The sequence below is a fragment of the Schistocerca nitens genome, chromosome 10, assembly GCF_023898315.1.
Source record: "Schistocerca nitens isolate TAMUIC-IGC-003100 chromosome 10, iqSchNite1.1, whole genome shotgun sequence".
Lineage (NCBI taxonomy): Eukaryota > Metazoa > Arthropoda > Insecta > Orthoptera > Acrididae > Schistocerca > Schistocerca nitens.
Window position 1 is genome coordinate 1,067,496 of NC_064623.1, and position 144,179 is coordinate 1,211,674.

The window sequence follows — 144,179 nt, forward strand, 5'->3', positions numbered from 1 at the left end:
CCTCTGACACCAACATTGCCAGCTCCATAGTATCAGGGTTGACCCCATGTTGAAGTGGAACAAAGGCCCAAGCAAATAATGAGAAGACGACGACATCCAAAAATGAACATATCTACTAAATGCCATTTTTCACAGTCAACATGAAACTTATTTTGGGAATACATAAGAATGAAAATAGCATATTGCAATGTGAATGCCTTTTACTTTTAGGCCAAAAGGCAGTTCATATCTGTAAATCAAATCTACAATAAAAATATTCCTTTAAAAAGCACATTTAAATATGGACATGTTCTCATTACATGAACCATGAGTGATTTTCAAAAGCAAAAATCTTCTGTTTTCTTTCAAAATAACTTACCTCTTACTGGATAATGCTTGTTATACCATATCATTTCACATATTTTTATAGTGTAGTATGTGATATCGTAGAACAAAATTGTAAATTGGCCACTGTAGCACTAATATTAGTTTTCACTCTTATTCAAATTTCAGGTTTTATTGTTACTTCACAATTATTTTAAATGTTTCAGATCACCATACCAGAATAAAATGATGTAACTGTGGCATTAACTATCTTTAGAAATATTCTTTGACGTAAGTGTTACATTGAAACATGGAAACCAGAATAATTTTCTTAACAATCACAAGCAACATGGAAATATCATCAGTGATGGTTGTGTTCCAACTTAACTCCTAGTGATTTCTCCAGTCTTCTTAAAAAATAGTTTACTGTAAACCATCAACATCTTTTTTCCTGTTATCTTAAACTGGATGGCTGAAACGTACTTTGGTGTTTGTCCAAGGAAAGGGTTTTGTAATGGTTCATCTGCTCTCTTACATCTAGCTGGGACTTCTAGAATGCAGTTGCCTTAACATCAGTACGAGTGTTTCCCATAGCTTTGTACTTGTGTATGGAAATACATTTTATTTCACATATGTAACGTAGATTTTGAAGGCCCTTAGATAGGGATTTCATATCAGTCAGCAAGGTTTCTTAGCTCAGTCACTGATTGTAGATCTCGTTGTATTCCTCTTTTGTTACAACTGTTGGCTTTTTTCTGAGATGTTTTCCTATTCTATCAAAAATGCAGTCAGTGGATAAGTAACTGTGTCCTTGTAATAATAATTATTAGTACTATGCAACATATTATGAGGGAGCACAGAAGCACAAACTGTTGCTCTGCATGAGTACAACAATGTACACTGGAATGGAAATCACTTGACTGGATCTAATGGATTAGTTATCCTTCACACAAAATGTGTATGTGGACACACATGTATTTTCATAGGCTTGTATCTTGGCAAATGTTTGATTTCACTTACATTGTATGATTATTTAGGTTCTGCTTATCCTGTGTCTCATTTATTTTAAATTCCAGACATGTTTGCCTTTGCATATAAGCTCCTCATATGTGGCTGGGTCACACATATAAAATTTTGTTGAATATTAAGACTGAAACAAAAAACAACAAAGTTCAGTAAATAGTCAGCATGAACTAATGCTGTGCAATGAGAACCCCAGAAAAACAGACAATAATAGCTCTCAGCTTACAATTGTCTTCCTCAACTTCCAGAAAACACTTGGTGGGGGGCAGGGTGCATGTTAAATGTGTGCTACACCATCATTATTCTTTATGCCACTTTTGATTTTTGGGTCATGACAAATTCTGAACATCTTGATGAGATCAGTCTCATTGACTGGGTGCACATTTGTTAAACAAGGATTTCATGAGCTGGGGAAAAGTCCATTGCTACTCGAAGCTCTGGACATGCTTTTGCCTACCATACAATGACACAGTAATGGAACATTGTACGTCATAGTGGATGGGATTTTGAATTTATTGGCTGAACTGTGGAAACTGTAGGAGAAAAAATAATTTTGAAGATGCACCATTTGTCAATAAGGGTTGAGGGGATTGGTTATTCAAGTGAAACAATCATTATTGAGTAACTGCTATGGAATATGCTGTACTGAGGCAAGCAGGGTTCTGTTTGGGTGGGCCCCAATCTCCCTACCTGGGACCAAATAGACTTGTGATTATCTCACTGTATAAATTTCCAGAGGGATATTGGTTGACCCTACCACCCCATCACCAAGTGAGATCAGCAAACATCGTTTAACAGTAAAAATGTGATAGTAACACAGTATCAGGAGAATTATTAAAGAATGTTGCACTACTTACAGAACAAAATGCAGGTTAGCATTGCTTAATTCCAGAGAATTTTCTGTTGCAGAGGGAAGGCATAATTTCTTTAACTTGAGCAAAGGTTGGACACAGATTTGAACCGTTGCCTCCTGACTCGCATTCATGTGTGTATCTTCTTCTGCTTCTACACAATGAGCACTGATCCAAAAGAATTGCTGAAGACATGGTCCTGGATGGTTATTGATTCATTCAAGAGACATACTTGAGGTATAGGGACTTCTGAAATTAAGTTACACATCATCTCATGCAACAGGCACGGCACACTGTTGGAAGAGTGTGCATGTTCCCGATTTCCTGCAGAGACAATTCTGCTGCAGTATGGACAACAGGTTCATCACATTGTGGGAGTGAAATGGCACTCCAAAGTTGAAGTACAAGGAACAGTATGGCTCTTGTTGGCAAAACATCTAAATTGCACACAAATTTGCCATGAAATTCTGGCAGTGTATGGCCCAAATGAGGTGCAATGCAATGTAGCATCCAGTCGTAGTGAAACAGTGCCAACAATTTGATGAAGACCATTCAGTCTTTCCAGCAACCTGGTTGGATATCTGGCAGGAAAGAGATTTTCCATCAAAGAGGAAATTCACACAGCAGTCCTCAAATTGTTCCATGACTGAGGGGCAGATTTATATTGTCAAGAAACTGAACAGTTGGTGGGATGTTACAATTGTTGTTTACAGATCTTGGTGACTGTAGTGAAAAGAAATATCTGCATCACTTTGAATTGTATTGCAGCATACAGTAAAAGTTACTCAGTGTGTCATAGTAACGGGTAACTTTCTTTTTGAAGTCTCATAGTTTCCTGCTGCTTCCACACCTTTCTTTGACAATCATCAGATGTCAGGTTACTCCTGGATGCATCGGTTAATGGAATCCTACCCCACTGATTGAGCACCCATTCTGTGTTTTCCGGTACCCATCTCCACAGACCAGTGCTTTGGGGGAGGGATGTTAGCATCATATGTAATGGTGGCCACATTGATAATGTGGAGACTTGGATTCTGTCTTGACCATAGTTGTCTGATATCCCAGTATAGGTGGGATCATCCCAAATATCTGGTTGGAAACCCAACTCTCAACTGTACTTTGTTGGGATAGATAAAAATCCTGGTTACATAAAAATGGACAACATTTTATATAATGTTGTGGTCTTCACTTCAAATTGTTCATTACCAATTTCAATTGAGGGTCATTCTTGTAAGAGTTACTGAATTTAAACTTCTGCTTTTATTAAGAGCGCTAAGTTGCCATACTTGACTCAATAGCCATTGTTTTCGAGTAGTGCATCGTGACAGTGCTTTGTAATTCTCTGGTGGAAAAATTGAATAGGGTTGTGCAGTTTCCTTCCCCTGTGGCAGCCTTAGTTGTCTTGATGCCAACAAATGATGATCGTATCAAAAGAGAAGTTGTGACTAAGGAAGCTGGGATAATTTTTACTTCCCCCTTGTTTTGCTATATGCCTCCTTAAAATTCATTTTTTCACTTTCAACTAATTACTATTAACATATGTGAATATAATCTGTATTTTCATAAAAGAGAAGGGTTGGCCCTTAGTTTTAAAGAATTTAACAGCAGGTCGAATTTTGTGTATGTAATTGATTTTCTAATTTATATTGAGTATTCCTAGTTAGTACCTTTTATTATAGGGCAAAATCAGTTATTTTTATGTAACTTGAATTCTATTGTCAACTTATAAACAAATATAAATCTTGTAATAATTGCAAACATTTGGAATATGAAATTCTAGTATTCAGTTAACTGATTAAATTAAATTTTAATTGCAATTTCTGTATATTTAACTTTGAACAATGTGTAGTTTCAGTACCTATTATCGTGGTGATATATAAGGGTCATGAGACAGTCAGTTCGTGGCCAAGTTTCAGACGAGGAAGCTGTGTTGGTTAGAACAACCACGGTGCATCACCTTAATAGTGATGTAAGTGGTACATGAACAGGCCATGCGTTAAAGCAATGACAGTGTCTGTTCCATACGTACCTGATTATTCGGAAAGAAATGTGAATTATTTGGTTATGTTTTTATTGCTTGTAGATGTTCAACAGTAAGCATTATGTGGATGTTTGCCTGGAAACTAGTAATGAGGCTTATGGGAAGTTGTGCACTGCCCATATATAACCGTGTATTATTGGGAGGCTGTGAAAAGTGAAAGTAAAAGACTGTGAAATGCAACTGTGCATCTGTCGGCTACATCATTTGCAGTAGACAGTACTGCACGTATGCCGACACCGAGGACAACAAAGAAACAAAGCAGGCAAACCGCAACAAAATGGCAGTTTACTTGCAGCACAGTATAAACTATGTTGTAAAATGATTTGACTTTGAAGAAAGTGTCTACAGGACTTTCAAACCATTTTCCCTGACAGTGAAACAGAGCTGATTTTCAGAATTTGTAGAAGTGATTTCTTGTAGATGGGGATTTGATGTTTCAAGAATGTGTGCAGTTAAAGAACTTTCTCAAGGAAGAAGAGAAGAACTTTTTAAGCTGAAATCTGATTAGTGGAAGGAATTTTTTTCATTGTTATGAAAACTGTCAACTTCTTCAAACTTTTCCATTTAGCTTCAGATGAGTTTTCAGCCTGATGATGAACACTTGATGAGCTGAGAGGAACCTTTTCCAAGCAGCAACATTAGAGGCTGAAATAATAATGAAGATGTTTTAGTGATTTAAATGTCTCCAGTTTTGTTGCTTTCTTGATGAGGAAGAAGAGAAGATTCTATGAAGGAGATTGAAAAGTGAGCAAAAATCTCCATAAGGTAAAAAACAGTGATTTGTTATATTGAATTTTGAATTGTAGCCTGTGTGTGTTTAGTCTTGGTTTTTTAAAAATATCCCGATTTAGTTCAGAAAAAACTTGGCAACTGGTCTGTACTAATACAGCCGCCTTCTAAATGGGCAGTGCACAGCTCTTTTGCATTTTCTTGCGGGTGCCTATGAGCCACAACTTTTATGCTGTAATCAGGTTGTTGACTCCAGGCTACCACTGGAAGATGGTTTGTCTCACAGTAGTGGTTCTCTGTTTGAATGATGTCACTGTGGTGTATGACAAATTGACGGGCAACTTACCATGCTGCCAACCTTCCTGCCATATACTGACAATGTGAATAAGCCTGAAATGATCCTTCAGAGCATGTTTACAGACAACACAGTGCACACAGTTGAAGATTTTAATGAATCTGTCTCACAGAGACCTCTGTTCAATAGAAGATTATGATAAATATTCTGGTTCACAAAGTATCTGATTCCATTCATTTTTCAGCTATGTTTTTCCAATAATTGCAAATTTGCTGTTCAAAAATGGAAGCCTTTAGGATTGATATTTTGTTTGTGATTTCTTTCTTTTTCTTTGATGTTTGAGAATATTAATTATATTATAAATTTCATTTTTTTTTCAACTGTAAAATGGCATGTGTTTGACATTTTGGAATTATTTGGTTATGAAAATGCCTCATAGCACTTCTCTATCAAATAGAAACTGTTATAATTTTTCATAAACACCAGAACAGTTCCTGCAGTAAATATTGTAAAAATGTGCCTTTGATGCTTTGCACCAGTGAGTTGAGTTGTGCTATCTTTGTTAACTTTCTCAATAGTTTTAGTGAGGTTACTGAATGAGAATAGTTGTGTTGGACCTGATGTCACATGGAACCAAGTGCAGTTTTATCTGTTGGACTGAGTAATGTGAACTCGGTGTATATCATGAACTGTAATTTGTTTTTATAATTCTGCAACTCTGAAATCAGTGTCCATTTAAAAGTGACTCTTTTTAGCCAGTTGCCAAAGCTTTAAAAATGTGGTGTTAATTGTTGATTACATTTGGAGAATTGGGCTTAGCAAAAACTACAATGTTCCTTCATCTGCCTGTCAAGATATTAACTGAAACTATTCGACCTAGACCCCACAATGAATTGTACTGCTAAATATATTTGGATGGTGAGCTGAGCCACAAAATACTTCAAATCATGTCAATGATTGTTGATACTGTTTTCTAGGTTATGCAACAAATGTCATTGGAACTCTATCCTGCAGTGTCATATCCTAACGTTAAAGTTCTGACAAAGAAATGTTACAGCTTTAATTACATAATTTCAATAATTTCTTGTTGTTAGGAGTGAGTAACAGGACTCTTAGAAGACACAGGAAATAATGCTTAGAGAGAAAAAATAAAGCTCTTGATATTAGCTGATGATATCAGAGGCAGGAAAGGACTTGGAAGGGATAAAAATCATACATTGTAGAAATTCCTACCTGGAATTTCTGTTGGTTGTTTTAAAAATGGTAAAATTCCACCAGCCAACATGTTGCCCCCTGCCAGTGGTGTAATGTGATGCAGCATGGAGGGGCAGCTGGTCAGCACACCTCTCTCCTGGGATTTTTTGACTGAGGAACCACTACTAATCGGTCAAGCAGCTCCTCACAAGACTGAGTGCATTCTGTACCAGTCTCCCCCACCAAGGAAAAAATCACTGGCAGTACCAGCAATCGAACCCACATCCGCCAAATGGCAGTTAGTTGAAGGGTACAGCTAAGGAGGCAGACAATGGAATGGATAGTGTGTTAAAGAGCAGTTCTAAGATGCACATAAGGCAAGGATAATGGAATGTAGTCAAGTTGAATAAGGAGATGCAGAGGGAATGATCAAAAGGTTTCCATTTGAAAGCTGTACGAGTAGGGGTCAGAAAGCTTCTGCCCTAACAAATAAAGAATGACATAAATTTCATAATATCAATTCATTTGTCTATATAATACCTGTGTACACTAATACACTTGAAGGCATGCTCAGATAACTTCTGCAAACCATTCAAATAAAAGGTCTTTGATTTCAAGTCCAACAAAGCGTCAGTCACTGCATCGTCATCCTTTGAGGTATTTTTTTGCGTTTGGGAAAAGAAAAAAGTCTGACACAGTCATATCTGGAGAATATGGCAGGTGATGTAAGAATTCGAACCTGCAGTCGTGCAGAGTTTCCAATGTTGCGAGGTCTTTGTGCACCGTTGCATTGTCCTGATGCTAAAGAGTTCAGTGAGCCACTTTTCCACACCTCGTTTTCCTTATCTCTTCTCTCAAATGGCACAGGAAGATGCAACAGTATAAAGCATTGATAGTTGCAACCATTAGGGTGAAGGATGTTTTCATTGCTGTGAGTTTTGTTCTGTCTCAGGATCAAAGAGGTGAACCCATATTTTGTCTATTGTGACATACCTTGCAAGAAAGCCATCTTCATTCACTTCAAATTGGCGGATGATTTCTTCACAACACTGCACGTGTTCCTGTATCTCATCTGCACTCGAGTCTTTGTGGACCCACCGAGATGAAACTTTCAGCATTCCCAAAATATCCACAACAGTGTCATGAGCACACCCGTGGGAGATTCTAAATGTGGTTCAACGATCCTGCAAAACTGTATCGTGAATTGTAGTCGCTGTTTCATCAGTGGCAGGCTTTCCATTCCTTGGTGCTTCTCTCGCACTCATTTTTCTGTGTTTGAAGTCAGACGCCCAGTTTTTCACTGTTGCACAAGACGGAACACTGTCCGTAACTGTATTCTACGTGTCCTCCACAATTTCCTTGGACATCATTCCCTTCAAATTAAGGTATTCAACCACTACACAGTCCTTGATTCTCCCAATATTCACCACTTTGCTTACAATGCATCTTAATGGCTACACTAATGAAGCTGGAGCTGCGACATTTGACTTGCATACCCATAAAGGGTCACCATAAAAGTAAGTGGTTGTGTTTGTGTGAGACATTACAGTAACTATCTGGGGCTAGAAACTGTTGACCCACCCCTCATATGCCAGTCGGGCAAAATTATGATGAGAACTGAGGCAATCATCCTACCAGTGCACTAGGTTGAAGATGCCCATTTGTAGAACACTGTGTCCTGCTTTGTCAAGAAGTCCATCACTGCTTGCTGCACACCCTCTTGCAACAGGAGTCATTGATCCTTCAAGGCCTTTCTAAGGGACCAAAGGCATGATAACCACACAGGTAGAGATCAGGGCTGTAGGGTGGCTACTCAAGTGTCTCCCACTTTAGCTGGTGTCTGCAATATGGGGATGCGTATTATCCAACTTGATGCACCATTGCACAGTGGTGGTTTTCAACAGATGTGCTGCTTCATACACATTGTTCAATCTATGATGGATGTCTACCAGTGTTTGGCCTCCAACAGCTGAGAAAAGAACAACAGTATGTGATCCTGTTTGGACGTATTTGGTAATAATGCTGCCGTAGCTCAAATTTGTACATGCACTTCAGAAAAGCACAAATACCACACATTGCTTACATGTCAGTGCTGCTGTAACCACACTGGAGTCATGCTACGTTGCTTTTACTCTGTGGCAACAACTTTGAATGGGAACTTTTTGATTGTCCATTACACGATGTTTGTCCGGAAAATACGTATAAAAGTTGAATAATGTCTTTATGTTACAGGTTGCAGTCACTGCCGGGTGGGATTACTGCTGCAATCAATCCCATCAACGCTCAGTTTGAGTCAGAGCACTCTGCATGAAGGTGGGAGTGTGCAGCAGCTAGTTGACAGTTACCCTTTTTCACCTGCCATCGGCATGGAGCTCTCTCTGATTGAGGAATAGCGCGTCAACATCAAGTTTCTTGCAAAGGTAGGCAAAAATAGCCATGAGATTTTTGAGGGTTTGAAACACGTTTACGGTGACAATTCTCTGAGGAAACCAACCGTGAACAAGTGGTTAAAAAGATTCCGGGATGGCCAAGAAGAAGTGAACGATGACTCTCGCCCAGAACGCCCATCGACATCGAGTTCCGATGCAAATGTTGAACGAATTCGGGCTTGTGTTCTGAAAGACCGTAGATTGACAGTCAGAATGATTGCTGACGAGCTGTCAATCCCCAAAACAATCGTTCACGAAATCCTGATACAAAACTTGAAATGAAGAAATTGTGTGCGAGTGAAGTCCAAGATGGCGCCTAGTGTAGATCGGGAGTATGTAAGCTCCGTACAAAAGTCAAAAAATAACGAGGAAAAGTGTTCGATATGCAACAAATTCTGTGTGTATTATGACAGTGCATGTATGCCATGTTATATTATCGCAAAAGTAGACGCCAAAAAAAACCTGGTAACAGGAAAATGTTATAATCAGTCATCTCATCCAGCAAGTACTTCGACTCATTCGCGGGAAATGGTGAACTCTTATACAACATGCCATTGCAAGAAACGTGTTGTAAAAGGTATAATGTGCTTAAATTGTAAAACGGTTTTTCATTATTCGTGTGTTAATGTCAGTCCTAAAAGGAAACTATGGTTCTGCAATAGCTGTTTCAAAAGTGACTTAGGCCAAAAACCTAATGTGAGAAACACCAAAGACGAAGTTATCAGTGCTCTACTGGAAGAGTTTTCAGTTATAAATCATCACGAACATGAACAGTATGAAAAAGAAGCGAAGAGGCTTAGCGTTTTTCCTCAAGATACTGTAACTTTTGTTAATATCAGTTCTGTTGTTTATGTTTGTAGAAAGTGCGGGAAAAACACAAACAGTGGTGTAACCTGGTGCGAGTGCGAAAGAAAACATCAGTCTAAAACTCCCGACCATGTACCAAAACTTTACATTTTAGGCGATAGCCACAGCCGCGGTATTGCCTCACGCATAAATAAAGCTTCAAATGTGAAATCGATGAGCTTTGTAAAGCCTGGGGCGCCCCTCTCAGAAATAAGAAAACTAGTTTTTTCTGAAGAAATAAAAAAGCTGTCTTCGAAAGATTTTGTTGTCCTCTTTGGTGGATCTAATGACATTTATCAAAATGATACATCTAAAGCCTGTTGCGAATTAAACAAGTGTTTATCTGAACTAAGTCATACAAACGTTATCCTCGTAAATATACCACAAAGGTACGACTTGATGTCCTGGTCGTGTGTCAACAAGGAAATTAGTGCCGCCAATGAACTTTTTTCCAGTATATGCAAACAATATAGAAATGTTTCTGTTGTTAATATTAATACCATTGGACGCAGATTCCACACTACTCACGGGCTGCACCTAAATGGCCTTGGAAAGCAACTTGTTACATTAATGCTAATGGAAATTATTCAGAGACTGCAATACTTACCAACAACATCATCAGTGGTACCTGTATCATCATCACAGAAAGTATTTCAAGGAGTGACTAATGCAGAATCAGATACAGTAGCAGAAAATGCAGCAGAAGTACCTAAAGAAGCAATACTAACAGAAGTAGAATCAACAGCAGCGTCAGAAGAACCACATTCAGTAGCAGCAGAAGTAACTCCTCCAGCATTAGAACCAGCTCCTACAGCAGTAACACCATCTCCCTCACCAGCAGTAGCAGCACAAACTACATCACCAGCAATAGCAGAAGAAACACCATCAGCAACAGCAGAAGCAACTCCTCCAGCACTGGAACCAGTTCCTATAGCAGCAGCACCATCTCCCACACCAGCAGTAGCAGAACCAACTCCTTTACCAGTAATAGCAGAAACAACTCCTCCACCAGCAGCAACTAAACCAACTTCACCAACAGCAGAAACATTACCAGCTCCTCCTCCATCACCTTCAAGAGTAGCAGAAAAGAATAGACCAGTCACGGTAAGTAAAGTATCATCTTTGTCTCATGATGAAGTGATACCAATTGATTTGGGAGAACATGTTCCTATAAAACTTGTGAACAGTAAAGTGAAACATACTTCCAACCGTGTTTCAAACAGACCCAAAAAATTACCAAAGAGAAATGAAGATTTTTTATGGTTTATCCCAAGGAAGTCCAACCGCCACCTAACGTAGATTCCAGGGCTGAAAAAACAAATAAATGTTCCCCATTGCCCCATAATACTGTACTCCTCCCCTCATCTCAACGATTTTTTATGTGTGGGCCTGAAGAAAAAGAAGGGACTACATTAGGTAGTGTCAGGTGTCTCCTCTCTCCTGTCCCAAGGCAGACTCCAATGGATTCTCAGTCAGGTAACAGCACTAATAGAATAAAAAAGCAAGAGGAAGGCATCTCCTTCTTTCATCAAAACATAAGGGGCCTCTTAAACAAAACAGACCAACTCCTTATTAACATTAGTGAAAAGGACAGTATAAATAATGCCCAGATTTTGTGCTTAACTGAACACCATGTTACCGATAAATGTGCCTTGCCATCTATAGTAAGTTATACTTTAGTAACATACTACTGTAGGGAAAGTAAAGATAAAGGTGGAGTAGCAATTTATGTTAAGGATAGTGTAGCATACAAAGCTATAGATATTATGAAATATTGTGTGGAACAACAATTTGAGGCATGTGCCACAGAAATAACAACTAAATTCTACCCAATAATAGTGTTGGCTGTCTACAGGGCTCCTTCAGGTGACATAAAAACTTTTCTGCATTCAATGGAACTCCTACTGTCATGGTTACTTTCTAAAGCGAAGGATATTGTAGTATTAGGTGACTTCAATATAAACTTTTTGACTGAAAATAAGAATAAAATAGACTTTGAGATTGTGATGACCTTACACAATCTGACATCAGTAATAAACTTCCCAACAAGAATTACATCCGAGTGCCAAACTATGATAGACAACATTTTTTTAGATGTAAATAGACATCAGAATTATATTGTCAGGCAGGTTATAAGTGGGCTTTCAGATCATGATGGACAAATTCTCACTATTTATGATGTTAATCTGTTCAAAAAAGAATTTCCTCGATGGAAATTCATAAGAGTAATTAATGAAGAGGCGAAAGGAGCTTTCAACCACAGGTTGCAGCAAATGGATTGGTCTTTAGTATATAGCCATGATGATGTTGATACCAAATTTAACTGTTTTACAAATGAATTCTGTGCTCTTTTTGAAGAAATATTTCCCAAAAAATGGGTCAGAAATAGGGCTTCCAATTCTGTAAGCAAGCCTTGGATTACAAAAGGTATAAAACAGTCATGTAAAACCAAAAGGGAAACTTATGCTGCATTAAGATTCTGTACAGATGTAGAAAAATGGAAACACTATAGAAAATACTGTAAAATTTTGAAGAAACTAATACAGAAATCTAAAGCCCTTTATTATGAGAAGAAAATAGATAATTCTAATAATAAAATAAAAGCAATTTGGAGCATTGTAAAAAAAGAAACAGGAAGAGATACGATAAGTAAAGAAGATATAAATAATATCAGATATGAAGGTATCCTAGTAGATAACCCCAAAACGGTGGCTGAGATTTTTAATAAACACTTCCTATCAGTAACCCAACAGATTGGTTGCAAGCCCGATGTTGACGAAGCTGTAACTCTTTGTCAAACCGTATATTCAAACACAATTTCAGAAATGCACCTTAAACCTGTTACTGTAGAAGAAATTCAAAAAATCATCTTGTCTCTAAAAAGTACAAATTCTGCAGGGGTTGATAATATATCTAGTAATTTATTGAAATATTCTTGTGTGTGGATAAGGGACATTCTCTGTCATATTTTCAATGCTTCCCTTCAGAAAGGTGTTGTTCCCAGTAGACTTAAGTATGCCATTGTGAAGCCCCTGTACAAAAAGGGTGATAAAGCTGAACTAACTAACTATCGACCTATCTCTTTGCTGACAGCTTTCTCCAAAATTCTAGAAAAGCTAATACATGTAAGAATTACTGATCATCTCATGAAGAACGAAGTTCTCAGTAAGAGCCAGTTTGGCTTTCAAAAGGGCCGTTCAACAGAAGATGCAATCTACGCACTCTCAAATGAAGTCCTAGAAACTCTTAATGAAAAAATGCTAGCACTTGGTGTCTTCTGTGATTTATCCAAAGCGTTTGACTGTGTTGATCACCAGATTCTCTTGCAAAAAGCAAAATTAGTAGGAATAAGTGGTGTTGCAGGTAATTGGCTACAGTCGTACCTCCAAGACAGAAAACAAAAAGTTGTGTTGGATAGCTCGGGTGGAGTAAGTGACACTTCCTCAGATTCTGAATGGAGTTCCATTACATGTGGAGTGCCCCAGGGCTCAATTCTTGGGCCACTATTATTCCTGATTTTTATAAATGATCTACCATCATGTACAAGCCTGCCGTGTAAATTTACATTATTTGCTGATGATACCACAATTTTTATGAGCAGTAGAACAGACAACAATCTTGAGGAGCTCATTAATCACATACTCTCAGATATGGTTAATTGGTTCAAGGTGAATGGTCTCTCACTAAACTCCAGTAAGACAAGCTTTATTCAATTCTGTACAAAAACAGAAAAAGAGAGAGAGATAAGTGTGACATGTGGTAATCAACCAATAGTTAGAATGGAAACAACAAAATTTCTTGGAGTGCACATTGACAAGAAAATGAACTGGTCTTCACATATTATTGATCTCTGTAAGAGGCTTAGCTCTGCTACCTATGCTTTACGGGTTGTCACTTCATGTGTTGAACCTAACACTGCAAAAGTGGCATATTATGGCTATTTTCACTGTCTCATTGAGTACGGAATTATTTTTTGGGGCAACCAGCCATTAGCAAGGAAAGTGTTCATTGCACAGAAGCGAGCTTTAAGAATTATATGTGGATTGCGCCCAAGAGACTCTTGTAGAAATAGTTTTCGTAATCTTAAAATATACACAGCTACATGCCAATATATTTTTTCTCTCATGTGTTTTGTTTGTAAAAATATAGATATATTTCAACCAAACAGTAATTATCATGAGCATAACACACGAAGGAAGAATGACATACACAGCGAACTCAGAAATTTGAGCTTGGCACAAAAGGGTGTCCACTACACTGGAGCAAAACTCTTCAATGCTCTTCCTCCCGAAATAAAGGCAAAGATTCATAACAATAGTGAGTTTAAGAAAGCTCTAAAAATATTTTTGCTAGAAAAAGCTTTTTACAGTCTAGATGAATTTTTAACTAAATAAATTGTAATATTTTAATATTATATAATACAAGTGGACATAATGCCACTGATTTTTATTTAACCTGAGCTCTGTAACTGTGTGTGCTCCTTATCTGTTCTCTGTAGTGTCTTAATGATTCTAAGAAAATATGTATTTTCTTTTTCTGTATTGCTGCCCAAAGAATTTACTGTATTAATTTTTATATAATTATGTACTCATATTTCTTTATATGCTATTAGATTAGCAGATTGTAATTGTAAAACACTGACTCGTTCCACGTCCTTGTGTATCCAACACAGTTGGACCTACGGAACACGAAATAAATCAAATCAAATCAAATCAAATCAAATCGAAAATCGTACCGAAGCTCTTGACGCCAGAACAGAAAGCAAAGAGGGTTGAGTGCTGTGAGGATTGGTTGGAAGCAGAGGAACGAGGGGACTTTCTCAACTGAGTCATCACCTGAGACGAGTCCTGGTTTTACAGATTCGATGTGGAGCTCAAATCTCAAAGCAAGGAATGGAAACTAGCAGGAGAACCGAGAACAAAAAAGTCGTGAAAATCAAGGTCCGATGTGAAGACAGTGTTGATTGTTTTCTTTGATTCTAGGAGCATTGTCTCTCCCAGCCAGAGAGTGAACAGAAATTTTTACGTTGAAGTTCTGACACGTCTCAGAGCTCACGTGGCCCGAGTTCGACTGGAGTTGGCAAAAGGGGGCAGGTGGATCCTTCATCACGACAGTGCGCCCCTGCCACATGTTGCTCATTGTGCCCAAGGGTTTGGCCCAAAGCTCAATAACCGTGACAGACCACCCGCCTTTTTCACCTGATTTAGCCCCGTGTGACTTCTTCATGTTCCCTAAATGCAAAATGGTGCTTCGGGGGCGGCACTTGGGAGATGTGGAAGCCATCGAGGCGGAAATGACACGGCAACTGAAGACTTTCAGCAATGTTATCAACAGTGGAAATGGCATTGGCAGAAGTGTATAACATCTCAGGGCGAGTATTTTGAAGGAGACCATATTGTAATACCTGAATAATTGTGAAATAAATTTATTATTCAACTTTTATACATATTTTCTGGACAAACCTCGTAGATTAGGAAATGAGTCACTGAAGATAATAGAAGTGTTTTGTTATTTGGGTAACAAAATTATTGATGATGGCTGACACAGAGAGGATATAAAATGCAGGCTGGACTGTCTGATGAAAAGAATATCTGAAAAAGAGGAATATGTTAAGAGAGGATGTAAATTTAAATGTTAAGAGATCTTTTCTGGAGGTGTTGCCTTGCTCCAAAACAAGATGTGAACAACAAGCAGTTCAAGCTAGAAAAGGATAGTATCTTTTGAAATGTGTTTCTAGAAAGAAATTTGGATGATTTTGTGTATAAAATGTAAAGGTAAACTCTGTCCATTGGTACTGGCCGACCACCGTGTCATTCTCTGCCAATGACGTCCAGCGCACCACTATCCTGCCTGGTCAGTTTTCTTGACCCCAAGCCCTGCTTGCTCGAGTAGCTTCTCAGCTGGCATCACAAGGGTGAATGGACACCGTTCCAATCCTCTCACCCAGGAAAAATCCCTGGCAGTACCGGGGATCTTGTAACCTTCCCCTCACTTATCGACCTTAATGACAGTGAAAAATTAAACCGCGTGTAGCTAATGGAAATTTGGGAAAGCAATCGTCACCGAAGTTAACCTGTCGGTAAAGAGGGAGGAAAGGGTTACATCTAAATGAAAGGAATAATGCAAATGAAACTGGTGGAAATTAATTTTGGAAAAGGGGTAAAGTTAATAAAGAAAGTAAATGTGCGGCCGTTACGTTAACAATCAACTAGTGGTAATTAGATATTTGAGATTTGGGGAAATTACGGTCGCCAGTCCTAAGGACAATTACTATAGTAACTGAAAAAGAAAGATTATTACACATATAATTAGCACTAGAAGCATGGCAACTGAAGGTTGACACGTGCAGTGTGAAAACTGAAAGTTTGTCAGAAGTAATAAATTTCGCTACACCCTAACTGGATTTAGCAAAAGAACTAATAAAACAGGAAAATCGAAAGTTAATTTAGTGACTGAAGTTAATAGTGAGCTTTCTTTCTGAAGCACACCGAAATTCGGTAAAATACAGTTAGTCTTGGACTACCTCATCAATCATTTCTAAAGCTACTTGAATCTACGCAATTTAGAAAGAAGAGATTTAACTTTGAACTTGAATTAAACGATTCTGAACAATTAACAATAGTAAAATTTAGTACGTACCAAGCTGAGCTGCAGTCACAGGTAAGCTAAAATACGGTAACAAAACTCGCACTCTTAATTTGTGCTTGTGTAATCTAACTATTGTAGCCAGCTATGAATACTTAAAGTGAACTTTCAAATTAAAGCAGTGAAATGGAATTATGCTGGCGTTTGAATTTCAACAACACTCGGGTTCATTTCGGAAAAGGAAGGGACCCTGCTTGGCAATGCAATTGGGACAATGAGCAACAAAGGTTCATGCTACGTTGCTGTAATTTTGTGATTTGAACAGTTTGAAAAGCTGAGGTCTGCCATACAGTTCTAAAACTTTACGTGCTTCCAGTCTTCCTTGTTGGTTGATTGAAGGTTTGAAGCCATAGATCGAGGAGGTGGCGATAGTCACTCATTGTCGGCCGTCACTGTTGCAGAAGCTGGATGTTGGCGCGCCTTCTTCTCGACACGGTCACCAGACGAAACGGGCTCTTGATGTGCGCCAGCTAATGCTTCCCGTCCGCGACACCATGTCAGAAACTATCATCGCAAGTCGAGCGCAATTACATGCTGCCAAACCCCGAAAGCGCGGCAACTCGCGGGAGCATCACACAACACACCTGCTCCACTCGCTACTCCAGCCAGACTCCGACTGCTCTGCCCGCGTTCCACGCGGCAGAGTTAACACTACCAAAGATCCTACACACTTTGATTCTCCACACGATCTATCGATGTAATCGTTCGATAGCAGTTTTCCCTAGGCAAGACCCAGCGTAAAAATTCAAATAATATTTACGAAACAAACTAATTATACATCGACATAAATTCATATATATATATATATATATATATATATATATATATATATATATATATATATATATATATATTAAAACAATTACAATATACGAAGAAATGTTATATATTCTGTAGTGGACTGACAAGGCAGCCAGTCCACAGTGAAGTAGCCGAAAGGGCACGCGTCAACTCACGCCGTCTGGCGTGAAGTCTGGAACAGGATAAGTTATGAATGTGATAAAGAAAAGAACGTAGCTACTAGAACACTTAACTTTTATATTGTCCTTTGGTATACAGCATTCTTGATGATACAAGTGGCTATCTTGAGGTACATGCAATGTTACAAATGGCGCCTTGCTAGGTCTTAGCCATTAACTTAGCTGAAGGCTATTCTGTCTCTCGGCAAATGAGAGAAAGGCTTCGTCAGTGTAGTCGCTAGCAACGTCGTCGTACAACTGGGCGAGTGCTAGTCAGTCTCTTGAGACCTGCCGTGTGGTGGCGCTCGGTCTACGATCACACAGTGGCGACACGCGGGTCCGACATGTACTAATGGACCGCGGCCGATTTAAGCTACCACCTAGCAAGTGTGGTGTCTGGCGGTGACACCACATTCCTCCCCCGCAAATCGGCGAACGGTCGTGTGATAAGGCTTCCGCCCGCCGTGGGGAGGACCCCATGTTGACGTATGCGAGGAGGTGGGGAGCCTAACAACAGGCGAGGCTGTGCCACCCACACCCGGCCATTCGGTCCGAGGGGAGCTAGGAAACGCCTGAAAACCTAGTCCAGGGTGCACGTCAGCATGCGGTGTATGCGCCCGAAGAGAGACAGAAGGGGCCGAAGGGTCGACCTCCATGTGGTCGGGCCACCTGACGGGCGAAGACGACATCTGGTCCGGAGCGGGCAAGAGTTCCATGGCGGAGGACATCCGGTCACGGGAAGCGATCGGCAGCGCGTGACCCAGGGAGGCGCCAGGCGGGTGCAGCGAAGCGTCCACTGCGGGCGGCGCCGGCGGGAGAACAGACGGCGGCGGCGGCGGCGCGTCGCCATGAGGCAAAATGGAAGGCAGGGTCGGTAACACCTGGGGATGAGGCGAGCCAGTAGATGGGTCCCCAGGGCGCTGACCGGACGGCACCGTCGCTGAAAGCAGACGGGGAGCGGCAGAACCCAGGCGACGACAGAGGCGCAGCTGATTGAGATGCCGACGCACCTCACCAGAGGCCCCCAAAACCAAATACATCGCGCGGCCGAGGCAGCGAAGAATGCGCCCTGCGAGCCAACGCCGTGAACCGCGATAGTTGCGATAGAATACCACGTCGCCAGGAGCAAAAGCAGGAGTCTGCCGCTGCACAGGAACCTGATGCGGTGGATGCAGCAAAGACATCAAGGTTCGATGAGAACGACCATGGAGCAACTCAGCCGGCGAGCGACCATCTCAGGGCTGAGAGCGATAAGAGGACAAAAAGAGCAACAATGCGTCCTCCCGAGAATGCGACTCTTTCAACTTCAACATCTGTGACTTGAAAGTCCGGACCAAACGTTCAGCGGCACCGTTTGACTGAGGCGAAAACGGCGCGGATGTCAGATGTTGAATACCATTGGCCTTGCAGAATGACTGAAATTCTGCGGACATGAATTGTGGGCCATTGTCGGAAACAATAGTCTGTGGAAGACCTTCAATGCAAAAGATAGCGGATAACGCTTGGATGGTGGCAGCTGACGTCGTGGAAGACATCTGGACAACAAAAGGAAAATTACTGAAAGCATCGACCACAACCAACCATCGAGCATTCCAGAATGGACCAGCAAAATCGATGTGCAAGCGTTGCCAAGGGGAAGTGGCTTTCGGCCATGCAAAGAATTTCCGCGGCGGTGCGGATTGTTGTTCAGCACATGCCACGCAAGAAGAGCACATATGTGTAATCTCAGCATCGATTCCGAACCAAGTACTGTGCTGACGAGCAAGTCGTTTCGTTCGCACTATACCCCAATGTCCTTGGTGAAGAAGCCGTAAGACAGAGGACTGTAACGAACGTGGGACCACGACTCTGGATTGATCATGATCCGAACGCAACAACAAAACACCACGTCATACAAAACGTCTCTCCTTGTGAACAAAAAATCGGCGAACCAACGGATCCTCGATCCGCGACTTCGACAAGGGCCAATGCGTAGCAACAAAACGCAAAACAGTAGCAAGGACAGGGTCAGCTGCTGTGGCTGTAGCTACACGACGAAACTCAATCGGAAACGATTCGACAACGTCATCGGTTTCCGCATCAATGAACATGCAAGCTTGTGATTCTAAGTCGTTTAATGTTCTTGCGACCTCATCACGCAATGCGTGGGGAACATTGCGCGCTCTGAGAAATTTCGGTTGCGCGTTTACTTTCAGGTCCAAATGTGCTTCATAGTTCTTAGCGCAACCAAGGCCCGGTGAAAAAATGTCTGCAAATTCGTCACATAGACGAGAAACACTGGCGGAAGGCACAGTCTGATTCACTGATAGGACCTGATTTACTATTGACAAGTTAAACAACTGAAATAAATCGAAACCAAACAAGTTAACTGCAGAAGAAGAACGAAGAACGTAAAATGACACAAGTTTTGTTTGTCCCTTGTATGTGGCAAGCAGGCAGCACTGTCCTAACACAGGGATCTTCTGTCCTAAATAACTATGGAGCTGAACATTTGCGGCACGCAATGGAGGTTTGCCCAGTTGTTTGTACGTGTCGTGATTGATCAATGAAACTGCAGCTCCGGTATCGAGCCGGAATGGGATCACTTTGCCGTCGAAGTCCAAGTCGACAAAAAGTTTATTGTCCTGCTGACAAGAGCGACTTTCACGTGCAATTTGAACTGATACAGGTACAGAAGCACTTGCGACTTTACGGGATTTCCGGCGACGTCGACGCACACGTTTTGTGGCGTAGGACAGAGTCGCTACGTCGCGTCGGGGAAACAATTTCACTATCGCACGGTAGGTGGACACACCGACACACGAAAGCAAAAACGGCTGCCGCTCATTACCTTGAATTCTGTAGGCGGCGAGATGAAATCCAAATTGGCGTGACCATTCCGTCCAAGATTCGTGGGCTGCGTCAAAGCTACGAAACGGAGGTGCAACTGCATGTTGTGGCTGCGGTAGTGATGAAGCAGCGGCGGCCGCATCGTGTTGCAGCGCACGTTGACCCTGGACGAGCTGTCCAAGGGCATCCAATAAGGCCTGCGTCTGCTGATTCTGCAAGCGATAAAATTCGGACAGTACATCTGGAGAATGTGGTGAAGCCATGACACAAGCAAATTAATACAATACGAACGCTAAAGTCCCTTTTGAGACTCGTCGCCAATGTAGTGGACTGACAAGGCAGCCAGTCCACAGTGAAGTAGCCAAAAGGGCACGCGTCAACTCACGCCGTCTGGCGTGAAGTCTGGAACAGGATAAGTTATGAATGTGATAAAGAAAAGAATGTAGCTACTAGAACACTTAACTTTTATATTGTCCTTTGGTATACAGCATTCTTGATGATACAAGTGACTATCTTGAGGTACATGCAATGTTACAAATGGCGCCTTGCTAGGTCGTAGCCATTAACTTAGCTGAAGGCTATTCTAACTGTCTCTCGGCAAATATGAGAAAGGTTTTGTCAGCTTAGTCGCTAGCAACGTCGTCGTACAACTGGGCGAGTGCTAGTCAGTCTCTCGAGACCTGCCGTGTGGTGGCGCTCGGTCTACGATCACACAGTGGCGACACGCGGGTCCGACATGTACTAATGGACCGCGGCCGATTTAAGCTACCACCTAGCAAGTGTGGTGTCTGGTGGTGACACCACATATTCAGGTAACAAAAATAAGCAAAACAAATTTATAGTACAATAAATGGAATTAGGAGGATATGCATTTCCGGCATTACAATCTAAACCTGTGTCCTCCCCATGATAGGCAGCAGCAGTGAACACTAAGTTACAGAGGTGGTCAATAAGTGGATGGATGACTAGATACCCTCTGTGTGGCACCTAGAGGTAGCTTATGGAATAATTTGTAGTTGCAGATCAAAATACTAAGGAGATGGTACTGAATGAAATTGAGGAGAAAAGAAATTTTCAGCACGACTTGACTAAAAGAAGGAACTGGTTGATAAGACATACCCTGATGCATAAAGGAATCATCAATTTGGTATTGGGGAGGAGAAACTGTTGAGGGGGAGCAAGGGGTGATACATTAAGCAGGCTCAAATGGATGTAGGCTTGCATCAAACCAGTCTTTGGACTGAAGACCACAACAAAAACAGTTGGTTATATGTAGGAATTTTCTGTGGTCAGGAAAGCAATGAGAAAGGATTTTCTAATAAAGAAAACTGCAAACACTATACATTAATGTGGTGTAAAATGTTTCTTGAGCTGTTTATGAAGCCAGAGAAATCCTATATTAGTTCTTTTGGCATGAAAAACCTGTAGAGGATGATTAAACTACCCCTACCTATGAGCTTTATGCAACTTGCAATGCCTACAAATGTCATGGGCAAGATTTTCATTTCTCTCACTCACTGCATGCAAATTACTAGTCCTACATAAAAAATGAACAGGATCTTAAGATTTTTTGTGGGAAATTTAATGTAGTCATTTTTTTGGGGAGGGAGGAGGAGGAGGAGGAGGAGGAGGAGGAGGAGGAGGAGGAGGAGGAGGATTGTCATACTGTGAGTTCCTTCACTCCATAGATTGTTGTTTTTATTTTGAAGTGTCATGAAAAAACCCAAGTTTCATCACCAGTCACAATTCTATTTAAGAATTCATCTTCCTCATCACTGTATTCAGTGCTGAAATGTCAAAACCCTGCCAAGGCACATAATTTTGTAGGCATTTTTGGAACACAACTCACAAAAATTTGAGCAATTTATTACTGAGTCATAAATACATTCTTATTGTGAACCATCTGTTTTCATGAATGTTCTAATTCATTTTCTCACACATACCATCAGTGACAACAGAAGGCTGTCCAATACATGCTTCATCATGAATGTTTGTTGAACTGTCTCATCCACTTTCTCACCATAAATATCTACAAGTTGATGAATTTCAGTTGGCTTAATGTTCTGTGTGTTGAAACACAACATAACATAACATAGCACACTTCACAGTCACTGGGCTCAGAGGTTGTCTTAAACATTTTGAATGATCACTAACAAATAGAAATACAAGAAAATCCCGCTCCAGTGTCGACTGTGGAAAGACAATGAACCAGAGAAATGTGTGAACCTACAACACAAGTGCTGCAGTGGCAGTAGAATGATTTGGTACTTACTTTCAGGATGCTCCTCATACTTTGAACTTCAATAGAAGTGCCCATCACCTGTTAATGTAAATTTTTGCTTATGATGGAAACTATGTTTAAACAGTGTGTGTGGGTAGCAAGGGGGGTTATTTAACAGTTGAACTATCTTTGGTTTGTTTATCTCTCTCTAGTCATGACAGGTAATGCGATTCAAGGACAGAGGTACTTTCTGACTTACCTTAGTCAAGCTCCAACTATTCTGTCCTGTACAGCTACTTGCTTTTATCCTGAGGTTGTTACTCTCTGGCCTGCTTGGGCATGAAGCTACTCCTAAAAAATTGTATACATTGTGTAAAAAAAGAAAAGAAAAGAAAACTACATTTACAAAGAATTTGTGGGGTCAAAGGTGTGCACCATGTTCCTGATATGGATCCGTTAAAGTTTTGATGTTAGTAATGCTCAAGAGATGGTGTGATTATTGTTATACGGGCATTTCTGAAAATATCGCCTGTCTACATTATGGCACAACTGGAATATGCTTGCTCAAAACAACCAAGTGTGGATAATGACAGTAAATTCAGCTGAACTGGTAACCCGTTCTTCTGCAGTGCTTCATACACCAACATTGTCTCCCCCTATAATGAAAGAAATTTAGAGGCAGTCACATAAAAAAGCTTTTTTTTCTCTCCTAAACACTTGAAAATTGTGTGTATGTAGTTTTTTTTTGTTTTGTTTTAATACACCCTGTATATGAAAAGAGCTGTTACCATTACCTACACTGCTTAAATGGTGTTAATTTGCACACAGATTTCTGGTTGTTCCACTGGAAAGCTTACCAAGACATTTACAGTATAAAGCCGATACTCACTTGTAACTTAAAAATGTACACAGCTCAAAGGTAGTACAACTGCAACTCTGTAGAATTACCATGTCTTTCATGCAGTACAAAATTTTTAACCATGCAATTATAATATTCATGTAACTGATATTATTTAATGATGAGGCTTCTGGGATAAGTTATGAAGTAATTACTCCTTGCTGTACAGTAAAACAAAACAGCCTCACTGTTAATATTTCTCATATAGGTAATGGGAACAAAGGAGCCAACAAAATTAAGAAGAACATTAGCATTTTTTTTTAATTCATCCATCTTTTACAGAAAAAAAACAGTAAATTTCAACCATAAATGTTTCGTAGGCACATTACAACATTAACAAACACTGCATGAATCGAAACATGACTGCGTCGCGTCGTTTCATGATTCGAGGTTCAGCAACTGATAAAAAAAAGGGGCCCCCCGGGTCCCAAGGTCGCGATGGCGGCGTCACTGTCCCGCCGAGATAATTTGTCCTTTTAGGACAATTATCTGAGCAAGCACCCACGCCAGCAAAAGGTTGCCCGACACATCAATTAAATGTGTTAGAATGTTAATCCAACTGTAAGAGCCTGTAGCTGTAAATTCTTTAAACATTAGTCCTTTTAATGTTCTGCTGAAACGTTCAACAACTGAAGCCTTCAGATTGGAATAAGTAGAATAATGATGGATGTTAAGTCGCATCATTAACATTTTAAATTATAGAATTCTTTCCCAAAATCTGTTTGTAAAAATGCAGGTACTCTCTCACTATGTTTGTACAATTTCTTAATAGCTTTTGTAACTTCATCTCCAGACTTGGTCTTTAAAGCAACTACCCAAGCATATTTCGAGTACACATCAATCAGTGTTAGTATATATTACCTGAATTGTATTTAGAATATGCACTCATTTCCACTAAATCAGCATGTTGCAAGTCATCAAGTCCTTTGGTAATAACTGTCCACCTAGGTTACACTTTTCGAGCACTACAATGGAGCTCATTGGCAATGGCACGTTCTGTCATATTGAGTTGTGTAATTAGAGAAAAGTGATGTCATTTACACATGTCTGATGTTCTTTATACATGCAGAATATATGAAAAAATTCAATGTCACTTAGGAGGGGACAAGAGGAAAAATCTGTCAATGATATCACAATGAGCAAAAGACGTCATATTATGTAAGGTTAGTGCCATCAAGTACATCAGAGGAGGGAAAAAGAGGAAAAATCTGTCAATGATATCACAATGAGCTAAAGACGTAATATTACGTAAGGTCAGTGCCATCAAGTACATCACCATGACATCATCATGACTTAACAAAATATCAGGAAAATCAACATCTTCCTCCTCTGAATCACTTACAGCATCTAATGCTCCACCACACCGTACACCTCTGAATAATGGCGTATTAACGCAAAAATAAATTATTACCACCTTTTATATACATTACATTATCGAACAGCACGTGTCGGGCAACCTTTTGCTGGCGTGGGTGCTTGCTCAGATAATTGTCCTAAAAGGACAAATTATCTCGGCGGGACAGTGACGCCGCCATCGCGACCTTGGGACCCGGGGGGCCCCTTTTTTTTATCAGTTGCTGACCCTCATGAATCGAAACATGACTGCGTCGCGTCGTTTCATGATTCGAGGGTCAGCCATTGCCAATGAGCTCCATTGTAGTGCTCGAAAAGTGTAACCTAGGTGGACAGTTATTACCAAAGGACTTGATGACTTGCAACATGCTGATTTAGTGGAAATGAGTGCATATTCTAAATACAATTCAGGTAATATATACTAACACTGATTGATGTGTATTCGAAATATGCTTGGGTAGTTGCTTTAAAGACCAAGTCTGGAGATGAAGTTACAAAAGCTATTAAGAAATTGTACAAACATAGTGAGAGAGTACCTGCATTTTTACAAACAGATTTTGGGAAAGAATTCTATAATTCAAAATTTAAAATGTTAATGATGCGACTTAACATCCATCATTATTCTACTTATTCCAATCTGAAGGCTTCAGTTGTTGAACGTTTCAGCAGAACATTAAAAGGACTAATGTTTAAAGAATTTACAGCTACAGGCTCTTACAGTTGGATTAACATTCTAACACATTTAATTGATGTGTCGGGCAACCTTTTGCTGGCGTGGGTGCTTGCTCAGATAATTGTCCTAAAAGGACAAATTATCTCGGCGGGACAGTGACGCCGCCATCGCGACCTTGGGACCCGGGGGGTCCCCTTTTTTTTTATCAGTTGCTGACCCTCATGAATCGAAACATGACTGCGTCGCGTCGTTTCATGATTCGAGGGTCAGCAACTGATAAAAAAAAGGGGCCCCCCGGGTCCCAAGGTCGCGATGGCGGCGTCACTGTCCCGCCGAGATAATTTGTCCTTTTAGGACAATTATCTGAGCAAGCACCCACGCCAGCAAAAGGTTGCCCGACACATCAATTAAATGTGTTAGAATGTTAATGCAACTGTAAGAGCCTGTAGCTGTAAATTCTTTAAACATTAGTCCTTTTAATGTTCTGCTGAAACGTTCAACAACTGAAGCCTTCAGATTGGAATAAGTAGAATAATGATGGATGTTAAGTCGCATCATTAACATTTTAAATTTTGAATTATAGAATTCTTTCCCAAAATATATATATTTTCACTGCAAATGTCTTTAGTAACAATGCACTACACTTGTTACAAGAAACATTGTGTCCTGTCTTATTAAGTGGTTTTTGTTTTACTTCTTTAATTATTTGGCACTTCAGTTCCACGGAACACTATTTAATGTGCAGCTATATACTTGATTATTTTTATTACTTAAAGGTTCATTTTAACATCAACTTACAGAAACAGGTTAAGAAACACTGATGTATGCCAATGGTCACTTGGTGGTTGTCTATTATCTACCTCCAGTCTGTCACTGCTACATAGTGTTGAAACCATAAGCTAGGTGGAAGACTCACTGGATGAAAAATTGTTAGAACGAACTAACCAACCAAACAACTAAAACTAACTAAAACTAACTAACTAACTAACTAACTAAAACTAAAAAACTAAAACTAAAAAACTAAAAAACTAAAACTAAAAAACTAAAACTAAAAAACTAAAAAACTAAAAAACTAAAAAACTAAAAAACTAAAAAACTAAAAAACTAAAAAACTAAAAAACTAAAAAACTAAAAAACTAAAAAACTAAAAAACTAAAACTAAAAAAACTAAAACTAAAAAAACTAAAACTAAAAAAACTAAAACACTAAAACACTAAAACACTAAAACTCTAAAACACTAAAACACTAAAACACTAAAACACTAAAACACTAAAACACTAAAACACTAAAACACTAAAACACTAAAACACTAAAACACTAAAAAACTAAAACACTAAAAAACTAAAACTAAAACACTAAAAAACTAAAACTAAAACACTAAAACACTAAAACACTAAAACACTAAAACACTAAAACACTAAAAAACTAAAACTAAAACACTAAAACTAAAAAACTAAAACACTAAAAAACTAAAACACTAAAAAACTAAAACTAAAAAACTAAAACACTAAAAAACTAAAACACTAAAAAACTAAAACTAAAAAACTAAAACTAAAAAACTAAAACTAAAAAACTAAAACTAAAAAACTAAAACTAAAAAACTAAAACTAAAAAACTAAAACTAAAAAACTAAAACTAAAAAACTAAAACTAAAAAACTAAAACTAAAAAACTAAAACTAAAAAACTAAAACTAAAAAACTAAAACTAAAAAACTAAAACTAAAAAACTAAAACTAAAAAACTAAAACTAAAAAACTAAAACTAAAAAACTAAAACTAAAAAACTAAAACTAAAAAACTAAAACTAAAAAACTAAAACTAAAAAACTAAAAAACTAAAACTAAAAAACTAAAACTAAAAAACTAAAACTAAAAAACTAAAACTAAAAAACTAAAACTAAAAAACTAAAACTAAAAAACTAAAACTAAAAAACTAAAACTAAAAAACTAAAACTAAAAAACTAAAACTAAAAAACTAAAACTAAAAAACTAAAACTAAAAAACTAAAACTAAAAAACTAAAACTAAAAAACTAAAACTAAAAAACTAAAACTAAAAAACTAAAACTAAAAAACTAAAACTAAAAAACTAAAACTAAAAAACTAAAACTAAAAAACTAAAACTAAAACTAAAAAACTAAAACTAAAAAACTAAAACTAAAAAACTAAAACTAAAAAACTAAAACTAAAAAACTAAAACTAAAAAACTAAAACTAAAACTAAAAAACTAAAACTAACTAACTAACTAGCTAGCTAGCTAACTAACTAACTAACTAACTAACTAGCTAGCTAGCTAACTAGCTAGCTAGCTAGCTAACTAGCTAGCTAGCTAGCTAGCTAACTAACTAGCTAGCTAGCTAACTAACTAGCTAGCTAGCTAACTAACTAGCTAGCTAACTAACTAGCTAGCTAGCTAACTAACTAGCTAGCTAGCTAACTAACTAGCTAGCTAGCTAACTAACTAGCTAGCTAGCTAACTAACTAGCTAGCTAGCTAACTAACTAGCTAGCTAGCTAACTAACTAGCTAGCTAGCTAACTAACTAGCTAGCTAACTAACTAACTAGCTAGCTAACTAACTAACTAGCTAGCTAACTAACTAGCTAACTAACTAACTAGCTAGCTAACTAACTAACTAGCTAGCTAACTAACTAGCTAGCTAGCTAACTAACTAGCTAGCTAGCTAACTAACTAGCTAGCTAGCTAACTAGCTAGCTAGCTAGCTAACTAGCTAGCTAACTAGCTAGCTAGCTAACTAACTAGCTAGCTAGCTAACTAACTAGCTAGCTAGCTAACTAACTAGCTAGCTAGCTAACTAGCTAGCTAGCTAACTAGCTAGCTAGCTAACTAACTAGCTAGCTAGCTAACTAACTAGCTAACTAACTAGCTAGCTAGCTAACTAACTAGCTAGCTAGCTAACTAACTAGCTAGCTAACTAGCTAGCTAGCTAACTAACTAGCTAGCTAGCTAGCTAGCTAACTAGCTAGCTAGCTAGCTAACTAGCTAGCTAGCTAACTAGCTAGCTAACTAGCTAGCTAACTAGCTAGCTAGCTAGCTAACTAGCTAGCTAACTAGCTAGCTAGCTAGCTAACTAGCTAGCTAACTAGCTAGCTAGCTAGCTAACTAGCTAGCTAACTAGCTAGCTAGCTAACTAGCTAGCTAGCTAACTAGCTAGCTAACTAACTAGCTAGCTAGCTAACTAACTAACTAGCTAGCTAACTAGCTAGCTAGCTAGCTAACTAACTAGCTAACTAACTAGCTAACTAACTAGCTAGCTAGCTAACTAACTAGCTAGCTAGCTAACTAGCTAGCTAGCTAGCTAACTAGCTAGCTAGCTAACTAACTAGCTAGCTAGCTAACTAACTAGCTAGCTAGCTAACTAACTAGCTAGCTAGCTAACTAACTAGCTAGCTAGCTAACTAACTAGCTAGCTAGCTAACTAGCTAGCTAGCTAACTAACTAGCTAGCTAGCTAACTAGCTAGCTAGCTAACTAACTAGCTAGCTAGCTAACTAACTAGCTAACTAACTAGCTAGCTAGCTAACTAGCTAGCTAGCTAACTAACTAGCTAGCTAGCTAACTAGCTAGCTAGCTAACTAACTAGCTAGCTAGCTAACTAGCTAGCTAGCTAACTAACTAGCTAGCTAACTAGCTAGCTAGCTAACTAGCTAGCTAGCTAACTAACTAGCTAGCTAGCTAACTAGCTAGCTAACTAGCTAGCTAGCTAACTAACTAGCTAGCTAACTAACTAGCTAGCTAGCTAACTAACTAGCTAGCTAACTAACTAGCTAACTAGCTAACTAACTAGCTAACTAGCTAACTAACTAGCTAGCTAACTAGCTAGCTAACTAACTAGCTAACTAGCTAGCTAGCTAGCTAGCTAGCTAGCTAGCTAACTAACTAGCTAGCTAACTAACTAGCTAGCTAACTAGCTAGCTAACTAACTAGCTAGCTAACTAACTAGCTAGCTAACTAACTAGCTAGCTAGCTAACTAGCTAGCTAGCTAACTAACTAGCTAGCTAACTAACTAGCTAGCTAACTAACTAACTAGCTAGCTAACTAACTAGCTAGCTAACTAGCTAGCTAACTAGCTAGCTAGCTAACTAGCTAGCTAGCTAACTAGCTAGCTAGCTAACTAGCTAGCTAACTAGCTAGCTAACTAGCTAACTAACTAGCTAGCTAACTAACTAGCTAGCTAACTAACTAGCTAGCTAACTAACTAGCTAGCTAACTAACTAGCTAGCTAACTAACTAGCTAGCTAACTAACTAGCTAGCTAACTAACTAGCTAGCTAACTAACTAGCTAGCTAACTAACTAGCTAGCTAACTAACTAGCTAGCTAACTAACTAGCTAGCTAACTAACTAGCTAGCTAACTAACTAGCTAGCTAACTAACTAGCTAGCTAACTAACTAGCTAGCTAACTAACTAGCTAGCTAACTAACTAGCTAGCTAACTAACTAACTAGCTAACTAACTAACTAGCTAACTAACTAACTAGCTAACTAACTAACTAGCTAACTAGCTTACTAGCTAACTAAAACTAACTAACTAAAACTTAAACTAACTAACTAAAACTAACATACATACATACATGGGTGAAAACAGTTCTGCTGGTCTCAAAAAACTTTATTGTGCGCTTCTGTTCCAAATGACAACTTAAATGAAACTTCATATCTACAATAATTTCACCAATAAGGTGGGCTACAATAGGTTGTAATATTCTGACCTGAGTAGCTCTTCAGCAAGTAGAGCTACATAATATGTGCTACTGTTTTTATATGAACACTAACACTAGTAACATTTACAATAGAAACAATAATTAGGTCCAATACATTTAAAATTGTATGCCTACAGCAAGCAACACTACAACCAGAATGTACTGCTTGTTGAAAATGAAAATTCATCAAAATATTTGTACACACTGAAATACCTTACATTTATTCTCTCTTGCTGCAATAATGCTAAAACTCATAGAAAAAGGCAATTTTACATTGTTGAGGGGAACTAGAATAGCTAATAAATATAACTAAATAATATCTGTATTCATTTGAGTTTGTTTCACTAAGATCCAGATTATGTTGTCACAGTGGACACAGCAACTTATGTCCCCTTGTTCTCACATTAACCAATTACAGTTTTCAATTTTGGCCAATCGATACAAGACAGACTTATAACTCCTTCATGTTCATTGTTATTGGCAATAAATTTATTAGCTGTTAATCATTAGCTCTTATCATCTTTGATGACAAAACAAAACTCAGAGTTTGTAACCTTCATTAGTAAAAAAGTCAATGCATTCTGTGCCAGCACTTAACCATTAAAACAAAACCTCTTTCAAATTTTGTTTACATTCATTGCTATTCATTTTGTTCTAAGGCTTGTGTGTAGTGTATCTGCAGGCCATATCAGTTTCAACATTAAAACTGTAACATTTAAGTATTCAGAGCATTTGCCTCAATTTGATCCCATAGATTGCCACTTTACTGATGTGGCATTTCATAAATTAAAAAGAGCATCTCTCTTGAAATACTTACAAACTGAATACTGTTTAACAACACGTATGTACATTTCGACACCAGTTATACAACTGAAAATATTGACAGATGCTCCTAAAATTTCTTTTGCAACCTGAATACTGAAACATGTTCTAGGAACTACCTTAAAATGTTAAAATTCTACAAGAGGCTCTACACTAGAAGACATTCTATTTCATGTTTATATTAGGGCAGAAGCAAGATAAGGTACTTTCAGGGAACGACCACCAAATACAAGTAATTACCAATATCTTGCAGGTTCCAGTACTGACCATGGTCTTATTATCATCCAGTTAGAAGCATTCACAGCAGAAGCACTTCCACTACAATGGTTGTGCCAAGTATGTTCCTAAACCCTGTTGTTCTCATTTACTTTTATGTGGTTTATATTGTTCATTGATAAACAATGGCATCCTAGCAGACACTGTATAAATAAACTTGTTTGGACCAAGTACAGTATAACAGATGTTAACTCTTTATTAGTATTTCTGTCACAACAATAGAAGGTAAGTAAGGTTGCTCCACACCAAAATTATAAAAATGTTTACTGCCAACACCAGTTGTTCTACTCCAAAATCAAACTAAATTGTCAGGTCTTCTGTGTGGTTCCTGCCAAGCAGAGTTCCTTTATGTTGGGAGCATACATTTTACTGAATTTTATGAAGCAGTGCTTAAGAGACAACTTTTCTAGAACTTGTGATTTAGTGGAGAGCAAAGAGAAAACTAAAAGTCAATGAAATGAGAAATTAGAATGTGTGAGAATCACTCCAATCAGGCCAGTGGCTATATAATCTAGGTGGTGCCAGTTAGCCAAGATATGGGACCTCTTTTCCTTTCCGTTTTTTTATAATACCTGCCACTCTGCTTGTGTCATGTTAATAGAAACTGACAATCATAGCACACGCAATGGTTCAATTTTCACTTTCACAAAAAGAAAACCAGACTGTCTGTGGGTTCGGTGATCAGCAGGAGGCAAAACCTTGTTAGTGGTCTGGCTGCGAGACTCGAAAGCATTCTAACCCCCGTGCTTACATCACCGGGTTTTGAGAGAACTGTCGGGAGGCGACAGTGTTCTGCTTGGCAGGTCCTGAAACACACAAAGTGTGGCAAAAATTATTATTGGGACAGTAATGCATTAAGTCACTAGAAACTGCTGTCAGGCAGAACCACTGTAGTGAATGACAACCAAAAGCATTTATATAAGTATTGCATATGAGTGCAGCTTATGGACACGAGTTCAGAATCCCTTTCTTATGTGCAGGAATTTACACTAGATTATAGTGCAACAGCTGTAGGGACATAGATTGTTTGTTCATTGTGGATGTTTATTCAGTGTAAATACAGAAAATTGCAACACTCTTATTTCATTCTTTTCAACAGAACAACCAAAGGAAATAGAAAATCTAGCTGAAGAAATTAATAAATAACACCAGATGACATTAACAAAGCCTTTATAGAAATGCTACAATTACCAGTGTTACCGTACATAACCCTTCTTGCTATCCAGATCAATATAAAAAAGTGTTCTTCAGAAGAATGTTTAATCACATGCTTAAAGACCCAATGGATACAAGTGAAAGATAAAAAAGAAACAAAAATTGTAAAATCAGCTGCCTCCAGTATGAATACAATCCTGCTGTAATACATAAATTAAACCAACCAATTTCTGGAAAACCACCCCCAAACAGGAAGACCATTTTTTTAATAAGCTGACCTTCCTTATGGAAGATTTCATACCAAATTGCCAACCTCTTCAAGTTGTATTGTAAATGTGTTGTGCTTGGGGCACACGATACTCATTAAAGCCTGTACTATGGTAAGTTAACGGGCTTCCTCTTACAAGAAAGGATATTTGTATAGATATTGACCGCGTGTACCTGAATGGAGGCAAATCAGACTTACACCCACTCTGTAATAACAATGATACGTCGAGCAAGTTCGAAATGCAACTACACGTCAGAACGGACAAAAAGCAACACAGAAGATGCTACCAATTTTTTAATAATACAGTCGCCAGCCTAATTAGGCATTAACTGAGTTTCTTTCCTGTACAAGTTGATGTACATTCATGCAAAACAACACGTAGTAACACTGCATAATATAGTGAATTTTAGAACCAGAAAAATCTATTGAACTGATAATTTCACTTTCTGTACTTATATGGATAATCCATATATACATAACACTACACTATAATGTTTACTACAAAATTTCGTACTGTCTATTGATCTGATTAAAATCAGGCATAGGTTACCCTAGAAATAGCAATTTCGAGCCACAAACAAACTGTCAATTTTAATAAAAATAATATAAAAGCAAAAAATTTATCAGTGTTTTGACTTTAACTTTTGCTGGTCAAATAAATTTAGAACACTTCAGAATTCAAATGAATAAAAAAAAAAAAAGAAAAGGGGTGGGGGGCCTTGAAACTGTTATGATCACTGTATTAAAAAAAATTTATTACTGACACCATTATGTGCTCAAGATTTCCAATATATGAGTTACTACTCTTTTTATCTTATTTCCTACTCATTTAAATACCTTTATATCTGTCTCGAAATAATTGAACTTCATTACTAAATCAATATTAAAGTTATCTTCCAACTTTGTCAGACCTTCGTTATTCATTTACTGGTTCATTAACAAAACAATTCTTTAAACACCATTCTAACATAGTTAGGTCTGCAGGTAATTATTATTAACACAAACTTTAATTTTTCATCTCGGGACACTCGGATTGCACAACATTTGGAAAGGACCCTGTCTAGGTTAGTTGTGAGGATAATTAAATGATAGGAAAGTTCTGGTAAAATTTAAGTTGTTATGGAACAAAAGTAACACTGGTCCATACCAATACAGTACTAAAAGTTTCAACCTGTTTGTATCGATGCGGCGGTTGGCGGGCGGCGAGGCACAGAGCACACATACAACCACAGCTATGGCTCTTGATGTATCGGCACTTTATTTCTTCATAGCGTCGCAGTACTTTTCCATTTAGTGCCTATGGAATTTTGCCATGCTGTATAGGCGTTGGAATGGCATACCCAAGGCTCAATGAAACCATGTCTTCCAGGAGAGCCTCCTCGCTCCAGAACGTGTTGCTCAGACCAATGCCAAACTCCAACTACTACTGCTGGGCCCGTTATGCCGTACAGTGCCCACGTGCATTTTCCCGCGCTCGCCTGCCATTCACCTTTTACTGCTTCCTTACAGACAGGGTACTCACCCGAGGTTTTGCATTCTACATATGCCTACGTATGGACCAGATGCACAATTACAATTTTAACATCTTACAACAGTCTCAACATTTGTTACACTTCAATTCTATTACAATATTGCTTGAAATTTGACATATACATTAATATTCACATTGAAAATTGTTTACAGTTTTCTTAACACAATGGCATGAAACAAGAAAACAAATGAAATCAGAACATCAATTACTCAAGTTTAACGAAAAATCAGATGGAAAAAAATATTATTTATATGTACAATAGTACAACGTCGTTGTTGTTGTTACAGTATGACATAAAAATAAGCTTCTTCACAACCAACAAAATACAGAATATCATCATCCACAGTACTGAAAGCACTAAGCAAGAATATCAAAAGTCAGGTATGTCCAAACTTCTTCAATTAACAAACTGGTAGAAGCACAGGGATGCACTCTGTCTTAACATCCAGAACAAATCTAACTTTGCAGAATGACTTGCTGGGCAAGAATTGTGGCAAACAGTGTAGAAAAGAACCAGGCAAGTAATTTGACTTTCTTGAAGGAACTGAAATATCTTTCAACACAGATACAGCACCAGCCTACCTACTCAATGACAAATCTTGCCTTCACAATTATGAAGACTTACTATTTAAAAAAAAAAAAAACCCTGCCCCCTCTCAATCTCTCTTTACATCTTACCTACATTGATATCACTATAAAAAAATCTACCAGAAAATAAATCTTGCATGATATATCTAAGCCTTCTTCTCTTGTTTTTAAAAGTAAAGTTCGTGTATGTATCAAGGGCTGCAAATATTGGAACTTCACTCTATTTTGGGAATTCATCTTCAGTTTTGATTAAAGTATTCACCCACACATTACTTTTATTATATGCAAACAAACACAATAAAATTGTCTCTGAGCAAAGTATGTAAGATCTTTATAACACGCATCAGTTGTACAGTGCATGCTCGATGCTGGCTAAGTTTAGTAATCGATTGTGTGTCTGAAGTAGTGATGGAAGGAATTGGCAGTGTGAATGCTGCATGCAGGGCTATGTGAGGGTCTTTTCTGAGCATCACATTGCAAATCATCCCAGATATGCTCAATGTTCAAATCTGGGGAGTTTGGTGGCCACTGGAAGTGTTTAAATTTAGAAGAGTGTTCCAGGAGCCACTTTGTAGCAATTCTGGACATGTCAAGTGTATCATTATCCTGCTGGAATTGCCCAAGTCCATCGGAATCCCCGATGGACAGGATGCTTATGTATGTGTCACCTTTCAGGGTCATAGCTAGCCATATCACTCCAACTGCACGCCCCCTACACCATTACAGAGCCTCCACCAGCTTCAACTGTCCCCTACTGACATGCAGTGTCCATGGATTCAAGAGGATGTCTCCATGCCTGTACGTGTCCGTCTGTGCGACACAGTGTGAAATGAGACTCGTCCAACCAGGCAACATGTTTCCAGTCATCAACAGTCCAATATCGGTGTTGATGGCCCCAGGTGAATCATAAAGCTTTGTGTCGTGCAGTCATCAAGGATACACAAGTGGACCTTCAGCTACAAAAGTTCATATCGATGATGGTTCACACTCTGACACTTGTTGATGGCCCAACATTTAAAGATTTGCAGAAGGGTTGCACTTCTGTCACTTTGAACGATTCTCTTCAGTTGTTGATCCTGTTTTTGCAGGATCTTTTTTCGGCTGCAACAATGTCGGAGATCTGATGTTTTACCAGATTCCTGATATTCACTTTATGCTCATACGGGAAAATAACCACATCATTGTTACCTTGGAGATGCTTTGTCCCATTGCTCGTACGCCCACTATAACACCACATTCAAATTCATGTAAATCTTGATAAGATGCCATTGTAGCAGCACTAACCAATCTAACATCTGTGCCAGACACTTGTTGTCTCATATAGGCATTGCCGACTGCAGTGCCATATTCGGTGTGTTTACATATCCCTGCATTTGAATATGCATGATTGTGCCAGCTTTGTTGGCAATTCACAGTATATACATATCCTGTGAGAAGATAATGATATATTACCAACTGCCGGCACAACCAATCCACATACTGTGATGGAAGAGGTACATGATAGTGAATGTGTTGTGTTGCTGGGCGGTTGATGGTATTCTGGGACCATTTTTTCCTCAGAAAAAAAACCGTTACTTTGATATGCTCAGGCTGTTACTATGACTGGCTGACTCCTGAGACACAGTCTTTTTCCAGTAATATGGTGCACTGCCACATTGGGCTCAAACTGTTGTGGACCAGGTGTTACGAGGTATGCTGAATTGGCAGGGGTGGTCCTATTCCCTGGTGTTCTAGGCCAGCAGGCATTAGAAAGATGGGCTTGTTTCTATCAGCATATACCAAGGACAGAGTCTACCAAGCAGCTGTCAACCACATCAATGAAAAAATCATTTCTGCCCTTGCCACGGGTGATGCAGACATAATGTGCTGAATGTGGATAGATCCTGATAACAGACTGGAAATGTGTGCACCAGTGGTGGTGGGCACAATGTTGAAATTGATTAACCTGCATAAAATCTTTGTGACACTATGTCACATAAGCCAAACATGGTGTGAATACCTTAGGTCTAATTAGTTTGGATGCTGTAACTTTTGAGACACTCTGTATATCCTCTGCCCATTGCAGGTTAAAAACCTTATTGTGCTGTCAGAGCCCTTGATATGTTTTCAGAAAGAGGCAAAACCACCACACATCGCAAGTCAACTACTGTCCAGTTTATGTGGTATTTGCTCCACTGACAACATGTACATTTTTATGCCTCAGCAGTCTTCTGCAAGGGACCCATTGCATGCAACTTGCCATCACAGTATTTGGCTGAAATCTAGTAGACATGGGTCTGCAGTGATCCCTGTTGTGTTTGGGACTGACTGTCAATGGAAACTTATAACGTTCATCTCTATGACTAACTACGAGTTAGGATCTTAATGTGGCCACTTTTATTATTATGTGGTACAACATTCCTTGTAGACAAGCTGGATAGTCTTCACTGATGCACCAACAAATTGGGCAACTTAATTCGTTGGCACATCTAAAGACAATAGCTCTAATCTGTGGTTTCAATCCATTGTACTGCACTCATTCCTTATAATCGACTGGCACATACACACCTCTTCAATGATGTGGCTTATGTCAGCAGTGAAGGCTCAGATAACTGGCAGGTATCAGTTCCGCTCCATCTACAGCATTTCAAAGGGGCCTGTGTGATCTTTTAAGATGGTGAACTTATAAGGCTGTTTACACAATTTTTTAAGTACACTCTAAGGAAAGAAGAAAGTTGCATCACACAGGAATTATCCAAAGGGTTGAAACGAGTAGATGTGATGTTCATGTGCAGAGAAACAAATGATTACAATTTCAGAACACTTGGATGAGTTATTCAACAGGAAGAGCATCACAAACTGAGGCAGTCATTAATGCATTGACAACCTGCAGCCCACACGCAAGCAGTAATTCGGTTTGATACAGCTGTTGGATGTTCTCCTGGGGGATTTCATGCCAAATTTTGTCTAAATTGTGGACTGGAGCACTGAAATCCCAATATGTTTGGAGGGCCCTGCCCATAGCACTCCCTTCTCAATTGGGCATGGCAGGTCTCGGAAAACATAAAGACAAGCAGTAGAAGCTCTTCTCATATGCAGGTAGGCATATCTGACTGAAATGTTAACTCAATGTCGTCTGCAATGAAGGGCAATAAAACGGGGTGTAGCACATTGTTGACATAGCACTGTGGATGAAAACTGAAGGGATCTTGCTACAAAACTAATGGCACCCCAGACGATTGCACTTGGTTATCGGGTCATCTCCAGGAACTTCTTTGGACTGGAATTTCAATGACGGGAGTGGATTGAACTGAGACCAATGGCCAGCAAAGACATGTCTGGAGATGCTTTGGACAGCAGTGTGATACCAACCTGACTATTGCCTGATAACCAGGAGTGATTGACTGGGATTCCATTTGTATTTTGTAGAAGGACCGTTTTTTGGTTTTCATCTGTGGCTTTCTTACAGCATACAAAAATGTTCTAAGTACCATTATGTTGCCTTTCATAGCAAGCCATCCTTGTGAGGAGTGGCGCCTTATATTGCCCCGGTGTGTCGGGAGAGTGACTCACGCCTGTACAGTGACAGACGGTCTCAAACAGTTCAGTCGAGTACGTACTTCTAATTTTCACCCACCAGAGTCAGGTAGTGCACAGACTTTCAAGAAACAGGTCAAGAGAATGTTTTTGGGAATTTTTCTGTTTATTTCTTGATGGCTCTTTTGTTTGTTTATGTTTGTACTGTTTTGTATAAGCTTATAGCAATGTGAATGAGGTCTATAGTAAATATGTAGACCATTGTTCTGCTGATGTACACTGTACAGTGGGGAGTTTAGTATCATATGTTAAGTAAGTTTATGCTGAAAGGAAAGCCAATTCGAGTGCAAATGAAAATGGTTCATACTTTACATTATTAACAAAGTATCACAATGTTTAGTATTTATTTTGGGAAAGTCATGAAAAGCGTGGACTAATGTGGGAGAATAATGTTTTTCTATTGGCCTTAAAGAAAACTGACCAATCAGAAAGTACCATAGTATTCTTCGTGCATCTTTTCTCTTGGATATATAGAATGCTTACAGCAGTGTAAGGATTCAGAGCCCTGCCTTTAAATGGCATGGTCACATGTAGTATGAGATGCAAAGGAAGTTACAGTTTGCCAGTTTTTAAATGTGTAGCACAACTAAAAGTGTAGGCATATATATTCTGGTGTGTTTTTTAGAAAGTTCAGTTTTCTAAGTAACTTTGCGTATGAGAAAACACAGTAATTCCACGTGGCAGATTGGTGACTAAAATCATGAGTGCATTGCACACTGATAATCTTAAATGGAAATGCTTGCCATACTATTAAGAACAATCCACGCTTAGTAGCTCTTCAGATTTCGGGAAATATGTCAACATAAACTTGCTAACATAAATGAAAGAATCTGTGTATGACAATGTTAAGATTAGCACGGGCTTGGCAGTGAACGTCTACATTATCAGTGTTCAGAATTTACAAAAGTTTTTCCAGTATTTCCATATTTCATTCAAAATTAAGATTTTTTCCTGATACTTAAAATAGTTAAATTGTATGCAGCCTGATGTGAGTTGCAGTACATTAGGTCTCTGCTCGGATTTCCTGCTGGCGAACTGCTGCAACCAGTTGACAGGTAGGTGCCGGTACAAAGGATCTGTGCCACCAAACTTGGCTTACATTTCAGCAATATAATGCCAGCATGTGCATGGTAAGAATTTCTAGAGCTTCTTTCATGCTTTCCAAACTCTACCTTGGCCAGCAAGGTCACTGAATTTCTTTCCAACTGAGAATGTTTGGAGCATTATGGGCTGGAACCTCCAACTAGTTTGGGATTTTCACAATATACTACACCAACTGGACAGAATTTGCCACAATATCCCTCAGGAGAACTCTGTCAATCAATACCAAGCTGAATAATTGCTTGCATAAAAGCCGGAGGTGGAACAATGTGTTATTGACTTGCTCAATTTGTGAAGCTCTTTCTGTGGAATAAATAATCCAGTTTTTCTGAGAACGTAATGATTTGTTTGTTGGTACTTGTACATCACTCCTACTGGTTTCCATCCCATTCAGAAAATTCCTTTGTAGAGCCTTTCTTATGTCTTAGAGTGTACAAAATGCATCTGAACATTTGATGACTTGTCTCGGAAAGAAACAAGAGTTATAAACAAAATGCTTTTACCGGCCTTCAGAGTAATCACCATTACCTACAACAGACTTCTGACCTCAGTTGTCAAGCTGTAGGAAACGGCCAGCCAACACTTCTCGTGGAATCACTTAAAGCACCATGGGCACACAATGCTGGATGTCTGCATCATCATTGCCGGAGGTGATACCTGATGTTGTCAGTACTATCCACAGACCTTGCAGCAGTAAGTGATATGGTGTTCATTGTCTTCCCAACATCCCACAGGTAGAAATTCATCATGGATCAAGCCCTTTCCGTCAAAAATTGTGATTGATATGTCTTAATCCCAGAGTTTTTTATCAAACTTCTTTTGGGAGGCAGGGAAGATGATGAACACTGTTGCTCGATCTGTGGATTGTACTGGTGGCTCCGCCTCTCATCTATAATAACACATATATCCAACAATGCGTGACAACTGTGTGTTCAGTGACTACACAAGAATTGTTTGTAGACAGTTTCCAATAGCTTTACAACAAATGTCAGAGGTGTTTTGTAGCTAATGGGGATTACTTTGTAACTTGTGTTTCCTTCATTTTCTGAGACCATTCACCAAACTTTCCAGATACACCTTGTTCAAGAAGCAATAGACACATTGTTCTCTTACATATACCATCAAGTAACATGTGTATGAAGATAGGTCACATTTTGTCCAAAGAATGTGCTGCTGAGAACTGGACAGGCATGTAGAACAGGTTGGACATGGGTTAGCTTTGAGGTAACAGTCATTGTTGCCTCCCGGTATTGGCATATTAGTTGGGAGAGAATAGTCCCATGTGAGAAGGCTTGACAAAAGAGCATGTAAAAGGCACATTATAAAATATGTGAGGAGGGGAGGCAAATAACCTAGAGTAGCATCTATCGACCCACTTCACTGAGTGGTCAGCACATCTGACTGCCATGTCACACATTCTCTATGCTCAGGGAGTGGGTGATACGTTGTCCTTATCACTGATTCATCATCGCCAGCATGAAAGTAACCCACCGTGGGGTCAACAGAAAAGACCTGCAACTTACCCAGCAAGTGACTCCTAGGTATCAATGTCCATATGATCACTTCATTCCACCTAGAGCAGTAGAAAGGGAAACATACCAAAGAGGGAGCAATAGCCAAGTATGCTAAATGTGATGGGCTATAAACAAACAATGATATTTTTTCAAAATTTAAAAGCTTTTGTCCAGATTGATCACCAAAGTCTGAACATTATGGCCTTTGCTCAGAAACATACAGTGATCAGAAGTCCAAAGTAGCAACTGGAATGATATCTTATCAGTGTACATCAGATATGAGGCTCCTCTGAGATTGTTTATGGAGGTTTTTCATTTTCTCCTACATAAAGGGTGAAATGAACTCCACTGACAAAATTCAGGTGGTGGTTCAAGGATGTTTTATGAGTATTTTGGTACAATGGACCCTTGGTCTCCTGTGGCTCACTGTGGAGTAATTATGATTTATTTAGTTTGCTACCTTCATTTCTTCTGAAAATACACTGTCCAGACACGTTAATGTGACTACCCGTCAAAACCTCGAATAACCTCTTTTTGCGGTGCACACCATTGCGAGACATGCAGGAAGAGATTCAATGAAATGATCATATGGCATTAATGACTGGCAGACCCCATCTGGGCTTGATCAGTTGCCTACTGCAATTCTTTTCGTTTTATGCTGCTTTTGAGACTTGCTTGTTGATAACAAGAACAACACAACGCCCACTTTCCGAGGAGACAAAAATCCTGTATCCAGCTGGGAATCAAACTGCCCCCCCCCCCCACGTGGCTGTGAGGTTCTGTTCTAACAGGGGTGTGGAGCCATACTGATTTCATTGCCAATTCAAGCTGTTCTAGGTTTTTCATGTGAGGATCCACGGGGAATACAGCCTGGCAGAGGGGTTCCCACAGATTCTCAATTGGTTTACATCCGATGACTTCAGTGGCTAGGGGCATATGATAAACTCGTCCTGTTGCTGTTTGAACCACACATGTACACTGCAAGCTGTGTTACATTGTACTGCTGGTAAATGTCACTATGCTGAATAAAAACAAACTGTGTGTATGGGTGGATGCGGCCCTCGAGGACGGGTGCATACATCTGTTGATCCATTGTCCCTCCCAGAATAACATCACCACTCAGGGAATGCCACAGACTCCCTCCCCTGGTGTGTCCCCTTCTGACAGCTGTTGCAGTGTGTTTTGCTTTCAGACATACGACAATGGCCATCTGTCATTTGAAAAGGCTCTCGGTTCATCTGGGTGGTCAGTTGTTCAACAGCTGCATGTCTCTGCAGCTGACATTTACCCCTGTCATCTACAGCCCACGACTGCACCACAGTAGCCTCGGCACCGATTCTGAATAGCGCCATTTTGCTGAGCACAGTATACTTTAACCACACTGACGTGCGAACAGTTTACAGACTTAGTCTTTCCAAAATGCTTCCACCCTTTCCCCAAAAGCCAATGACCGTGCACATTTTGACATCATCTTGTCTCCTACTTACAATGACAACTGCACTATTTTCTGTGGCTCCCAACATGCTTTATATACCGTTCACTGCTAGTGGTGCCGTCTGTCGTCTGTGAGTGGTTACTGTATGTCGATTTTGGTAACATTAATGTGATGGACAAGACCGTGTATCTACACAATAAAGAAAAAACCCAGTGTAGCATACCAACTGTATTCCGTCACAAAATATGCAAGTTTTTTTTCCACAGAAACTGAAAATTTCTAAAGTCGTTCCCCTGCTGAAAAAGAGTGATAAGTTTAAAACAGGAAACTATAGACCTGTCTCACTTCTCCCAACTTTCTCTGAGGTTTTAGTGATACTAATGAAATATAGAGTCACACATTATCTTAATTGTGGAATGTGATAAACAGTAATCAGCACGGATTTCTAGCTGGGAGAAGTACCGAAACAGCTGTATTGGAATACACAAAAGACATAATTAGTAAATTTGGAGAGGGAACAAGTGTTGTCAGGATAAATCTAGATCTGTCAAAAGCCTTTGACACTGTTGACCACAGCATACTTTTGGAAAAGCTTGAAGCTATAGGTATCAGAGGACTGGAAAAAAAAAAAAGTGGCATGAGTCTTATCTGGAAAGAGGATGCAGGTGGTTGAAATTACAGCACCAAAATATTACACTAAGATCAGATCCAAAGAAGTGTATTAGGCCCCTTGCTGTTCCCCATTTACATTAATTTTATTCGGGTGTCAGAGAGAAAAGCTAGAATCGTGTTATTTGCTGATGATACTAGTTTAATTGTTTGTTATATGAAGCAGTCATTGCACAGTACTGTGGACTATCTCCTACAAGATACACAAAAATGGCTCAGTGCAAACAAGCTAACACTGAATGCAAAAAACTAATTACGTGCAGTATGGAAGAATAAGTGAACATGACGACCTACATCCCACTATGTAGGGAAACAACCTGAAAGAATACAGTGTGCAAAATTTCTGGGTATGCACATTGATGAGAAGATAAACTGGAAGGACCATGTGGTGAACTTAGCACTAAAACTAAATTCAGCATGTTTTTACTTAGAATAATTGCAAGAGTTTGTAGTAATGGCTGTACCAGATTAGTATATTTTGGCTATTTCAGTCAATTGCGGCCTATGGGACACTATCCTGGGGAAAAACAAATTGTCGTCTAAATGAGATTTTCAAATTACAAAAACGTGCTATTCAGATAATGACCCAGAGCCCAAATCAAACACGTTGTAGGTTCCCTTTTTAAAGCATTGAAAATTTTAGCAATTCCATCATTATACATTCTGAAATGTCTGTTGGTGATCAAAAGAAATCAGGACAAAATGAAAACCAGTACCGATTACCATACACGGCAATGTACAGATCTCCCCTTACAAGCTGTAACAAGGACCCAAAGTCAGAAACATGTATGTAATCAAGGCATCAAACTTTTAAATGCACTACCGAAACATATCAAAGAGCTGGAAAATTAGGATAAATTTAAAACTGTTATAAAGAACCACATGCTTGACAAATGTTATTACAGCATAGGTGAATAGCTCTGCGCAACTGTATAAGGATTTAATTTCATGTGACAAATGAAATTTCATCAAGGAATATTCCTGTCCAGCACATAATTCCTTGTGTTATAAAAACAGTTAATTGTTGTATATTGTATTAAACATAAGATAGATTCATATTAATACTGCACAAATGTGATCATTGGGATGTTGCTGTGGTCTTCAGTCCTGAGACTGGTTTGATGCTACTCTATCCTGTGCAAGCTTCTTCATCTCCCAGAACCTACATCCTTATGAATCTGCTTAGTGTATTCATCTCTTGGTCTCCCTCCATGCTGCCCTCCAATACTAAATTGGTGATCCCTTGATGCCTCAGAACATGTCCTACCACACGATCCCTTCTTCTAGTCAAGTTGTGCAACAAATTTCTCTTCTCCCCAATCCTATTCAATACATCCTCATTAGTTTTGTGATCTACCCATCAAATCTTCAGCATCACCACATTTCGAAAGCTTCTATTCTAGTTTTCAAATTACAGAAAAGAGCAATTCGTATAATAACCAAGAGTGGCAGTAGGGCTCACTGCCTTGAACATTTCCAAAAGCTGGAAATCCTAACTGTCCCCTGTGAATACATTTTTCAAAGTGTTATATATGTAAAAAAAAAATATTGACTGCTATATGAAAAATTCTTTAGTACACAGCTATGAAACTAGAAACCAATAAAATCTGCATCTAGAGAGGAAAAATAAAGTTAAAACTCAGCAGAGCTTGTTGTACAATGCTGTTAAATTATATATTAAATTACCCCAAAAAATAAAAGATATTGACACAATCGGACAGTTCAAAACAAAACTAAAATTTTTTTTATTAAATAAAAGTTATTACCCAGTAATGGACTATCTGAATTAAAACATGTAGTGTAATTAAAGTAGCCTGCATTGTAATACATGAGGAAATCAAAAATTGTACAGTACTATAAGAAAATTACAAATTACACAAGGATATAAAATTAATTTAAGATACCTCAAAAATGTGTGTAAATACAAATTTTATGTGTATAATTGTAGGTATATTGTATTGTATATGATTTTGCTGACGAAATCCACACAATGTAAATTGTTACATGGATTAATAAAGAAATCAATCAATCTTGTCCAAACTAGTTATCATCCATGTTTCACTTCCATATATGGCTACACTCCATACAAATACTTTCAGAAACGACTTCCTGACACTTAAATCTATACTCGATGTTAACAAATTTCTCTTCTTCAGAAACACTTTCCTTGCCATTGCCAGTCTACATTTTATATCCCCTCTACTTTGACCACCACCAGTTATTTTGCTCCCCAAATAGCAAAACTCCTTTACTACTTTAAGTGTCTCATTTCCTAATCTAATTCCCTCAGCATCACCCAACTTAATTCGACCACATTCCATTACCCTCGTTTTGCTTTTGTTGATGTTCATCTTATATCCTCTTTTCAAGACACTGTCCATTCCGTTCAACTGCTCTTCCAAGTCCTTTGCTGTCTTTGATAGAATTACAATGTCATCGACACACCTCAAAGTTTTTATTTCTTCTCCATGGATTTTGATACCTACTCCGATTTTTTATTTTGTTTCCTTTACTGCTTGCTCAATATACAGATTGAATAACATTGGGGAGAGGCGACAACCCTGTCTCACTCCCTTCCCAACCACTGCTTCCCTTTTATATCCCTTGACTCTTATAACTGCCATCTTGTTTCTGTACAAATTGTAAATAGCCTTTCGCTCCCTGTATTTTACTCCTGCCACCTTTAGAATTTGAAAGAGAGTATTCCAGTCAACATTGTCAAAAGCTTTCTCTAAGTCTACAAATGCTAGAAATGTAGGTTTGCCTTTCCTTAATCACGTGTTCCAATATTTCTACGGAATCCAAACTGATATACCCCGAGGTCAGCTTCTACTACTTTTTCCATTCATCTGTAAAGAATTCATGTTAGTATTTTGCTGCAGTGACTTATTAAACTGATAGTTCGGTAATTTTCACATCTGTCAACACCTGCTTTCTTTGGGATTGGAATTAATATATTCTTCTTGAAGTCTGAGGGTATTTCGCCTGTCTCATACATCTTGCTCACGAGATGGTAGAGTTTTGTCAGGACTGGCTCTCCCAAGGCTGTCAGTAGTTCTAATGGAATGTTGTCTACTCCCGGGGCCTTGTTTCGACTCAGGTCTTTCAGAGCTCTGTCAAACTTGTCACGCAGTATCTTATCTCCCATTTCGTCTTCATCTACATCCTCTTCCATTTCCATAATATTGTCCTCAAGTACATCGCCCTAGTATAGACCCCCTATATACTCCTTCGACCTTTCTGCTTTCCCCTCTTTGCTTAGAACTGGGTTTTCATCTGAGCTCTTGATATTCATACAAGTGGTTCTCTTTAATTTTCCTGTAGTCAGTATCTATCTTACCCATGGTGATATGCGCCTCTACATCCTTACATTTGTCCTCTAGCCATCCCTGCTTAGTCATTTTGCACTTCCTGTCGATCTCATTTTTGAGATATTTGTATTCCTTTTTGCCTGCTTCATTTACTGCATTTTTGTATTTTCTCCTTTCATCAATTAGGTTCAATATTTCTTCTGTTACCCAAGGATTTCTAGCAGCCCTCATCTTTTTACCTACTTTATCCTCTGCTGCCTTCACTATTTCATCCCTCAAAGCTACCCATTCTTCTTCTACTGTATTTCCTTCCCCATTCCTGTCAATTGTTCCCTTATGCTCTCCCTGAAACCCAGTACAACCTCTGGTTTAGTCAGTTTATCCAGATCCCATCTTCTTAAATTCCCACCTTTTTGAAGTTTCTTCAGTTTTAATCTACAATTCATAACCAATAGATTGTGGTCAGAGTCCACATCTGCCCCTGGAAATGTCTTACAATTTAAAACCTGGTTCCTAAATCTCTGTCTTACCATTACATAATCTATCTGAAACCTGTCAGTACCTCCAGGCTTCTTCCATGTATACAACCTTCTTTTATGATTCTTGAACCAAGTGTTAGCTATGATGAAGTTACGCTCTGTGCAAAATTCTACCAGGCGGCTGCTTCTTTCATTTCTTCCCCCCAATCCATATTCACCTACTACATTTCCTTCTCTCCCTTTTCCTACTACCGAATTCCAGTCACCCATGACTATTAAATTTTCGTCTCCCTTCACTATCTGAATAATTTCTTTTATCTCATCATACATTTCTTCAATTTCTTCGTCATCTGCAGAGCTAGTTGGCATATAAACTTGTACTACTGTGGTAGGCGTGGGCTTCGTGTCTATCTTTGCCACAATAATGCGTTCATTATGCTGTTTGTAGTAGCTTACCCCCACTCCTATTGTTTTATTCATTATTAAGCCTACTCCTGCGTTACCCCTATTTGATTTTGTGGTTGGCTCTGAGCACTATGGGACTCAACTGCTGAGGTCCCCTAGAACTTAGAACTAGTTAAACCTAACTAACCTAAGGACATCACAAACATCCATGCCCGAGGCAGGATTCGAACCCGCGACCGTAGCGGTCTTGCGGTTCCAGACTGCAGCGCCTTTAACCGCACGGCCACTTCGGACGGCATTTGATTTTGTCTTTATAACCCTGTATTCGCCTGGCCAAAAGTCTTGTTCCTCCTGCCGTCGAAATTCACAAATTCCCTCTATATCTAACTATAACCTATCCATTTCCCTTTTTAAATTCTCTAACCTACCTACTCGATTAAGGGATCTGACATTCCACGCTCCAATCCGTAGAACGTCAGTTTTCTTTCTCCTGATAATGATGACCTCCTGAGTAGTCCCCACCCGGAGGTCCGAATGGGGGACCATTTTACCTCCGGAATATTTTACCCAAGAGGACGCCATCATCATTTAACCATACAGTAAAGCTGCATGCCCTCGGGAAAAATTACGGCCGTTGTTTCCCCCGACTTTCAGCCGTTCGCAGTACCAGCACAGCAAGGCCGTTTTGGTTAGTATTACAAGGCCAGATCAGTCAATCATCCAGACTGTTGCCCCTGAAACTACTGAAAAGGCTGCTGCCCCTCTTCAGGAACCACACGCTTGGCCGGCCTCTCAACAGATACCCCTCCGTTGTGGTTACACCTGCGGTACGGCCATCTGTATCGCTGAGGCACGCAAGCCTCCCCACCGACGGCAAGGTCCACGGTTCATTGGGATGATGATAAATAAAAGTTGTAGCTGCGAGTGGATGAGTGTATTATGCATTGCAAGGCAAAACACAGACAACTGAGCACGGTATAGCAAGAGCCAACGCTGCAGCACACTACTGGAACAGAAACCTTTCATCATTTGCCACTATGGAAGTGTTTAGAGTACGTGAGCTAAAGTCCTAAACGAACATAGTGTGGATGTGTAAGTACTCAGCCTTCGTGCACTAAATTCTTCTCGTATCAGTATCACAGCCTTCGCCATGGGCGTAATCGTGGAATGCAGTAAGGGGTTGGCTGTTCGACCACAAGAAACGGCAGCCTGCCCTGAGTTACAAGGGGGCTGCCCGCTTGCTGGCTGAGACCGTTCTGCGACCGTGTGGGCTGCAGATCCCTCGACTTGCGCCATAGGGTGGTGGGGTTTCGGGTTCCGCTGGATAGGTCAGGAGTCCACTACACGCAACAAGCGGCTACACGGGTAGCAGGGGTTGTGTGGCGTGGGCTGGGCGGGGCAAAGTCAGGACATGCGGGGACCAAGCAGCAATCGGTATTGTAATTGTCAACTGTCGAAGCTGCGTTGGTAAAGTACCAGAACTTCAAGCGCTGATAGAAAGCACCGAAGCTGAAATCGTTATAGGTACAGAAAGCTGGCTTAAGCCAGAGATAAATTCTGCCGAAATTTTTACAAAGGTACAGACGGTGTTTAGAAAGGATAGACTGCATGCAACCGGTGGTGGAGTGTTCGTCGCTGTTAGTAGTAGTTTATCCTGTAGTGAAGTAGAAGTGGATAGTTTCTGTGAATTATTATGGGTGGAGGTTACACTCAACAACCGAGCTGGGTTAATAATTGGCTCCTTTTACCGACCTCCCGACTCAGCAGCATTAGTGGCAGAACAACTGAGAGAAAATTTGGAATACATTTCACATAAATTTTCTCAGCATGTTATAGTCTTAGGTGGAGATTTCAATTTACCAGATATAGACTGGGACACTCAGATGTTTAGGACGGGTGGTAGGGACAGAGCATCGAGTGACATTATACTGAGTGCACTATCCGAAAATTACCTCGAGCAATTAAACAGAGAACCGACTCGTGGAGATAACATCTTGGACCTACTGATAACAAACAGACCCGAACTTTTCGACTCTGTATGTACAGAACAGGGAATCAGTGATCATAAGGCCGTTGCAGCATCCCTGAATATGGAAGTTAATAGGAATATAAAAAAAGGGAGGAAGGTTTATCTGTTTAGCAAGAGTAATAGAAGGCAGATTTCAGACTACCTAACAGATCAAAACGAAAATTTCTGTTCCGACACTGACAATGTTGAGTGTTTATGGAAAAAGTTCAAGGCAATCGTAAAATGCGTTTTAGACAGGTACGTGCCGAGTAAAACTGTGAGGGACGGGAAAAACCCACCGTGGTACAACAACAAAGTTAGGAAACTACTGCGAATGCAAAGAGAGCTTCACTCCAAGTTTAAACGCAGCCAAAACCTCTCAGACAAACAGAAGCTAAACGATGTCAAAGTTAGCGTAAGGAGGGCTATGCGTGAAGCGTTCAGTGAATTCGAAAGTAAAATTCTATGTACCGACTTGACAGAAAATCCTAGGAAGTTCTGGTCTTACGTTAAATCAGTAAGTGGCTCGAAACAGCATATCCAGACACTCCGGGATGATGATGGCATTGAAACAGAGGATGACACGCGTAAAGCTGAAATACTAAACACCTTTTTCCAAAGCTGTTTCACAGAGGAAGACCGCACTGCAGTTTCTTCTCTAAATCCTCGCACAAACGAAAAAATGGCTGACATCGAAATAAGTGTCCAAGGAATAGAAAAGCAACTGGAATCACTCAATAGAGGAAAGTCCACTGGACCTGACGGGATACCAAATCGATTCTACACAGAGTACGCGAAAGAACTTGCCCCCCTTCTAACAGCCGTGTACCGCAAGTCTCTAGAGGAACGGAGGGTTCCAAATGACTGGAAAAGAGCACAGGTAGTCCCAGTCTTCAAGAAGGGTCGTCGAGCAGATGCGCAAAACTATAGACCTATATCTCTGACGTCGATCTGTTGTAGAATTTTAGAACATGTTTTTTGCTCGAGTATCATGTCGTTTTTGGAAACCCAGAATCTACTATGTAGGAATCAACATGGATTCCGGAAGCAGCGATCGTGTGAGACCCAACTCGCTTTATTTGTTCATGAGACCCAGAAAATATTAGATACAGGCTCCCAGGTTGATGCTATTTTTCTTGACTTCCGGAAGGAGTTCGATACAGTTCCGCACTGTCGCCTGATAAACAAAGTAAGAGCCTACGGAATATCAGACCAGCTGTGTGGCTGGATTGAAGAGTTTTTAGCAAACAGAACACAGCATGTTGTTCTCAATGGAGAGACGTCTACAGACGTTAAAGTAACCTCTGGCGTGCCACAGGGGAGTGTTATGGGACCATTGCTTTTCACAATACATATAAATGACCTAGTAGATAGTGTCGGAAGTTCCATGCGGCTTTTCGTGGATGATGCTGTAGTATACAGAGAAGTTGCAGCATTAGAGAATTGTAGCGAAATACAGGAAGATCTGCAGCGGATATGCACTTGGTGCAGGGAGTGGCAACTGTCCCTTAACATAGACAAATGTAATGTATTGCGAATACATAGAAAGAAGGATCCCTTATTGTATGATTATATGATAGCGGAACAAACACTGGTAGCAGTTACTTCTGTAAAATATCTGGGAGTATGCGATTTGAAGTGGAATGATCATATAAAATTAATTGTTGGTAAGGCGGGTACCAGGTTGAGATTCATTGGGAGAGTGCTTAGAAAATGTAGTCCATCAACAAAGGAGGTGGCTTACAAAACACTCGTTCGACCTATACTTGAGTATTGCTCATCAGTGTGGGATCCGTACCAGATCGGTTTGACGGAGGAGATAGAGAAGATCCAAAGAAGAGCGGCGCGTTTCGTCACAGGGTTATTTGGTAAGCTTGATAGCGTTACGGAGATGTTTAGCAAACTTAAGTGGCAGACTCTGCAAGAGAGGCGCTCTGCATCGCGGTGTAGCTTGCTCGCCAGGTTTCGAGAGGGTGCGTTTCTGGATGAGGTATCGAATATATTGCTTCCCCCTACTTATACCTCCCGAGGAGATCACGAATGTAAAAATAGAGATTAGAGCGCGCACGGAGGCTTTCAGACAGTCGTTCTTCCCGCGAACCATACGCGACTGGAACAGGAAAGGGAGGTAATGACAGTAACACGTAAAGTGCCCTCCGCCACACACCGTTGGGTGGCTTGCGGAGTATAAATGTAGATGAAATTCACGGCGATCGTCAGCTGCACTGTTTTGCTGCTTACCTACAACTCAGCCTATTGTGGTCGTGACATTTCTTATACCTACTAAATGTTGCAACAATGTATTTGTATGATTTCAGCTGCTACAACTGCGACTCTTTGGCATCACGTTAATAGGGTACGGCATTTTTTCGCTTGTTTAAGTCCACAGTTTTATTTTTCGCTATCGATTTGTTGTAGTACCTTAGAACATATTCTGAGGTCAAACAGAATGACCTCAACGCCAGCCAGCATGTATTTCGAGAATACAGATCATGCAAAACCCAATTCACTTAATAAGCACAGTTGTGCTTGTGAGTGAAATGCGTTTCGGAAATCAGTAAACACCGTTTACCCCCGTCTGCCTTGATCCGTGGCTTTCAGACTGTCGTTCGAGTCGGGTTGCACGTAATCGATGTTTTCGGAATCCGTGCTGCTTAGCAGGGGGGAGGTCATTCAGTCTGAGATACCTCGTTACACCTGAGTTCAGAATTATAAAAAGATTTCGTGCCACCGTGAAGACCAGCCTAGACTTCAGGGCGGCTCTAATGACACTCTTGATTCCTTGTGGATGGCTTGGAAGTTAATGCTGATAATCTCTGAGAACTGTACAAAGTCGAATGTGTGCATACAAGGTGCGCTGATAAAAAGTAAAACATTTATTAACTGTCGGCTGCTACTTGGATAATCAGCACGTGGTGATTACCGACGCAAAAGGTAACACAGAGTCTGACAGTAGGCGTACAAAAAATATCTCGTGACCAAAGACGTAAGCGTAGCTATGGCGATTAGCGCGTTAAAAGTTTACACAAGTACAGATGGAAATTGTGCTCGAATATGTGATACAAATAAAGCAATATACTGAGTTTCTGATGCGAGTTGGGCGTTTTACTGCCCTGTAACTAGCAACACCAATTAAAATAAATCCTCCTCCCTCCCCCCCACCCCCATAAGCATAAAAAAGCAAAAGCAAATTTCGGGTTTAGTAGTCTAGCGATAATGAGCGTGCAGTGCAGGAATAGTAGAAGTCGCGAGTTCGAATCTCGGTGCCTTTCTTTTTTGTATTTTTAAGAGTAGTGTGCCATGTTTTTGTCTAAATATACCACTTAATCTTTTATAACTGGAGCTACCATATGCTCTCAACCTAATAATGCTTTTTCTCTTTCTTCGATTCCGCTCCTCAATCGGAAAAAAAACGGAACGCTTGTTTTTCGTCTGTCTGTTGCAGATCCTTTGCTTCAGGAACGGGGAGATGTATCAAGTTGAAATTTTTGTCACATACCGAGGTTGCGTTCCCTTGACGGTGTAAAACATACAGACCTAGAGGGCATTTTCTGTTGACCTACACTTATCATAATTGGCAAGAAGCAAGGTTTTATGGTACACGTAAAGGAAAAGTCCGAAAACTGATAATTTGTAATTATATCAAACGAAAATTGTTATCGAACATCGAACTTGAAATTACAACATCAGTAGTTATGCGCTCATGTTGGCTGGGTCGCAATACTAAACTTCAAATATTGCGCAAGGAATGACTGTATTGCGTTTGGGAATTTAGCCGTCACCAGATATCCAGATGCGATTACTGCATGTGCATAAGTCGTTCAAAGTTGCACGTGAAGCAAAAATACGCAGTCAGCCTCAGTTCAGAACTACTAATTACTTTAGTAATAATACTTAAATATCTTCAACATTTCGCGGCCCTGTCAACAACTGTATAAATATTAATTTTAATAATGAACAGCCTCAGTTGCACCGTTTATCTAGAATTTACCTATGTTTCAGTCGGGATAACCCATCCTTCTTCAGAATAACATTATCTACTGTCTGTCCATAGTAGGCATCGTCAAGTTAAAACTTCAAATTCATAAATTATCGTCAGACTGTAAAACTTACGGTACCTGGCACTGCCTCGGCCCCACGCGATGCGGCAGCCACGAGTGCTGTACTGGAATTCCACTATGGACAAACAGTAGGCACTGTTATTCTGCAGAAGGTTGGGTTATCCCGTCTGAAACCTGCGTAAAGTCTACGTAAAAATAATAATACTGCTCACCTGCTTCCTGCATGACTTTGTCACATTTATACTATTAAAATGAAAACATTCTCGAAAATCTCTTAATCCCTGTGATCGGTATCTTGCCAGGACCAATGTCGATAACATGTGAAAATAATCGAGATTCTCTATTCCCGGAACGTATGAACTGTCTACATACATAATTAAGTTTGTACAACATCCTCACTGAGCGAGTCCATTTTTTGTTTTTTTTTTTTTTTGTGTTATGCTATGTACCTTTTTTCCCTCTCGAAAATGTGTCTGAATGGCGCGTAAGGTTTTGCAGTTCATGGATGACTGACATGCAATGATTCAAACCCATTACATTCTTATACCTTATCTTAATAACAATGCTGCAATGAGACTGAAAATTGAAACTTATTACAAGGTCGCCACAACTTTCCCCCAAGTGAAATTCCCTTGCCGGCTGCGGTGGTCTAGCGGTTCTAGGCGCTCAGTCCGGAACCGCGCGACTGCTACGGTCGCAGGTTCGAATCCTGCCTCGGGCATGGATATGTGTGATGTCCTTAGGTTAGTTAGGTTTAAGTAGTTCTAAGTTCTAGGGGACTGATGACCACAGATGTTAAGTCCCATAGTGCTCAGAGCCATTTGAACCATTTTGAAATTCCCTTTTTTCCAGACAAGTTTTAGCATTTTTCCCTGACAAATTTTGAGGTATCAAGTCTAAGTGCAGACCTAAGTTGTAAAAAAAAAAAAAATGTAATGACTTCAGTATTTCTGAATGTGTGAACAAAAATCTTAAGTACTAACATCAAAATGTTGTGTAATGAACTGCTTTTAGAAGGAGAAAGGAAACCCAATGGTAGATATGTTTCATTAACATCACTGATTTTATTTTCATAAAGCGAAACACATTTGGTGACAAAAATATGCATTTTCTTGGAGTTGCGAGACACATTCCTGAAAGCAGTGAATGTATTTAAAATAACCTCAGAAAAAAGTAGGCCTCTTGAAAGAAATGTACAAGGTGGGGAAGAGATGTGTCAACCAACACTGTAGGTGACTGCAAATAAAATGTTACTTCTACTATGTTCGTAATTGTCGGTTATTACCCACTGCGTTATGTCTATGTGATTTTTTCCTTTCATAGTGTACAAACTGCCAGCGATTGTCACATTTTTTTTTCTTATCGTCCATACTTTCAAATATATAAACTACACTACTGGCCATTAAAACTGCTACACCACGAAGATGACGTGCTACAGATGCGAAATTTAACCGACAAGAAGAAGATGCTGTGATATGCAAATGATTAGCTTTTCAAAGGTTGGCGCCGGTGGCGACACCTACAACGTGCTGACATGAGGGAAGTTTCCAACCGATTTCTCATACACAAACACCAGTTGACCGGCGTTGCCTGGTGAAACGTTGTTGTGATGCCTCGTGTAACGAGCAGAAATGCGTACCATCACGTTTCCGACTTTGATAAAGGTCGGATTATAGCGATGGCGGTTGCGGTTTATAGTATCGCGACATTGCTGCTCGCGTTGGTCGAGACCCAATGACTGTTAGCAGAATATGGAACGGTGGGTTCAGGAGGATAATACGGAACGCCGTGCTGGATCCCAACGGCCTCATATCACTAGCAGTCGAGATGACAGGGATCTTATCCGCATGGCTGTAGCGGATCGTGCAGCCACGTCTCGATCCCTGAGTCAACAGATGGGGACGTTTGGAAGACAACAAGCATCTTGACGAACAGTTCAACGACGGGGACCATGGCTGCGGTTACCCTTGACGCTGCACCACAGGCAGTAGCGCCTGCGATGGTGTACTCAACGACCAACCCGGGTGCACGAATAGCAAAACGTCATTTTTTTGGATGAATGCAGGTTCTGTTTACAGCATCACGAAAGCGTGTATTCGTCATCGCCATACTGGTGTATCACCCGGCGTGATGGTATGGGGTGCCATTGGTTACACGCCTCGGTCACCTCTTGTTCGCATTGACGGCACTTTGAACAGTAGACGTTACATTTCAGATATGTTACGACCCGTGCCTCTACCCTTCATTCGATCCCTGCGAACCTACATTTCAGCAGGATAATGCACGACCGCATGTTGCAGGTCCTGTACAGGCCTTTCTGGATACAGAAAATGTTCGACTGCTGCCCTGGCTAGCACATTCTCCAGATCTCTCACCAACTGAAAACGTCTGGTCAATGGTGGCCGAGCAACTGGCTCGTCACAATACGCCAGTCACTACTCTTGATGAACTGTGGTATCGTGTTGAGGCTGCATGGGCAGCTGTACCTGCACACGCCATCCAAGCTCTGTTTGACTCAATGCCCAGGCGTATCAAGGCCGTTATTACGGCCAGAGGTGGTTGTTCTGGGTACTGATTTCTCAAGATCTATGCAGCCAAATTGCGTGAAAATGTAATGACATGTCAGTTTTAGTATAATATAATTGTCCAATGAATACCAGTGTATCATCTGCATTTCTTCTTGGTTTAGCAATTTTAATGGCCAGTAGTGTACTTTCGAAGTGCCAAAATATACTAGAATAAATAAAATTTGTATCAAACGCCGCACTGTACAATGTACTTGCGGTGAGACAGTCACGATTCTCGAAATACATCGCCTGTGGCCGAGGAGGTGCACCACAGTCCTAGGTCCATGGTAGTACGCCACACACACAGACCAAGTCAGAGGACAGAGCCCGCACATTAGTGGGAAACTATGGGCTTTGGATTGGCAGGCCCGATCCATTAGAGATGGCCTGCAGTTTTGGCCCGTCACGGAAGTCCATTCGTGTGGCCAGCCATTCACGCGTCACAGACACCACGTCGATGAAATGAGACCGCGGTGATCACCCACGCAACAGATTAGTTGAGCAAATACTCTGAGAGTAGTCAGAAACTCACCGTAAGGATGATCGCTCAGGCACATAGAAAAGACGATCACACTCTATAACTAAATTTTTGGCCACAGCCTTTGTCAGAAAACGAAAGTGTAGACACAACTCATGCACACACGACTGCTGTCAACAAGCTCTGAGAATCACATCCAGACAGACGACTCCTCTCATCGGCCGCTGCTGCGCTAGCAGTGACTGCAAGCTGCGGGAAGGGCAGAGGCAGGGATGCGCCGGACGTGCATGGCATCTCACTGAACGAACAATTTCATGCTACTCACACAAAAACGAGATTTTTTCCAGAAGTCGTGGCAACCCTGTATTACTTTCTCAATATCTTTTGCCACAAGAAATTCCTATTATTGCAATGAGCCTCATGGCACATTTAAGGGATGCTGTACCGCCGAAAATGACATTTTTACTTTTATTTAAATTATGAAAATATTAATGCTTTATTTGGTGTTTACTCTATTCGAATATTTACTATTATAAATAAATATTTGAATATAATCACGCACTGGCATTTCTGAGAATTGCTGCACAAAGTGTTCCACATCATTCCTGATTCATGGAAGGTTGTCTCATCTGAGAACACACATCTCAGAGTTTGCATTGTCTAAGCGTCCATACGCAGACGATAGTCTACGACACGACACGACGCCTGTCGCTCAGGTCCGAGTCTCACGGGATGCGGTTGCCGGTGCGCACTGACCAGTTTTCGTCCAAAGCTCTGGGCGAGTTCGTTCGTTTGTTCAGAAGAGGAGGCCGACCGTGTCCGCCGGTCTTCGATTACAGCATTGAGGCGCACGTCCTGAAATTTCTCTCAAACGATTTTACAGAAACAATTCGGTACAAAAATTTTGTTCGTTTTATAGCTTTATATGTCAGCTTCACGATGACATGCCAATCATTTTATTAATGGCCGGAGTTATTGTAATATTTGCTTGCAAGGAAGACACCACGCGAAATTCGAAAAAGCATGCAGTGAAAAATTGGGGTCGGTATGATTTTGCGTCTGGTGGATATTACACAAGATGTTACTGTTTATGAAATTTGGCTGACATCTTGAATTTTTCTTTATACTTGGTTTGAGGTCTCGAGAAAATTGATCTGACGATCGCGCGCATTTGCGATCTCACGCGAGGCGGACACAGTGAGATATACACAAGATTTCTCGTATATTTTTGAGATATCGGCAAATGATAGCATGTAATGGGGAAAGTATTTTACTGTATGGTTGTTATGCAAAACTTCATTGCCTACCCTGTTATCCAACTGACTACAGACTTTTTCGATGAAATAACGTAATTTTTAAGGGTGTATCGATAACTGGTGAAAGGAAAAATGCCATGGATTTTGAAACAACGTCCCTGAAGTCACTACTCATTTCTTTTTGTACCGTGGATGTGCTTTTTCATAGGCTACTGACCATATTTTCCTGAGTTCCCCACTTAATAAACTTAATTGTTTGACAATCCTGTCGCAACTGCCTCTACATTTAGTGAGGTGACACTGTGCAAACTCCGCCGCGTTTTGGCAAAAGAACCGAATTTTAACTTGGCAAAATGAGAAGTGTGTAGGGTTTACTCGAAATTCGCCATTCACGACGCTTCACCGAAAGTTACAAATGGTTAACAAAAATAGTAACCACAGCAGAGGTGACAGACCTTTTTGAATGATCACCTCGTGAGTCGGACGTCAAGACCGTCCCGGTGCCAGTACACAGAATATCGAGTACCAACTACAATAATTGCTACCCAGCTTGCCTCAGGGGATGATAAAACACGATGGTGACACCTTTTCTAGTGGAATCAGATCGTGCATCGAGGACAGAGGAAGGCATGGTGATAAGAGAGCTCATAATGCCAAATTCTTTATAAATTTGACTCCATATTGTCACCACAGAAATACAACCACATATCCTCTCAATCCATAAGGTTTCATTTGTGTGTGTCTGGCATTGTATTTGCTACTAGTGAATGAGTTTCCCAAAATTTGAAATGGTTATGTGGAAATTGGTATTTAGCAAGTTATGCAGAGTTCTTCGTCTACATCCGAACAGTGGCGATCTCAGCGCTGTTCTTAAGTGAAACATGTCCTCAGTCCTTGCCTGATACAGCTCTTAGCGAACTGCTGATTAACTGGTGCCGCGATTCCAAGATCAATTCCCAGAACGACGTGATCATGGCAGCAGTGTAAGTGCCTGTCGTCAAACCCAGATCCTCGTAAGGATGCCTTCTCTCCCTGCTGCGCAACGAGCCAGCCGCGATGGCCGAGAGGTTCTAGGCGCTTCAGTCCGGAACCACGTGGCTGCCACGGTCGCAGGTTTGAATCCTGCCTCGGGTATGGATGTGTGTGATGTCCGTAGGTTAGTTAGGTTTAAGTAGTTCCAAGTTTAGGGGGACTGATAACATCTGAGCTCAAGTCCCATAGTGCTATGAGCCATTTGAACCACTTTTTTTTCTGCACAACGAAATCACTATAGTATCCTCCCGTTTTCCTGTGAACGAAGAAGACCCATGATGGCTTGCTGGATAATACATTCATCTTCACATACCGGACCTACTACTGTGCTCTTGGCGGAACACACCCTTGCTATATTGCAGGTGTGTACATTTATGCTTAATCTTGGGGGCTAAATAGACATTTGAAAAGAGGCAATATCGTTTTCTGCTGCAGAAGAGAGAGGGAAAATTGTGAAATCGAAAAGACGTCCTCTCCAGGGTTTGGAAACTTTTCAAACTTTATCGGACGCAATACAGAGCTGCGAGTTCTACCACCCAGTTGGTGTGATTGCACCATAATGGGACGAGGGCTGCTTTGCTTTCAGTAATAGTCGGTTCCATCAGCCAACTTGATGGAGGTTTTGAGAGATTTCTCACATTGAATGATGCCCCTGGAGTCCAATTTCCAACCAACCCGAATAACATATTTTGAAATCTATGTTTTATTCAACTGTAGTTACGTCATTCTACATAAAAAAATAGAAGTAATGCAATAAATTCATTGAAGTTATCAGATGTGAACTTTCGTAAGCGAGCAAATTGTCGTAGAAGTCATCAAAGTTGAATAAGGTTTTTTTTTAATTTATTCTATGTTTATCCTCTTCGTGGAAGTTAAAAATAGCATTTTTTTTGTTCGTTACTAACCACAAACCAACAGGACCTTTTTCAGTCGTTCTGAATTTTTGTATTTGAGATTTTTAATTTGAATTAGCCTACCATTAAACAGGTGTAAAAAAAACCACTTCATAGCTTGTTGGGTACTCAGTAAGCAAACAGAGTGGACATAGGAAGAGGAGTAAAGAACAGGGACATGAGAGATGGGATGATTGAGTGGAACAAAGGGAAGAGACTAATGTCACAAGGAAGAGAGAAACAACATTTCAAAATCCGATCAAAGAAGAAGAAGAAAGCTTGTGTTTCAGCCACAGACGAGAGGGCGCTCTTGTAGAAGGTTATGACGAACTCAGACTAAACACCAGCAGTCAGTGGAACCACTGATCCAATTTCCTTAACCTGAGTTCTTAAGGCAAGATAGTTTCAATGTTCGCAAATGTGGTCGAGATGTGCAAATGTATGATAGACTCAGGAACGCTCAGGACCACCCCATCTGGCCTGGCTCCCCGTTCTAGAAACATAGACCTCATGAAATTAGGTGATCACAGTCAGCCACAAGATTTTCTGTACAATCCTAGACAACCCACACCACCTTATACACCGACCTAGCATCCACAAACAAACTTCGTCACCTTTGGAAGATCGACGAAGAACTGCAATGCTTCGACTCTATGGGCTGTAAGTGGACATACGAACAAATACTTGGTAGAGGACTAAAAAAAAAAAATCGATGAAGTCAACCTCCTGAGGAAATTGTGGTCAACTTGGACCGTGTCACGACGTGTGCTGGTAACGTATAAGCAACTGAAAAACAAATTGGGCCTGTGCGACAGTCCTGAGTGTGAGTTTTGTGTGAAAGGTATGGCTGCGATGGTCTCCTGAAGGACATACATAGACTCCCCTGTCTCAAGAATATTTGTGATTTTGTACAGTAGTATATATAAAGAATATTGTATCTCAGTATAGATTTCACAGAATATTTTAGTTAGTACAGTGCGTCGTGAATGCCTTTGTAAATTGCGAACGAATAAATAAAGATATCGGTATCAACTGCTGTGACTCACCTCACGGGTTGTCCAACAGCAACGGCTGGGGGCCAGACGTGGCGTTTTGGCCCGTGCTGGACAGCCCTGAGTCGTCTCTGCCTATGGCGCCCAAGTACTCCTCGTTCTCTTCGCGAACTGCAACACAGGAGCACAAGCAAATAGCATCAGTACGCTGTATGTAGTGGACGTAAGCAAACACTGCTAGAGAGCATATTTTTACAAGGCAAAAGTGCTATTACGCCGCCTCAAAAGACACTACCTGCTGCCTTTGCGGGTGGAACATCGAAAATGAAACACTTGTACATTCGATAAAATTTATATTTTTACATCTCAAGACGGATACAATTATCGAACATGGTTGTAATGACGAAGGTACGAGCACAAGTACACCTATACTCAGCATGGCAGAGGATACGTCCCACCGTACTAGTTATTAGGGATAGTTCCCACTCTATCTGCGGAAGGAGCACTTGCATAGTGACTGTTTAAATGCATCTGTGCGTGCTTTAGGTACTCTGATCTTGTCTTCACCATCTCTGTGGGAGGGGCACGCGGGCGGTCGTAATATATTTCTGGAGTCATCACTTGAAACCAGTTCTTGAAACTCTGTAAATAGGATTTCTCGGGATAGTTTGATAGGTGTCACGTACAATTTTGGTATCTGTATCGCAGAAGTCTGAGCTGCGGGAGGGCGCAGTGAAGCAGACAGCGTTAAGCTCTGGTAGAGACAGGCAGTCACAGTTCAGCAGTGTTTGAGTAAGGATGCAGACATTGTTGTGTTACAATGAGGAAGCAATGGCAATAATATGTTTCAATGCGTGAAGCAGCAAATGTAATGGAATGTCCAAGGTAGAGATAATAATGACGTTACTTTTCCTTTTAATATCACTGCGTCATCGAACGAAGTTGGTTATTGAAATGAAAGTTGCTAGATTTGCGGGATAGGAAAGAGTATTCTTTGTATGTTAAGAAGTACATTAAATTTAAAATATGCCCTTAGCACCTTTTCACAGTATACAAAAAAACAGGAGTGTGGTCATTTATGCGCATATTTCATTTTCTTACCAACCTTTGTCTTACAATTCTTTTTAATGGATCATACAACCAGGTGTATTCGATAAACAGTTCTATCTTCAGTTAACGGAGAACTCGTTGTACCTTTCGAGTGTCTCTGTGTGGATACAGTAATCTGCAGCTTTAGCACAGTGGCGCGCAAGACAGAGCAGTATTGCAATACGTTATCCAGATTTGCGCAGAATAGAGGTAAGGAGAAAAATTATGTTTTTTTTTATATTTATTCAATCAGGGCCAACTTATGTTATTCAGAGACAGTTTTTGTGATTCATTTTGCAAAACCAATTACTCTAGGTTTCATGTCAGAGTTAATTATTCAGACAGTTTACACTGTTCAAAATTCTTGCGGTCAGATTACTAACGTTTACAATATGAAAGCTCCCCTTTTCATTAGGACAATTAATTGTTTTTACAATGCAGCCTTGCCTTCTCATTGCGACAGTTGATTTATTATTACAGCTCAGAGCTTACAATCAGAAACAGTACGTCAGTTGCTATATTTTTATTCATTCAGGTAACTTTCAAGTTTATGTCTACCTGGAAGAGTCAGCCAGTTCAATTTCTTCAACACCTCTATGACGCTTTCCCACGAACCGAAGAAACCTGTGACCATTCGTGTTGTCCTTCTCTGTGTATGTTCAGTATCATCTGTTACAGGTCCCACACACTTAAGCAATATTCTAGAATAGGTCGTACTAGTAATTTATAAGCAATCTCCTTTGTAGACAGACTGCACTTCCCCAGTATGATGCCTGCCCTGCCCACGACTGGGTCTCTGTGATCGTTCCATTTCATATCACCCCAAAGTGTTACACCCAGGCATTTGTATGAATTGGCAGATTCCATCAGTGTCTCACTGTTGTTATAGTCACAGGTTACTATGCTTTTTTCGTTTTGTGGAGAGCGCAGTTTTGCATTTCTGAGGATTTAAAGCAAGTTGATAATCTTCGCACCACTTTGAAATCTTATCAACATCTGACTGAATATTTATGCACTTGCTCTCAGATAGTACTTCATCATAGATAACTGCATCATGTGGAAAAAGCCTGATTTTACTATTGATATTGTCTGCAACGTCATTAACATACAAAATCAACACCAAGGGTCCCAACACATTTCTCTAGGGCACACCCTAACTTAATTCTACGTCTGACTATGACATCCAAGATAACATATTGTGTCCTCACTACCAAAAATTCTTAAGCCCATCCACAAATTTCACTCGATCTCTCCCCCCCCCCCCCCTCCCCCCCAATACGATCAAACTTTTGACAATAAGCGTAGGTGTGGTACTGAGTCAAATGCTTTTCGGAAATCAAGAAATGCTGCATCTACCTGATTGCATTGATCCAAAGCTTTCAGCATGTTATGTGAGAGTTGGATTTCACATGATCGATGTTTTCGAAATCCATGCTGGTTTGCATTGAGATGCATCACGATTTTGGTACGTATTTTGTTTTTCCAAGAAAACGGTCTATTGGCACACAGTCAACACGGTGAAACACAACTAGCTGTTCAACCACAACAAGTGCTGAGCACTACTGGAAGGGACTTTCGTCTAATTCCGTATGTCTCGATTTCCAGAAGGCATTTGACGCCGTACCTCACAAGCGGCTTGCAGTGAGATTGCGCGCTTATGGAATATCGTCTCAGTCATGTGACTAGATTCGTCATTGTGGATTACTTCTACTACCCTTCTTGTAGAGGTGTGTGACCTGAGCCTTTTTTCAACAACGGGGCACTGTTTTTTGTTCGAGGGATCTACGACAGATTGCAGTTAGCTCCTTCTTCTAACTCCACCGCAAATTCAGTATAGAATCTGACAGTCATTCCATCGGGCCATGCAGCTTTGTTCAATTTTAACGATTTCAGCTGTTTCTCAACACCGCTGACGCTAATAACTACTTCATCCATCTTTTCAGTGGTACGAGGATTAAGCTGGAGCAATTCTCTTGGATTTTCCTCTGTAAAGGAACATTTGAAAACTTTAATGTTGGTCGGAGTACAAGTGTTTCTGAACAAAGAGTACGCCGAACTATGGGCCTCTGCAGCTGACGACCCGTGCATTTGCCAGTGTTAACACCGTGACATAGGCAACTACGACTGAAATGCCCACGTGACCATCGGCACTGGACGCATTGGCATAGCGCTGCACGGTCTGATTAGTCCCGATAGCGTTTTCTTCGTGCCAATAGAAGTGCAAGAATCCTTCCTCATCCAGGGGGACAGCTCTTTGACACCCATACTGTGGTACGAAGACAAGCTCCATTATGCTCTGGGGAACATTCACGTGGGCATCCACGGATCCAGTAGAGCTCGTGCAGGGCACCATGACGGCCAAGAAGCATCGTACACCCCTTCATGGTGGTCATGTTTCCAGACAGCAGTGGCATTTTTCAACGTCACAGGTCAGAAATATGGCGGAGTAGTTCGAAGAAAACAGTGTCGAGTTCCATTTGATGTGTTGACCCCCAACCAGATCTGAACCCAATCGAAAACATCTGGCATGTGGTTGAAAGTGGCGTCAGAGCTCATCGCGTCCTTCCCTGGAATTTGGTGACTTGGGCGTCTGATGTGGAGCCAGCTCCCTCCAGCGGCCTACGAAGGCCTCACTGCTCCCATGCCGCGATGCGTCGCCGCTGTTATCCGTGCCAAAGGTGGACATACCGGCTACTAGGTAGGTGAAGCACGCCTGCGTGTATCTGGTATATGAATTCACAGACCAATCAATCTTCGAGTCCTGAAAATCCTCGACATGGAGTGTGTAGTGCAACACGAATTTTTGTCAGGGAACTAACAACTTGGGGAAATGACGTACGGTTATTTCACGTACAATGATGTGAGTGTACATACCGCCAATGCGCCTTTGACGCTATTACGGCAGGTTTTCTCTAATGGAAACTATCGTCGTCCATAGACCTCCTTTTACTTTTGTTGATTTTCAGGTTAAAACCTCTTTTACGCTGCTGTACCAAGTACTTTGCCGCCTGCCAGAATTGTAACCTCATCATCAGACCTTCAAGTTTTCTCCCTGATTTCTGATCCTTCTCCTTGGTTTCTGTTACAGATTGCTCAATATACAGACTCTAATGTTCTGAACTGTAAGAAAAGTAAAAAGTATGAATTTCCAGGTAGTAATTATGGTCCAGTTTGACTCCTCAAAACTCTTGCATACCCATCTAACAGACGTAATTTTTTCGCTTGGGACATCGCACGTAATCAGCAATGTGTCACAGGTACGTAAACCTACCTTGTTTCGTCTCATTATACTTATTGCCTCTTATATCCTTTTCCCACTTTCTTACACCTCTTATCTTAAGGAACTACACCGAGTGCGTGGATTCTGTAAATCGCTATATTTATCCTTAATCACGCCCATGGATACACCTCTATGCTATCCACTGCCGAATTCTCATCATACTCTTCGGCCCTCGTCTTAAATTTTATGAATGAAAGTTTATATGCCTTGTTTTAAGACGAAATAAGATTTATATAACTGGTTTGATTTTCCAAAATTTTAGAACACGTTCAAAGTGGATGCTGTTTATGTTTCTCAGTACTGTACATATTTAGAAGACCCAAAAATTGTGCAAACAATGCCTCTGGAATGTCGAAGTACAGCTCGTTGTTGGAGCGCTACATCGATAAAAATACATCGCTGATTCCTTGCGAGGAAATAAACGATCACTTATTCGAAAGTATAGGTTCTATCAGCATATTGCAACTTGTCGTAAACGCGTTCTAGTGCACAGTTACTAGAAACAAACAATGAATTCCTGCATTTCTCGGAGGCACGCTGACACCGTGATAAACAGCTTTCTTTAAGATAATGACACCACCTACTGGGATCATACAGATACCGGAACAAGGGAAGCACTGATTAGCACACGTTGTGAAATGTATGCTACAATAAGGCAAAGCGACTTTGATTCCCTGAGATGGAAAGAAATAAAGCCTTGTACGGAGCATACGCGCTACATAACGACTGGGGACGCTAGCTGTCAACACAATTTACGGCTTTCCTTGGACTGAGTGGATTTTTTCCCATTCGAGCGCCACAACAGCAGATTCCGAGGGTAATTCCAGTAATGGCTGTTACGTAAACACGACACGTCTGTTTATAGTTGTGTCCTTGACCGGGTTATCCCTAGATAATAGCCCGCTTTTTGCTCCTAGTAATTCAAGTAGTGTCCAAGAGTGCAATGTAAATTCGACAACGAAAAATAATAGGAATTTTAGGACACGAGTGAATGACTGTCAAAAGTATCCACAACTAACTACGAACAGCTTGGAAAACAATTTTTATCTGTAATTATTCGGTAACGGTAACTAGCAAGGGGAGAGGCCGATAAGTGGGTCGCCTGTTTTGATCAACTTTCTGTAAGGACGTTCTGTAATGAAAGTAGAGAGAAACGTGTTTCGGCTTTTTGTTACACACTATTTTCTTTTTAAGAAAATCGATGTCAAAGTTGATGACGGAAAATCGTATTTTCAGTTCTTTACAACGAAACATCTTCTAAGCGCATACATTTTTTATCAGTATAATATGGGATACAAAGTCAATAATGTTCGAGTTATTAACGTTTTTGTGTTCGCATGCTGTAGGTTGGGCACCTCTGATTCGGCGATTTGGTATTAGATTGCTGGACGGTGTTCGATTCTTGGCTGTAGCTTTTTTAGCTGTATCTGATAATAATCTGATAACTGGAATACTTTTCTTTCCCCTTCCTGAAGTAAAACATCGGGAGATGTGATTAATTATTAAATAAGTATATGTAATGTACTGACACCTATTTTCAATGTGGTACAGACTGTAAAAATAAATCTAAAGAATATTATTGTTAATCGTAGATGAGCATCTACACTCCTGGAAATTGAAATAAGAACACCGTGAATTCATTGTCCCAGGAAGGGGAAACTTTATTGACACATTCCTGGGGTCAGATACATCACATGATCACACTGACAGAACCACAGGCACATAGACACAGGCAACAGAGCATGCACAATGTCGGCACTAGTACAGTGTATATCCACCTTTCGCAGCAATGCAGGCTGATATTCTCCCATGGAGACGATCGTAGAGATGCTGGATGTAGTCCTGTGGAACGGCTTGCCATGCCATTTCCACCTGGCGCCTCAGTTGGACCAGCGTTCGTGCTGGACGTGCAGACCGCGTGAGACGACGCTTCATCCAGTCCCAAACATGCTCAATGGGGGACAGATCCGGAGATCTTGCTGGCCAGGGTAGTTGACTTACACCTTCTAGAGCACGTTGGGTGGCACGGGATACATGCGGACGTGCATTGTCCTGTTGGAACAGCAAGTTCCCTTGCCGGTCTAGGAATGGTAGAACGATGGGTTCGATGACGGTTTGGATGTACCGTGCACTATTCAGTGTCCCCTCGACGATCACCAGTGGTGTACGGCCAGTGTAGGAGATCGCTCCCCACACCATGATGCCGGGTGTTGGCCCTGTGTGCCTCGGTCGTATGCAGTCCTGATTGTGGCGCTCACCTGCACGGCGCCAAACACGCATACGACCATCATTGGCACCAAGGCAGAAGCGACTCTCATCGCTGAAGACGACACGTCTCCATTCGTCCCTCCATTCACGCCTGTCGCGACACCACTGGAGGCGGGCTGCACGATGTTGGGGCGTGAGCGGAAGACGGCCTAACGGTGTGCGGGACCGTAGCCCAGCTTCATGGAGACGGTTGCGAATGGTCCTCGCCGATACCCCAGGAGCAACAGTGTCCCTAATTTGCTGGGAAGTGGCGGTGCGGTCCCCTACGGCACTGCGTAGGATCCTACGGTCTTGGCGTGCATCCGTGCGTCGCTGCGGTCCGGTCCCAGGTCGACGGGCACGTGCACCTTCCGCCGACCACTGGCGACAACATCGATGTACTGTGGAGACCTCACGCCCCACGTGTTGAGCAATTCGGCGGTACGTCCACCCGGCCTCCCGCATGCCCACTATACGCCCTCGCTCAAAGTCCGTCAATTGCACATACGGTTCACGTCCACGCTGTCGCGGCATGCTACCAGTGTTAAAGACTGCGATGGAGCTCCGTATGCCACGGCAAACTGGCTGACACTGACGGCGGCGGTGCACAAATGCTGCGCAGCTAGCGCCATTCGACGGCCAACACCGCGGTTCCTGGTGTGTCCGCTGTGCCGTGCGTGTGATCATTGCTTGTACAGCCCTCTCGCAGTGTCCGGAGCAAGTATGGTGGGTCTGACACACCGGTGTCAATGTGTTCTTTTTTCCATTTCCAGGAGTGTATTTGAGGGCCTTTTTGCAATGAATGAGATGAAACTTAGCCTAATGACAGGCAAAACATACATACTTATGGCACCATGCGCAAAACACGCACAGGATCTCGCCACATTGACATATTTTCCGGTACACTGTTCTTGGAATACTTATCCGAGTCACCTTGCTAAACAGAGATGTGTCAGATATCGATTTAGATGCGTGCAAAGCGTCTATAAACATATCTAGAAAGGTAGGCGCGGACAACTAGTTATGGACGGAGGCATGAATTTTGATAGCATACGTCCTATCTTATAATTCTCTGCTCTGCTGTGATGTGATGTCGCAAGATTTTCAAGTCGTGCTCCTAAATTCTTTACTTGTCCGAAAACGTTGCTGTCACGCGGTTGACAAAGAAAGGTACATTCCGGTGGTGTCAACTTCAAGATGCATGTCTGTTGAGCATTATCGTCTCGTAGCGCGTCATGTATCCCGAAGTACTGGGTGATCAAAAAGTCAGTATAAAACCCCATGTCATTCCAAGCATGTGTGTCAATTTGTACCTCTCTATCTACATTATTCCGTGATTTATTCAGTTTTCAAATCTATACTGACTTTTTGATCACCCGGTAAATCAGCTGTCACATTATGTGCGCTCGATTATTAATTACACCTGCCGATGTTTTACTTAAAAAGAGGAAATAAAGGTACTTCCAATTATGAGAATATTATCAGATTCTCCGAAAAAATATCGTACTAAAAAAAACCACGACCAAGAAGTGAACATGGTCCAGCAGTCTGATAGTTTAATGTCTCGACCGATGATTTCGCTCTGCTAGATATCTACAATGACGGATGCACAAGTTACAACACAATAATGCTAATAACTCCGACGTTATTAACTTTGGACCCCATATCATACTAATCAAAAATGATAGTTTTTAGTCGGTCTTTATATATAAAGCGTGGAAAATACGATTTTTCCGCCGTTAACTATGACCTAGATTTTGTTTCAAAAACTTGAGAGCGTCTAGCAAAAAGGACGAAACACCTGTTTCTCTGTTTTTCAATACAGAACAACGTCCTTCAAAACTTGATCAAAATTGGCGACCCACATGGCAGACCCCTCCCCATGTAAGTCCATGTGTGGCACAGACTTCATTTTCTTCACTGAAAATATGTTTCAGAAGTTTTAAGCATATTATCCCTCAGTGAAAGAGAGGAATGAGGGCGAAATGCGGAAGAGTATTACACGACTGCGCCGAAAACCTGTGTCCTAGGACTTCATAGCCTCGAGCGTAAAGCAAAGGTGTACGGCCAGATGGCTGTAGCGGAATTCTCTCACGTGCCGTGACGGTTCCACAGACTAGCTTGTGCCGCTAACCCCCGGGCTTAAATAAGAGTCTCTGCTTTCTCTGTTATTAACAAACAGCTCTCAAATAGATTTCTCTATTTGCAGCCGGGCCGAATGTTTACTGAGGTCCCTGCCTCTCGCACAGCGGCGTGCCGATTCTTGTAAATATTACGGCTGCCGGTTTTAATTTTTCCGTAAATAATACCCCCCTCCGAATCTTTGTGCCTGGACCGCTCGCTTGGCGTGTTTCCAGAAACCGCCTACAAGCACGGTGCGCGGAGGGGAGAACGTGCGGGCGGAATTATAATCATCACCGCCTTAACTTCTCCTCCAACTCTAGCACCCTCTCCTCTAGTTCACTTCGTTTCCTCTACCAACTGGCTCAACGTTCTAGGCAAGCCTAAAGAGACTGCCTGTACTACGCTTGTCTGTCCTTTTAGTGTGTGCGAGGGTGGTTTGATAATTCTGGTAACAAAGCAAGAAAAAAAATGTAGACGAAACAAACAGCTCACCTAACTTCTCAACGAAGTCTCTTTTGAGGTATATACACTTTATTCAGCGGTCCTCCAGCTTTTTCGTGCCATCGGAAAAATAGGTTCTGTCGAACTCTGCTAAATACCCGTTGACTGCAACCATCACATCTTCATTTGATGAAAATTTCTTCCCAGAAACACAAAGTTTCAAGTTGGGGAACAGGAGAAAGTCGCTTGAGGCTAAATCTGGTGAAAGCGGTTGATGAGGAATCAATTCATGCACCTCCGCCACTGTTATCGCTGATGTGTGGTATGATGCATTATCCTGGTAAAGAGCACTTTTTCGCGTGTCAGTCCTGGTCTTTTTTCAGCCAACGAAAGTTTCACACGATCAACAATGAAACACAATAGCGTACCTTTCCCCTTTTCCAGGTAATCATTCCTTGCGGGTCCCACAAGAACAGTTGTCATCACCTTCTCAGACGACAAAATAGTCTTCGCCTTCTCCAGTGCACCCGATATAGTGCGTCGGCTTTAATCAGTGACGTCATAGTTTACTTGCAAATATTAATGTCTTTATTTTCGAGCCAATGATAACAATCGTTTATCTTCTGTGGCGAGGCGTCATCATTGTAAACTGGAATACATAAAAGGTTTTTAAAAGACAGGGCTAGACATTGTGGATGATTTCTGTCGTTTGTATTAATGAAAATCATTTGTTCATCCCTATTCATTCGGTAGCTACTCTAATTCATAGGGAGTTTGACATATTTTGGAAAATTTTTTTTTTTCACTCTGGAGAGGTTTTACTTTTTGATATTCGTTTGTAGGTATGGATTTATCTATTCCTCTGAACATGGAAGACTAGAAGCAGTTCTGCATTACGGAATGGAAATTTTACTGTTGTTGCTTTTTTCCGCCTTCACTAGCACTAGTACTATTACGATATTTTTTAGCCGATACTAATACTATCGAAGGCGGAAAGGCCGACATTCGAAAACTTTGTAGCCCCTACTTCAGTCGACCTATATAGGTCGGTGAAGAATAGGAAACTAGGATTCAAAGAAGCAATATACTTAATATTATGTTCGAAATATGGATGTACGTGATATGTTTTCTCCATCCCGCACTCCTTTGTTTCTCAACATTGGTCTTTGCTGTTAAATCTGTTCAATACATCATCTGTGGTAACTTCTGACGTCATTGGTCAAAGCGGGACTGCTTGTATCCCATTACTTAGTAATCCCAATTTCACTAGCGTTTGTCCATTGCCTAAAGGCAAATATACGACACATTAACTCATTTGTAAAGTAATCAGACGTCTGAACCTGTTTTATATGTGTGAGTTCAGTTCTTTAAGGAATTGGAGGTGGGCAGGATGACTGGTTAATAATATGTATAGTACGCTGTGGTTTCACTTGTTGTTTGGACTTTGATGTGTAATAATGGATCCAGGTTTCATCGACAGTGACAAGTCGATGACAAAAATCTTGCGGACTGCGATTAAACAACCAGTCATTGTGCTGAAATATTGTGCCGGTTACGCTTTTGGTCGACTGTGAGCAATCGCCATATCCATCTGTCACATTGATTTTTCATAGTCAATTCTCCGTGCAGGATATTATGCACTCGCTCATTTGAGATGCCTACAGCCTCAGTAGTCAAACGAATTTTTATTCGACGTCTAGCATTACCATACCACAGGTTTTGGCAATGGGTTCATTAATACAAAAGTGAATGATATTCGCAGATAGTGCAGCATCGGTGTGAATTACATCCAATTATGTTTTGATCTATGCAGCACTTCAATCCTTCAAATGAAAATGTTTAACAACAGTACGAAACTCGGTGTTCTCCATTTTCAATCGCAGTCGACATACTGACTATTTGAGACGGTTGTCAACGATGAACTGTGCATTGAACAATGTTGAAAGCATTTATACGATCCTTGGAGTAATCAAGCTTACCAACGATGAAGGTACAACGAAAATGTTCCATTCCTTCATAGAAATTCACCAGACTTACCGAACAACCCTAGTATTGCTAGGCGGTATGGAATCGTTATGGTACCACATAGGGTTTGCGAAGAATATTGAAAGAAGGGCATTTCGTTTTGTATTATCCTGAAAAAAGAGTGTGTCACGGATGTGATACGTGCTACGGTGTGGCAATCATTAGAAAAGGGCGGTTTTCTTTGTGGTGAAACCTTTTCACAAAATTCCAAAGACAATTTTCTGTTGCGAATTTGAAAATATTTTGTACATATGGAGAAACTGGAACACTCTTTCTTAAATTCTGATGGCGGCATGGGTTAAACCCAAGGAGCGAAGGGCTATTAACAAATAGTACAGAAACCAGTCGGCAGCTATAAGAGTCGAAGGCCCTAAAGGGAACCAGTGATTGAGATAGGGTTGTAGTCTGACCCCAATGTTATTCAATCTGGACACTGAGGAAGCCAAAGAAACTCTTCCATGTTTTCTGATGACACTGTAATTCTGTCAGACACAGCAAAGTACTTCGAAGAGCAGGTGAACGGAACGGACAGTGTCTTGAAAGGAGGATATAAGACGAACATCAACAAAAGCAAAACGAGGATAATGGAATGTAATCGAGTTGAATCAAGTGCCGCTGAGAGAATTAGATTTGGAAATGAGACACTGTAGTAGATGAGTTTTGCTATTTGGGCAGCAAAGTAAGTGACGATGTTTGAAGTAGAGAGGATATAAAATGGCAAGGAAAGCGTTTCTGAAGAAGAGAAATTTGTTAACATCGAGTGTAGATTTAAGTGTCAGTAAGCCTTTTCTGAAAGTATTTGTATGGAGTATTGCCATATATGGACGTGAAACATGGACGATGAACAGTAGACAAGAAGAGAATAGAAGCTTTTGAACCGTGGTGCTGCAGAAGAGTGCTGAAAAGAATGGTTCTGAGCACTATGGGACTTAACATCTGAGGTTATCAGTCCCCTAGAACTTAGAACTACTTAAACCTAACTAACCTAAGGACATCACACACATCCATGCCCGAGGCAGGATTCGAACCTGCGACCGTAGCGGTCACGCGGTTCCAAACTGAAGCGCCTGGAACCACACGGCCACTCCGGCCGGCAAGAGTGCTGAAGATTAGATGGTTAGGTCACGTAACCAATGAGGAGGTACTGTGTGGAAAATAAAGTTGTGGCACAACCTGACTAGAAGAAATGGTCACTAATTTAGTACTGGTGAGAAGTGTTGGGGATCCAAATCGTAGATGGAGATTGAGAAGGGTGAGAGTTATTCGGGGACGCGGAGGCTTGCACTGGATACGTTAGCACGGAGAGCTGCATCAGACGACTCTTCGGATTGAAGGCCACAAGAAAAAATATTTTGAAACTGAACTTTTGGTTCATGAAATGGCGTGAAAATTCGCTTACCATGTACTTAAATGAAAACAACACAATTAAAGTGGTACTACAAATAATGTTTGTAGTAAGCACATCCGATGTTTGTCATAGAGTGAACAAAAACCTTAACTCACAGTGTCGCCAACTCTCAAATACGTAATTTCCCTCCATTGGTTCACGACCAATCTAGACAAATAAATTTTTGAATAATATTCCCATATGTCTTTCGACAAGATATCACAGAACTTTTTTTTGCAAGTTTCGTTTCTATTCATCCCATTTCAACGAGTGTGTGTGTGTGTGTGTGTGTGTGTGTGTGTGTGTGTGTGTGTGTGTTAGGTGGATTGTTTGAATCTCCATTCAAATGTCAAATAAAAACGTAAAAAAAACTTTGTTTTCAACAAGCGCTTTGACGAGATAACAGCGTATAACACACAGAAGAGTATGGATTTAAGGTATGTAAACTTGATGAAACAGATTAAAATTCAACGTCGCCGCCGTGCACTAAAAACAAAGTTAGTTGTGAAAATATTATTACGCACAATACTGTAGATGACGAAATTTGTTGGCACTGGCACTGATTTGACCATAAAACAGACAGAGTCATTCTCGTTAATGGATGGTGGTGTTTCAAGTGGAAATTGCGAATGTTTAGAGACAGAACGTAAGGCATGTTATTGAGCAAAGATGATGTGTCAATAGTGACAGCAGCTGTTACAACGCCCCATTACACCTCATGTCGGCACTACAGTTACAGCACTCTGTGAATTGGATTATTTTTTTTTTTTTTTTTTTTTTTTTTTTTTTTACTTTGGTCTTCGGCTGTCACTGTTTGGTATGTAAATGCCGGGTGGTTAAATTAAAGAGCCGCTGTTCGCGGGCAGAGGTCCAATGTGGGCTGTGATTATCGTATAGCACCGTAGGTATTTTAAAGCCCTACTGCGAGACCGATTAATGATAGAAAAATAATTAGTTCCAATTTTGACCACCAGGTGAAAATGAGGCGCTGTGAATGCAAGAAAGACATATAGCAGTGATTTCACATTTAATGAATTTGGAACGGCATGTAGACAGATAACGTCAAACGACAGAGAGGAGCGAACAAATGAGGAAAGCCGTTTACACGAATTGTTCAGTATGAGCACCGGAGACGTCGGCGAGATGCTGCATACGTGGAACGACGTGATCAACAGTTGCTCGCAGCAGATCCCGTGGAATCTGAGCAACGTGTTTCTGTATACTAGGCTTCATATCAGGTAGAGATCGAATATGTCCTTGGAAAACTCATCCTTTAGACATCTCCATAGCCATAAGTCACAGATTCAGATGAGGTGATCTTGTAGGCCATCCTTCTGGAGATAACACGTCCGTGGAAGGTTGCACTAAGCAGAACTTTCACTGGGAGAACGACATGTGGTATTGGCCCATCTTACATGAAAACTGTGGTTTCCACACAGTTTCACTCTTCCGATGCAGGAATCACCTGCTCTACAAGGAGGTCTCGATAGCGTTCACACGTAACAGGCCATCTGGGTTATTCTCTTCAAAGAAGAATGGACCCAGAGTAAACATGCTTGTGAGCCCACATTCACACACGACGAGTGCAGTGACTCTTCATGCACAACACGCGGCTAAACAGTACACCAAATTTGGTAGTTGTGTGGAGGGCTGTCTATAGTATAAGATGTGCTTCGTCACATCATAGTATATTGCCCAGCCACAAGTCGTCAATTTCTATCCGTGCCAGAAACTGAAGCGCAAATTCAGAATGCCGTGGACCATGTTACTGCACCATCGGGATCTTGTACAGTTGAGCAGGGGATGGACAATTCTCTTGACACTGCCCGTACACTAGCCGCGGCATGGGCTGCATAGTCAAACGGCTCTGAGCACATCTGAGGTCATCAGTCCCCTAGAACTTAGGTGTAAGTAGTTCTAACTAACCTAAGGACATCACACACATCCATGCCCGAGGCAGGATTTGAACCTGCGACCGTAGCAATCGCGCGGATCCGGGCTGAAGCGCCTAGAACCGCTCGGATACCGTGGCCGGCTCCACGCATGGATCTGACGTGCATTTGTACAACGGTCGTTCAATGAGTAACGCAACACATTTTTTTCTGAAAGGTTGTTTTTATTCAGGACTACAATATACCAGATTATTACCCAATATTTTGGCCACAAAAATCTATTTTTCAACAGTATCTCCGTTCGAAGCGACGGCTTGAATGCCCGAATGGTACCACTCTACTGGTCGACGCCGGAGCCAACGTCTCGTTGCATCAATAACTTCCCCATCATCCACGTACTGCTTCCAGCGAAGCGAATTCTTCATTGGGACAAAGAGCTGGAAGTTGGAAGGTGCGAGATGCAGGCTATAGGGTGGATCAGGATAAACAGTCCAATGAAGTTTTGTGGGCCCCTCTTGGATGCACAGACTTGTGTGAGGCCTTGCGTTATCATGGAGACAGAGAAGTTCGTTTGCATTTCTGTGGCGACGAACACGCTGAAGTCGTTTCCTGAGAGTAGTACAATACACTTCAGCGTTGATCATCGTGCCACGAGGGAGGACATCAAACAGAGCAACCCCCTCGGAGTCCCAGAAGACAGTCGCCAGCACTTTACCAGCTGAGAGTGCAGCCTGGAACGTTTACTTCGGAGGAAAGGTGGTGCGACGCCACTACATGGATTGCCGTTTTGTTTTCGGTAGCAATTGATAAGCCGGCCGCTGTGGCCGAGCGGTTCTAGGCGCTTCGGTCCAGAACCGCGCTGCTGCTACGGTCGCAGGTTCGTATCCTGCCTCGGGAATGGATGTGTGCGATGTCCTTAGGTTAGTTAGAACTACTTAAACCTAAGTCTAGGGGACTGGTGACCTCAGACGTTAGGTCCCATAGTGCTTAGTACCATTTTTTTCGGAAGTGTGTTTATTACCTGCGATGTTGTTCGAGAAAAACTTGTCACGATCAGCCTCATAACGCGCAAGCAATTCCGCACAGGTGGTCCTCCGTTACTCTTATTGTCGTTTGTTCGGCGGTGAGAAACGCAGAGGGCACACACCGTCGAGCACCCTATCTGGAGGACGATTGGGACAGAACTACCAACAGAGACGTCCAATCGAGAAGTGAGGTGGTTCGTTGTGATCCGTCTGTCACCTCGAATGAGAGTGTCCGCATGTTCCAACATTGCAGGAATCACAGCCGAGTGCGAGAGGTCGGATCGGTTTGCGCGACCTTGTTGCGATGATAACGAACGCCTCGCCCAACGACTCACCGTGTTTTTGTTCACTGCCAGGTCTCCGTAGACATCCTCCAAGCGCCTACGAATATCTGCGATGCTCTGGTTTTGCGCCAAAAGAATCTCAGTGACAGCTCTCTGCTTGCAACGCACCGCCATTACAGATGCCATTTTTAAGTCTACCTGCAGTGCCGCCACCTATCGGAACTTCATGAAACTATAACGGCTGAAGCAGGAATATTCCACAACAACTTCGCATTTTTTATACGATACTGGCTGAGGAAAGATGTGTGTTACATTACTTATTGAACGCCCCTTGGACCATCTCCGAATGTCCTTCAATCACCATTTACTTCGTCTTCCACAAAACCTTTTCCTTTGTATTTTCCCTTCATTGATGAATTGTAATAACTACTATCTCTTGCCTACTTGTAATGTGCCCTAGATATTAAATCTTCCTTTGCTTTATAGTGAACAATAGTTCTTGCTCTTTCATCCAATGGAAGACTGCTTCGACTCAAGTTTTCAACAGCCAAGGTAAGGGGCAGTGATACAGATACATTTCAAAAGCATTAAATTTTTTCTCTAGACATTGGCCAAGGGTCCAAGTTTCGCATCCATAGAGAGATGTGGAGAACACGTGGCAGCGAATCGTTCTCATTCTCAGTTGTTAACCAAGATCCGACCTTACGAATAGTTTTTTCATACTAACGAACAATCTATCTTGCTCTATTCTAGATCTGATCCCTTTCTTACAGTCACATTGCTCATACATCATAGTGCCCAAATTCTTCTAGGAGGAAACACCGAACAACTAATTTACATTTGTTGACGAGATCGCCTGTATTCTTCTCTGAGAGAGGACTACCGTATTTTACGGACTATAAGACGCATATTTTTATTCGAAAAACTGCCTCCAAAATTCAGGTGCGTCTTATACTCGAAATGAATATAAAAATGTCCAGTGTTTGATTTAAAATTCCCACCAGTCTTAAAAATGGCCACATATTCGATGCCGCGGGAAACCTGGCAACATTAGACAAAACGCCTGTGACATTAGATGTGTCGAGTAACAGAAATTTTGCCACGAAAGGTATTAAAACAAGTGGACATGAAAAAAATGAACTACACTGCTGTCCATGCGGTACTAAACTTAATCCAATGACCACTTTCAAGCCCAAAACTTTCTGAAATACTGCCAGGTGTTGATGCTGTTCACGTACATGACAATGGTTGGATGGACGAGGCTGGTATGAAATTGTGGACTGACTGAGTGTGTGAGAGAAGAGTGGTCTTCTTGTGCTAGATCAGTTTAGCAGTCATTTGAAACACTTTGAGACAGAGAAACACAGTGTTTGCTGTTATTGCGGGAGGACTTACTTCACTATTGCAATCTCTCGATGTCTCGATAACTATACCATTAAAAGAGGGTAGGAGATAAGGATGGGACAAATGGATGATGGATGAAACCTAACACGAATTCAGGCCGAAGGTAGCTTTAAAACGGCCTACATTAAATAAAGTGTGTCGGTGCATAAAACAGTCGTGGTCTAGAGTGACAGGAGGCATCACTGTTAAATCTTTTAGAAGTGCGGTGGGGTTATGCTCTCGATGGCAGTTGAAAACCATTTCATATATGGTCAGGACGACAACGACGACGATGAAGATGAAGAAGTAAGTTCAGATGACTATTTTCAGGGATTTTAAAGGTCAGTTCGGTTTTATAAACCAAACCTTTTATTTTTGTCCAGATTTGCAATCTAATAATAATAATGGTAAAAATGTTCTTTTCTTAAGATTGCTTAAATATTAAGGTGTGTCTTATAGTCCGTAGGGTACAAGTTGAAAGTGTGGTCCCTGTAGTGGACATTGTCTATTACGTACTTCATTTGTATAGCCATAGTGTCCGCAGTTGCTTTACAATTCTTGAGGGTATTTTTCATCTGTCGTTGCAACTACAGAAATGTGCGATTTTCTTTCAGACGCGTTTCGCTTTGTTAAGGTAAAGCATCATCACTGTCGATGATTTTCGTTTGATTTCTCCCTTACATCGCGAAATGCCATCTGCTAGCAAATTGTCGTTTTTCTGCGTTAGAAAGTGATAGTTTTGGTCTAATATTTAGTTGTTGTGCAGCACTACGAATTTTATGCATACCATTGTATTCTGTTTGTTTTTGTACTTCACAGTACAAAAACAAACAGAATACAGTGGGTGGTGTGCATAAAAATGTGTTGTGAAAACATAAAAAAATTCGTAGTGCTGCACAACAACTAAATATTAGACCAAAATTATCAGTATCTAACTTAGAATAAGGACGATGTACTAGTAGACGGCATTTTCCGATGTAAGCGAAAATCACCACCATTGTTGATGCTTTACCTCAATAAAGCGAAACGCGTCGGGTGAAAAAAAATCACGCATTTATGTAGTTCCAATGACGGAACAAAATCACCCCCACGAATTTTCTATTATGTGTTTATGCGGAGGTAGATCATTTGCGACGACAAGCGCCGTCAGCGAACCTAATATTGTTAATTATTTTTTCGTTTATAATTATGTATATCAATGAGAAATGCATGCTTGGATATAAATAAGGATGCCAGCCGAGCATGCCGATTGCGCTGTTGTATTTGCACAGGTGCGGCACGTGGTCGATATCCCCAATTCGTTGCAAGTGTTAGCCGTGGTCACAACAGTGCATTATGACGTAGCTGACTGAATTCGAACGATGGCAAACTGTTGGTGCGTGCTTCTGTAACCGTGCCAGCGGAAATGCCTGGCAGAGGGTTCATCGAATTACCTTCACAATAATTCTCTATAACTCCAGTCCTAAACAGCGCGCGGAAGGAACGAACACCCGTATCTGTCCGTGCGAGCTCTGTTTTCCCTCATTCTATTATGTTGATCGTTTCTCCCTGAGTAGGTCGGCGTCAACAAAATATTTTCGCATTCGGAGAAGAAAGTTGGTGAATTAAATTTCGTGAGAACATCTCGCCGCAACCAGGAACGCCATTATTGTAATGACGTCCGCCCCAAGTCCCGTACTCCATTAATCCTGTCCGGTAAGGATTCCAAACCGCGCAGCAGTATTCCAAAAGAGAGCGGACAAGCATACTGTAGGCAGTCTCTCTACTACACCTGTTGCATCTTCTAAGTTTTGTGCCAATAGAACGCAGACTTTGGTTTGCCTTCCCCACAACATTTTCTATGTGTTCTTTCCAATTTAATTGGTTCGTAATTGTATTTCCTAGGTATTTTGTTGAATTTTAGGCCTTTAGATTTGATTGATTTATCGCGTAACCGAAGTTTAACGGATTCCTTTTAGCAGTCATGTGCATGACCTCGCACTTCTCATTATTTGCCAATTTTCGCACAACACATAATTTTTCTAAATCGTTCTCCAATTTTTTTGTTTTTCTGAAGATTTTGCTAGGTAATAAACGACAGCATGAGTGCAAACAAGCTAAGACGGCTGCTCAGATTGTCTCCTAAATCGTTTATGTGGAAAAGGTACAGCTGAGGGCCTATAACACTTACCTTGGGGAACGCCAGAAATAACTTCTGTTTGATCGATGATTTTCCGTCAGTTACTATGAGCTGTGACGTCTCTGACAGTAGATCGCGAATCCAGCTGCATAACAAACGATATTCCATAAACACGCAATTTCACTACAAGCCGCTTGTGACGTATGGCGTCAAAAGCCTACTTGGAAATCTAGAACTACGGAATCAGTTTGAAATCCCTTACAATAGTGCTCAGCACTTGGTGTGGTTGAAGAGCTGGTTGTGTTTCATAAGAAAAATGTCTAAATCCGTGTTGACAATGTGCCAATCGACCCTTTTCTGGGAGGTAATTCATGTTGTTCGAACACAATCACATTCCAAAATGCTGCTGCATATCGACGTTAATACAAGGACCTGTAATTTAGTGCACTACTCCTACTGCCTTTCTTTAGTATTGATCTGACCTGTGCTACTTTCCAGTCTTTGAGTACAGACATTACATCGAGAGAGTGGTTGTACGTGATTGGTAAGTATGGAACTATTATATTAGCATACTCTGAAAGGAACGTGAGTGGAACACAATTTGCTTCGCTAAACCGAGGATATCTGATGTTAAGTTACTTACATAGGCAGCTGTTCTCGATTCGAATACTGGAGTATTTACTTCGTCTTCTTTGGTGAACGAATTTGGGAAGCTGTGTTTAGTAACCCTACTTTAACAGCACTGTCATCGATTGTATTTCCATTGATAGTGCGCAGAGAAGGCACTGATTCTGTCTTACAGCTAGCATACTTTACATACGAGGAGAATCTCTCTGGCTTTTCTGAGAGGTTTCGAGACGAAGTTTCATTATGGGAACTATTGTAAGCATCTCGCATAATGACGATAAATAAGAGGACTATAGCCACGAAAGCCACTGCAGAACTGAATGTCGCACTTGCGAACACCATCAGCATCAAAACAACACGAAGGGCGGTCCAGAAACAATGAATAACAGGGCGGGATGGAATTCCAAAACCACTTACCCATGAAGCGCAAAAGGAAATCGTGGCACATAGTTTCAAATGGCTCTGAGCGCTATGGGACTTAGGTTTAAGTTCTAGGGGACTGATGACCTCAGAAGCTAACCAACCTAAGGACATCACACACATCCATGCCCGAGGCAGGATTCTAACCTGCGACCGTAGCGGTCGCGCGGTTCCAGACTGTAGCGCCTAGAACCGATGGGACACTCCGACCGGCTAGGCACATAGGTCATAAAAGCTGAACTATGAAGTAACGGGGAAAAAGTCCTCGGGTCGAATGAATCTCGTTTACACTGTTCCCAACCTCTGGCCTACTTTACGTCCTAAGAGTGAAACATGGAGGGGTTCAGTGACGATTTGGGGCGCCGTAGGTCGCGTTTCTGCTGAAGTTCATACACACATCAAAAAAAGTTTTGCATCACCTCATGTGCCAGAACTCCTGAAGATAGACGTTGACTGTGGATATTGTATCAGAGACACACAGTCTCACTGATTGTTCAGAGATGTCACTAAACCCGCCCAAAGATGTAAACAGCCACGCATGAGCAGCGTCTAGTAGAAGGATGGGGTCCGACAGCCAATCAGTTCCAGTCATTCCACCAGGAAGGAGGTACACGGCTAGAGTTGTCTGTAGTTCAACCGTGCCTAGACGGTCAATACTCTGACAGCAACGCCACCGTAGCGCCAGCTCGGGCGCGAATGTGTCTCTTTCCTTAGATCACAGTGGAGCCTTTCGATACGACCATAATTAGGATGTCAGACACAGTGATAATGGGTGCGCGTAGCGAGCGTGTTTTATAATCAGCCTTTGTTAATAAAACTGTTTAAACTTACTTCTCGTGTTCGCGTATTTGCCGTACCTCGAGGACCCACAGCTTACAAATATTTCGTCTAATTATTATCCGGGGCAACAACACCCTTATAGAAGTGGAGTCAGACGTGGGATAATTATGGAAAAATCCACAGTCCTGAAGAGGTGCAACACAACGTGAACTTAGAGCAGCAGCACGAACATTTTCCGACTACGCGGGGACACCCAACGCTGGAATTCAGGTTGTTCTACTCCAGTTTGGCTAGAATACCAAAGGCAGTGATGGATTTTTATTTTACATTTGATTGACTCACTGGCGTTAAATTACACGAAAAGTCGCAATCCAGTCAGAGTAACGTTGTAGATTTACAACCTCTTATTAATGAACTGCAAGAAGAGATTCGGCAGTTAAAAGCAGAAAGAAGCGAGTGTAACATTGCGAAAGACTTGTCATAGTTCGTGCAGTACAGGTACAACTACAGTAAAGAATTTTTCATTATTGCCGTTAGTACCAGTGTTTAGTGGGGAACCCGAAAATGATGTCAAGGTTAGGATCGTGGTCAGATTCTGATAAGCTAGTGGTTGTCAAATTAAGAATTCGAGGAGCAGCACAAGATTTATTTAGCGCGGAGCGTACTTGCGAGAAAACAGGAGATTACAATCAGTTTAGAACGGTTGTTGTTCAGAGATTTAAACGTAAAAACGCGATAAGATTCTACAGAGAGCAGCTTCACAGTTTGCGAATGCGACGAGACGAATCTGTCGAGCAGTTTGCCGACAGAATTCGAAACATCATCGCTCAAACATACGAGTTACTAGATAATGAAAATGAACATCGCATTCAGTTGTTGGAGGCCGGCCAGAGAGCACTCACTAAAGCTATACAGGTCTCTGCTGCCAAGTCATCATCACTTGTCATCGATGAACGGTGAAAAACAAAGGAAAGAGTATTCACTCTCTTTTGCCTGGTGGCGGATTTAGGGAGTGGGGATGCATGGCAGAAGCGCATTCTTACGCAACTTTGGTAAAAATAAACGTACGTTTATACCGTAACAGCGTTGCTTACGTTGATTAGGACTCTATAATCATACTGATATACTAAAAAGGACAACCAAATCAGCACTCACTGCAACGTGGATAGTAGCACGAGAAGATTTGTTTCTACTTTTTAGACATTACTGCAGACTCTAGAAAATTCGAAGGTCAGGGGACCGTTACAGTCGAGTTTGCACAATTCGAAGTTCAAAGGATCTAAGAAAAAGTTCCAATAATTAATTCTATTTAACTCGACTTTATTCTAGATGAAATCAGCAAAAATCGAAATAAAATTTAGATTTTTTTTTACTATTGTATTCCCAGTTTTCTTACATGTTATTTGCCTTAGTATTTGAAACGGAAGGCACACACAAATGTTCGAAAATACATAAATTCAGCTTCATTCATTTTTCAATGCTGAACAAACTGTCACGAATGGATGCATTTTGTGAACTAAATTTCTTAGAAACGACCTTATGTCTTTGGAGTTAGCGTGTCACTCCTTATTTGTATCTGAGACTTCGGTTCCCAGACTAACCGTTAATGATTTAGCGTTCCGTTAAGTTATAACCTCCGACAAATACCTTTTGTACCCTGCATCGAGTAAGCCAATTCCATAAGCTTTCAGCTAGAGGCGGGGACTCGCCTCGCCCGGTCTGCTTGCTCCCGCCTTTTAATACTTATCAGCAACATTATCTTTCCACTCGATGATCGTTTGCAGCATGAATGGTGGAATCCCGAAACAATTCGTTACCTGCTACTTCTTGTTGCATTCCACAGCGTCGAAACTCGTTTCTGTTTTACGAAAGTCGAAAACTTCCTGGAAGTTATTCTGACGTGAAAACGTCTACTTTCTCCTTGGTCGAAGTTTCTTGTGTGACAAAATGGCGTCAGATTGGAATCACTAATAACTACGAGACCGACAGTGCGCAAACAAAGGTTAAGTCCACGCCCTCTGTACGTGGTTGTCGCTTGTTGCCTGTGTTGTCATCGTACCAGTGTAGGCATATGCGCGTCATTGTTACAAATCATCTTTGTGTAAAGTTATAAACTGGTGTAGCTGTAAGCTAGGATACTGATTTGGGTGTCATTGCGATGAACAGCTTAGGGAGCGCCGGAATAGAAAATAAAAATACTCGCCGGAAGATAAGCGAAAACCTATATTGAGTTTAAACCTATGCCACAAAGGAAGAGTTCGTCTCACAGGACTTGTAAATATGCTCTAAATCACAGAAAACGCGAGAAAAGCCCTCCCAGAAGCCTAAAAAGTGCAGCGCTGAGCGAATGCGACAGCTCCCGCAGATTCGGAAAAAAAGGAAGAAACGGCGCGACGCGATAACGTACTCAAAGGCTATATCGTACACCAGCCACTGAAAGTCCTAAATTGTGAGTAACCGTGTGACCACTGTATTACAGATATTGATAATTAAATTACATATTAATATGAAACACATGTTACGATTTTATCCCGACGTTTTCACAAAAAATCTACGGCGCAGACCTGAACTGCACACACAGGCATTTATTTGCAACTGATTAATATGCTGTGGTATTTCGAGCATTGTAAAAAACAGACGCCTGTCACAAGGTGCTGAATGACAGTATAATTACCTGAACAACTGATGAAACAGAATTATCCGGTGTAAGCTAGGCGTTGACTTGTAATTATAGAATGTCTGCGGGTCGTTCTGCTATGACAGTCGCCTCGATTAGTGAAGAAGTTTCTTCGGTTTTCTCGAGGCATTTGGGAACAGGTTGAAACAAACGATTAACAAGTGTCGACTGCATACAGTCGCAGAGGCTGATTTCAAATGTCTTTGATAACTGTAAAGCAACTACAGCCACGCAATAAAACGGGACAGCTAGCAGTCGGAGGTAAACACTTCCCCCTCACAGCGATCTAATGTCGCCGGCTAGAGTCCGCCACTCAGCGTCCGATGTAAACACAGCCGACAACAGGCAGTACTGTACTGTGACACGACTACCAGATCGAGTTCAGAGCAGCAAACGGCCGGGGTCCTCGGTCGTCTAGTGGTAAGGGCTCTGGAACGTTCCAGCGCCTCGGATGGGGCTATTCGCCCCAGCCGGGCCGGGGTTCTATCCCCGGCCGGCGCTGGAATTTTCAGACTTCCGAACACTAGCCTCCACCTCTGCCCTGGCATGTGGCGCATGCCTGGTACCCCCGTGGGGTCCGTGCTTCGGATCCCACGTGGAGCTCACTCCCACACTACAAACTAAACCTGATTATGCTGCTGCAAACACTTATTTTAAATTTTAATACGCACACTTTCTTCACCAGACCAGATCTACATATATTTTCGAGGTAATTTCTACATAATATATCTCACTGTCAAAAGAAACTCCATAGTATCATGAATATTTGTAGGATTACAACAATGAAATAAAATCTTTACTAAAAAAAACTAAATACGTTTTATTTTCGTTTTTGTGCTAAATGCTGCTAAGATATATATCAAAACAGCTTCTATTTTCTTGTAGTTGACAATCAGTAATTATAAAAATAAGTTTGACTGCAATACTGATACATATATTACATATTTACTTAGCACATTCTCAGTGCTGAAACAGGATAAATTATTTCTATGTCAAAAGAAATGCAAAATATTATATCAATACCATCGCACAATTGAACAGTGAAAAAAAATTTTTTTTCATGTGTCTCAGTCTGCCTTTTCTTTTTAGTATCCTGATTATATGATAATAAATACATTCTGTATCAGAAATCGTTTCGTAACAGTTCACACTCAATGCCTTTTATAAACGTATATTGTCACTAATTGTATTTTCAAAACAAACACAGACTTTTTTTTCCAAATTATTCAAGTCTCAAAGCGAGATTATGATAGGACACAGATCACTAATGAGATAAACTCTTTCTTTGTATGAAGGAGGATAATTCTCCTGGTCTTATGTGAGCTGAATGCTAAATTACACCGATGACATTTAACATTTACAAAACGAATTTCTTGACGACTTTACTGACAGGGCTACATGTTTCATATAATATTTCTGTTGGTAGTTACATGACAACCTCTCAGGCTCAGCTTCATATGAAAGTATCTTGCAGGTCAGTAAAGAAATTATGTTACTACCTCTACAGATTCAGTTGGTCTATTATTGTCGTACTATTGTATCATTGACGTTGCACTGCAAGAGAGAGACTGCTACTATGGCTGTTTTCTTTTGCTACTAAATTCCGTGTCATATCGCCATTCTAAATGCTAAAAGGCGAGGATAAAACTTTTAGCAATACTATTTTCCTATTCTTCACATCGCTGCTAGGAGTCGCTACTAGTCCCTCACACAGTCAGTCGTCTATAGCGCAGGGCTTCGCTACCAGAGGGCTGTACCGGAACTCGCGGCGACTCACTCTGCCGGGATTTGCTGCTTCACTCCTGAACGTCTACGCCAGCTGAAATTACCGCTAAATCCTCACACTAAACGAGAAACGTATTAGCACCAAAGGCAAATCGTGGTTAGTGCGAATACTGCCAAACCACCACTATGATAACTCCTAGCTATATACTGGTACAAACTATTTACAGAGGAATGGAGCACCTTACAGAAGCTGATCTAGAGGAAAATCAATTTGGAGGGAACAGAACCCATATTTATAACATCTTTATATACAGAAAAATCTTTTGACAATGTTGACCAGAATATACAGTTTGAATTTAAGATGCTACCAGGAAAAAATTACAGCGCGCGAAATATTACTTAGAACTCCACCAGAAACGAGACAGCAGCTGTACGACTTGAAGGACATAAAAGAAAGGAAGTACGTGAGAAGTGAGTGAGACAGCGTTCTAGTCCATTCCCTGATGTTATTCATTCTATATACAGGGTGTTTCACAAGTCGTGCTTCACACTACTCGGGGCTGTACAGGGGACGTAACTGATCAAGTTTTACATAGGAATCTACTTTTGAAAACGTCTTCTAGCGAAGCTACAGAGCGTCAAAGTTATAGGCACCGGCGCCTGTGTATGTATACAGGGGGATCACAAGAAGATGTTACAAACTTTCTAAGATGATGCAGATGGATAAATGTATAAATTTGAGATTATGTCCTTGTACCGGAAAATTATAACAGAAAACCTTTGTTACCTCTGACAATATGTACCGTTATCGTTGTTGCTAAGATGTAGGACAGGAAACTTTCAGAGGCGGTGGTGTGGAGCGGGGGCGGTGGTGTGGAACGAAAGAAGAAAACAATGTGCAGTACACATAGGCTGTAAAATGCATACATCATGAACCATGAGCACTTGTTCATCTTCGCTAGCGTGAAACCGATCTCCACTATTGAACAAGCGCTTATAGCTCCAGGAGCATGCAGTTTAGAGTCCATGTTTTCTGCACATTTATCTTGTTTTGGTCTATACTGCCGTCTCTGAAAGTTGCCTACCCTACAATCCTAGCAATAACAGTACAAGTACTTGTATTCCACTGTCAGAGGTAGGATAACGATTTTCACTTGCAACTTTCGACACGTTTGTTTCCGGTACAGGGGCCCTTACCTCAAATCGATACATTTGTCTGTTTCCATCATCCTAGGAAGTTTGTAACACAATCCCGGATCATCCTGTATATACATACATTTACCGGAGCTGGCGGCTGTAACGTCGTTGGGTGACGTTTGCAGGCATGAGTTTCTAAGTAAAACTGCGAGCTCTAGAAATGTGTAACGTGAATTGTGAAACACTTTGTATAAAGACAGCAATATACAAAAGGGACGAGGAATTCGGGAAATTAATCAAAGGTGAAGAAGAAGAAATGAAAGTTGTTCCCTAATTGAACTCTCACTTTGCAGTGGAGTGTGCACTGATTTGAAATTTCCTGGCATTTATTCGCCCTGAAGAGAATCGCTGAAAAGATGATCGAAATGTCGGTATTTTCAGTGTTTTATAATGACATGCCCTAGTACCCAAAATGATTTTCTTCAAGTTCTTTGTAGGAACTATATCGCTTCTGTCCGATATTTTGAGAATGATACAATTATTTTTTGCTAAAACCTAGCAACTGAAATAGTGCTTGAAATGATATAAATGGTACTTATGCTTTATGGTATGGAGACAGAAACGGTACTTGGCTTTAATGATAACAATATACAGGAAAATTCAGTAATGTTTCTGCAAAGTGCCATAACACCGAAATCCTGAAATAAAATCGGATATTTCGAATGTGGTACGACACCAGCTGTACAGTTTGCTGGACAGATACAGAGTTTTCCGAAATTCTAGCACTTTTAGAGGGAACTAAGCGACAATATTTTAAATTGGAACCCACGTACGGAAACGTATACTTTCCGTGCTACAGCCGTTTGAATACATGCTTGCTAGGTGGGTATGTAACAGGGTAGTCATCGTGGGAGGCGGAGGGGGTGCGCGGAGGTGCTTACGTCGGATGTCATTTACCGTCTGTCCCACCACTCTGACACGGCTCGTGCGTCACTCACGTGTCTGTCAGTATTAGAGCAACATTGTGGAGTGCACTTTTGCCGAATACACCGACATGATCCTTCTGTACGGCGAAGCTCGTCGCCTTTATCAAGCTCGTTCTCCGCAGCGTCCGACTCCATGGCATACGCTTTTCGCCACAACTGCGCAACGACTTTGAGAAAATGATGCGTTCACCGTCAGCAGGGGTGACTGTAGTGCTTCAAAGAGACACAGCGCACCCGAGTTGGAGAAGGCCGTATTGTAAAGAACAGTGTTTCTGAAAACTTATTAAGTTTCCTTTTAATGAGTGGAATTGTGGAACTACTGATGTACTGGGTCATACCTAATAACTTACGTGTACAAGTGGTCGCGTTACCAACATGTTTTCAAATGGCTGTAGCGAGGAAACAGTGCGTTACAGGAGATGGGTTCCAATTCAGAATACGAGTATTATGTACTCAGTCCCCCTCTACACTAGAAGTCTGTAACATCCTGCATGTTTACGGTGTATTGTACAGTTGTTGTCCCACCATAATTGAAATTTGCGAAGACATTTCATAATTTATGAGAGCTCATCAGGCGCTACTACGGTGTCCGCAGTATAAAACCCAGGGGGCGTCATGGCTACGGCGGCTCTGACGCCCACGAGAACATCTGTAGGTAGAGAGCGCAACACAGCTACTTTGATGGACATTTTCCTCTAATGCTGCCAGATGTCTCTACTTTTAGAGGTATCTTGACCCACCCCGCACCAGCCTTAAGCGGAAAGCCAAATGTCCCAACTTCTGGCCACTGCTAACATTCTGAAATATACTATCCGATCAAAACTATCCAGACACCTACTAGTGGACTTCAATATGCGGTATGCCCACCTTTTGTCTTTACGAGGGGTTAAACTCTGCTGGGAACGCTTTCAGTGTCGTACCAGACAATACACTGGCGAGCAAGATCGCCGCCTCTCTCCCCAATTTTGGAGCAATATGGGCAGCTCCTTCCAACCACGTCGGGATTTTGACTATGTAACGAATCAATTGAACTGAATATGGTACGACATCCGTCAGGAGGACATCCACCAACTTTATCAATCGAGATCAAGCCGAATAGCTGCTTGCTTAAGGGCCGGAGGTGGAGCAACGCGTTATGACTTTCTCCTGAATGAATCACCCAATTTTCCTGCAATTGTTATCATTTGTTTGCCTCTACACGTACATCACATCTACCGATTTCCTTCATACTGGGGTAATTTCTTGGTCGTACGGTTTAGAGTGTAAATATACGGGGTGTATCAAAAAGAACCAACCGATTAAAAAAAAGTAACTATTATGTTATTCGACATATGTGCGTGAATAGCGTACCGCTGGAAAGAGCAAACCCTCGGGCTTTACACGGTCACCGCTTGGCAGCAGCACTGACCGCCCATTTCAGTCCTAGTAAAACTGGTGTCGCGACGACAGAAAGCGTTTTGTGTTCTGCATTTTGCGCAGCGTGAGCAGTAATAAGTGTTCGGCGTGACTTTGGTACAAGGTACGGTGCGGATCCTCCTACATCACAGAGCATTGGACGATGCCATTAACGATTAAGAGAAACAATGTTTGCGGAAAGGCGAATCGCCGGGCCGTCCCCGAGTGCCTGACACAGGCGTCCAACGCATCCGCCACAGTTTCACGAGGGGGCCGCAGAAATCCGTTCGCCGTGCAGCTCGACAGCTCAGCACGCCCCCGATGTCCGTCTGGCGTCTCTGCGTCGACGTTTATGCATCAAATAATATTAAATTCAGCTACTGCGAGCTTTTCGTGAGGGCGATAACATCGTGTGAAGTTCCATAATTTCACTCTCGGCAGGGTGGAGGATGGCTGTTTTCTCCCACAGTTAGTGTTTAGTGACGAGCGAGGCCACCCACATTCCATTTATACGGACAGGTGAACTGTCGTAATGTGACAATATGAGGTACGGGACAACCGCATGAAGCTGTACGACATAAAATAGACCCTCCTAAATTTAATGTGTTTTTTGCAGTTTAACGGGAACAGGTGTAAGATTCATTTTTCTTTGCCGGAAACACTGTTATAGGAAGCATATATCTCGATATGCTTGAAAACTTTCTTTTCCCACAGTTTGATTCGAACGACTTCATTTACCAATGGGATGGAGCACCGCGACAGTGGCATCTGGAAGTGCGGGAATTTCTAAATCAAACGATTACTGAACGATGGATCGGTCACACTGGACTAAATGACTCAGCCTTAGATTACTGGCCTCCAAGGTCACCCTACCCGACCATATGTGATTATATATGTATGGTTTTGTAACAGACTCTTTATGTACCTACGTTACCAACAGCAATAAATGAACTGAGACATCGCATAACAGCACCTGTGGAAACTCAAGACATGCTTGCTGCAGTGCTGGTACAATTTGAACACCGCATTGACACATTCCGTGCATCTCAAGAATGCATATTGAACACCAATGAAAAGGATGAAAAAATCTTTTTCATTTTCCGTTCATCAAAAAACAAAATTCATTGTATATGTTTCTTAGTTCCAGAAATATAGACGGCCAAGATCGGATGATTGTTTTTGATACACCCGGTATAGATAACGCACTTCAAAACCTACCAATAACTAGGCAACTACCAAGATGGGAGATAACAAGTACTCACACATGCGTCTTTGCATGTGTTGGATAAAAAGTAGTAGCACAATGCTGCAACATGAAGGATGTGAGTCATTTGGTACGAACGCTTTCTGTTGCTGATAGATGGTGGGCTGAAGTAGTAAAGTCAGCGGCATAGGTCGTGATTGAGTCAGTTGCGGTGTGTACTATCTCAAAGTTGGAGAGGCTTGCTCAAGTGCCTTAATAGTAAGTTTGCTTGGGTCAAGACTGAAAGGGCAGGCACGTGGTCGGAGCGCGCAACTATCTTTGCTTCCGGCGCTGCATTCCACCAACTTTCACGAAAATGCACGACGCCAAACGACGAGCCCTGTGCAGGAGCTCCGGGTATGTGGCAGCGGGACATACTGGAACATCCACCGTATTCATCCGGTAGAGTCCCCCCAATTATGACCTGATCGCCCAAATGAACCACGTATTTCGTAGTACGCGTTACAGCAAATGATAAGACACCATATGGCGGTCCTAGCGAGACATCATCACGGATGGATGCACTGACAGTGTATGAAATCTTTCATGTGGGTGTGGAAAGTGATCGAGACGCGAGACGCAAATGTAATAAAGTGAATTTTTATCAATGAAGTCTGGCATGAATTATAACCCAACTGCCACTACTTTTCATCCACCCTATGCATATTACCATACCCGGTTATTTGTACTCATAAAAATTTGTCAGTAGTCTTGTATGAAATGTTTTTACAATTTTGGTTTGTTTTCTAGATTTATAGCAATTCGTTACGAAAGATGGAAGCGTTTGATTTTCACTTAGAGCATGAATGTCCGATTTCCACTTACAGTACTGTCCTGGCTGCACATATTCTGGATTAGAAATTGATGCCCTTAACATAAATTTACTTTGGCTTGCACCACAGCACATTTACTTGACGTAAAATACGACGAAATACTCCGCAAATACAGTTCGATTACCATCTCTTAACTGTTGGACCTGGTGGTCTACCGGCACAGCGCGTGGCTGCAAATCGAGAATCGCGGGATCGAATCCCGGTTGAAGCAATAAATTTTTCAGTCTGCGTTTAATCCAGCCTTCACCTCTCAATGATATGGGGAATCGGTAGAAACAACACGTGGTGCTGATTCCACGTTAAACTGCCGATTCCCTTTCCGCGGTTGGACAACTGGTGTACGTTAATGATAAGCAAGTCGCCAAAGTGCCGTCCAATTGAAAGACTTAAACCAGGGAACTGACATACGCGAAATTTATTATTATTATTAGTATTATTACACTGTCCAGTCGTAGTAATGTGACCACGTGTTACAATCCCGAATAAACGCCTTTTGCAGCATGAGACGTACAGGAATAGTGTCGATGAGGCAATGACAGTGATAAGAAGCCATTCCGACTCCAGTACTTCTCCAGCTGCGATACAATTTTATTGATTGAGGATCCGTGGCACAAACTACTTGATCGAGGTGGCCCCTCAGATTCTCGATTGGGTTTAAAGCCGGGAAATTTGGCGGTCAGGGCAGTACGGTAAATTCATCCTAGAGCTTTCAGAACCACGCACATACACTGCGAGCTATGTTACACGTGCATCTAAGGGTGGATATGGTCTCCAAGGATAGGTACGTACTAGGGTTGATCCATTGTGCCTTTCAGAATGACGAGATGACACAGGGAATGCCGCGAAAACATTGCCCACACCATAACGCTCCCTCAGGGTTGCAGGGCGTTTGCTTTCAGACGTTACACGCCAATGGAAATCTGTCCGATGGAGCATAAAATGTGATTAATATGGAGAGGCCACCTGCAGCACTCAGTGGACTTTCAGTTGTGGTACCGGCATACAAATGCAAGCCTTCAACGCCAATGAACAGCAGTCAGCATGGGTGCAGGGACCAGGTGCCTACTGCGGAAGCTCATACGTTGTCGAGGAAACGTTGGTGGCAGCCCTTGGTTCGTCTGGGCGGACAGCTGCACAGAAGTTGCACGTCTATTCGCCAGCACACACATCTGCAGCTATCGCTCACCTGTGCCGCCTACTGCCCGTAGTGCAACACAGTTGCCTCGGAACCGGATTAGAATACCGAGATTTTGCCACGCACGGTTTACTTTACATACAGTGGCATGTGAAAAGATTACAGATTTTGCCGTTTCGGAAATGCTTCCACCCTTGGGAAGAAAGCCAACGTTTATGCCCTGTTGGACGTCACATAAATCGCCCCTTTTACGCATTATGACAACGACTTCACTGTTTCTAGCCTCCCAGCTCCTCCCCCCTCCCCCCCCCAATTCATCACCTACTAATGCTATCACCTGGCGTCTATGAGTTATTACACGTTGACGTCAAAAATAGGAGTTGGTCACATTAATGTGACTGGACCTATTATTATTATTATTGAAACTTCCTGGCAGATTAGAACTGGGTGCCGGACCGAGACTCGAACTCGGGACCTTTGCCTTTCGCGGGCAAATGCTCTACCATCTGAGCGACCCAAGCACGACTCACGTCCCGTCCTCACAGCTTTGCCAGTACCTCGTCTCCTACCTTCCAAACTTTACAGAAGCTCTCCTGCGAACCTATTATTATTATTATTATTATTATTATTACTACTTCATTATTATTTAGTAGTTGTTCAGTTGTCTAAATGTGTGTGTAGCGTTGCCAGGTTACTTGCTACAGTAAAATTTTCTTTGCCGTTGCTAGAGTCGTCTTTCAAGTTTGCAGGGGCCACCGCTAGTTGGCGCTATTGGACTGCGACATTACTGTTCTTTCAAAACGTGCCGTTTGTTACTCTTAAAACTAACAAGGAGAGCTCCCAGCGGTGGGATCGACTTTTTGAAACCAAATAAGCGGTAGTGTAACTTATATCCCCTGTATCAGACCCCAGGTGAGCCTCCGTTCGCAAGTAACTGACGGAAAAGATTTCCGAATTTTGCGTGATGATAGCGGTAAGGAAGTCATATTCCATAGTCTGGTTACGTGTCATAATGGTTAGGATAGAAGCTTAACCATGCCTCGTCAGGTGCAATAATTTCTTTTATTGTTAAATCTTTATCGAAATGACTTTGTTGCCTATTTTTACTCAATTTATTGGTTTAAATGTAATTTCTTTCGTTCCATTCCTTTGTCACATCGTTTTAATCACCGTATGAACTTTTCCATCTGTTTAATTTTTCTTTATATCATTCTTCTTCCAATCGAAATTTTTGTGAATGTGTATTTTATTATACCTGTCTATTTGACTATTCAATTATTTCAAAACTCCGATATATTAATTAGAAAACAAAAGACGAAATCATCTATTTATATTGACTGTGCATTAGTGTGAAAAATGTATTTTTCATTACAAGACGTGCCTTTTTTGCATGATAATCGACATACAAATATTTAAAACATAACCTAAATTCTTTGTGCACTATGGAAATAATAGTGTAGATGAAGATTTAAATGAGAGAAGGTTTTATAAGTAAAATAAAATTCAAGCAAAGTGAGAAATCGATATAATGAACACAATAACGTAGACGAAAATACAGGCTCATAAAAACAGGAGAAATTGAATCGGAATTGATACATGAAGATAAGTAAAAGTTCACGAACAAATATTTCCAGTGGAGAAGGGATGATAAGAAGAAAAACTAGACCAAATGAAGAAGTTCTTATCACTATTGAATCACGTGACCGAGGAGTGGAAATAAAAAAAAATTATATTTACATCAACTGAATGAAAATGATTATCAATGTCACTTCGCTAAAGACCTAAAATAGATTTCTTTCTCTGGTGAGATTCATGCATGTGAAGCCAGTATCCTTTCCATTACCATCACAACCAACTTATGTCATTCGGCTTTCTTCATGCTATAGAGTCTCACACAAAATTCCGAATTTCTTTTCTGGTCAGTTCCTCGCAAACGTCGACCCACCAGGATGAAAGGCTGCAGTGTGTGATACTTGGGTGCTTAACTTACATAACCGTATAGATGGTTTCAAAAAGTCGATCCTACCGCTGGAGAAATCTCGTTGTAAGACATAACGAAAGATGGCCGCCGTTTCATTATATCTATTGATATGGTGATGGACACACATTTAGTATGGTAGCCATAGTAACACAAACAGTCTGAAGCCTGCACGATCTAAGCAAAGAAGAACGACTTCGTACTTAGTCCAAAGGAAAATCTCCAGAATTACTAGGAAACTTGTAGCCAATGCACCAAGTCCCCGGCAGTCATTTAGTCCGCGGCGACTGCTGAGAACCTTCAGACCAGTCATTAGGATTCGCACTCGACTACTTTGATGTTACACGTTCGGTGTCCTACTCTATGGAGCTGAGTCATGGACTGTATTAGGCATCTGAAATGCGATCATGTCGAAAAATATTAAGGATACCATCGACGGATATAGACAAAAATATGGCGGTACGAAGACGCAGAAATTCTCAACAGCATCCAGAGAGCAAAACTCGATTGTTTTGGTAGCGCAATTCCGCAACAATAAATAAAACCTGTTGAAATTAATAATTCAAGGAAGCATTAATGGCCGGCCAGTGTGGACGAGCGGTTCTAGGCGCTTCAGTCTGGAACCGCGCGACCGCTACGGTCGCAGGCTCGAATCCTGCCTAGGGCATGGGTGTGTGTGATGTCCTTACGTTAGTTAGGTTTAAGTAGTTCTAAGTTGTAGGGGACTGATGACCTCAGATGTTAAGTCCCATAGTGCTCAGAGCGACTTCAACCATTTTTTTGAAAGATTAATGGCATACGTGATCCACGACGCACAGAATTATCCTGGCGAAATAACTCAAACCAGCAGTTTGGGTTCAGCACTGAATCAATGTTCCGAAAAACCATGGACGGACAACAGATCATGCTACCGATCGGCAGTGTTATTGGAGGACGAGGCACTTGGAGAGGAAGAATGACAATACAGACAATGCTTAAAAATTACGTAAATGCTCACCATTAAATCTAATATTCCACTCATATAATCGCGCTAGCTGCAAATAAAATTAATCTGCAACTGCCATACAGTTAAAATTTTTTGAACCTAGTGCTGTTAACAGCATTTATGTCAACACTTATTTTGATCAATGTACGTATTTTCTCAGACATCCACTGTACGAGGACGTACTGAAAAGTAATGTCGACAGATGTTTTATGTGAAAACTTGCAACGCTTTTTAAATAAAACAAACTTCATTAACATTCTACATCTGTATTCTTCACGTCTATAAATTTATTTCTCAACACACTCAGTCTGGAAACCAGCACAATTTCCCCAAATACATACTATTTTGTTGATACCGTCACAGTATATTGTTTGACTATGTTAACAGAGCCACAAGCTTACCTCTGCTTGCACCGCTTGAAACAATTGAAGTCCTCGAAGGTTTTCTTAGTTTTGCACAAAGACGAAAATCGAGACTCTGTGTAGGATGATCGATGGCAGTGAACCAAGGACGTCGGATTGCTGCAGATGCCGCAGCGCTCGTGTGTAGCTTGGCACTGCCATGCTTAAGGAGAGTGTGCTCCACATGCGGACGAAGTCTTCGAATTCGTGCTTTTAGTTTTGTGAGCTCTTTCTCACCCACAAACATAGTCACGTCACACACCGCTATGTTACGAAAAATCGGAGCTCTCTAACAGCAGAGGGCTGCAGATATCCATAGTAAAGATGTAGCATGTTACTGACTTTATCAAATAAAACAGACCGAGTCATTATCTTCTCAGCACGCCGTCGTGTTATACGCACAAAAATCAAAACAATTGTTTCTGAGCAAAGTATGCTGTATTTTCAAGTGAAGATCTTTGTAATGTACATCTGTAGTAAACGTTATGCTGGTGATATATGGTGACAATTCGTATTTATATTTACAATGAAGAGAGATTGACCAGTGGCCAACAGACAACTAAAACGCAAGTTGCCAGATGGATATTAACTGCAATACCGCCCACGCTGCCACGGTAAGTAGGAGGTTTTGTTTCCCGATACATGTCGCCGTGGAACTGCCGCTCGTGGCGATGCATTAAAGAGTTCTCTGTCTTCTTGTCAGAGAGCCAGTACCCAGATTCACTCTAAAGAAATAAAGACGCGAATTCTGTGCGCCACATTTGAAGATGATCCTGAAACGGCACCAAAACTAGTTAACTCGAATTAAAATAAATTCAAAAAGTGAGTTGTTGCAGTTTTCCACATTTATGTTCAGTACACATTCACAGGCACTTGAACAGTGGTTCCCAGCCTTTCTTAGACCATTGCTCCTGAGTGCAATCAGACATTTGCCAGTACCCCCTGCCCTACCCCCCCCCCCACCCTGCCGTCAGTGGCCTTCCCTCTCCCTCCAACCTCTCCCCCCCCCCCCCCACAGTATCACTGACTTTGTCACATAAATAAACTGTAGAGTGAACAACTTTTCTAGGAACACTTTTATTTTTAAAATCATGAGAGGTGGAGGGTATTTAGTTACTGTTACTGTGTGTGTGTGTGTGTGTGTGTGTGTGTGTGTGTGTGTGTGGAGGGGGTGGGGGGCGACATTAGACTGAATGACGAAGGAATTCGTGATGCATTTCAAGTGCTACCCACAACTACTTCTAAGATAAGAAAGCACACTATCCAAAATAAGGATAAACACTTGTTACAAAATCGCTCCTCTTGCTCAACCTCTCTACAGTACGGCACTTGCTTGACCAGCACATTGCAACCTCAATTAAAATCAACCGAGCAATAATGTGTACACTTACTGGTTATAAATCACTTGATTGTTGCGCTCCTTACTTCTGCAATAGAAGACTTCAGGCTTTTAAATCTCGGTATCCGTACACAACATGTGAAGCTATTATCCTTTCCATTACACCTCACAACCAACTAATGCCACTCAGCTTTCTTAATGCTACCGAGTGTCACACAAAACTCAGAATTTCTTCTGTCGTCAGTTACTCGCAAACGTGGACCCACCATTATGAGTGGCTGCAGTGTCTTAACCTACATAAGCGTACAGATGGTTTCAGACGAAGTGTTACTTGCAGAGGAGTAGGATAACGAGGTATCGGCCTGGCAATTGAGTTGGAGTTTGGCCGAAGCAACTTTAGGCACGAAGGAGATAATGATGTGTCCCTCCGAGAATAATTTTGCCTGGGCTGTAAGCGGCGCACAGCTCAGCGTTTACAGAGTTGCCAATTACATCTCACAGCGGGAATATTATTATTAAGCCCAGTTTCCACAGCAGCGAATGGAAGCGAACGCAACCGTACGAACATTTGCAGACCAGTTGCCAGTATTCACTACCTTTCGTCTACGAGGTCTGTTCAAAAAATTCTGGAACTTCACTACGCTTACCTCCACTTATTTGTATATGATCTCCCTCACGACTGATGCACCGCTCCCAACACAGTTTCCACTTCCGGGAGCAGACTTGGTTCGCCTTTCGCTGGACCGCGCGTCTATCGTTACAAATCTTCGTCCTCTCAACTTGGTTTTCAACTTTGGAAATAAAAAAAAGTCTGCAAGGGCCAAGCTGACCTGACAAGCTTTTTATTTTTTGATCGTTGAGAACATTTCCCTACCCATTGTGAAGACTGAACCTTGTTCTCAACGTCATAACTGCAGACCCACGTCTCATCACCAGTTGTAATTTTCTTAAGGAACATCTCGTTCTCATTTGGGTGATCCTAAAGCTCTTCTCAGATTGCGAGGCGGAGGTCTATCTGCTCTTGACTCATGAGCCGTGACACGAACTTGGTGGCAACACGATACATTCCAAGATGCTGTATTAGGATTTCACGATCCAACTGCAATGTTACATTCTTGTGCAATCTCTCGGACAACCAGTCTTCGTTTAGCACGCACAGTTTCGTTGACGTTCCTGACACAAGCGTTGTTGGCAGAAGTCGAAGGACGTCCTGCACGAGGGTCGTCTTCCGTCCGGCCGTTTTTCAACCGTGTGAACCATGCGTAACACCGAGTACGGCTTAAGCACTCATCACCATAGGCTTTCTGCATCATTTGGTGTGTGCATGTAAAGGTGTTCTTGTGTTTAGCTTTTAAGTTCCTATGGGGCCAAACTGCTGAGGTCATCAGTCCCTAGGCTTGCACTACTTACACACACCCATGCCCGAGGGAGGACTCTAGCCTCGGGCGGGGGGCAGCCGCACGAACCGTGGCAAGGCCCCTGAGACTGCGCGGCTACCCCGAGCGGCGGTTTTCTTGAGTTTCGCGCAAAATTTATTGCAGGCGCATTGCTCCTCTATTCCCTCTCGAAGTTCGCCAACTGTGCGACCAACGTTCTACTCAATACGGCGCTGTACAATAAGCTTACAGACATACAACAATGAAACTTCCCGCAGTTACACATTAAGCACACGCGTGTGCAGGGATGTCAACTGCATTTCGCCCCAACACGCCTTTGGCGCGAAATTACGAATGTTCTGAAATTTTTTTGAACACACCTCGCATATTCAAAATTTAGGGTATGTTCTAGTAATTTTGCAAGTAGGCTTTCTCGGGATAGCTTACGTGTATCTTCAGGCATCTGTCAATTTCTTCAGCATCTCTGTTACATTCTCCTGTGGGCCAAACAAACCTGTAACCATTCGTGCTGACTTTCTTATGAACAGTTCAGTATCCCCTGCTAGTCGTATATGGGTCAGGTCCCAAACACTGGAGCAATATTAGAGTATGGGTCACACCAATAGTTCGAAAAAGATCATCTTTGTGCACTGACTATATTTCCCTTTAATTCTAACAGTGAATTACAGTCCGCCACCATCTTTACCTTTGACTGAGACAATGTGATGGTTCCATTTCTTACTTCGTTATCATCAATGTAAAGATTCTCGCTGCTCCCGTTTATGCTTCATCTCATCACTTTTGTCTTTGATTTACTCTCACCCCAAATTCTACACTCATATTGTATATTCCATTCATCAGATCCTGTAGTAATTCACTTTCCTGAGGAGGATAATATTATCAGCAAATCCTGTCACTGATATCCTTTCACCCCGTATTTCAGTCTGAATCTTGAACCTCTCTCTTATTTTCTTTGATGCGTAGATTGAACAGTAGAGGCGAATGACTATATCAAAGTCTTACTTCCTTTTTAATCCTTGCACTTCGTTCTTGGTCTTCCATTCATATTTCCTCTTGGGTCTTGTACGAATATATTACCTGTCCCTCCCTACAGCTATTTTCTTCAGAACTTCGATCTGGCACCATTTTACATTGTCGAACGCTTCTCCAGGTCTACAAATCCTATGAACGCGTCTTAAGTTTTATTCAGTCCTGCTTCTATTTCGTATCCTTACAATGTGTTACACCGAGGTATTTGTGTGAGTTGACCGATTGGAAATGAGAGCTATATCTGTTGTAGTCATAGAATACTATGTTTTTTCGTTTTGTGAACTGCACAATTTTAGGTTTTCGAACATCTAAAGCAAGCTGCAAAAACATCAGAATTTCTGTTTGAGTCTACGTACAAAAATGCATTGTTAGAAAAACAAACTAAACCAAGAAGGGACAAAATATCAGTAACGAACAACGTAGAATCTCTACGGCTAATCTGGATTAAACTGCGCCATCATCTTCAGCAACAATCAGGGCACAATCCAAGGAGGGATCTACACCTACATGGATATTCTGCAAAACACATCTAAGTGCCTGGCATAGGGTTTATCGAATCACCTTGACAATTGTCTATTATTCCAACTTCATGTTTTGAACTGCCCAAGGTGTATTGAAGACTAAAAGGAGTCTGTCACGGAAGACCGTATTAAGTGTGATAATTACTCCCAACAGTGGCATGAAGAATGCACAGCTTATGAAGGTTATGGTGCATTTTCTTGTTATTCGTGTTAGTGCGTACTCTTACCAGACGATGCGGCTACGAGTGCGAACGAGCAGTCTCATATATATAATGACATTTAAGGTTTGGGTTAAAAGTTACTCTGATAAATGTTGTTCGTAAATAAATAAGCAATGATTTGCTATTTGTTTGTTTTAACTTTCTCATCAACTAGAAATGACCGATTAAATACTAAATGCATACTCCTTCCTGACTTTCCCCTGCAAAGGCAAATTGATGAAGTCGAATAGTTTGTAGGAAGAATTTTTGTAGTTTCATGACTTTAGGTTGGCATGACTGAGATGAGCTGAGGGCGGCTGACAAACAAAAAACTTTTATTTATAACCTTAATGTTGCAATGAATAATGACGCGTCGGGTTCAAGTTTCCACATTAACTGAGCAACGTTCAGCGATGCGTTTTCCCTTTCAGAAGGTGGAAAACGGCCAAACTATTTTCTCTAATGATTTTTCAGTGTGGTCGAAGGTGTGCGAACGACGGAAATTTTGGATAAATACGTAGGACAGTTCAAAAACAATCTAACTTGAGTGACAAATGAAAAACGCCGTGACCGGCCAATTGAAGTGTCTCCTCCTTCGGTTAAAGCCGGCTCTGACGACATTACTCCTGATGGCCGACGTGTTGCAGTAGAACTGAATAGCAAAATAGCTGCAATAGGTAGCGACACAGTTCGTAACGTTGTCAGTGACATGCTTAAGTACAGCAAAACAAGTCCAACGTGAGTCCCGAAAGAATTCACACAACAACACCAGGAAACAAAGAGTGCTATGAACGTGAAGGTGAAGCTTTTCTGATCGAGATTTTAACGTGTGATGAAACTTTCGTTCAAAATGGTGAACCCGACTCGAAAAGACAAGGCGTGAAATGGAAGCACACAAGCTCACCTGCGCGAAAGAAATTCAAAATTCGAGCATCAGCGAGGAAAGTGATGCTGGCCATCATTTGGATGCCACAGTTGTCGTATTTTGGTGATTATCTGGAAGATCAGCGTACAGGGTGCAGCGCTGACGACTCACACATACTGATGAGCAAAGTAAAGCCAGCGATGAGAGGAAAACCACTGGAAGGAAAAAGAAATCATAATGGGTTGGGAGACTCTACGTCATCGTCCCTACAGTCCAGATTTGACTTCCGTGAATTTTCATTTTCATATTGTTGATATTATGCAGAATGGGAGCTGTCTGCAGTGAAATTAACTCATAAGAAACACTACAAAAGTCAACCTCATTTGTAGAGCATTTATTGCTACCTGTTAGAACCGCTCAAGGACGCATCGCGTGGAAAGGATTCAGCGACAGCGAGGACGTTAATACAATTTCGGTTTTACTTACTTCATTCGCATTTATCGCCTATCTCTTGCCCAGCAGTATTTCGCAAACGACTGGGAAAAGCGCAAGTGGCACCCGTATATAGCGAGATCAATATACATTTGCCTTCTGAATATTACACCTGTAATGGGTCCAACCTAAGGCAGTTTAAAATATCGCAAGTGACACTCGTGTACAAGAAGAGTAAAAGAAAGGATGTGCAAAATTACAGACCAGTGTCCTTGACATCGATTTTCTGCAGAATTTTAGAACGTATTCTGAATCTGATTATAATAAATTTCCTAGACAACGAAAATCTTATGTCCATAAATCTAGCACGGTCTTAGAAAGCTCGTGTGAAACGCAGCTTGCCCTTTTCGCACGTTGTATACTGCGAACGACGGATGAAGGGTGTCAGGCAGATTGCACTCTCCTAGATTTGAGAAAAGGCTTTGACACGGTGCTCCACTGCACGCTGTTAACGAAGGGCCTCGTATGAGCATACGGAGTAGGTTCCCAGATATGTGAGTGGCTCAAAGACTATAATAGATACCAGTACGTTCTCGACGGCGAGAGTTGATCAGAGACAAGGGCATCGTCAGGAATGTGTCCCAGGAAGTGTAACAGACAGCTGTTGTTCTCTACAGACATAAATGATGTGACAGGCAGAGTGAACAGCAATCTGCGGCTGTTGATGATGCTGTCGTGTACGGGAGAGTGTCGTCATTGAGTCACTGTAGGAGGATACAATTAACGCGAAGCGCGGACAACTGAGAAAGGTGCAGGAGGCAGTGAGGTAGTGAGCCATGCCGACGCAGGTGCCTTAGTCGGCTGCGCTACGTTTGTCGGTTGAGGACCCAGGACACGAAGGGCCTCATCGAGGCTGTCCCACATATTCTCGATTCCGTTAAGCCCGGGAAGCTTGGTGGTCGGTGGAGTACAGCAAACTCATCGTGGTGCTTTTCACACCACGCACGTACACTGCAAGCTGTGTCACACATTCAGTTGTTCTGCTGGTAGATTCCGAGGGCAAACACACTCGATGTAGGTGTGGCAACGGTTCCGACAGATATTTCTGCTCATCCACTGTGCCTTCCAGAACGACGAGATCACGTCGAAGTGTCACGATAACGTTTCTGAGACCATAACGATCCTTCCTCCTGTCTTAACCCTGCCGTCGACTGTTGCAGGGTGTTCACTTTCAGGTGAATCACGCCCTACACGCCAACGTCTAACTGTCACTTGAAAAGCCCGCTTGTCACCGTGCACTGGACGCCCAGTCGCAGAACTGGCGTGGAAATTCCAGCCTTCGTCGCCGGTGAACAGCAGTCAACATAGGTTTGTGGACCAGGCGTCTGCTGTGGAGACCCACACGCAGCATTTTTCGCCGAGTGGTCTTTGAGGAGACACTGTCGGTAGCCCCTCGGTTCACGTGCGTGGTCAGTTGCTCAGCAGTTGCACGTTATTCACCTGCGGCCTTCTTTAACTCCTGTCATCTGTGGCCCGTGGGGCACCACAACGGCCTCAGCGTCGGTTCTGGACAGCGCCATGCACGGAGCGCTTTGAGGATGGCAACACGCCAACATTTTACGAACTTTGCCGTTTCGAAAATGCGTCCACCCGAAAGGCAATGATCGCGTGCTTTTGGATGGCACATAAATCGTTGAGTTTCCGCATTACGCATACCCTACACTGCTTGTGCTGCCACCTGTTGTCTGTGAGTGGTTATTGCACATTGACGTCGGACACAGGCGGTGATGATAATGTCACTGGTCCGTGTAGTTGGAAAAAGGAAAGGAAAAGGAAACAGAAAGGGGAAAGGATGCTAATCGGTACCAGGAGCACCGAAAATGTGGTAAGTACACGAACTGCCTGTGCATGAACTCCGAACTAAATAGGTGCAGCGGCAGTTTAGAAATTGTAAATGGTAGAATCACTGCTGAACAGTAAGTTTATCGACCAACCTGATGAAACAGATGTGGAAATTGAGAAACGAATGCATAACTGCTGGAAAAGAGTCTGCGGAGAGGAGACAGTACCTGTTTTCCGAAGGTTTAAAGAGAAATTTCAAGATTTGCGAGATAAGGATTTAGATTACGTCGCAAGTATGAGAAAGACTGCACAGTGTAAGGGAAGCTACTGGGATGTCCCATAACCATGGCACTAGTTCAGGGATGCAGCTGCGCGAAGAGATTTTGAAGGTGACTGAAGTTTATTTGAAAATAGATAATAAATCCGTTCCCGACAAATGAATCCTGGTGATCAGTTACGAAGAAGGGGAGAAAATGTATGAAAATAAATCTCTTCTTACGGAGGGACATTTCAGAGTCGTTCGAAACAACTGAAGCAACTGTACACCATTGCATGTTGATATCTGAAGCACGGAAGACTAGCTTTTTTACCAGAGGAAAGTCAAAATAATTGTGAAATATTTTTTTCTGAACGGAGAAATGTCATAACTGGGTTGTCATTTAAAACTGCAGTGCTAGACTTCGTAATGGCTGCAAATTAAGCTATGAAAGCAGTGTTCTCCGAGCCATCTATTTCCAGTTGTAATATTCATTTCAAGCAATGCCTCTGGAAGACATAGAAGAACTGGGATTAGTGGAGAAATACAGGGATGAAGAAGTAGTTCGATTATCTTGCCGCATGTATGCTGTAGAGCACATCCTCCACCGGACTGCCTTGATGCATGGATGGTAACAGCGTAGCAAATGCCCAGTGGCGAAAAGATCATGAATTCGTAGACTATATAGTCAGTCAACAGATGGAAAATCCTAGTACACCATCTGAAATGTGGAGTTGGTGAAGACAGGCAGTCGACCGAAATTATTTCGATATAAATTCACTCTTAACTTGGCTTCAGTTGCGTTAGGTAATACCTCGATACCTAACACAACTGTATCAAAGTTATCTGCGTTCAGAGAGTTTATTTCGAAGTAATTTTGGTCAGCTTTCTACCGTCATCAATTCCATGCACAGGACCATGGATGCTGTCGAAGTTTGGCATAGCAAAGGAATCTGAACCTACAATTTCTGATCAATACACTAAAGGAGAATGCAATAAAATCAATACCTGAAATTAAAAAAAAATATCCGTTGATCAGCCTCTTCAGTGAAAGAGGTAAAAGGCACATATGTGTTGAAAAAGAGTTAAAAGATATTTTTAGAACACATAATGACTCGGTGGATTTAAGAGGTTTAAATTTTACGACATTCCTACGAAAAGTTCGTAAAATAAGACAGGAAGTAATGTTGTAGAATGGAAAAGGTAAAAAAAATATTTTTTAAAACACGGCTATGCACTATGTGCATAGACAGTTTTAAGCCTAGATAAAATGTGAAGGGGCGTTCTTATTACAAAGCGACAAGCAGAGCCTCCCCATTGTCGCTGCCTCCTTTGAAGGTCGGAGAACCCGCAGCTAAAATGTATGTGGTCAGAAAAACCGCGTTGACTCACGGGTCGCCAAGTCCACGGCAGCAAAATCCCATGACACCCTTCAAGAGGCGGCGAGGCATCTCGTACAGTAGTTATTTGAGAGTGAATTTATTCCTCGCTCCTCATGAGACGTCATCAAACTCATCTTCGTGCTTCTGGAGTGGACTATGAGGGAATCCCGAAACGTTACATCTTATTTTTGTTCTGCTCTTTGTTCCACACCTTCAAGGACCCACTTCTTTTCTGTGGTACTCGAACACTTGTACTTCTTCGATGTCATTTTCGCGATGGATTTATGTACCGTGCTTATGCTTTATTGAGAAAACACGGGAATTTTTATAAGTGTATAGGGGTGAAACGATAATCTTAATAACCTATAAAACAATTCCAGATATCGAGTATTACGTACCGGCTGACACTTCATTACAAAATCTTTACGGGGCTGTCTGTTATGACAGTCGCTTCCGTTTATGGAATTACCGAACACATGCGGTTTCTTCGATAAATAGAAGTTCTTACATGGGTCTTGACAACACGACCGAATAACAGAGGTTCAAATAATGAGACTCGACTGCGTGTAACTGCATAGGCCTATATTCGGTCCCCGCAAATAATTGTATTGCAACTAAGGACATTATAGCGACACGAACGTCAGCCGGGTAAATAAGTCGTACGCTAAGTGGACATCCAGCGGACGCAGGTAAACACTTCCTGTTATACCATCCCACTGCTGCCTCGGTGTAAACACGGAGGACAGCAGGAAGTGCTCTACGACCACTAGCTGGACTCCAGAGCAGGAAACAGCCGGGGTCTTCGGTGGTCTAGTGGTAAGGGCTCTGGAACGTTCCAGCGCCTCGGCTGGGGCTATGCGCCCCAGCTGGGCCGGGGTTCTATCCCCGGCTGGCGCTGGAATTTTCAGATTTCCAAACACTAGCCTCCACCTCTGCCCTGGCATGTGGCGCATGCCGGGTACCCCCGTGGGGTCCGTGCTTCGGATCCCACGTGGAGCTCACTCCCACACTACAAACTAAACCTGATTATGCTGCTGCAAACATTTTAAATTTTAATTCACACACTTTCTTCACCAGACTTCATCTACATATAATTTAAGGTACTTAATATATCTCACTATCATTAATATCTCTAGGATTACAACTATGAAATAAAAACCTTGCAAAAAAAAAAAAAAAATACAAGGTTTTGTTTTGTTTCGTGTGCTGAATACTGCTGACGTAAATACCCAAACATCTGCCATTTTCTTGTAGTTAACAGTCAATATTCGAAAAAAGAATATTACATACTGTATTTCACACATTCTCAGTGCTGAAACAGCAGTAATTATTTCAAAGTCATAAGAAAATGCAGAATATTATATTAATAGCAACACATAAGCCAACAATGTGTCCTTTTTAGTATCATGATTGACTATGCGATAAATAAATTCTGTATAAGAAATAGTTTCATAACAGTTGACAATACCTTTTAAAAATACATTGTCTTCACTAAATGAATTTTCAAAAACGAACCCAGGTCTTTTTTCTCAAATTATTCTAGTGTCAAAATGGGATGTTTGATATGACACAGGTCACTAATGAGATAAACTCTTTTTTTTTGTATGAAAAACGACATTTCTCGTGGTTTTATGTGAGCTGAATGCTGAATCAAAGAGATAACACTTAACATTAATAAGAGGAATTTCTTGGCGATTTTACTAACACGTCCATATGTTTCATGTAATATTTCTATTAATAGTTATATGACAACCTCTCTGCCTATACTTTTTGTAAAAGTATCTTGTGGATCAGAAAAGAAATTATATTACTACCTCTACAGGTTAAGTCTAGTTGAATGAAAGAGATTGTAAAGGCCGTAGCCGAAGATGCAGAATGTTACCATCTCTGCAAGGCGTTTGCCATCAGTAATGAGCGAAACTGTAAAATAAGAAAAAGGGATGACAAACGTCTATTATTGCTGTACTATTATATCACTAACGTTGCATTGCAAGAAACTTACTTACAGCTCCCCTTTAACCCACAATACCGTGCGATTATTTTGGTACCATTTAATGTAACAGTAGCTCCGACACCTCACTACGCAGAGGAAATTGAACCTACATTTCGTATTTTTGTTAATGAGAGAGAGGGGGGGGGGGGGGAGAGAGAGAGAGAGAGTGAGAGAGAGAGAGAGAGAGAGAGAGAGAGAGAGAGAGACTGTCTGCTAGTATGGCTGTTTCTTTTGCTTTTAAATACCGAGCCACATATCCATTTTTAATGTTTAGAAGTGTGGACAAAACTTTTAGTAATACTAAATTACAAAGAGGGAATGATGAATGTAACATGCTGCGTACATTAATGTCGCTGGAGATGTAGTTTGCATTATATGTTACGAGAACAGAAGGAAGAAATAAACAGCAACTAGGCATTTAAGTCACTCAATTTTCGCGGCCATTTTACGGTTCATCACTTTGCTGCTAGGTGTCACTACTAGTCCCTCACACACTCAGTTATCGCTTCACTGCTAGGTGTCACTACTAGTCCCTCACACACTCAGTGATCACTTCACTACTAGGTGTCACTACTAGTCCCTCACACACTCAGTTATCAGTTCGCTGCTAGGTGTCGCTACTAGTCCCTCACACACTCAGTTAGCAGTTCGCTGCTAGGTGTCACTACTAGTCCCTCATACACTCAGTTGTCTATAGTGCAGGGCTTCGCTACCAGAGGGCTCTATCAGCACCGGTGAGGACTCACTCTGTCGGCGTTTGCTGCTTCACTCCTCAACATCTATTCTAGCTGACGTGACTGATAAATCTTCAGACTAAACGAAAAACGTACCACCAATACCAAATAAGGCAAACAGTGATAAGTGCGAATACTACCGAACCATCACTTTCATACGTCCCAGCTGAAAATACTGATCCAAAATATTTACAGAGCAATGGAACACATTAGAGAAGACGAGCTAGAGGAAAATCAATTTCGAGAGAATACGCTAGCCGTTAGAGATCGGTTGAAGAAATTCAACTCATATTTATAACATCTTTAGACGTAGAAAATAACTTTTGACAGTTTTAACCAGAATATACAGTCTGAATTTAAGATGTAACCAGGGATAAAATGCAGTGAGCGGCATGTTATCTAGAGCTCTGCCAGAAATCAGACATCAGTTGTAAGACTTAAAAGAAAGCTGGTAGTTGATAGTTGAGAAGTGAGAGAGAGAGAGAGAGAGAGAGAGAGAGAGAGAGAGAGAGAGAGAGAGAGAGAGAAGGAGGGGGGGGGGGTTCTAGCCAATTCTCCGATGTTATTCACTCTGCATACAAAATGTTTCACACGTCATGCTGCACAGTTATCGAGTCTGTAGAGGGGACCTAGCTGATGAAGTTTTACATAGGAATCGATGTCTGGAAACAGAGTATACTCGTATAAGTTACAGGCGCTGGAGTCTGTAAAATATGTGTATAAACGGAGATCCAATGAAGATGTTACCAATTTGAGGTTATGTCCCTATAACGGAAAATCAGAAGAGAAGACATTCCTCTTACATCTGACAGTATGTACCGGTAGTGTTGTAGCTAAGATGTAGGGCAGGAAAGTTTCAGAGGTGGTAGTATGGACCGAAAGAAGTAGCTAAGATGTAGGGCAGGAAACTTTCAGAGGTGGTAGTATGGACCGAAAGAAGAAAACAATGTCCAGTACACATGAGCTGTAAAATGCATACCTTAAAAGCTGTGAGGACTTGTTCGTCTTCGCTAGCATAAAACATATCTCCACTATTGAACAAGTGCTCATAGCTCCTCAGGTATGAATTTTGCAGCCCATGTTTACCGGACATTTTTTCTTACTTTGATCCATACTACCACCTTTGAAAGTTAACAACAACAGTACCAGTACTTGTATTCCACCGTCAGAGGTATCATAACGATTTTCCCTTTTAACTTTCTACTCATTCGTTTCCGGTGCTGGGGCCCTTACCTCAAATTGATACATAATCACGGCATCACACTATACTTACGTACATTTGCCGGAGCTGGCGCCTGTATTTTGATGCTCCGTAGGCTCGTTAGATGACGTTTGCAGGCATGAGTTACTATCTAAAATTGCAAGCTCTGGAAATGTATAAAGAAAGCAACATACGAAACGGACGAGAAATTCGGGAAATTAATCGAAGATAAGAAAGAAGAAATAGAATTTGTTTCCAAACCGAACTTTCATTTTGCTGCTGATGATTTGAAATTTCGTGGCATTTATTCGCTCTGAAGATGATCGTTCAAACGATGGTCGAAATGTCGTTATTTTAGTTGTTTCACTGTTTTATAATGACATGGCCTAGTACCCAAATTTATTTTCTTCAAGTTGTTTGTAGGAATTCTATCGCTTCTCTCCGATGTTTTCAGTATGATATTAGTATTTTTTCCTACACCTAGCAACTTTAGTAGTGCTTGAAATGATGAAGATAGTACCTAATACTTTTTGATATGGGGACAGAAACGGTGTTTCGTTTTAATGATAACGATATACAGGAAAATTCAGCTATGTTTCTGCGAAGTTGCACAACGCCGAAATCCTGAAATACATCCCTATATTTCGAATGTGGTACAACAGCTGTAGGTAGGAGACGAGGTACTGGCAGAAGTAAAGCTGTGTGGGCGAGGCGTGAGTCTTGCTTGGGTAGCTCAGATGGTAGAGCACTTGCCCGCGAAAGGCAAAGTTCCCGAGTTCGAGTCTCGGTCGGGCACACAGTTTTAATCTGCCAGGAAGTTTCATATCGGCGCACACTCCGCTGCAGAGTGAACTAATTCTGGAAACAGCTGTACAGGTACTGGAGAGATACAGGACGTTCCAAAATTCACGTTAAGAACTTCTAGGGAACTGAGTGACGATATTTTGAATTGGAACCCATGTATGGAAGCGTATATCCGTGCTACAGCCGTATAAATACATCTTCGCTAATGTGGTATGCAACAGGGTTATAATCACTGGGGGGGGGGGGGGTTACTTACGTCGGATCGTATGGTGTCATTTGACGGCTGTCCTACCTCTCTGAACTGGTTCGAGTCTCGTTCATGTGTCTGTGAGTGTTAGAGCAACATTGCTGAGTACACTTTTGCCGAATACACCGACAAGAGTGTTCTGTGTGGCCAAGCTCACACTACTGGTAGAGCTGCTGGTCGCCTTTATCAAGATCGTTGTCCACAACGTTTGACTCCTTCCCACACGCTTTTCGTTACCATTGCGCAACGTCTTCGAGAAAGGGTGCCTTCACCGTCAGCAGATGCGTCATGGAGACGCAGCGCGCGCGAATTGGAAAATATATTTATATGGATATGGTGTCTGTTCTTTCGGACATATCCGAAAGGACACTACGAATGTAGTGTGTGGACATACAAGGTGAGAATGTGGGTCTCGCGGGAGGCGTGCGCGAGATAGTACCTGTAGTCTCACTATCCTCTGTGCCCTCGGTGGCTCAGATGGATAGAGCGACTCCTATGTAAGCAGGAGGTCCCTGGTTCAAGTTCCGGTCGGGGCACGCATTTTCACCCGTCTTCGTTGATATATATCAACGCCAGTCAGCAGCTGAAGGTATTAATTTCACTCTGGAAAAGGCCCTCCTGTAAAAACAGTGTCTCTGAAGATCGATTTTTTTTTGTTTCTTTGGTTATTAACGAGTGGAACTGTAGAACAATAGATGTACTGTGACATCTACTCTGAATTGCCAAAGAAACTGGTATAATAATACGTATTCAAACACAGAGATATGTAAACAGGCAAAATATGGTGCTGCGGCCGGCAACGCCTGAGTAAGACATGTGTCTGCCGCGGTTGTTAGATCGGTTACTGCTGCTACAGTGGCTGGTTATAAAGATTTAAATGACTTTGAACGTGGTATTATACTCGGCGCAAGAGCGATGGGACACAGCATCTCCGAGGTAGCGATGAAGGGGATTTTCCTGTACGACCATTTCACGAGGGCACCGGGAATATCAGCAATCCAGTAAAACAACAAATGTCCGACATCGCTGCGGCCGGAAAAAGATCCTGCAAGAATGGAAACTGAATAGAATCGCTCAGAGTGGCGAAAGTGCAACCCTTACGCAAATTACAGAAAATTTCAATGCTTGACCATCAACAAGACGGGTTACAATTTACCATTCAACGAAACATCATCTACATGGGCTTTCAGAGCCGAAGGCCCACTCGTGTACCCTTGCTGACTGCACAGCACAAAGCTTTACGCCTCATTTGGGCCCATCGGTACGAACATTGGACTGTTGATGACTGGAAACATATTGCCTGTTGGACGAATCTCATTTCAAAATGTATATAGAGTATGGACGTGTACGGGTATGGAGACAACATCATGACTCCATGGACCCTGCATGTCAGCTAGGGACTGTTGAAGCTGGTGGGGGCTCTGTGACGTTGTATGGCGTGTGCATTTGGAGTGATGTGGGACCCCTGATACGTCTAGATACAACTCTGACTGGTGACACGTGCGTAAGCATCCTGTCTGATCACCTGCATCCATTCAAGTCCATTGTGCATTCCGACGGATGTGGGTAATTCCAGCAGGACAATGCGACACCCCACAAAACCACAATTGCTACGGAGTGGCTGCAGGAACACTCTTCCGAGGTTAAACACTTCCGCTGGCCACCAAACTCCCCAAACATCCTGTACGTTTCCAGTAAACTGTATAGCATTATCGAGCATATCTGGGATGCCTTGCAACGTGTTGATCAGAGGAGATCGCTACTCCCTCGTACTCTTACGGATTTATGGGCAGCTCTGCAGGATTCATGGTGCCAGTTCCCTCCTGCGCGACTTCAGCCACTAGTCGATTCCATGCCACGGCGTGTTGAGGCACTTCTGCGTGCTCGCGGTGGCCTTAAACGATATTTCTTTGGTTCTTCAGTGTAACAAATTACTTGTCAAAGTGACAGCGTTACCAATATGTTTTCAAATGGTTCTGGTATACCGTACGTCTCCGGAGACGGGTTACAATTTAAAATACGAGTATTATGTCCCCTGTACAAGTTCTAGCAGTTAGTGATGGGAATTTCAGAACATCCTGTACATTTCCAGTAAATTGTGTAGCCGTTGTCGTATTATAACTGATATCTGCGAATACATTTCATAATTCGTGACAGATCGTTAGGCGCGACTGCAGACGTTCGCAGCGTTTACCCAGGGCGCGTCTTGGCTACGGCAGCTCTGACGGCCACGAGAATAACCGGAGGTAGAGAGCGCAGCACGGCTAGTTTGAAGGCGACTTTCAACTACTGTTGCCAGAGGTGTGTCTTTTTAGAGATACGACGACTCGCCGCACGTAAGCTTTAAGCGGAAAGCCAAATGCTCCAACTTCTGGCCTCTGCTAACATTTCGAAATACACTGTCTTATCAGTAAGTGTACAGACACCTATTAGTGTGTCCACCCTTTGTCTCTATGGCGGCTTGAACTTTGCTCGGGACACTAAGTGAGGTGCCTGCCGACAATTTACGCTACACACACGGAGATAGTATCTACGTGTTTGTTTTTGAACATGCCAGACAATACAGTGCTCAGCAAGATTGCCATGTCTCTCACCAATTTTGAACGTTTGGAACACTATGGGGAGGTTCTTTAAACCAGGTCGCGATTTTGACGATGTAACGAACCAACTGAACTGAATTTGGTACGATATCCGTCAGGAGGTCATCCACTAACTTTATCAATGTCAAGCCGAATAACTGCCCGCTTAAAGGCCAGAGTTGGACCAACACGTTATCGACTTATCAATTTGTGAAGCTCTTTCTCTTGAATTAATCATCCAGTTTTTCTGCAACTGTAATCATTCATTTGCCCCTACACGTACATGATGTGTATCGATTTCCATCGCACTGGGGTAATTCCTCCGGGATACGTTTATTTTCCCTAGTGTGTAAATATATTTGGAGCAGGTCATTCAAAAACGTTTGAAACTAAATAGAGGGGAGCTGGTTGTTGTTAGGAGAACAGAATGTCTTAGACTCGCGGATCGTATGGTGTTATTGGCAGAGAGCGAGAAAAGTATGACTGAAATGTTAAAAGAATTAAACAAGAGACGTGAGTAAATTGGAATGAGAAATAATAAGAAAAATGCAAAATGTCCGGTGGTAAGTGCACGAAAAGTAAGAACAACTATAATGCTAGGAAGGAAGATACAGAACAATTTAGTGTTTTTAGATAACTGCGACGCGCTATTATGGACGACATTAGAAGTAATAAGGAGGTGAAAACACGTATAGGAATTGCCAACGAGACGTTTCATAACAGGAGGCTTTTACGTGAGTGTGTTGATAGGGGATAAAGTAGGCAGGCACAGTGAGAAATGAGATGGTGTTGAGTGGGAGAACAGAGAGAAATTTTAAAGGTAGCAGGATGAGGAAACAGAATTGGCGTGGACACTGAATGAGAAGAGATTGTTTATTGATGGATAGTATGGAGGGAATAGTGAATGGAAGAAGAGGAAGGAAAAGAAGAAGAAGAAGAAGACGCAGAACATACCAGGTGGTGGACAGCGTAAGGACAGAAAATAGTTGTGAGAAAACAAGAGGGTAACAAATGATGGGACTGCATGGAGAGGTACATGTGAAGACCTGCCCTAGGGCATAACACTCATGATGGCGGCGATGGTGGTGGTGGTGGTGGTGGTGGTGGTGGTGGTGGTGGTGGTGGTGGCGACGGCGATGAAGAGGAGACTTATTTAGGACATTTTCCAAGACGCCCATTTTCTTGTAATCGAAATTTAAACAAAAAATAGGCAGCATATAATCTGTACTGTAAAAACGACCGTGAAGTGCGTGGCAGATGGAACTTGCCACTATACCAGTTATTAGGACTTATTCCCACTCCACTGACGCATGGAGCGTGCGAATTGTGACTGCTTAAAGGCCTCTGTGCGTGCTGTACTTAGTCTAATCTGGTCTTCACGCTTCCTACACTTACGATACGTAGGCGGTTTCAGTATATTCCTACATTCATCATGTAACGTCGGTTCTAGAAACTTTCTAAGTAGGTCTCCTCGCGATACTTTGCTCTTCCACGGTATAATCCGTGTCTATCATCAACTGTCCGTTAGTTCAGTTCTTTGAACACCTTCCTGACATTCTCCTATGGGTCAAACAAACCTGTGAGCATTTTTTGCTGCCCTGCTCTGTAGAAGTTCAATATCCCCTGTTCGTCCTATCTGGTACTGATTGCAATTCCCCAGTATTGCATCAATGAACCGCACGCGCTTTACCTACAAATGTGCTTATGTGATCGTTCCATTTCATACCCCTACAAATTTATACACTCAAGTATTTACATGAGTTAACAAATTGCAGCTGCAGCGCACTGAAGCTGTAGTCATCGGACGACGTGGTCTCATTTTGTGAAATGTTGATTTTGTTGATACCGTCACAGTAGAATATTTGACTATGCTAACAGAGCCTCAACCTCGCCTCTGCTTGCACGGCTTCGAACTATAAAAGTCCTCGAATGTGTTCTGTAAGTTTTGGAGACAGATGAAAATCGGATGGGATAAGTCGGGGCTGTGTGGAGGTGAATCGATGGCAGTGAACGAACGGCATCGGAGTGCTGCAGACGTCGCAGCGCTCGGCTGTAGTTCGGCGTTTTAATGCTGAAGAGGAGGGTGTTCCACGTGCGGACCAACTCTTCCAATTCGTGCTTTCAGTTTTCTGAGCTGTTTCTCACGCACGGACACAGTTACATCACACACCGCTATGTTACACGGTACAAATCGGATCCCTCTAGCAGCAGAGGGCTGCAGATATGTAGAATAAAGATGTAGAATGTTACTAACGTTTTTTAACTCGAAAGCTTAAGAGTTTTCAAATAAAACATTTGGAGTCACTACTTCTCAGTACGCCCTCGTGTTATATGCACAAAAATCAAAAGACTGTTTCTGAGCAAAGTATGCTATTCTTTTAATTTAACATCTTTATATTTACATTGAAAGGCGATTAATCTGTGGCCAATACACAATGACAACGGCAGTTGCCAGGTGGATATTAACTACAATACCACCCACATTGCCACTGTAAGTGGAAGAATTGGTTTTCCGACACATGTCGCCATGTAACAGTCGCTCATGGCTATACATTAAAGAGTTCTCTGTCTCCCTGTCAGAGAGCCAGTACCCGGCATCACTCTAACGAAATAAAGACGCAATTTCTGTGTGCCACATTAGAAAATGAGTCTGAAAAGGTTACAAAACTAGTTAGTGGAATTAAAAATACTTCAAAATGTGAGTTGCTGCAGTTTTCCGTATTTATATTCAATACTCTAGTCACAGGCTCTAAAACACCCTTAGGGGATATGCTTAATCGGTTGAGTGTGTGATGTGTCCCTCTGAGATTAATTGTGCCTGGGCTTTTAGCGACTCACCGGTCAGCATTTACAGAGCTGCCAACTACATCTCACACTGGGAATATTATTAGGCTTAGTTAGCATCGCAAATCGAACGAGCATTCGCAGTCATTCCCTCTATTGACTACCACTCGCCTATATTCAATATTTAAGGATTCCTCCGGAAATATTCCAAGTAGACTTTCTCTGGATATTTTACGTCAATTTCCAAGCGCCTGCCAGTTCAATTTCATCAGAAACTCTGTGACACTCTCCAACTGATCAAACAAACCTGTGCCCATTCGTGCTGCCCTTCTCTGTATACATTCAGTATCGCCTGGCAGTCGTATCTGATTAGGATCCAAGAATCTCGAGCAATATTGGGGGATGGGTCGCACGAGTATTTGTAAACAATTTCTTTTGTGCACAGATTGTATTTTCTTAGAATTCCACCAATAAATTGCAGCCTGCCACCGTCTTTCCCTAAGACTGTGACTATGTGGCGGTTCCATTTCAAATCTATAGAAATTTTTACACCCAGGTATTCGTGTGGGTTGAGCGATTGCGAATTTGACTCGTTGACACTATACTCGTAGGATAAGGTTATTTCGTTTTGTGAACCGGACAATTTTATATTTCGGGAACATTTGAACCAAGTTGTCATGCTTTGCACTACACTGAAATCTTATGAGGGCGTGACTTCTTTCAGACAGTACTTCATTACAGACAACTGCATCATTTGCGGAAAGACTGAAGTTCCAAATAGACCGCGTAACCACCGCCCCCTTCTCCCCCCCCCCCCCAAGTTGCTATCTGAAGACTGGAAGTCCAGTATGTAAACCACTTTCAGAAGTTCGTTTACTTTCCGTATCAGTTAATGTGTTAAAAACTTGACCTGAAGAATCATATCCCTTTGCAGTTGAAGACGCTCTGTTTTAAGAGAAGCTAGTTTTTCGAAAACATCTCAATGTTTATGTACTGAACTAGGTATTGTACAATGCTATAATTTTCAGGTACATTCGGCGATGTATGTGGATACTTCTGGCAAATGTGTTGCGAATAGAGTGAGTAGTAAAGAAGTAATAAATTCAAAATTCGTGACTGATGCTGACGCCTTACTGCATGAACAGCGAAAATGTAGGAGTGATAAAAGTCGTTTTTCCTTTCATCATTCTGTCAGGGATGTCAGAGGGAAAAAAAGTCTCACAAAGTTTCAAAATTAAGTGCTGCCATTCACTAATGCTCGGTGAATATAATCTGTATAATTTTCGCGCCATGAAATTATGCTACCTTGGACGAGTACGAAGTTCTTAACTTTTAACGCCCGACTTATTGCGTTAAACCTATTCCTTTAAAAGAAGGACAGGAGGAGGATTGTATTTCATGTGTCATCGATGTCGAGGTCATTAGAGACGGAGCAGGAGCTGGCACTGCGTCAAGGAAGGGTAGAAGTAGTCCGCCGTGCCCTTTCAAAAGAACCATCCCAGCATTTGCTTGGAGTGATTCAGGAAAATTACGGAAAACATATATCAGGATGGCCGGACGCGGATTTAAACCGTCGTCCTCCCGAATGCGAGTCTTGTGTACTAGTTGACAGCTCGTCGGTTCAAATGGCTCTGAGCACTATGGGACTCAACATCTTAGGTCATAAGTCCCCTAGAACTTAGAACTACTTAAACCTAACTAACCTAAGGATATCACACACACCCATGCCCGAGGCAGGATTCGAACCTGCGACCGCAGCAGCCCCGCGGTTCCGTACTGCAGCGCTAGAACCGCACAGCCACCGCGGCCGGCGACAGCTCGTCGTCTAGAAGTTAGCGTTGCTGCTCTGGCTCATGGGATTCACGGCTGGGTTGCGTTCTCCGCCCGGGAACTAGGTGTCTGTGTTGTCCTTATCATTTTGTCATCATTCGTGAAGGTGGCGAGATTGGACTGTGTAAAGGTTAGGGCTTTGTACAGGCGCTGATAACCGCGCAGTTGAGCGCCCAACAAACCAATCTTCGTCTTCTTCTTCATCATCATTATCATCATCATCATACAATGTACCACCACTGCACCAGCTCGCTCGGTATACATTTAAATGAGTAGATTATGTCAGCATTTTTAGTATTTACATTGACTTCATTCTTCAATGCATGAACTACGAGAAGACAAAGGAATTGGGATAACGAATTAGAAATACCTGAACGAAATATGCAATGAATACAACTTTAAAATTTCTAGTAATAAAACATAAATAAGTGCACTCCGAGTAAAATATTCATTCAGATTAAAACTAGTTTTGGATAATCCTGCTTTAGAACAGGTCTCTTAACCTTTTATTTAGGCTACGCTGTAAGTTTTGATTTTTACTCTGATACTGAAAACAAATTGTACAAATTCTAAGCTGTCTGTGGCACCGTAGTCCGAACATTGGGCAATAAAGTACCGACAAAAACAGATTGTCCCGAAATTCTATGAAGTGTTCGCGGTTCTTGTGTTATGTTATGAAAGATAAAGCATGGTTGGAACAAAAAAAGTCGGACGGCAGAGCTGAGGTTCCTAAGAAATACGAAGGGCTGCAGACCAAGGCATGATTAGAAATGAAGATAACAGAACGAAATTAAATATTTTCAACAGAAACTAAAAAATTCAAAAATATCGTGAAGACTGGTGAGAATGCTAAGTTCCTGACTTCCCCAAAAGATCCAGAACTACAAGCGGAATGGCAGAAAATATATTGAAAAGCCTCGGAGTGGAAATAATTTCGTTTGAGGGACTACCCCGCGCGGCGACTAATGAAGTACTTACACATTATACAATTCTTAAGTTATACACCAAAATAAGTAAGTTTTTAACCTGGTTTATGTTCACTGATTTATAAAAAAAGCATTTTTGCTTTCTTAAGTGGGCTATGATCTTTCTCAGGGTTGAAACTGTCTCCATGCCAAATTTCAACGACATCTGTTAAGCGGTCTAGTCACGAAAACGAAATAGACTGTGTTCCAAAGAAGAAAAACAACTGAGAGAAAGAAGCGGCGTCACTTTGTGCAGGTCGCGCACATCATTTTGCAAGATAATGTTGGGACACGCTTGGTGCAAGTCGCGACTGATTTGATCGGTATATGGGGATGGGAAGCGCCGCGCCGCACCACTCACCCACACTCCCCGGACTTACGCCCTCGTGAGCTCAGCTTGATTCCTAACGTGAAGGACGAACTTAAGGGTATTCTTTTCGGGGCTGTTACGGAGATTCGCCGGACAATCGACTGCTCCAATCGAACTACCTACAACTGGCGTACCCAGCGGTATCCTGCTCTTTCGGCGTAACTGGCGACGGGTTATATTAGGAGAGCTATTCAAAAAATATCCGAGCTTTTTTAATTGTAGAAATCAACACTGGTATCAGGGCGTGTCTGCGCTCTATGGTTGCAGGCATACGTAGCACACACACCCGACTTTTTTTTTTTTTTTGACTACTTCGGAAACAACCAGTCGCTGGATAGCCTTTGACAAGTGAACGCGTGTAAGTGGTATTCGTCGGATTTAGTGTTGTGGACAAAATGACATTATTGCAGCAAACTTTGTTTTAAGTTTGGCTGTTCTCGAGTTGAAACAATCGACATGTTTCTGTGGACGAAGCAATGGGTACGACACAGCTATAGGAGTAATACAACCGGTTCAAAAGTGGCCGCTAATCAGTGAAGAGAAAAGCACGTTAAGGTACGCCCTCAATATCCGCATATCAGGTGGTTATTGACCCCGCAAGGTCCCTGGTGAAGCAGAAATGACGAATCACAATCAGAGGAGTTGCAGACGAGGTTAAAATTAGTACTGGATCCATTTATTCCATTTTAAAGTAACATTTGGACCTCAGGATGGTCTCAGAAAATCTTGAGCCTATGTTGCTAACAACTGAGCAGGAGCAACTCTGATCGCAGATCCCATAGGACATGCTGGATACTGGGAACACTAATCTAAATTTTCTTAACACAACGAACACTCGTGATTAGTGCTCGGTTAATGGGCAGGGGCCAGAAACAAATTTTCAAACATAACAATGGAAGCATCCATCATCCCATAGACCCAAAACAGCGAAGCAGGTCCTCAGAAATGAGAAAATCATGCTGACTGTTTATTTGAAGCGAATTGTGTCGTCCATGACGCATACGTACCAGATGGTACTAATGTCAATACACAGTTGTGGTATGTTAGCCTCGATATTCCCCTGACCTAGCACTGGGTGACATCTGGCTTTTCTCAAAACTAAAAGAGACTCTGAAGGGGATCAGATTCCAGAACAGGGAAGACATTATGCAGAATTTCACGGAGCAGTTGCGGACAATACCAAAAGACTTTCCAGAGGTGCTTCCAGCAGTGGCAACAGCAGTACGGGAGTTGTGTCGAGGCTGAAGGGGACTACTTTGAAAGTGATTGGTACCAAACAATTGTATCTCAATAAAGATGATTTTATAAATAAAAGTCGGATTCTTTTTCAACAACCGTCGTACAGTGCTGGTGACGGCTTTGGGGAGTGAACCTTTGAATCATGTATCTATTTTGTACAAGTTGTAAATAAATACTTAGAAAACATCCCAAAACTTAAATGTTATTAATGTAGAGTAATGAAATTACGCTAATACACTTGCCTAGATAATATATTTAAGTGATTAACATTGCAAAATCACCAGGTAACGCAAGTGCGAGATAAGCCATTCGAAATGTGAAATGCTGTTACACTAGTAGCCGTTGTAACAACGTGAATGTTGAACGCAAGCATCAAAAAGGTAATGCATTGTGTTGTGCATGTGACGGATGTCAGTTTGTAGTGTGGATTTCCAAGTGTATGGTACTTGGGCGGTCAACACAGGGACGGTTAATGCTGTTTGCGGATAATACTGAGTTGTCTGATGATATGCCATACGAGCTCGACTGGAAACAGACCTGGTGATCGAGCAGGCCAAGGCGACATGCCGACACCGGTATGTGGGCGAGCCTTATCCTCTTAGAGAACAACCCCTGTAATGCCCAACAGCACAAGAGGTCGAGTCACCAAACTGACGTACACATTAGTAGAGTGCGTGGGATATAACCACGAGAGTGCTCCTGCTGTCCTATCAAATCGTACCCGGCACGGTAACTCCAGGTGTAGGTCCGGTTTATCTAGCATGCAGACTGGTCGGTTGCAAACCTCACCTGACCTCCCCCTAACACACACACGATCGTCACTGGCGCTGAGGCAGAACCAGAGAACACAAGAGACCCCCACCCTGTCCTCCAATGAGCTCTCATTTGACATCACTGAAGTCACAGTGGTGGTGGTGCGCGGTCAGTAGAATGCACATTACCCAGGAGTCTGGCTCGGGGCTGTCACTGAAGTAACCGATTTGTAACAGTTTGTGGTGCCAGCAGCTGCTGCAGGTGCAGTATGTTGCTCCACAGTCCTACGCTGAAAACGATGGTCCTCCCTCTCGGTAGCGCCACGTCGCTATTCGGAGCCCGGTCTTCTTCCGGCTGTACATTCTCGTGACCACTGCTGCCAGAAATCATGTACAGTGGCTACATTTCTGCCAACTCTCTGCAGTGTTGCAGAAGAAACACCCACCTTCTCGTAGCTCCATTACACGACCTCGCTGAAACTTAGTGAGGAGCTCGGAATGCCGTGTTTGTTCCCTTAAAGGCATTCTTGACTAACATCAGTTCACCACGACCAATCTCAAAGGTCATTAACGCTCATGACAGTTACAGTGTATAAGTAAATTAAACTTTATTTCCATCCTCATAGTGACGCTACTAGCACCACTCTTATGCGACTGGCGCGAAATGTGAGTAGACATCATCTTTCAGGTGTAGAAACACGACCACCAACATTTGTTTATGTCACACAACCAGTCCACGGTGTTGCGACTTTTTCTCCCCCCGGCCGGGTTGTTGCCACTACCTTTGTATGTTGTTTAAAACCGGTTTCAGTGGAATCTGGAAACGAGTCGACTCGGTCCTTCCATTATAATTCGACCATGACAGACGAAGAGACTCAAAGAGCGTCCCAGAAATTTCCAGGCTCCAGTGGCGCGACCCTGGAGCAGGCGTGGATCGCAGCGACAGAGCCCTTGTCGCCCATACACCTCAGTCCCAACTTCCAAAACAACAGCACCGATCCGACCACGACCAAACAGGAAGTGCAGAGCATCTCCCAGAAGTAGCTCCGTGACGTAAACATGACAACAGCCATGGTGGTGTCCAGAACATATCAGTCGCTGTGCAGGCAGGAGCGAAACCAGTTCCAGCAGATGGAGAGGCTCACGCTGCACCACGAAGGGCTCACCGCCACTTCCTATGACTCGGCCCTGGCGCCTGTGGGGGCGCTATACCGTCGGGTCGCCGCCCTCGCCAAGCCTGCCACCAGCGAAAGTGCCCCACAGGTAAAAATCTAATCACTTTGACAGGTGTATCCCAACAGCTGCATGTTTGGAACTAAGCTGTTGTACAGGTTCCGGCAAGAAGACCGTCCCATATTTCAAACAGTAGTAACAAACAAGCAACAAACAACCAACCAAAGATTGAGAGAAAAAATTTTCTTTTCCCATAAATTTGCTATAAAGTTATAGGTAAATTTAAACATTTAAATTCTGATGAAGGCACTCTTCGACGAGTTGAGACCTGGTTAATAAGACTTAAAAATGTGACCGAGGGCTGATTTTGTTTCATCTTTATTCAGAGGAACAATATAAATACCATGCCAGTTTACATCGGCTGGTTTTAAAAATTATGTCTAGTAAATGGCATCCTCCATTGTTGAGACACTGAAGAAACCTTTTCCAGAAGTTCTCCATGGTCCTCGCGAAGGCAGAACAAGTCCACAAAACAACTCTGTAAATCATCGACGCACCCAAGTGTCACACGATGGCTGTGAAGTGGTCGTTGCTGAAGCTCCTGACGGTTTTTTGCTGTGAGGAAGCGGTAATTTTATTTATTTGCAGTACCTGATAATTGGAAGCAAACCTCAAGAGAAGAAATCAAAACAGCGCCAGAGGCGATCATCTCAAGAATTCGCAGTCTCTCAATTCTAGGGTAACTATCATCATGGGAGTGCCAAACACTTTGAGGACTGCCCAACGGACGGACACACACACACACACACACACACACACACACACACACACACACACACACACACACACATTTTACAGAGTCATTAACAGTCCGAGGTCGGCCAGCAGTGCAGAACCTGATGTTTCAAAGTTTGACTCCAAAATCGAATAGCTTTTATGTCAGGAACAGAACCACGTCGGCCAAATTCGAATCGAATGTGAAACGCTCGCTGAGTAATAATCACGAAAGGACCATTACGAATATATACACTATCCGATCAAATGTATCTGGACACACCCAAAAATATATGCTTTTCGTATTAGGTGCATTAGGTGCATTGTGCTGTCACCTGTTCCCAGATATTCCGTATCAGTGACCTCAGTAGTCATTAGACATCGTGAGAGAGCAGAATGGGGCGCTCCGCGGAATTCAAGGACTTCGAATGTAGTCAGGTGACTGGGTGTCACTTGTGTCATACGTCTGTACACGAGATTTCCACACTCCTAAACATCCCTAGGTCCACAGTTTCCGGTGTGATAGTGAAGTGGGTGGTCTAGGGGTAGCGTCTCTGATTCATAATCAAAACGTCTTCGGTCCCGGGTTCGATCCCCGCCACTGCCTAAATTTTGATAATCAGCATTGGCGGCCGAAGACTTCCGGCATAAGAAGTCAGCCTCATTCTGCCAACGGCCTTGTCAAAGAGGGCGGAGGAGCGGATAGAGGTTCAGGGCACTCTCTTGTCCTAAGGGTGGGAAATTGCTCCTAAAGGCGGAAGAATCAGCAATGATCAACGACATGAGGATGCAGAAGGCAATGGAAAGCACTGCATTAAAGACACGTAACGTGTATCCACAGGACATATGGCCTGTATTTGAAGAAGTGTCATGATGATCTCTCCATTGGCAAAAGATTCCGGAATAGTCCCCCATTCGGATCTCCGGGAGGGGACTGCCAAGGGGGAGGTTACCATGAGAAAAAGGTTGAATAATCAACGAAAGGATAACGTTCTACGAGTCGGGGCGTGGAATGTCAGAAGCTTGAACGTGGTAGGGAAACTAGAAAATCTGGAAAGGGAAATGCAAAGGCTCAATCTAGATATAGTAGGGATCAGTGAAGTGAAGTGGAAGGAAGACAAGGATTTCTTGTCAGATGAGTATCGGGTAATATCAACAGCAGCAGAAAATGGTATAACAGGTGTAGGATTCGTTATGAATTGGAAGGTAGGGCAGAGGGTGTGTTACTGTGAACAGTTCAGTGACCGGGTTGTTCTAATCAGAATCGACAGCAGACCAACACCGACAACGATAGTTCAGGTATACATGCCGACGTCGCAAGCTGAAGATGAACAGATAGAGAAAGTGTATGAGGATATTGAAAGGGTAATGCAGTATGTAAAGGGGGACGAAAATCTAATAGTCATGGGTGACTGGAATGCAGTTGTAGGGGAAGGAATAGAAGAAAAGGTTACAGGAGAATATGGGCTTGGAACAAGGAATGAAAGAGGAGAAAGACTAATTGAGTTCTGTAACAAGTTTCAGCTACTAATAGCGAATACCCTGTTCAAGAATCACAAGAGGAGGAGGTATACTTGGAAAAGGCCGGGAGATACGGGAAGATTTCAATTAGATTACATCATGGTCAGACAGAGATTCCGAAATCACATACTGGATTGTAAGGCGTACCCAGGAACAGATATAGACTCAGATCACAATATGGTAGTGATGAAGAGTAGGCTGAAGTTCAAGACATTAGTCAGGAAGAATCAATACGCAAAGAAGTGGGATACGGAAGTACTAAGGAATGACGAGATACGTTTGAAGTTCTCTAACGCTATAGATACAGCAATAAGGAATAGCGCAGTAGGCAGTACAGTTGCATAGGAATGGACATCTCTAGAAAGGGCCATCACAGAAGTTGGGAAGGAAAACCTAAGTACAAAGAAGGTAGCTGCGAAGAAACCATGGGTAACAGAAGAAATACTTCAGTTGATTGATGAAAGGAGGAAGTACAAACATGTTCTGGGAAAATCAGGAATACAGAAATACAAGTCGCTGAGGAATGAAATAAATAGGAAGCGCAGGGAAGCTAAGACGAAATGGCTGCAGGAAAAATGTAAAGACATCGAAAAAGATATGATTGTCGGAAGGACTGAATCAGCACACAGGAAAGTCAAAACGACCTTTGGTGACATTAAAAGCAACGGTGGTAACAATAAGAGTGCAATGGTAATTCCACTGTTAAATGCAGAGGAGAGAGCAGATAGGTGGAAAGAATACATTAAAAGCCTCTATGAGGGTGAAGACTTGTCTGATGTGATAGAAGAAGAAACAGGAGTCGATTTAGAAGAGATAGGGGATCCAGTATTAGAATCGGAATTTAAAAGAGCTTTGGAGGAATTTAGGTCAAATAAGGCAGAAGGGATAGATAACATTCCATCAGAATTTCTAAAATCATTGGGGGAAGTGGCAACAAAACGACTATTCACGTTGGTGTGTAGAATATATGAGTCTGGCGATATACCATCTGACTTTCGGAAAAGCATCATCCACACAATTCCGAAGACGGCAAGAGCTGATAAGTCTGAGAAGTATCGCACAATCAGCTTAACAGCTCATGCATCGAAGCTGCTTACAAGAATAATATACAGAAGAATGGAAAAGAAAATTGAAAATGCGCTAGGTGACGATCAGTTTGGCTTTAGGAAAAGTAAAGGGACGAGAGAAGCAATTCTGACGTTACGGCTAATAATGGAAGCAAGGCTAAAGAAAAATCAAGACACTTGCATAGGATTTGTCGACTTGGAAAAAGCTTTCGACAATATAAAATGGTGCAAGCTGTTCGAGATTCTGAAAAAAGTAGAGGTAAGCTATAGGGAGAGATGGGTCATATACAATATGTACAACAACCAAGAGGGAATAATAAGAGTGGACGATCAAGAACGAAGTGCTTGTATTAAAAAGGGTGTAAGACAAGGCTGTAGCCTTTCTTCCCTACTCTTCAATCTGTACTTCGAGGAAGCAATGATGGAAATAAAAGAAAGGTTCAGGAGTGGAATTAAAATACAAGGTGAAAGGATATCAATGATACGATTCGCTGATGACATTGCTATCGTGAGTGAAAGTGAAGAAGAATTAAATGATCTGCTGAACGGAATGAACAGTCTAATGAGTACACAGTATGGTTTGAGAGTAAATCGGAGAAAGACGAAGGTAATGAGAAGTAGTAGAAATGAGAACAGCGAGAAACTTAACATCAGGATTGATGATCACGAAGTCAATGAAGTTAAGGAATTCTGCTACCTAGGCAATAAAATAACCAATGACGGACGGAGCAAGGAGGACATCAAAAGACATTTCTGGCCAAGAGAAGTCTACTAATATCAAATACCGGCCTTAATTTGAGGAAGAAATTACTGAGGATGTACGTCTGGAGTACAGCATTTCATGGTAGTGAAACATGGACTGTGGGAAAACCGGAACAGACGAGAATCGAAGCATTGAGATGTGGTACTATAGACGAATGTTGAAAATTAGGTGGACTGATAAGGTAAGGAATGAGGAGGTTCTACGCAGAATCGGAGAGGAAAGGAATATGTGGAAAACACTGATAAGGAGAAGGAACAGGATGATAGGACATCTGCTAAGATATGAGGGAATGACTTCCATGGTACTAGAGGGAGCTGTAGAGGGCAAAAACTGTAGAGGAAGACAGAGATTGGAATACGTCAAGCAAATAATTGAGGACGTAGGTTGCAAGTGCTACTCTGAGATGAAGAGGTTAACACAGGAAAGGAATTCGTGGCGGGCCGCATCAAACCAGTCAGTAGACTGATGACCAAAAAAAGAAAGTGAAGTGGAAACGTGAAGGGACACGTACAGCAAAAAAGCGTACAGGCCGACCTCGTCTGTTGACTGACAGAGACTGCCGACAGTTGAAGACAGATATAATGTGTTACAGGCAGGCATCTATACAGACCATCACACAGGAATTCCAAACTGCATCAGGATCCACTGCTAGTATTATGGCAGTTAGGAAGGCGAGAAAACTTGGATTTCACAGTCGAGCAGTTGCTCATTAGCCACACATCACGCCAGTAAGGCCAAACGACGCCTCGCTTGATGTAAGAAGCGCAAACATTGGAAAAACGTTGTGTGGAGTGACGAATCACGGTACACAATGTGGCGATCCGATGGCAGGGTGCGTGTATGGCGAATGCCTAGTGAACGTCATCTGCCAGCGAGTGTAGTGCCAATAGTAAAATTCGGAGGCTCTGGTGTTATTGTGTGGTCGTGTTTTTCATGGAAGGGGCTTGGCCCATTGTTGTTTTGCATGGCACTATCACACCACAGGCCTACATTTATGTTTTAAGCACCTTCATGCTTTCACTGTTGAAGAGCAATTCGGGGATGGCGATTGCATCTTTCAACACGATCGAGCACCTGTTCACAATGCATGGCCTGTGGCCGAGTGGTTACACGACACTAACATCCCTGAAAAGGACTGGCCTGCACAGAGTGCTGGCCTGAATCCTGGGGATGCTTTGGAACGCCAACTTGGTGCCAGGCCTCACCGATCGACATCGATACCTCTCTTCAGTGCAGCACTCAGTGAAGAGTGGGCTGCCACTCCCCAAGAAACTTCCCAGCACCTGATTGAACATATGCCTGCGAGAGTGGAAGCTGTCATCAAGGCTAGGGGTGGGCCAACACCATATTGGAGTCCAGCATTACTGATGGAGGGCGCCACGAACTTCTAGGTCATTTTCAGCCAGGATACTTTTGACCACATAGTGTACAACAAACGTACTGCCCTCACCTAGTAAAGCCACTGCGCCTACTGAAAATGGCAGGCATACCATCATCGATCGATACCACCTCAACATTAGTATCCCCACTATAGCTCACAGAGTGTCCCCATCACGTACGGGAGGTCCTTTTGCCGGACCGTGTACGTTAATAACCTTGCAGACAGTATCAGTACTATCCTCAGACACTGTTGAACACAAGTAAAGGGTCACTTTTTCGAAGCCCCATAATTGTTTCCCACTGCAGAGTCGAAGTTAGAAGTTTGGCTCAAAGGTGCCTGCAACCTTCCTGTGTAATATTTCTGAAACGTGGCGCTCTGCGACTTCACACTCGGCGTCAGCGACGCTTCAAACTGCAAGGGTCAACACATGCCAGAGAAAGGCCAGAGCTCAAAAGTTCATGTGACATTTAAAGTGGGTTAATGAAGTCACATTGGCAACAACTTTCACCATACTCCTGTCCAACATCACCGCGGTCGTGTCACGCGATAGGAAGGTCGTCACACCCCTGTTACCCACATATCACCCATTCTTTTGACGCCTATGTCATAGAGGCCAAAACCGCGCACCCAGCGTTGGAATCACGGGGGTTTCGTATAGGTGACCGCGGAAAACATTTGAGATGCACCGCTTCTCAGAAACATGCAACGATCTCAGGGAATGACATACAGGGTTTTCATAAAAATTAATGAGACTGATTCTCTGCTGACGCGACTGTACTTCACAGCGCGCGCTCGCCGGGGGGCCGAAAACGCGCGGCGTGCCAGTCGCGTTGAGTGGACACGTCACAAAGTCGTCGGTTGTGGTGCAACAACAGTTTAGTGTGAAACTAGGAAAATAGGGTACGGAAACGTTGGATATGTTTCGTCAAGCCTACGGCGATGATTGCCTGTCAAAAGTCCAGCTTTTCAGGTAGGTGAAGAACTTTAAACAGGGCGAGGAAGCTGAGGACGAGGACCATTCCGGACGCCCTTCAACCAGCAAAACTGACGTTTACATCGGCCGTGTGGGCGTTTTATCGAACACGGACCGTCAGATGAGTGTCAAGATGATAGTAGACCACCTCGGACTTGTAAAATGACAGTGCACAACATCATTACCAAAGAATTGTCGACGAAGGAGATCTGCGCCAAGATGGTCCCGAAGATTTTCTGAGACATTCAAGCACGTATGGACGCAAGAAAATCTGCAGAGCCTTTAAGCTGATCCGGAATTTTAAGATAAATCACCGGAGACGAAACCAGGGTGTTTCAGTACGACCTGGAGACAAAGCGCAATAGTGCCGAGTTGCACACTGCAGCATCCCCAAGACCAACAGAGGCTGGCATGAGCAAATCGAAGGTTAAAGCTGTGCTGACGGTGTTTCGGTGTCAGGTGTAAGTGACCAAGAGACTGAAAGCCAGGGTCCACTGCGTGAGGCCATTCATCGCTAATGAACGGAAGCTGCATGATGACAATGCACCAGACCCTGTAAAGGGCGTCACTGGAAGCACGCCTTCTCTTGCAACCACGCATTTCGCGGTCAAAAATAACAGGGCACTGAGCAACAAAACGACGTCATCGACCCGTTTCTTTGGGGTGTGCCTCAGCACACTTTTTCTTTGCTATACAGGGTGTTACAATTACATACCTGTCTGAACCATTCGACGGAATTTGAACGTGATCTGAAGTCGCAAGGGACAATTATGCTTTTTCAGCCATGTTATATCTGGCCATCCTCTGGTGTTATCACGGAAGGGCTACACATTCACACATGCGTGAATAAAATGGCAAGGGTCCCTCTAAGAACCCCCAGTTCGGCAACATCCTCGGTGTCTTCTGCGCACCTTTCTAGGACACCTTAAAGATGTACCTGTCTACAGGGACACTAATTTCTAGGCACGAGAGTGAATGGAATCCCTTTCAATATCCCTCAGGCCTGTATTACACTATCATACTTCTTTGACAAAGAAATATGATCAAATATTTGTCAAATTTCCTTGACAAGGCTCCTCGACAGGGCTCTTTGCGTGTCGCTAGAAAGGAGTGTTACATTGTCGTCATATTTTTTGTCAAAGTGCAAGATGGTGGGCCACAATAACCGGTTATTATGCGCTGCAGTTGCTTGTACCGCAGTTGCATTGTGTATGCATTTAGAAGAGAAGCGGTGGAAAAAAAGAAGGTTGGGTCAAGCCATGGGTCTTATGTCGAGACGATAAAAGCATTCAGCAAAATTTGTCATGAGAGCTGCAAGTAGTGGACGTCAGATCTTATACAAATTACTTACGGATGGAAGAGAGTGAATTTTAGTACCTTATCAGTATAGTGGCTCCTAATATTAGAGAGCAGAACACTCACTTCGGAGTGCTAGATGTGCGTAAGACAGGTTCACCGTAACACTGTGATATCTTACTACAGGAGAGAGCTACTCTAACTTACTATACAGCCCTCTAAATACCATAGTGCACATTAACCACAAGAAGTACAGAAACGTGTCAAGTGATTTATAATGCACTGAACGAGGGATATCTGAAGATAAATATGTGTTTAGTTCACTATGTAGGTAATTAAGAACTATTTTATTTTCGAATAATTTAATTAATAGAATTAGTTTTCCAACAAATACAACATGAATTAAAAGTACGAAACAGATGAACACTTTTTATCTTGTGGCATCCACAGTTCAAATGTAGACGAACTAGAATAGGAGAGCAGCAAATATTTTTTATTTTAAGGTGTGTCGTCCTCTATCACAGCTTGCTTTTAGATGGCTTGGTGTAGAGGTGGATGGCTGTAGCTGTGATTGTGGACACACACACACACACACACACACACACACACACACACACAACCTTGCAGCCATGTTTACAAACACGCTTCAGATATCAAATAGCTGTAGTGATGCCAGCGCTTCAAGTGGTTACATTTCACACTGCAGGGAACAGAAGACGAACGACTTTTATGATCAAATCTACGGCGAAGCCCTAGCTCTGATCATATTTCTTTGACAAAAGGCGAGATTTGACAAAGTTCCTTATTACACTATAAGCTTTTTTTGATGCAAGTATTTGATGAATCATCTCTTACAAAAAAATATCGTGGTGTAATACCGGCCTTAGATTCCGCATGTGGCCAGCAGGTACTAGCTCTGCGATGTAGTGAGTGCTACTCAGCTGAGATCTGCCAAAACGGTTCTCTGTCATGCCTGTGTCTATGAATCACTGAATGGCTGTCTCTGTACAGAGAAATTTTTTAAGTGCCCAACAAAGGTGAGCAGGTAACACTGAGGATGGTGCATAACTGGAGTTCCAGCCTGTGTACCAAAGCAAGAACTGTAGTCGCGCTATACGCCAATGGTGTCAGGTGACGATCAATAGCGTTGTAGGCCTACGATTTGCTCAGAGAAGGGCTGAACCGGAGCGCGGGGTGGGGTGGGGGAGGTGCGAGGGGGGGCGGAGGTGGTTTCAGCAGTATGAATGGTTGTCAAGAACGTCGTTCGGTTTCACATTTCCTGCGAACTGTCGTTTTCGACAGCGAAATGTGTGGAAATCAACGCCCCAAGACAATGAATGTTTTCTTGACGCCCTTTATGCCACCCCTGAGGCCTTTCCGTGTTGATTCTGAGCGGCGATGCGCCAGCCATAACAAAACTATGTGACTCAGCGCTGGGCCTCGCGGCTCTGACTTGCATGACACGGACGTCAAAAGAATGGGTGAAATGTGGACAAGGCAGTCCGTGGCAACCTTCCCATCTTGTGACACCTCCGCTGTGGCGTTGACCAGAACTGTGGTGAAATTTGGTGCCAATGTGACGTCAGTAACCGACCTTACTCTTGAGCTGTGCAGCATTTTGTTCGTTGAACCGTCGCCGCGTCCGAAGCTAACCGGCCTCACGTTCTCGCACCATTATAATTGAAGCTTAGACCACCTCTGAGTCAAATTTCAAATCTATGCCTCGCAATGGAAGACAGTTATGGGATTTCGAAAAAGTGACTCTTTTCCTGTGTTGCACAATGTATAAATAAAGTCTGGACACGTTTTCAGTCGGATCGTTATAAGATTTTAAAGTGGGGCACAATTTGGCAACTTATTGCATACGTCCAGAAACCTGCAACTATGATATCAGAGCAGCACGACGGGAAACAGTCAATTCACACAAACAACTAGTGTAACAATTTGTAAAGATTTGAAATATAATGATCGCATAGCCTTCATCGCTGGTAAAAAAGAAAAAAAGGTGGCAGACTTAAGATCGGACGTGATAGGCCGTCACATAAAGAGGTTATTATATCTGAACAATTGGAATTGCCTTCACCTAGCACGCCAGGTAAAAAAGACGACGCCAACGAGCTGGATAATCAAGCAGGCGAGGTTTCAGCGAATTGTAACAATGAACTGCCGCCTAAGAATGACAAAGTTATTGGACCTAATTGTTCTAATCTTGGGTGCTCTTGGATGACAACTGACAACACCTCCTCCTCATTTCATATTTCACCTGAAATTCTGATGCCCTTGCCAAAAGTTAACGAAAGCACGAAAAGGGCGAAACGGATAGGGGGAAAACCGATGTTTTAAATGATTTGAAGTACAAAATGTGGTGTCACTGCCAGACACCACACTTGCTAGGTGGTAGCTTAAATCGGCCGCGGTCCATTAGTACATGTCGGACCCGCGTGTCGCCACTGTGATCGCAGACCGAGCGCCACCACACGGCAGGTCCCGAGAGACGTACGAGAACTCGGCCCCAGTTGTACGACGACGTTGCTAGCGACTATACGGACGAAGCCTTTGCTCTCATTTGCCGAGAGACAGAATAGCCTTCAGCTAAGTTAATGGCTACGACTTAGCAAGGCGCCATTAGCCTTACATAGTTTGATAGTTATCGTATGAAATGTCTCATCAAGAATGCTGTATTCACAACAAGGATAAAGAAAAGTTAAGTATTCGAGGAGCTGCATACTTTTCTTATTAGAATTCACTACTTATTCTGTTCCAGAATTCACGCCCGTCTGCGTTAGATAGCGTGCATTTCGGCCTCCTCTATCTACAAGGTGTTGGCACATTCACCAACACATCATTGGCGACGAGGGAAAAGTGTTCTTTCTGATTGCTTACATTTACTTGTGTCATGGCTTCGCCAGATGTACTGTCCGAATTTTATCGCTTGCAGAATCAGCAGACGCAGGCCTTATTGGATGCCCTTGGACAGCTCGTCCAGGGTCAACGTGCGCTGCGAAACGATGCGGCCGCCGCCGCTTCCTCGCTACCGCAGCCACCACACGCGCTTGCACCTCCGTTTCGTAGCTTTGACGCAGCTCAAGAGTCGTGGACTGAATGGTCCCGACAATTCGGATTCCATTTAGCCAACCTACGAACGTTATTTCAGGTCTTGCGACAAACTGGTCTTCGCTTGAGGAAGGACAAATGTGTGTTTTTTGCTCGTGACTTACCATATCTGGGCCATGTCATAAATGCACAAGGCATACATCCGAGTCCAGAGGACCTCCGTGCCATACAGGAGTTACCTTCGCCACTGAATGTGAAGCAGCTACAGAGTGTGTTGGGGAAAATTAATTACTACCATAAATATGTTCCCCATGCCTCTTCCATTTCAGCTCCGCTTCATCGCTTACGCCGTAAAGGTGTTCCGTTCGTCTGGACGCCGGAATGCGAATGCGCCTTTCGCCAGTTGAAATCGGCGCTGCTTTCAAATACTTGCCTTACGCCATTCGATCCCCAGAAACCCCTTTTGTTGATGGTAGATGCATCGGATTTCGGGATCGGTGCTGTGCTTGCGCACAAAGATGGATCGCATGATCGTCCTATTGCCTTTGCGTCCAAATTGCTCTCGTCTGCGCAACGCACTTGTTCACAGATAGAGAAAGAAGCGTTAGCTCTCGTGTTTGGTGTTACTAAGTTCCATGATTTCTTTTATGGTCGTCACTTTACCATCATCACAGACCACAAACCTTTGACATCGCTTTTTCATCCGAACAAGCCTGTACCTCCACGTACAGCGCAGAAATTCATTCGCTGGTCTCTTTTCCTCTCGCAGTACCGCTACGATATCTTGTATCGGTCCACTGCTAAGCACGGAAACGCTGATGCGTTGTCCCGTTTGCCTGTTGCCGAGGATAAAGCATTCGATTCTTCCGAACTTGCTTGCATGTTCATTGATGCGGAAACCGATGACGTGGTCGAATCGTTTCCGATTGATTTTCGTCGTGTAGCTACGGCCACAGCTGCTGACCCTGTCCTTGCTACTGTTATGCGTTTTGTTGCTACGCAATGGCCCTTGTCAAAGTCATGGATCGAGGATCCGTTGGTTCGCCGATTTTTTGCTCACAAGGAGAGACTTTTTGTACGACGTGGTGTTTTGTTGTTGCGTTCTGATAATGATCAGTCTAGGGTCGTGGTCCCACGTTCGTTACAGTCCTCTGTCTTAAAGCTTCTCCACCACGGACATTGGGGTATAGTGCGTCCGAAACAACTTGCTCGTCAGCACTGTACTTGGTTCGGAATCGATGCTGCGATTACGAATATGTGCTCTTCTTGCGTGGCGTGTGCCGAACAACAATCCGCAAAGCCGCGGCAATTCTTTGCATGGCCGACAGCCACTTCCCCTTGGCAACGCTTGCACATCGATTTTGCTGGTCCATTCTGGAATGCTCGATGGTTGGTTGTGGTCGATTCTTTCAGTAATTTTCCGTTTGTTGTCCGGATGTCTTCCACGACGTCATCTGCCACCATCCAAGCGTTGTCCGCTATCTTTTGCATTGAAGGTCTACCACAGACTATTGTTTCCGACAATGGCCCACAATTCATGTCCGCAGAAGTTCAGTCATTCTGCAAGGCCAATGGTATTCAACATCTGACATCCGCGCCGTTTTCGCCACAGTCAAACGGTGCCGCTGAACGATTGGTCCGGACTTTCACGTCACAGATGTTGAAGTTGAAAGAGTCGCATTCTAGGGAGGACGCATTGTTGCGCTTTTTGTCTTCGTATCGCTCTCAGCCCCGCGAGGGTCGCTCGCCGGCTGAGTTGCTCCATGGTCGTCCTCATCGGACCTTGATGGCTTTGCTGCATCCGCCGCATCAGGTTCCTGTGCAGCGGCAGACTCCTGCTTTTGCTCCTGGCGACGTTGTTTTCTATCGCAACTATCGCGGTTCACGGCGTTGGCTCGCAGGGCGCATTCTTCGCTGCCTCGGCCGCGCGATGTATTTGGTTTTGGGGGCCTCTGGTGAGGTGCGTCGGCATCTCAATCAGCTGCGCCTCTGTCGTCGCCTGGGTTCTGCCGCTCCCCGTCTGCTTTCAGCGACGGTGCCGTCCGGTCAGCGGCCTGGGGACCCATCTACTGGCTCGCCTCATCCCCAGGTGTTACCGACGCTGCCTTCCATTTTGCCTCATGGCGACGCGCCGCCGCCACCGCCGCCTGTTCTCCCGCCGGCGCCGCCCGCAGTGGACGCTTCGCTGCAGCTGCCCAGCGCCTCCCTGGGTCACGCGCCGCCGATCGCTTCCCGTGACCAGCTGTCCTCCGCCATGGAACTCTTGCCCGCTCTGGACCAGCTGTCGTCTTCGCCCGTCGGGTGCCCCGACCACATGGAGGTCGACCCTTCGGCCCCTCCTGTCTCTCTACGGGCGCGTACACCGCATGTTGACGTGCACCCTGGACTAGGTTTTCAGGCGTTTCCTAGCTCCCCTCGGACCGAATGGCCGGGTGCGGGTGGCACAGCCTCGCCTGTTGTTAGGCTCCCCACCTCATCGCATACGTCAACATGGGGTCCTCCCCACGGCGGGCGGAAACCTTATAACACGACCGTTCGCCGATTTGCGGGGGAGGAATGTGGTGTCACTGCCAGACACCACACTTGCTAGGTGGTAGCTTAAATCGGCCGCGGTCCATTAGTACATGTCGGACCCGCGTGTCGCCACTGTGTGATCGCAGACCGAGCGCCACCACACGGCAGGTCTCGAGAGACGTACGAGAACTCGGCCCCAGTTGTACGACGACGTTGCTAGCGACTATACGGACGAAGCCTTTGCTCTCATTTGCCGAGAGACAGAATAGCCTTCAGCTAAGTTAATGGCTATGACTTAGCAAGGCGCCATTAGCCTTACATAGTTTGATAGTTATCGTATGAAATGTCTCATCAAGAATGCTGTATTCACAACAAGGATAAAGAAAAGTTAAGTATTCGAGGAGCTGCATACTTTTCTTATTAGAATTCACTACTTATCCTGTTCCAGAATTCACGCCCGTCTGCGTTAGATAGCGTGCATTTCGGCCTCCTCTATCTACAAGGTGTTGGCACATTCACCAACACATCACAAAAAAAGAGTTAGAAGTCATTATTAAGGAAAAATAGAAAAGAACTTTGCCAAAGAAGATAGAGCAAAGAAAAAACTATTTGCGAAACAGAATAAAATTAAGAATTCAAAAAAGGAAAATAGGGCCTGAAGATAAATGTAAAAAAGGAGAGAGAATACAATACTAACGAGAGTGATTACGAGGAAAGTTATGACTGTGCATGTTTATATTGTGGTGAGTTTTATTCAAAATCAGTTGAAGGTTGGGTCGCTTGTTCCACGGTTCTTGTGCAGGAATAGATAGCGAAGGTGATGAGTCTTTCCTCGTGTGTGAATTTCGTAAATAGCCTCAAGAAAAGGATACAATACATGAAAACTGTAGTTTGACATTAAACTAAATCAATACCGAGCAAGCCAATATTTTCTGCATTTCCGATAATTTTATACGTTTTTATAATCACTTGTACTTACCACCCCAATCTGCCCCATGCATAGGGCAGAATGGAGCAATTGACATACCTTTCTGTTTTTGAACGAAAAAAATACTGTTCCTTTATTTTATGGCAATGTTCTGGTAGTTTTGTGATTAATACAACATAATATGTTCATATAAAAATAGGTAACTCTCTTATTTAACACTTTTGTACTTTTAATCAAATGTATGACAGATGCAGTGAAAGAAACTATGAACTTAAATGACTGCATATACACCATTAAGTGCAATACAACTTCATATTCAATTTTCTGTAACTTTTGTAACTTAATGTACCTTTCCTCTCAAACCATTTATCCCAGAACCATGTAATTCTAACGGTCAGTTGTCTTACTCGACATGCATGAAGTAATATTTTTAATGCTTCCTACTATATTATAAAAAACCCTATGGTCTTTTTATTTTTGAAATTTGCCCACAAAACATCTTACTAAACTTTTCCAAAATTACACTATTAATATATTATTCATGAAAGGTTGGTTGGTTGTTTGAGGTTTAAGGGACCAAACAGCAAGGTCATCAGTCCCTTGTTTCAAATATGCTCCATTCCGCTAATGGGACATCTCAGGAAAGTCAGAACAAAAAAACGGAAAAAGGTAAAAACGTAAAAGGGCAGTCATGTTGTCATTGGTAAAAAACAAAATGAGGGAAGTCGGCAAGAGAACGAACCCAACACTATGCTGAAGCAGCATAGGCAAGACCACCTGTAACTTAAAAGGTGCAACCGCTAGAATGTAGGAATACATATGGGAAAAGGAGACTAAGCAATCCTTTAAAAAAAAAGGTAAAAACAGAGTAAAAGGGGAAGAAAAGAGGATCTCTGTAAGGGAGGTGAATCGGGAATCTCCAAACACGGCTTACCGTGGGTGACACCCAAACACTCACCGCCCTGCCCCAACACCAGAGAGAGACTAAAAACCTTAAAACTGAGAATAAAAACCACTTTCCCGGAGGAAACCGAGAACCAGAGAGACCATCCAGGATTCGTCAGCCAACATCAAAGGTAAAGTGTGGGGGAGTCTGTACATAGCACGCAGAGCCTAAAGAAGGGGGCATTCAACCATAATGTGGGCTACTGACTGGAAGGTTGATTGGTTGGTTTAAGGATTAAAGGGACCAAACTGCAGAGGTCATCGGTCCCTTTTTCCAAAAAACCTTAAAATACCCACAGAGAATAAAAAAAACGTTCAACAGAATAGGAGATAGACGACACAGAACAAAAGAAACGTAGACAAGGACCAGACAAAACGAAGTAAAATCTCACAGAGTGTGACGGTGGTTGGCCGACCATAGGAACAAAAAAGGAAAAGCCAACCACCGAAAACACATTAAAAACTGAGTTTAAAACCGTAGGCCAAAGGCCAGAATCAACACAAAACAATAAAATAAAACATAAACACTCATATTAAATGATAAAAAAACCCTGGCCGAATAAAACGCAAAACTAAGCCAGCCAAATCAGGGTCATCTGTTAAAAGGGCAGGGAGCGTGTCAGGCACTACGAACGTCTGCCTGAGCACAGCTAAAAGCGGACACTCCAATAAAATATGGACCACAGATAAAACGGAGCCGCAGCGACATAGAGGTGCGTCCTCACGGCGCAATAAGTGGCCGTGCGATTGCCGCGTGTGCCCAATGGGCAGCCGGCAGAGGACAACAGACTCCTTGCGGGAGACCTGCGTGGACGACCGCCACACAGTCGTCGTCGCCTTGATTGGACGGAGTTTGTTGGGCGTGGGCAGATTGCGCCATTCAGCGTCCCAAACCGATAGAACTTCGCGGCGTAAGACTGCCCGCAAATCAGTCTCCGGGAGGCCAATCTCCAGAGATGATTTACTAGTGGCCTCTTTCGCCAGGCAGTCAACATTCTCATTGCCGGGTATCCCAACATGGCCTGGGGTCCACACGAAGACCACAGAGCGGCCGCAACGCGCAAGAGTATGCAGGGACTCTTGGATAGCCATCACCAGACGAGAACAAGGAAAACACTGGTCGAGAGCTCGTAAACCGCTCAGGGAATCGCTACAGATAACGAAGGACTCACCTGAGCAGGAGCGGATATACTCTAGGGCTCGAAAGATAGCGACCAGCTCAGCACTGTAACCGCTGCAGCCAACGGCAAGGAACGTTGTTCGGAATGGTCCCCTAGAGTTAGCGCATAACCGACTCGACCAGCAACCATCGAGCCGTCAGTGTAAACAATGCCAGAGCCCTGATACATGGCCAGGATGGAATAAAAGCGGCGGCGGAAGGCCTTTGGAGGGACTGAGTCCTTCGGGCCCTGTGCTAAGTCGAGCCGAAGGCAAGGGCGAGGCACACACCACGGGAGTGTACGCAGAGGTGCCCGGAAAGGAGGTGGAACAGGGAAAAATCCAAGCCCGGAGAGAAGTTCTTTGATGCGTACGGCGATCGGACAACCCGACCGGGGCCGACGTTCTGGCAGATGGACGACTGACTGCGGGAACAAGACACGGTAATTTGGATGCCCGGGCAAGCTAAAAACACGGGCAGCATAAGGAGCCAGTAATTGTTGGCGTCGTAACAGCAGTGGAGGGACACCTGCCTCCACTAGTATGCTGTCCACAGGGCTGGTGCAGAAAGCACCAATAGCAAGGCGTATCCCGCTGTGGAGAATTGGGTCCAGCACCCGCAACGCAGATGGGGATGCGGAGCCATAAACCAGGCTCCCATAATCCAGACGAGACTGGATTAACGCCTGGTGGAGCCGTAACAGGGTAGATCGGTCGGCGCCCCAGCGGGTGTGGCTCAAGCATCTCAGAGCGTTTAGATGCCGCCAACACGTCTGTTTAAGCTGCCGAATATGAGGCAGCCAAGTCAGCTGGGCATCGAAAACTACACCCAAAAACCTGTGGGTCTCCACCACAGCAAGATGTTCGTCGGCAAGATAAAGCCGCGGCTCAGGAAGGACTGTTCGGCGCCGGAAGAAATGCATGACGCGGGTCTTGGCAGCCGAAAACTGAAAACCATGCGCTAAAGCCCAAGACTGCGCCTTGCGGATATAGCCCTGTAGCTGACGTTCAACAGCGCCAATGCCAGTAGAGCTGTAGTAAAGGCAGAAGTCGTCAGCATACAGGGAAGTGGAGACAGAATTTCCCACCGCTGCAGCGAGCCCGTTGATGGCGATTAAAAACAGGCAGACACTGAGGACAGATCCCTGTGGAACCCCGTTCTCCTGGACTCGGGAGGAACTATGGGAGGCTGCGACTTGCACGCGGAAGGTATGATACGACAGAAAATTGCGGATAAAGATCGGCAGAGGGCCCCGAAGACCCCATCCATGAAGCGTAGAAAGTATGTGATGACGCCATGTCGTATCGTATGCCTTCCGCATGTCGAAAAAGACAGCGACCAGGTGCTGACGGCGGGCAAAGGCGGTACGGATGGCCGACTCCAGGCTCACCAGATTGTCGGCGGTGGAGCGGCCTTTACAGAACCCACCTTGAGACGGAGCCAGAAGGCCCTGTGACTCCAGTACCGAGTTCAACCGCCGGCTCACCATCCGTTCAAGCAACTTGCAAAGAACGTTGGTGAGGCTAATGGGACGGTAGCTGTCCACCTCCAAAGGGCTCTTGCCCGGTTTCAAAACAGGGATGACAATGCTTTCCCGCCATTGCGACGGAAACACACCCTCGACCCAGAGACGGTTGTAAACGTCGAGGCGGCGTCGCTTGCAGCCCACTGAAAGGTGTTTCAGCATCTGACAGTGAATTCGATATGGCCCAGGAGCGGTATCAGGGCAAGCGGCAAGGGCACTGTGAAATTCCCACTCACTGAATGGAGCATTGTACGATTCAGAATGGTGGGTGCGAAATGAAAGGCTCCGACGTTCCATCCGCTCTTTATTGGAGCGGAAGGCCAGGGGATAATTGGAAGAAGCGGAACTCATAGCAAAATGCTCTGCCAAGCAGGTTGCAATGACGCCCCATTCAGTGAGAGCGCAGGGACGCTGACCGGGGTCCGATAGCTGTAGACGCGTCGAATCTTGGCCCAGACCTGCGATGGAGTGACATGGAGGCCAATGGTGGACACATACCGCTCCCAGCACTCCTGCTTGCCTTGGCGGATAAGGAGGCGGGCTCGCGCACGCAGCTGTTTGAAGGCGATAAGGTGGTCTATGGATGGATGTCGCTTGTGACGCTGTAGCGCCCGCCGGCGATCTTTAATCGCTTCAGCGATCTCAGGCGACCACCAAGGCACAGTCCGCCGCCGAGGGGACCCAGAAGAACGGGGAATGGCAGGTGCGGCGGCAGTAACGATGCCGGTGGTGACCGATTGAACCACCGCATCAATGTCAGCATTAGAGAGAGGCTCAATAGCGGCAGTGGAGGAGAACAAGTCCCAGTCAGCCTTATTCAGAGCCCATCTGCTAGGGCGCCGTGGCAGTGACAGAAAGATCGGAAAGTGGTCACTACCACACAGGTCGTCATGCACTCTCCATTGGACAGGCGGTGAGAAGTGAGGGCTGCAGATGGAAAGGTCGATGGCAGAGTACGTGCCATGCGCCATGCTGAAGTGTGTGAAGGAACCATCATTTAAAAGCGAAAGATCGAGCTGTGCCAATAAATGCTCAATGGTGGCGCCTCGACCTGTCGCTACCGACCCACCCCATAGAGGATTATGGGCGTTGAAGTCGCCCAGTAACAGGAAAGGGGGCGGCAATTGGGCTATCAGCGCAGCCAGGATATGCTGCGCATCATCATCATCCGGTGGAAGGTAAAGACTGCAGATGGTTGGGGGGGGGGGGGGTTTATGGGCGCTCAACATCGAGGTCATCAGCGGACTGCAGATGGTAACAGCCTGTGGCGTCCACACCCGCACAGCGACAGCCTCTAAATGTGTTTGTAGAGGGACAGACTCGCTGTGAAGAGAGTTAAGGACATATATGCAGACGCCACCATACACCCTTTCATAAGCTGCCCAGTTCTTATAACAACCCCGATAGCCACAGAGGGCAGGGGTTCGCAATGCTGGAAACCAAGTTTCCTGAATAGCAATGCAGAAGAAAGAGTGAAGGCTGATAAGTTGCCGGAGCTCAGCTAGATGGTGGAAGAAACCGCTGCAGTTCCACTGGAGGATGTTATTTTCCGTGTCTGTGAAAGGTGTGACGGGACTGGGAAGGCAGATTACGCCGCTGGGTCATCTGCTGCCTCTGATGGAGCACCCGTGCAAATACTATCCATTGCGTCCGAGGGACCGGCGAGATCGAGGTCCTCAGCGGACGCCAGAATCTCCACCTCATCCTCAGAGGCAGAGCTTGTAGGAAGCGGTGGGACGGGTGCCACCGCAATATCGTTGGTCTTGGGGACTTTCTTCTTTTTCTGCTTGTCGCGCTGTTCCTTCGGTGGTTCAGGCTTCATGGGCTTCACTGGGTCAATCTCAGGGACAGACGACAACTGTGAGGCCCTACGACCAGGGACCAGTGGTGGTTTCAACCACTTGCGGGCGTCCGCTTTTCCACTGGGCGGAACTTGCGAAGGGAGGTCCCCAAGGGATCTCTTCCTGGCGAGAGTAGCCGAAGAAGTCTTATGCTTCTCCGGCTGGGAACGGGGAGCTGATATCCCTGATGGTTGGGAGGGTGTTGCTCCTGAAGAAGATGGAGCAGGAGCAACAGGGTGTGAAGTGCTCCCCACAATCAAGGGGGCTGTTGGATGCTGACCAATCATAGAACCATCCGTATGGGACGACACAGGAGATGGAAGAACCGTCGTTGCAGCAGCGGCGTACGTTGACGTCATTGGCACAGGATGGAGCCTCTCATATTTCCGCCTAGCCTCAGAGTAGGTCAGGCGGTCCAGGGTTTTATATTCCATTACCTTCCTTTCTTTCTGGAATATCCGACAGTCCGGCGAGCAAGAGGAATGGTGTTCTCCGCAGTTAACACAGATAGGAGGCGGGGCACATGGAGTATTGGGATGCGAAGGACATCCACAATCTCTCCACGTGATGCTGGAAGTACAGCGAGATGACATGTGTCCGAACTTTCAGCATTTAAAACACCGCATCAGAGGAGGGATATATGGTTTCACATCACATCGGTAAACCATCACCTTAACCTTTTCGGGTAACACATCACCCTCAAAGGCCAAGATGAAGGCACCTGTGGCCACCGGAATATCCCTCGGACCCCGATGGACACGCCGGACGAAGTGAACACCTCGTCGTTCTAGGTTAGCGCGTAGTTCATCGTCGGACTGTTGAAGATCCCTGTGGAAAATAACACCCTGGACCATGTTTAAACTTTTATGGGTAGTGATGGTGATGGAAACATCCCCCAACTTGCCGCAAGTGAGCAACATCCGTGACTGGGCAGAGGATGCCGTTTTGATGAGCACAGAACCAGAGCACATTTTGGACAAGCCCTCCACCTCCCCGAACTTGTCCTCCTAATGCTCCACAAAAAACTGGGGCTTGGTCGACATAAACGATTCCCCATCAACCCGCGTACACACGAGGTACCAGGGAGAATATTCCCCACTGCCTTCTTTAGACAGGCGTTCCTCCCATGGAGTGGCCAGGGAGGGAAGCGATCTATGATCAAATTTCTTCCCGTTGAGGTTAGACCTCGATCGCTTAGACACTGCTGGTGGAGGCCCACCAGCGAGAGATGATGTACCACACTTCATTGCGGGTCACCCGCCCTGATGCCACCCACTCCGACCAGCGGCTCTCCCCACAGGCGCCACCCAGCCACAGCAAAGAGCACCTGGCAGGATGGCCTTTGCCGGGAGTCCCGATGCCCCAGAGGGATAGGCATCTACTCCTTGGCATACGTGGGGAGGTAGCAGCTCAGGCATTAGCAGTGCGATCCCTGTGTAGTCAGGGGGCTACCACCAAGAGGATACATGACGACCCTACCACAACGGACTGGCTACCGTGCTGGATGTTGGGTGTCGAAATATCCATGTACATCACGAGGGCAAAGATGGAAGTGCACAATGGAGGGAATGTATGCTATCGGGAACACACTTCAGCAGACGTGGCCGGAAGCTCGATGTACATCCAACTCCATGACAATACTGGATGTGCCAGATCTTAGGGCAAGATGGATGTAAGATGCACCACGTAAGGCGTCCATCCCCAAATGGTACGCACTAACGGAAAATTTTGAAATGTAGTGGTCAAACCCCTTAGGGGACCATCATATTAAAGGCCGAAACAGTTGAGACTCCTTTTAGTCGCCTCATACGACAGGCAGGAATACCGCGGGCCTATTCTTACCCCCGAACCTGCAGGGGGGCTAACTGGAAGGCTCCACAACCACATAGTGGGGGTGGCTCATCATGCAAAAGAAAACCATGGGTCAGCCTGGTATGGCCAATGCGGAGACGACACAGTGTGGACGAGTCCTTTCGGGAGAGGCGAAAGGAAGTATGCCACGGGCCTGGTGTCACCTTAATCGCACGAAGTTTATTAGGCAGGGGAGTAGCCTCCCAAGTGTGTGTTTGAGGTTTACGGGCGCTAAACAGCGGGGTCATCAGCGCCCAAACGCATAAAAAACGGGAACACATGCAGTGAAGGGACTAAGACGGACAGCGAACAAGGAGAACGGCTAAAAGACACAGATCTGACGCAGTTTCAAATCCTCACATACAGAGGCAAAACAAGAGGAGAAGGAACACACTAAAAGGGAAGGGAAACAAGGAAAAGAGAACAGAAACCGAAGGGAAACAAGGAGGTAATCATGACTGGCTGACCTCTTACCTAAAACCTGGGTGAGCCAGTCACCCAGCAGCACATTAAAACCCTCTCCCTAAAATCCGAGGCAACAAATTGGACAGGACACAAAACCGTAAGACCTTAACTACAGTCGTTGCGTCATCTTGTAAAATAGAGGGCAAATCCGG

General features: G+C 42.7%; 1 protein-coding gene across 1 annotated transcript; it reads left to right on the forward strand.

Moving 5' to 3' along the window:
- The first annotated feature begins 10,287 nt into the window (after window positions 1-10,287).
- On the forward strand, window positions 10,288-114,014 carry LOC126209787 (uncharacterized). Its single transcript, XM_049938926.1, has 2 exons — window positions 10,288-10,815; window positions 113,913-114,014. Exons 1-2 carry the CDS (start codon window positions 10,288-10,290, stop codon window positions 114,012-114,014), a joined length of 630 nt encoding a protein of 209 aa, XP_049794883.1.
- Window positions 114,015-144,179: the final 30,165 nt, after the last annotated feature.

Bases quoted from the DNA above. Each gene is read 5' to 3' on its own strand.
- LOC126209787 (XM_049938926.1), top strand. From the start codon at position 10,288: ATGGAAATTATTCAGAGACTGCAATACTTACCAACAACATCATCAGTG. The intron at 10,816-113,912 runs GTAAGTAAAGTA...GACCTGCCCTAG, and splicing joins AAAAGAATAGACCAGTCACG to GGCATAACACTCATGATGGC.